Source organism: Sorex fumeus, unplaced genomic scaffold, assembly GCF_029834395.1.
Source record: "Sorex fumeus unplaced genomic scaffold, SorFum_2.1 ptg000135l, whole genome shotgun sequence".
Lineage (NCBI taxonomy): Eukaryota > Metazoa > Chordata > Mammalia > Eulipotyphla > Soricidae > Sorex > Sorex fumeus.
The window spans coordinates 779308-919936 of NW_026606192.1; the positions used below are offsets into that span (position 1 = coordinate 779308).

The window sequence follows — 140629 nt, forward strand, 5'->3', positions numbered from 1 at the left end:
CTGCATTAAGTTTCATTTTATACTGGGATCTCATTATGGTAAAGATCATGCCTCACCTGTTATTAATAAGACCTTTCGATGGGTATTTGATCATTGCGTAATTGAAACCCAAGCACAAAAATTTGTAAGTCTACAACTGTACCTCATGGTGTCTCACTAATAAAAATTTTTTAAAAAATTGAATTAAAAAAAACTTTCAAGCAATATCAAATCCTTACCTCTAATGGAATAGGTCAGGCCTATGTATGTAAATGTCCCTTTACACTTTATATAAACACTGTGTTTGTGACAATTTGTCACGGGCACTCAATATTCCTGTGTTCAGCATTCCCCAATCCCACCATCATTGCACCTTCCCTCAACCATTGCCTTTAATTTTCCCAACCACCCTTTAAGCCTGACCCCAGAGCAGGTCCTCAATAATTTATTTTACACTGCTTGTCACCAATAATTTGCTAACAGAATGATCGAACCATGTCACCTTAGAAGAATGTGAGTGTCAATAGTTGTATCTCACCACGGAGATCATCAAATCTCATCTCATCAAGTATGAGAGATTACTGAGATGTTCTGACAGGTTAAGCCTTCTGTGTGTTTGATTTGTTAGTTGAGAGTGGTTCCCTTCTACGTTACATCCCATCCAATCCCCCACCAAATTCTGTTTATTTTTCTCCACTCATTTCTTTCAGGTTACAACCCACCGTGCTCAGGGCTGACTCCTGGCTCTGCACTCAGGAATCACTCCTGGCGGTGCTCGGGGGACCCTATGGGATGCTGGGGATCGAACCCGGGTCGATCGCGTGCCAGGCCAATGCCCTCCCCAGTATACTATCGCTCTGGCCCCTATTTTTATTTATTTTAAAAATATTGTTGTTTATTATTTATTTGGAGGTTGTGTCTCACTTGGCGATGCTCGGGGCTGACTCCTGGCTCTGCACGCAGGAATCACTCCTGGCGGTGCTCGGGGGACCCTATGGGATGCCGGGGATTGAACCCAGGTTGGCCACGTGCCAGGTCAATACCCTTCCTGCTGTGCTATCACTCTGGCCCCCTTCCCTCTTTATTATTATTGTTGTTGTTGTTATTGTTATTATTATTATTTGGCTTTTTGGGTCACACCCGGCGATGCGCAGGGCTGACTCCTGGCTCTGCACTCAGGGATCACTCCTGGCGGTACTCGGGGGGCCCTATGGGATGCCCGGGATTGAACCCGGGTCAGCTGTCTGCAAGGCAAGTGCCCTCCCCTCTGTGCTATCGCTCCAGCCTCTAATTAGGATTACCTTGCTTTTCTTTTTATTTTTTTTCCAGAGGGATACAACAGAGGTCAGGGATAACGGAAAGTAATCAGGGCTGACCCCTGGCTCTGTACTCAGCACCATCCCATGTGCTCTCTCTCCAGCCCCCGATGAACTTGTTTTGTTTTCTTATAGGTAACTTGGGGTGATAATGGACTGACCCCATCTTACAGGATCCTGGTAGGATTGAAAGAGGGTCCCATAAAAGCGCAGAGCTCCGTGAGCTGGGGAGACCCAGCAATAAAGACACACACACACACACACACACACACACACACACACACACACACACTGTAAGCTCTCATGACATTCAAGATGAGCAATGGGAAATAGATCACCTAGCATCTGCCCCTGGCAGACAGGCTTGAATGGTGGCGGGAAAATTCAAGCAAAACATAATGCCCAAAATGAGAGAGAGAGTCTGGGGGAGATTGTCGGCCATGGAGGCAGGGGGAGGGTGGGAAAGGGGAGGATACTGGGGACATTGGTGGTGGGGAATGTGCCCTGGTGGAGGGATGGGGGTTCCATCATTGTGTGTCTGAATCTCAAACATCAAAGCTTTGTAACTCTATCTCACGGTGAAACAATAAGATATAAAAGTAATGTGGAGTTCATGCCCAATCCAATCAGCTTAATCAATGGCTGAACAAATCGCAATACTACTACTTTGTTTTAAAAAAAAATTTTTTTTGCCATATCCAAGGTTCTACAACCAATTTTCAGTATTGGTCCACAGCGGAGATGGGAATGGCCCATGCGACAAAGAAAAATCAAATATTTGGTCAGGGCACATTAAGGGTGCTTACTTTGCAAGTGACTGACCTGAGTTCAGTCCCCGGCAGCCTATATGGTCCCCTAAGGTCTACCAAGAGTCATCCTGGAGCACAGAGTCAAGAGCTAGCTCTGAGCACAGCCAGGTGTGGGCCAATTTTTTAAAAATTAAAATATCAGGGGCCAGAGAGATAGCACAGTGGGGAGGGCACTTGCCTGGCATGCAGCCAACCTGGGTTCGATCCCTGACATTCCATAGGGTCCCCCAAGCACCACCATAAGTGACTCCTGAATACAGAACCAGGAGTAAGCCTGGAGCAGCCCTAGGTGTGGCCCTAAAACAAAAAAAAATTAAAAATCAAGTACTTCATCACAATTTTTATTATCATTATTGCTATCTCTCTTTTGCGTGTGAATTTCCGTGTCCAGTGTAGTGTAGATTTGGAAAAGAAGGTTGAGTCATTCTCTGCTTTGACTTTTGAATCTCCCCCCTTGGAAACTCTTACATCATAAGGATTTTTTGTTTTAATTTAAAAAAAATTCTTTATTGAATCGCCATGAGATACACAGTTACAAAACAGTTCATGATTGGGTTTCAGTCATGTAATGCTCCAAGGTCATTTTCCATCACCAATGTTCTCTCTCTCTCCCTCTCTTCCTCTCTCTCCCCCTCCCTCCCTCTGTCCTTCTCTCTCCTTTCTCTCCCTCCCTCCCTCTCTCTCCCCCTCTCTCTCACTCTTTCTCACTCTCCTCTCTTCCTCCCTCCCCCTCTCTCCTCTCTCCCTCCCGCCCTCTCTCTCTCCCTCTCTCTTCCTTCTCTCTCTTCCTCCCTCCTTCACTCCCTCTTTCTCTCCCTCTCTCTCTCCCTCCCCCCTCTCCCTCTCTTTCCCTCTCCCTCTCTCCCTCCCTCCTTCCCTCCCTCTTTCTCTCCTTCTCTCCCTCCCTCTCTCCCTCTCTCCCTCTCCCTCCCTCTCTCTGTTTCTCTCCCTCTCTCTCCCTCTCCCTCTCCCTCTCTCTCTCCCTCCCTCCCTCTCTCTCTTCCTCTCTCTCCCCCTCTCTCTCCCTCTCTCTCTGTCTCCTCCTCTCTTTCCCCCTTTGGACACTATGGTTTGCAATACAGATACTGAGCGATTATCACGTACAACCCTTTACCTGCTGGTCTGGCCTTTTTTTTTTTTTGTCGTAAGGGTTTGAATGGGACCTGTTGAAAGCATCAATGAGTTCCTGCCAAAAGAGAAATGAGATGGGTTGGAGCAACCACAGGGCATGTTCTGTTTTGTCTAGAAAAGCAAAATACAGGGCAGGCGGATCACACTTTCATTGAAGAACCGTCTCGAGGGGATGGAAATAGTCTCACTACTGGAAATCGTTTGAACCACAAGAATTTTTCAAAGAGTCCAAGAGAAATAATTTATGCTCCTCAGTGCAGACGAAGGTCAGGGAAGGAAGGCAGGAAAAAGAGGCGGCTAAGGTCTGAGTCAACATTGAAAAAGAGAACAGAGCTCTACTTGAAGAGAGGTCTCGAACTTCTGGGAAGGGCGCTTTGCTCGGATACAAAGTAACCAGAGAAACTGAAGCCGAAATGAGACTCACTGAAAGATGGGTATAAAAGGTGTTCGATCATGGTATGACAGACTTAACTGAAAGTCTTTGTGACTGTTCTCACGGTGACTCAAAAAAAAAAAAAGATGGGAATAAAAACACCGAGATTCACAAAACTGATCATTAGACAGTTGTTTCAAACACTTAGTGTTCCAATGCCACCAGCATTATATTATACCTGAGCACTGCCAGGAAGTGAGGCCCCAAACCAAACAAAATTAATTGCAGGCTCCCGAGAAACAGCCCAGGGGACATCGAACATCTTCTATGCAAGCGTGAGGTCATGACCCTAACCCCTGGTGCCACCACCAGAGCTAAGCAGATCCTGGCAATGCTGTCTGAGATCCCAGCACAGCAAGTGGATTCTGGCTCTCTGGGCCAGCTCTCCAACATGACTGCAGTGGACTAGCAGGTAGAGGAAAGGAAGGATAAAGGACACAGTGGTAAAATGCGTATACAGCAGAATACTATGCGGTTAGGAAAAAGGACGTGGCTTTGTGATTTTTGACAATATGAACCTACTAACTGCTGCTTACCACTTTATTGACCTTTTTTTGGAATTCTGCTGTCCCACTTACGTCATGGAATTGGGGGGTGCTCAACTGATTTCTCTGTTTCTTTTTTTGGGGGAAGTGAGGGGTAATGAAACACACCCAGCAGTGCTCAGGGGTCATTCCCGGCAGGTCTCTGGAAACCACATGGGGTGCCAAGGATCAGCCTGGTCAGTGTGTGCAAGGCGAGTGCCCTTCCCGCTGTGCTCATTTGGGGGGCTCGTGATCTCTCTAAGGTTTCTGATTTATGAGTCTCTTAATGTACTTAGGGTTCGTTTCCCTCTCTAAAGTAAGAGGATCTTGTGATTTGGGAGCTTCCTTTCGCTTTTGTCTGTCCCTCTCTTCCTTCTTTCAGAATGGTGACTCTGAAAAATGATGTAACTGGAAAGCAAAAATGTTTCACAACAAAGCATAGAACTAGAAATCTCTCCTAGGGTCTGGACACACACTTGCAATTTCTTTTTTGGTTTGCAAAGCCTGGAAATGTTGCAACAATTCTTGGCTTCAGTGAGCCCAGCTCACCAGAACCACCTGATTCTTCCCTTAAAAAAAAGAAAAAGAAAAAGGGAAGAAATACTTGAGCGTTAGACTGTTTGCTCTTGTGACTTCCTCCATCCACTGTGGCCTTTGATAAAACTCTGTGTTCGCCAAACGTGCAGTCATTTCTGCCTCAGGCCTGGCTGAGAAGCCCAGAGACCCTCCAGCTCACACTCCTGTCTGTGGCAGTGTCAGCGGTTCACTCCAGAGCTCCCTAGGCTGTGTGCAATACAGGCTTGCTGCTCTGCAGAAGTCAACGTACAGATCTTAAAGTTTTTTGTTATTTTTGCAAAAAAAATTTTATTTATTGAATCACCGTGAGAACAGTTACAAAGCTTTCGTGTTTGAGTCTCGGTCATCACTTGATCACTTGACTTCCCGTTAATCGTCGATTTGCTCGAGTGGGCGCCAGGAACGTCTCCATTTGTCCCTGTCACGTGCTAGTGTAGCCCAATGGCGTCTGCTCGTTCTAGGAACACAAAGAGCCTCAAACCGATCGTCCATGATCTTGACGAAGAAGTCCGACCATCTGGTAGGTGGGCGGCCACGCGGTCTTTTGACATCCCGTGGAATCCAGTCAGTAACAGCTCTAGTCCAGCGGTCGTCTTTAAATCTCATTACGTGACCAGCCCATCTGATGAGTCTCGGTCATACAATGATCAAACACCCATCCCTGGGGCTGGAGTGATAGCACAGCGGGTAGGGCATTTGCCTTGCATGCAGCCTGACCCTGGTTCGATCCCCAGCATCCCATAGGGTCCCCTGAGCACGGCCAGGAGTAGTTCCTGAGTGCATGAACCAGGAGTAACCCCTGTGCATCGCCGGGTGTGACCCAAAAAGAAAAGAAAACAAACAAACAAACAAACAAAAACACCCATCCCTTCACCAGTGCACATTCTCCGCCACCAAAAACCCCATATCCACCCCCCCATCCAACCCTACACCTGCCTGTGGGGCAGATAATTTTCACATTACTCTCTCTCTCTACTTTGATTACATTTAATATTTTGACACCAGTCCCAATATTATTATTTGGAATTTTCCCCCAACACTCAGACCTGCCAAAAAGGCAACATTAGATGGTTTGTTTTCTATTGCTGGTTATGAGTAGCATATGATGTTGCGTGGCCGCTCTCGGAATTCTAAAATTTTAGTGATTAGGTCTGGAGAGATTTCTGCCAAGAGCCACTCGGTTCTGAGATTTCGTTTGGGTGTCTCTGGGATCATGGCCATTAAGGAGCTTAATAAGTAGCTGGGCGGGGGGGGGGGGTGTTCGTGGGCAGCATCTCAGGGTCCCATTAGGGCAGGGAGGAGAAGTCCCGGTTCCTCCCCTATCCCGTGAGGCCTGGCGGGTGTCGTCACTGCTGGCCTGTACCTGGGTTTTCCAACAAATTCTGGAAGATGACGGCCGCCGGGATTCCCAGGGAACAGGCGGAGAAGTGTTTTCTTGAGACTAAGAGATAACAGCTCCCGTGGTGGGATTTGGACCTTGTGTATGTGCGTCCCTGGGTTCAACGCCTGGCACCACACATCTCCCTGGGCACTGCTGGGTTACCCCCACGCCTACCCCAAGCATGGCCAGGAGTTCTTCAACAAGAGTGTGACTAACGCATCATGGGGCTGAGCAGTCGGGAATCGAGAGGGAAACGCACGATGGTAGAATTAAGGATAGAACAGCTGATTTATTCTTCTTTGTTCTGGCAGGCCACACCTGGCGGTACTCAGGGCTTAGTCCTGGCTCTGTGCTCAGGGATCCCCCCCGGCAGTGCTCAGGGGAACAGATGGGATGCCGGGGATTGAGCCCTGGTCGGGTACGGGCAAAGCAAATGCCCTCCCCGCTGTGCTATGGCTATGGCCCCAAAGACAGAGCAGTTGAAGCTTGACCACTGGGATATTAATCCATTGGGCTGGAGCGATAGCACAGTGGTAGGGCGTCTGCCTTGCACGCAGCCAACATGGCCGACCCGAGTTCAATTCCTCCGCCCCTCTCGGAGAGCCCAGCAAGCTACCGAGAGTATCTCGGCCGCACGGCAGAGCCTGGCAAGCTCCCCGTGACGTATTCGATATGCCAGACACAGTAACAACAAAGTCTCCAATGGAGACGTTACTGGGCCCGCTCGAGCAAATCGATGAACAACGGGAGGACCGTGATCTCATGATCCATTAACCCATGGATCCATTGAGCCGATACCTTGTCTTCTGAGTGAATTAGACCTTTGGACAAAAGAAAACCAGAGGAACACCGTTGTCTTTTCTGAAGTCTCAACCACAGTTCTCTGGGGGGAAAAGTAATTTTCAGGGTTCCTGGAGCAATAGCACAGTGGGTAGGGCACTTGCCTTGCATGTGGCTCATCTGGGTTCAATCCCTGGCACCCAACATGGTCCCTGAGCACAGAGCCAGGAACAAGCCTTAAGCACCACCAGGTGTAGCCCCAAACAAAACACCGTCAAACACCATCCTCCGGTTTTGTTCATCGATTTGCTCGAGCAAGCACCAGTAACGTCTCACACATATTGTGAGACTTGTTGTCATTGTGTTTGGCATATCGAATACATTACGGGGAGCTTGCCAGACTTTGGCGTGAGGGTGAGACACTCTCCATAGCTTGCCGGGCTCTCCAAGAGGGGTGGAGGAATTGAACCCGGCTCGGCTGGGCTGACTGCGGGTAAGGCAAATGCCCTACCGCTATGTTATTGCTCCAGCCACACACCTAAATAAATGAATATTTAATAGCAGTACATTTTAAAAAGACTAATACAATTAATCAGTCATAATTAGTGTAGATTTTATACATAACTTGTTTTCATGTATTACCTCATTGGAGCTTTAAAACATCACTGTCCTCCCATTGTTCATCAATTTTGCTTGAGTGGGCCCAGTAACATCTCCATTTTGAGACTTGTTACTGTGTTTGGCATATCGAATACGCCACGGGGAGCTTGCCAGGCTTTGTTGTGCGGGTGAGATACTCTCGGTAGCTTGCTGGGCTCTCCAAGAGGGGCAGAGGAATCGGCTAGGTCGAGCCAAACAAAACTAAACAAAAAGTCTCCAGGGGCAGGAGGTGATTCCCGTGATCTGGGGTCTGCCCCGCCCACTCCGCTGGTGGCCCCACCAGGTGAAAGCAATAAAAGCATCCTTACATCTTTTCTAACAGCTGCATAGTACTCCATTGTGTAGATGTACCAAAGTTTCTTTAACCAGTCATCTGTTCTCGGGCACTCAGGTTTTTTCCAGATTTCGGCTATTGTAAAGAATGCTGCAATGAACAAACAAGTGCAAATGTCACTTCGACTATACTTTTTTGCCTCTCCAGGATATATTCCCAGGAGTGGTATTGCTGGGTCAAATGGGAGCTCAATTTCTAGTTTTTTGAGAATCGTCCATAGTGTTTTCCAAGAGGGCTGAACCAGTCGGCATTCCCACCAGCAGTGAAGGAGGGTCCCTTTCTCGCCACATCCGTGCCAGAATTGGTTGCTTTTGTTCTTTTGGATGTGGGTCAGTCTCTGTGGTGTGAAATGATAGTGTGGTTTTGATCTGCGTCTCCCTGATGATTAATGATGTAGAGCATTTTCTCATGTGCTTTTTTGCCATTCGGATTTCTTTTTTGAGAAAGTTTCTGTTCATTTCATTGCCCCATTTTTGGATGGGGTTGGATGTTTTCTTCTTGTGGAGTTCAACCAGTACTTTATATATCCTTGATATCAACCCCTTGTCAGATGTGTATTCGGCGATTATCCTTTCCCATTCTGTCATGAAATTTACATACAAGTGGTACTACATGGAAAGTATCATGTTAAGCAAAATGAGTCAGAAAGAGAGGAATAGACATAGAAAGATTGCATTCATCTGGGGGACATAAAGTAACAAAATAGGAGATTGATACCCAAGAATAGCTGAGATCAGTACCAGGAGGATTACTCCATGGCTTAGAGGCCAGCCAGGCATTCGAGGGGAAAGGGCAGCTCAGATAGAGAAGGGAGCACCAAACAAAGAGTGTTTGGAGGATCCTCCCAGGAGGGGAGATGCATGTTGAAAGTAGATTCTAGACCAAACATGATTGCCACTCAATGCCTCTTTTGCAGACCACAACACCCAAAAGGAGAGAGAGAACAGAAGGGAATGCCCTGCCACAGAGGCAGGGTGGGATGGCGGGGATGGGGGGTGGGAGGGATACTGGGATCCGTGGTGGTGGGAAATGGGCACTGGTGGAGGGATGGGTACTGGATCATTGTATAACTGAAACCCAAGCACAAAAATCTGTAAGTCTACAACTGTACCTCATGGTGTTTCACTAATAATGATAATTTAAAAAAAGCATCCTTGCAGCAGGCCGTGCGGAGTCCCCACCCCAAACAACAGTAGAAGTCGGGCTGAAAACCTAGGACACCTCCTCAGAGCCCACATTCCAGGGGGACCTGCGGGGCCACTCCTGGAGCTTCTCATTCCCCCAGAAAGACAATCACCCTTTTTGTGCTCTGAGACCCGCCAGGAGTGATCCCTGGGTGCAGAGCCAGGAGTAACCCTGAGCATCACTGGGTGTGACCTAAAAAAGCAAAAAAAAAAAAAAAAAAAAAAAAAAAAAAAAAAAGGAACCGAAACTGCAAACCGACTATTTTTTAAGACTTCTCTGACTTGCAATACTTTCCTAAGGAACAAGCAACCAGAGGTCTCGTACCACACAAGCCCTGTTGCCCCTCTGAGCTCGGAGCCACCGACCGGCCTCAACTCCAGCACAGACAGGAGTCCCCGTCTCCACGCTGGCCACCAGGACTCGGACACGGGGGCTGTGCAGAGTGCAGAGAGCAGGCAGCATGTGTCTGCAGGAAGCCCGGCCCTCGGACCCAAGCACAGAGACAGAGGCCGGCCCTCGAACCCAGTCCCCAGAGCCCCCAGCACAGAGCCAGGAGCCCCTGAGCACTGCTGGGGAGAAGGGGTACCAACTTCCTCTGCTTTAATAGATTAAAATAAAATAGATTTATTTTAATCTATTAAAAATAGATTTTTAAAAATTTTTTATTATTTTTTAAAATTTATTTTTTATAGACTTACAAATTTTTGTGCTTGGGTTTCAGTTATACAATGATCAAGCACCCATCCCTCCACCAGCATCCATCCTCCACCACCACAGGGTCCCAGCATCCCTCCCACCCCCCATCCCCCCCATCACACTCTGCCTCTGTGGCAGGGCATTCCCTTTTGTTCTCTCTCTCTCTTCTGTTGGGTCCTGTGTTTTGCAAGAGAGGCATTGAGTGGCAGTCATGTTTGGTCTATAGTCTACTTTCAGCATGCTTCTCCTACCCTGGGAGGACCCTCCCAACACCCTTTACTTGGTGCTCCCTTCTCTATCTGAGCTGCCTTTTCCCCTAGCACGTGTAGCTGGCCTCCAAGTCATGGAGCAAAATTCCTGGTACTAATCTCAGCCACTCCTGGGTGTTAGTCTCCCAAAAAATAGATTTTTAAAATCTATTTATTGAATCACCATGAGAAGTTACAAAGCTTTCATGTTTGAGTCTTGGTCATTCAATGATCAAACACCCATCCCTTGGCTGGAGTGATAGCACAGCAGGTAGGGTACTTGCCTTGAATGCAGCCGACCAGGGTTCGATTTCTAGCATCCCATAGGGTCCCCCAAGCACCGCCAGGAGAAATTCCTGAGTGCAGAGCCAGGAGTAACCCCTGAGCATTGCTGGGTGTGACCCAAAAACTAAAAAAATAAAAAATAATTTAAAAAAACCCACCCATCCCTCCACCAGTGCACATTCCCCACCACCAATGTCCCCAATATCCTCCCATCCCAACCCTCCCCCCACCCGTGTGGCGGACAATTTCCACTTTACTCTCTCTCCACTTTGATCACACACAGTATTTCCATACCAGTTCCACCATTATTATTTGGAATTTCCCCCCCAACACTCAGACCTGCCGAAAAGACAACATTAGACAGTTTGTTCTGTTTCGCTGGTTATGAGTAGCATATGATCTTGCGGCCGCGCGGTTCCGGAACTCTAAGATTTTAATAATTAGGGTCTGGAGAGATTTCTACCAAGAGCCGCTCAGTTCCGAGATTTGTTTGTGCGTCTCTGGGATCGTGGCCGTCAAGGAGCTTAATAAGCACCCGAGGGCTGGTCGTAGGCAACATCTCTGGGTCCTTCTGGGCGGGGGAGGAGAAGGACCGGTTCCTCCCCTATCCCGTGTTCCTCCACGCCTTGCACCGGCCACTTGGGCGACCACAGACTCCCGAGAGTACCTGTCAAGGGAAGGCAAAGTCCTGCCCTGCGGTGTGGAGGTAAAGAGGAACTGTGACCTGGGGGAGGCACAGGCTGAGAACGAGGCCCAGCTCCTGATCCTTCCTGCTGTTCTCCCAAGCTTTGGTTTCGGGGTCCCACCTGGCGGTGCTCAGGGCTGGCTCCTGGCTCTCCTTGTGTCCTGAGAAATACCAGGGCAGCCTGAGGGGGTCCCATCTACGCCCACGGTTCCTTCAACCTCAGGAACTGAAACAGAACGATTTCTGCATCCCCCAAAACACCTCCATTCCCCAAATAGCTCTTCATAATTTTTAGAAGCCAAAACCAAATTTAGGTGCAACCAAGAATAAAATGACTTGCTTGAATATAAGTGAGTGAGGGTTGGGGGGCTGTACTTTGAAGACTAAGTTTGTTTTTATAACACATGTGGCAGTGCTCAGGGCTGACTCCCGGCTCTGTGCTCAGAGCTGACTCCCGGCTCTGTGCTTAGGGCTTGCTCCTGGCTCTGTGCTCAGGGCTCGCTACTGGCTCTGTGATCAGGGATCACTCCTGGTTCTGTACTCAGGGCTCACTCCTGGTTCTGTGCTCAGGGCTGACTCCCAGCTCTGTGCTAAAGGCTGACTCCTTGTTCTATGCTCAGGGCTCACTCCTGGCTCTGTGCTCAGGGGTCACTCCCAGCTCTGTGCTCAGGGCTCACTCCTGGTTTTGTGCTCAGGGCTGACTCCCGGCTCTGTGCTCACGGCTCACTTCTGGAGGTGCTGGGAGACTTTATGGGGTATTAGGGATAGAATCTGGATCAGCTGCGTGCAAGGAAAATGCCCTTGATGGAAATGTCCCATCTCTCTGGCCAAAGATTGTTAAATATTAATGAAACGCCCCATTTGTAAAATCTGGTAAGTCTCTGGCCATGCACTTCATCTCCGAGTCTCAGGTCTAACCGGATTATCTCTATGTGCAATGGGCTTTGGCTATTTGCCCAACTCCTCTATTTTTTTCTTACCTTAGTGCTTTGGGTGTTGCAAATTAATATTTTTTTTGACAGAAGCAGATTTACAGATTAGCAAGAGTCCCTTAATGATGTACCGGGTAGAAAGATGTCATTTGTCTTGGAAATTAAAAGTGAAATGTTCCTTAAGAAATTCTCATTAAGGAGCTGGAGGTACAGCACAGTGGGGAGGGCATTTTGCCTTGCACACAGCCGACCCGGGTTCAATCCCTAACATCCCATATGGCCCTCTGAGCACTGCCAGGAGTAAGTTCATGAGCATCGCTGAATGTGACCCAAAAAAGCAGGAAAAAAAAAAGAAGTTCCCATTAAAAGTCAATTTTGACACAATATTTTATTTCTTTTAATTTTTATAATTTGTTGGGGGTCATCCCTGGTGGTGATCAGGGGACCCTATGGGATACCAGGGATCAAACCAGGTCATCTGTGTGCAAGGCAAACACCCTCCCCGCTGTGCTATCACTTCAGTCTCACTACATTTGCTTTATTTTACTTTATTTTTCTTTTTGGGCCACATCCGGCGATGCTCAGGGCTGACTCCTGGCTCTGCACTCAGGAATCACTCCTGGCAGTGATCGGGGGACCCTATGGGATGCTGGGGATTGAACCCGGGTCGGCCATGTGCCAGGCCAACACCCTCCCCACTGTGCTATCTATCACCCTAGCCCTCACATCTGTTTTAAAGCAGTCGTTACAGCCAAGGGTGACATCACTCCCTACATCACATGAATTCCAGGAATTAGTTTCCACACTCCTCCTCAATGTTGTCATGAATCTGTAAAACAGTGTGTGAGTTGGCTGATTTTCCAAGAGTTTGAATTAGGCGGACTCTTTCATAGCCTTGATCATTTGGGGATTGATGGAAATATTAAAGTGAAGAAGAAGCTTATTCGTGGGACCAGGGATGGCGCTCAGGAACAGGGCACATGTCCCAGCCCACGTGTGAGATCCTGGGTCCCCCTGGGACCCCCGAGAACCCACTTGGTCCCTAAAACCGACAACAAAATTGTCTCCCTAACCCTGGGGTGGGGGGTTGTGTTTTTTAATTTTTCCAAAGTTGTTCAAGATTGTGGGTTTTGGTCATACAATGTTTTCATTTGTGTTTTGGGCCAGCGATGCTCAGGGCTGACTCCTGGCTCTGTACTCACGATCACTCCTGTCTGTGCTTGGGGGACCCTATAGGGTGCCGGGGATTGAACACGGATTGGCTTTGTGCCAGGAGACAGCCCTCCCCACCCTGTGTATAGTTCTGGCCTGGCCTCTCTGATTCATCTTCTTGGTGGACACGCCCAGGGAAGACGGGTCTTAGCTCCTGACTGGCCTTGAGGCTGGTGGACAGTGAGGCCAGGTCTGACCAGCCCTGGGTGGAGGCAGACTCTTCTGGAACACAGTCTGGCAAACGTGTCCGGGGAAGTGAAACCTGTGGGCTCACCACACTGACTGTGAGTAGGATCACGGCAGGAAGGCACCAGTGGAGGCCCCAGGAGGACCCTGGGAGCCCCCAAGTTCACTCCCAGGGGGACACATACCTTCAGGGGTGTTTCTTCACGGCAAGAATGAAGATTTGGTCGAACTGGAGAAGGCCAGCATCGCACTGTGGGTTTTTGTTGGCTGCTGTTCACTTGTCTTGGCCATACCTGGTGATGCTCAGGATGTCCTCCTGGGTCTGTGCTCAGGGATCACTCCTGGCAGGGCTTGGGGCAGCCTCTCGGATGCCGGGGATCGAACCCGGGTCAGCTACGTGCAAGGCAGACGCCCTCCCTGCTGGCCTCTCTCAGGCCCCCTCACGGTGTTTGAAGCTGAGTCGCCCTCCCTGCTGAAGAGTTTCTCACGGGTGGGCCGTGAAGCTGTGGTTCAAGGGAGTTTTTCTTCCTGAAAGTTGGGAATGAAGAGGCCAGAGCGATAGCACACCGGGGAGGACACTGGCCTTGCACGCAACTGACCCGGGTTCGATTCCCAGCATCGCATAGGGTCCTCGAGCACTGCCAGGACTAGTCCCTGAGTGCAGAGCCAGGAGTCAGCCCTGAGCATCGCCGGGTGTAGCCCCACCATAAGACAGACAGAACCTGTTCCGGTTGCACCTGGTGAAACTGAAGGAGCAGAGTGCTCCCTCTCCAGAAATTCAGTGTCTTGTTAGGAAGGGGCCACGCTCCTGGCTCACAGCAGGACTTTTACAGGCAGGATAGACGAACTTTGGGGGGGAAATGGAGACCACAGGGATCCGGAGCTTGGCCACAGAAGGCAGATAGCCAGATTGAAAGGAGGGTCTGAGACGTTCTCTGCTGATGACATGAGAGAGGGAAGGGTGAGTGGAGTGCTGAGCGAAAACCAGAAGCCCCAGTGACCGAAACCACAAAGTCTGTGTGAACCAATCTTTGAAGATATCGATTCCTTTGGAATTGAATAGATTTTTACAGAGGACCCCTTCTTTATTTTTAATTATCAGTTTTTTCCCCGCTTGGGTCTTTGGGCCACACCTGGCAATGCTCAGGGCTGACTTCTGGCTCTGTGCTCAGGGATCACTCCTGGTAGGGCTCAGGGGGACAATATGGGGTGCCCAAGATCAATCCTGGGCCCACAGTGTGCAAAGCAAATGCCCTACCTGTCGTTCTCACTATCCCTACGGCCACAGCATGCCTTTTCAATTACAGTGACGTTAAACACATGCATTTACACTACCAGCTTATAATTCAATGTGGTTTAATTTCTTTTTCTCCTTCCTTCCTTCTTTCCTTCCTTCTTTCTTTCTTTCTTTCTTTCTTTCTTTCTTTCTTTCTTTCTTTCTTTCTTTCTTTCTTTCTTTCGCTTTTTTGGTCACACACAGAGACGCTCAGGGGTTACTCTTGATTCCACACTCAGGGATCGCCCTGTGCTCTCGGGACCCTCGGGATGACAGGGCTGGAGCCCAGTCAGCCACACGCAAGGCAAACGCCATCCTATCTCTCTGGTTCTCTGGTTAATTCCTTATCCCCAAATCTCAACGAGATGCACTCTGCCCTCCAGAACGCCTTTCACCCTCAATTCCGAGGGACAATGGTGAAGGGAGACTCTGCGGGGGTGGTGAAGTGAGTCCAGGAAGGCCGAGAGCACTGTCAACAGGCGGCGCAGACAACAATAACCACATTTAGGAAAGAGCTTACCAAGGGCGGTGGGAAGGGGCCGGCTGGCACCCTGGCAGTGAGATGCTGATGACCAGCAAGACGCTGATTTCTGGTGAAATCCCAGGAGCTCCATTTCACCAGGGCTAGAAACCATAATGCCTGGGAAAATAACGTGTGTGTATTAGTGTGAGTGTGTGTGTGTGAGTGTGTGTATTAGTATGTGTGTGAGTGTAACAGTGTGTGTGAGTGTATGTGTTAGTGTGTGAGCGTGTGTGGTTGTGTGTATTAGTGTGTGAGTCTGTGTGTGAGTGTGTGAATGTGTGTGTGATTGCGTATGTGTGAGTGTGAGTGTGTGTGTTGGGGCAGCAATGCTTTGGGGTGGCTCATCTTTCCCATCTTGCTCTTGCATCCCCAGGGTAGTGCTGGACCTTCCTCCTCCTTCTCCTCCTCCTCCTCCTCCTCCCCCACCCACCTTAAAACCTTTGCAGGCCCGGGATGCTGCCCCGCCCACACGCCTCCAGGCCCCGCCCACACGCCTCACGGCCCCGCCCACAACCACCACCGCTCAAATGCTGGCAAACCCCGCCCACTGGCCAGGCCCCGCCCCACAAAACCGGTCCCACCCACACGATGCCAGGCCCCGCCCCATTCACTTGCACACCGACCGGCCCCGCCCGGTCACCGCCCACTCATCTGCATGTCCCGCCCCGGGCCCGCCCACTCGCCGGCAGGCCCCGCCCCGGCCCCGCCCCCGGCCTCCCGGGCCGCCGGAGCTGGGACGCGACCAGCCGGAGCCACCGCGCCGCACCCGTAAGCTCGCGCCCCCGAGCCCCCGGGGGTCCCCGCGCCCGGAGGGTCCCTGGCGCCCTTGTGCGCGCAGAAAGCCCGCGGCGGCCGCGCTTCCCCACTTCCCGCTGCTTTGGGACGGGCCCGAGCGTGGGTCCGCTCGCAGGGCCAGGTTGCGACGAGCACTGGGCAGAAAGTCCAGCGGGGGCGGGGGGAGGCGATCCCGCGGGGCAGCGATGCAAAATGCGCCTTCGGGGCTGCTGCTGCCGGGCCGGGGGTCCGCGCGGCGGGAGGGGCTGGGCCTCCTCTCCGCCCACGTCTGCAGAGCGCGCCCCACCCTGCGGGGGTCGGTGGGGGGGGTCCCGGTTAACCCCCTGGAGGGTCCCTGCGACCCTGCTCCGGGGCGGCGAGGGTTAACGCGGGCCCGGGGACGCAGCGCGGCTCTGGTCTGCAGCTGCCCCGAACGGCCTTTGCAACAACTTCCTGCGGGCAGGACCAGAACCGGGCCGAGCCGGGTCTCCCCAAAGCGTCGCGCGGGGCGCTGCCGCCCAGCGGAAGGGTCGCGGGGGGCTTCTTCCCGGCCCCAGCAGGTCCGTTCTGCGGAGAACCTGAGCACCAAGGGCCCTGCGAGCCCCCAAGGGGTCCCGGGTTTCGCAAAGGGGAAGGTGGGCGAGCCGGCCCCGCGGTCCCTCCGTTTCTTGCGCCGTTTCTTGCGTTTTGTTTTCTGCTTGCAGAGGGTCCAGCTTCGGCTTTTTTTTTTTTTTTGGTGAAAAGCTGATCTTTTTAGGGTTGTCTCTCCCAGCTGGTTCAGGCCCGCCTGAAGGAATCACGCATGTTTCTACAGCCTTTGGAGACACCTTTTGGAAGTTGTCAAACCCACAGGAAAAGGCAGCGCTCAAACTTTTTTTTGAACTGAGAAGTAAACTTGGGAGCAAACTTGAAGAGTTTTGACTTTTCAGTAAAGACCAACACTGGCTATTTTCGTGCCCATATTATCACTTTTTTTTTTCACTCTTCTGGAACACCAAGATGTTTATTTGGTGTGCAGGGGGGAAAACTGCTTTCCTGGAAGTCAAGATTTTAGATTCCAGACTGAACCCAATAAAATTAGGTGCAAGGGACTTGAGAGGTAGTGCCGCACCATGTGTGTCCATAAGCATTTCCAGAAGTGAGCCCTGAGCACAGAGCCAGGAGTGAGCCCTGAGCACAGAGCCAGGAGTCAGCCCCGAGCACAGAGCCGGGAGTGAGCCCTGAGCACAGAGCTGGGAGTGATCCCTAAGCATTGCCAGGAGTCAGCCTTGAGCACAGAGTCCAGAGTCAGTGCTGAGCACAGAGCTGGGAGTGATCCCTGAGCACAGAGCCGGGAGTGAGCCCTGAGCACAGAGCTGGGAGTGAGCCCTGAGCACAGAGCTGGGAGTGATCCCTAAGCATCGCCAGGAGTCAGCCTTGAACACAGAGCCCAGAGTCAGTCCTGAGCACAGAGCCAGGAGTGAGCCCAGAGCACAGAGCTGGGAGTGATCCCTGAGCACAGAGCGGGGAGTGATCCCTAAGCATCGCCAGGAGTGATCCCTGAGCACAGAGCCAGGAGTGAGCCCAGAGCACAGAGCCCGGAGTAAGCCCTGAGCACTGCCGGTGTGGCCCCCCGAACAAAACAAAATAGTAAGTAGGCATACAGTATGAGCCAATTATTTTTATCGCTGAATACAATGAATAACACACAGAGGAAACAACACTCAGAAGAGTTACTGCGAGACTTCTCCCCCAAATGTCTACAGTTTAATTTATTGTGTTTTTTTTGTGTGTGTGTCCAGGTTTTAAATTTTCACTTATTATGAACATGTTCTTTGTTTAAATTTTATTAGAGAAAGTTGCAGATTTTTTTTTTTTTTTTTTTTTTTTTTTTTGCTTTTTGGGTCACACCCTGTGATGCACAGGAGTTACATGCACTCAGGAATTACCTCTGGCGGTGCTCAGGGGACCATATGGGATGCTGGGAATCGAACCCGGGTCGGCCGTGTGTAAGGCAGACGCCCTACCCTCTGTGCTATTGCTCCAGCCTGAGAAAGTTGCAGATTTTAAGGACCTTGCAAGTAGAAAAAAAAAATGGTTGTCATCCTTCTAAAGGATTGTTCGTGTTAAATATCATTGGTCCGGTGATCCAGTCAGGAGAAATAGCCCACGGAGGTGCACTTGTCTCACACACCAGCTACTTCTGGGTCTGCTCACACAGGTGGCCTCACGTCTAGGTTTGCGGCATCGTCATCCCATTTGTGAAAAGACGTTAAAGTTTGCAGGGGCGGCAGGATGGGCAAGTCAGGGCTTCCCTGCCTCTGACCCTCTCGGGGCGTTTGAGGACCCTGTGCCGCGTGGGGGGGGGACAGGTCGGCTGAGTGCCGGGCAAACACCCCCGGGACTGGCCCTCTGGCCCTCGGCCTCTAGTGATGGATGCCCTAGATTTCTAGGCTTTTTGCTTTTGTTTTTGTTTTTGGGCCACACCTGGTGATGCTCAGGGCTGACTCCCAGCTCTGTGCTCAGGGTTGACTCCTGGCTCTGTGCTCAGGGCTGACTCCTGGCTCTGTGCTCAGGGCTCACTCCCGGCTCAGTGTTCAGGGCTGGCTCCCGGCTCTGTGCTCGGGGCTCACTCCCGGCTCTGTGCTCAGGGCTCACTCCCGGCTCTGCTCAGGGCTGGCTCCCAGCTCTGTGCTCAGGGCTGACTCCTGGCTCTTTGTTGGCGTCTGGCTCCTGGCTCTGTGCTCAGGGCTCTCTACTGACTCTGTGCTCGGGGCTGCCTCCTGGATCTGTGCTTGGGGATGACTCCCGGCTCTGCTCAGGGATGACTCCTGGCTCTGTACTTGGGGTTCTCTAATAACTCTGTGCTTGGGGCTGACTCCCGGCTTTGTGCTCGGGAATGACTCCTGGCTCTGTGCTCAGGGGTCTCTACTGGCTCTGTGCTCGGGGCTGATTCCCGTCTCTGTGCTCAGGACTGACTCCCGGCTCTGTGCTCGGGGCTGACTCCCGGCTCTGCTCAGGGCTCACTCCTGGTTCTGTGCTTGAGCATCACTCTGGGAGGCATACTGGTACCAGGGATGAACCGCTTCAGCCTCGTATGGCGGACTCCCTCCCTGCAGTGTGATGTGTTTAGGCTGTGGAAACGGTGTGCTGGCGGGCTGAGTGTAAATCGCGAAGGCTCGCTTGGAGGCTTGTAGTTTTCCGCTACTATGAATAATGTTTCGCCTCAGACTTCTTCTGTAAATGTTTGTAAACACGATTATTTACTTCCTGTGGAGAGATTCTCCACCGTGGATTTTCCAGGGTCCGGCAAAACTTCCACCCTCACACACTGAAGCATCGCTGTGGCAACTGTGTTTCTCAATGAGGCCCTCCCGCAGAGTAACAGTATCCAGCTGTCTGGGGGCTGCGGTTTATTTACTCTCTGGACACTCTTGCCTTGAGTGTCTCAGAGGCAGTGCAGAATTGTAGCACGACCCAGGAAGACACCCCCTCAGATGTCAGCCTTAAGTAATTGTTCAGGGACTGGAGCAATAGCACAGTGGGGAGGGCGTTTGCCTTGCACGCGGCCGACCCGGGTTCGATTCCCAGCATCCCATAGGGTCCCCTGAGCACTGCCAGGAGTGATTCCTGAGTGCAGAGCCAGGAGTTGGCCCTGAGCATCGCTGGGTGTGACCCCAAAAGCATAATAATAATAATAATAATAAATTTTTCAAATAAAATGGCATCTTGTTTCAAGTTGTGTTTCTTTCCACAACTGTCTTCACTGTTTAACCACAGTAACTCAGGGATTCCTCCTGGCTCTGCACTCAGGGATCACTCCTGGTGGTGCTCGGGGGACCCTGTGGGATGCCGGGGATTGAACCTGGGTCAGCCACATGCCAGGCAAACACCCTCCCTGCTGGACTGTCACTCTGGTTCCCTATTTTCAAAAATTCGCTTTTATTTGAACACCTTGATTTACCAAACTGCTCACAGTGCAGTTGTTTCAGGTGTTCAGTGGCCCAGCAAGAACCGCCCACCAGGGTGACCACCCCTCCACCAGTGACCCTGAATCCCACCCGCTCCGCCCAATTTGCACAAACTTTTGAGAATGCCCGGACAAGATTTAATTTAGAATTTCTTAGTCTGTGACTCTGACATTTTATATCGATGTATGTTGCTGTGAGAAAATGCAGTGAGTGGGGTTTTTCACATTCTGAGTTATGGAAAGGTCCATGGCTTTTGACTGTTTTACTCCCATTCAGCAAAACATTCTATTTTATCTTTTTAAAAAATATTTATTTATTTATTGGTTTTTGGGTCACACCCAGCAATGCACAGGGTTTACTCCTGGCTCATGCACTCAGGAATTACTCCTGGCAGTGCTCGGGGGACCATATGGGATGCTGAGAATTGAACCCGGGTTGGCCGCATGCAAGGCAAATGCCCCTATCTTTTTTTTTTTTTTTTAGTTTTTTTTTTAAGGGAGTATTTGGGCTTCCTGATTTTGAGTGAAACCAACCAAAGATATGATTCCTTTCTGGTTCTTATTAATCGTGGCAGTTGGCTTGTATCAGAATGGTTATCTGATCATTGATTTTTCTTTTTTTTTTTAAATTATTTATATTTATTTATTTAGGTTTTTGGGCCACACCTGGCGGTGCTCTGGGGACCATATGGGATGCTGGAGATCGAACCCTGGCCGACTGCTATATGAGGCAAATGACCTAACTGCTGTGCTATCTCTTGGGTCCCCTTGATTTTTATAGAGAAAGATCATTATATTATCTTTCCAAACAACACAGCCACAACGTGGCAGGTGTGGAGAACGAGATGTCCTTTCTCAGGGTGACCCTTTGGGTATAAAACGATTTGTTAAATTCATCTGTAATTTCAGAATGGAAGCCAGGGAGATGACTGGAGGGCACCTTTTGCCTTGCACGTGGCAGGATTAGATTAGAACCCTCAGCACCAGGTAGTGGTCCCCTGCGAGCTGCCTGGGTCACTCCTGAGCACTGAGCCAGGCTTGGCCCCTGAGTACCCCCAGTCTGGCCCCCCAGGGAAAGGCAGTACAGATAATGAGTGAATTGAACTGTTGGGTGCAAAAGTCTCCAGCAGAAACATTAAGATAACAAATGGCTTTTACTTTGAGCCAGTAAAAACACTTCCTGTTTACCCTCATGATGTCTGTGATGTGTCCTGATGTTTAAGTTCTGTTTGTTGCATTTGGCTGGGGGTGTGGGGCGGTGCAGCTTATTAACAAGCAGGTGGCAATGAGAGAAAAGTTGGAGCAAGTGGCCCCCCTTGGTCATTTTGCATTCGAGTATCTGGGTCAGAGTTTACGTCCTGGGTTGTAATCAGTTTCTGACTAACTGGAGCATCACTGATGAAATCATGCCATTGTGATTCCGGCTAACTAGCGCAGTGAAATGCAGGCTTGGAGGATGAGGGTGACTACGGATAAGAGGAACAGCTCTGGTTTGCTTTTTCTACAAACATGTTCCCTTTCCCCTGCTGGTTTCCAGCTGATTCTTTTTCCTTGTCTTGCTATTCTCTCCCCGACACAGGGCTCTGTCTCCCCTCACCGGCCCGTGGCAGTTTCCCGGGCTGTCTCCACTGGGTGTTACTTCATCGCATGCTTCGTTTCGATATCTCCACTTCCCATTGAGATCATGGGGCATTTGTCTTTTTCCTCCTGACTCATTGCGCTCAGCCGGATTCTTCACAGATCACAGCTAACGGTGTGATTTCATCTTTCCTCATCGCTGAGTACTATTCCACCGGGTCCGTGAACTTTAGTTTCATCATTTGCTCATTGGGTGCTCAGTGTCTGGGCTGTGTCCAGACTGGGCAATGCTGTGAGGACATGCATCGCCGGCCAGGGGTCCTCATGGGTTAACGTTTCAGTGCTCGGGGCATGGATGCCCAGCAGGGCAGCACTGGGTGATAGAGAAGCCCTCCGCCCCCCCTCCTCCTCTTCCCCCCTTTTCCTCTTCCTCCTCTTCTTCTTCCTCTTTTTCTTCTTCCTCCTCTTCTTTTCTTTTTCTCCTCCTCCTTCTTCTCCTCCTCCTCCTCCTTCTCCTCCTTCTTCTCATTCTCCTCCTCCTCTTCCTCCTCCTCCTCCTCCTCCCCCTGCTCCTCCTCTTCCCCCTCCCCCTTTTCCTCTTTCTCTTCCTCCTCCTCTTCTTCCTCTTTTTTCCCTCTTCCTCTTCTTTTCTTATTCTTCTCCTACTCCTCCTCCTCCTCCTTTTCCTTCTCCTTCTCCTTCTCCTCCTCCTCCTCCTCCTCCTCCTCCCTCTCCTCAACATACAAGTCTTCACGACAACAGAATGTACAAGTGACCAAACTGATGGAAAAAGAGCAGAGAAAACAACAAACCAAAATTCATAAAGGCAATGGCATGGGAAAGATATCAACACTTTATTTTTTTAAATTAATTTTTTAATTGAATTACAGTGAGACATGCAGTCACAAAAAGTTGTTCATGGTTGGGTTTCAACCATGTAATGTTCCAACACTGTCCCCTCCTCACTTTCTCTCTCTCTCTCTCTCTCTCTCTCTCTCCTTTTGGGCATGTGGTTTGCAGTTTGCAATACGGGCACTGAAAGGTTATCATGAATGTCCCTTTACCTACTCTCAGCACTTAAGCACTCAGCTCTGGTCCAGAGTGATCGTTTCCAACCTTCATTGCCATGATGGTCCCTTCTCTGTCCTGCTCTTAATTTTCCATCAGCCATCTCTGTGGCTGAAGCGAACAACAGTCTCCCGGACCCTGAAGGAGGGTCACGGCTCCGGCCCTGGCCCCCTGCCGACCTGGTTGTCCCTGTTCTCGAGATGGGGGGGTGGACCCTCATTTTGTCCTGCGTTTCCTGGTGACCGTGGTGGTGAGCCCTTCTTCCTCTCGGGTTCTCTGAGGAGTCAGTGTGGTGTCTCTCGGTCCCACGGGTCACCCTCAGCAGTGCTTGGTCACTCCAGGGCCTCCTGTGGGGCTGGTTGTTGGCCGAGCTCGGCCGCGTGGGGCCAGCACCTGACTCTGTAACCAGCCTTGCTGGCCCTCACCATTTCTTGATGCGGCTGTTTGGGGAATTTTTGTTCATTTTGTTACTGAGCTTTGTGAATGCTTTTACGTCTCTTGGAAATTGAGCTTTTGATGTGTATCTGGCAAACATTTTCTCCCATTTAGTAGGGTGTCTTTTTTCCCCTTGGAGGGGAGCGGGTTGAGCTTTCCTCCTCGCCCCAACTAGGGCTCCAGCAGCCGAAGACCTCCAGGACCAGCCACCACCATGCTGAGACCACTCTCCGCACACCTGAAGGTACTGGCAGAGGAACAAAGGCATGCGGGTCCCGGGGCTGAGATATCCAAGCCTACTCGGATCGGGGCTGAGCATCCTCCACCCAGAGCCTCCGAATTCCAGTAGGCGGGGGTCACACCCACCAACTGGCCCCCTGGCGCCGTGTAATCCCATCAACGGCCAAGACTCAGAGACTATAAAAACCAGCTTCCAGAACCAACGCGGCCGCGTGACATCTTATTATGACATCTTATTATCTCATTCCTACTTTGGACAAACTGGCAGGCTACCGAATGTAGCCTGTCCTCACGGCAGAGTCTGGCAAACTCCCCGTGGCGTACCCAATATGCCAAATACCAGTAACAATGATGGGTCTCATTCTCGTAAAGAGCCTTGAATATAGCACTTTCTTAAAAATCTCAGGGCTAGGATGAAGGAGACGTTACTGGGTCCTGCTTGAGGCAATCGACGAATAACAGGATGGTCGTGATTCGTGATTTGTGGTGAGTAGGGTGTCTTTTTTTTTTTTTTTTGCTTTTTGGGTCACACCCGGCGATGCTCAGGGGTTACTCCTGGCTCTGCACTCAGGAATCACTCCTGGCAGTGCTCGGGGGACCATATGGGATGCTGGGAATCGAACCCGGGTTGGCTTCGTGCAAGGCAAACGCCCTACCCGCTGTGCTATTGCTCCAGCCCCTGTAGTAGGGTGTCTTTTTATTTGGGGCATTGTTTATTTCACTCTGCAGGAGTGCTTAAGTTTGATGTGGTTCTGCTTTATTTTCTTCTTTATTATCTTCTTCCGCAGTGTGGTTTTCTTGTTGAGGACATCTGACTTCTGAGGTCAGTTTCATTGAGTGTTTCTGCCCATGTTTTCCTGCATGGATTTAATTGATGTTGGTCTGATATGTCTTTTTTTTTTTGCTTTTTGGGTCACACCCAGCGATGCTCAGGGGTCACTCCTGGCTCTGCACTCAGGAATCACTCCTGGCGGTGCTTGGGGGACCCTATGGGATGCCGGGGATTGAACCCGGGTTGGCAGCATGCACGTAAACGCCCTACCCCGCTGTGCTATCGCTCCAGCCCCGTGATATGTCTTTAATATGTTTAGAACTGAGCTTTGTGGATGGTATGAAATAGGAGTTAACATCTCTCCTCTCTCTCTCTCTCTCTCTCTCTCTCTCTCTCTCTCTCTCTCTGTGAGCCAAATGAGTTATCCCAGCACCATTTGTTGGAGAAACCTTCCTTGTCTACTTTTCCCATTCAGCCCCTCTGCGGGTAGATAAACTGCCCATACATAGGGTTTCCCTCTGGGCTTTCATTCTATCCCACTGATCTGTCTTTAGTCCAGGATCACGCACTTTGATTACGAGAGCTTTGTAGTATAGTTTAAAGGTGGGGCTTATGGTACCTCCCGTCTTTTTATCGGGATTGTTTGGACTATTCTGGGAGTTTATAGTTTCATGAATATTTTCCCTCCCTCCCTCCCTCCCTCCCTCCCTCCCTCCCTCCCTTCCTTCCTTCCTTCCTTCCTTCCCTCCTTCCCTCCCTCCTTCCCCCCTCCCTCCCTCCCTCCCTCCCTCTCTCCCTCCCTCCCTCCCTCCTTCCTTCCTTCCTTCCTTTCCCTCCCTCTCTTCTTCCCTCCCTCCCTCCCTCCCTCTCTCCCTCCCTCCCTCCTTCCTTCCTTCCTTCCTTCCTTCCTTCCTTTCCCTCCCTCTCTTCTTCCTTCTTTCCTTTCTTCCTTCCCTCCCTCCCTCCCTCCTTCCTTCCTTCCTTCCTTCCTTCCTTCCTTCCTTCCCTCCTTCCCTCCCTCCTTCCCCCCTTCCCTCCCTCCTTCCTTCCTTCCTTCCTTCCTTCCTTCCTTCCTTCCTTCCTTCCTTCCTTCCCTCCTTCCCTCCCTCCTTCCCCCCTTCCCTCCCTCCTTCCTTCCTTCCTTCCTTCCTTCCTTCCTTCCTTCCTTCCTTCCTTCCCTCCTTCCCTCCCTCCTTCCCCCCTTCCCTCCCTCCCTCCTTCCTTCCTTCCTTCCTTCCTTCCTTCCTTCCTTCCTTCCTTCCCCTCCCTCTCTTCTTCCCTCCCTCTCTTCTTCCCTCCCTCCCTCCCTCCTTCCTTCCTTTCTTTCTTTCCTCCCTCCTTCCCCCTCCCTCCTTCCTTCCCTCCCTCCCTCCCTCCCTCCCTCCCTCTTTCTTTCCTTCCTTCCTTTTCCCCTTCCTTCCTTCCCTCCCTCCCTTCCCTCCCTCCCTTCCTCCTTTCCCCTTCCTTCCTTCCTTCCTTCCTTCCTTCCTTCCTTCCTTCCTTCCCTCCCTTGCTCCTTCCCCCCTTCCTTCCTTCCCTTCTTCCTTCCCTCCTTCCTTCTTTCCTTTCTTCCTTCCCTCCCTCACTCCCTCCCTCCCTCCCTTCCTCCTTTCCCCTTCCTTCCTTCTTCCCTCCCTCCCTCCCTCCCTCCCTCCCTCCCTCCCTCCCTTCCTTCCTTCCTTCCTTCCTTCCTTCCTTCCTTTTCCTTCCTTCCTTCCTTCCTGGGCCACGTCCAGCTCTACTCAGGGCTTACTCCTGGCTCTGTGCTAAGGAATCACTGCTGATGGGGCTCGGGGGACTGTAGGGGGTACCAGGGATCAAACCCGGGTACACAGCATGCAAGGCAAGCGCCCTGCCCACTGTCCTGTCTCCCCAGCCCCCTGCACGCAAAGCACTGCTGGAGTTCTTGGTAGAGTCTTCTAAACTCCTTCACTGGACATAGGAGCAAGGTGTTCTGCTAATTTTCAAGTATTGATATAATTTTGATTCTATTTCTCACAGCGAAAAGTTCTAATTCAAGGAGATATCTCGGTAAATTAATTATAAAATATTAAGATGGTCACATAGACTCCTCTGCGTGACACCTGTTTTCTGATGAGGTAGCAACAAGGGCTTTATATTTAAAACATATAAAAGGCTACAGCACCTTCATAACTTGTTTCTTATCCTGGGTGTGAAGCAAAATAGTTTTTATTTTGCTTTTTGGGTCCCACCTGGCGATGCTCAGGGCTGACTCCTGGCTCTGCACTCAGGAATCACTCCTGGCAGTGCTGGGGGGCCCTATGGGATGCCGGGGATCGAACCCGGGTCAGCCGTGTGCAAGGCAAACGTCCTCCCCGCTGTGCTATGACTTCAGCCCCTCTATTATGTCTTTGGAACTGGTGCATTTTATCTGCTTATCAAATGTAGGTCTAAGGTCTAAGGCCCTCCCGTTGATCGTCGATTTGCTCGAGCGGGCCCAGTAACGTCTCCATTGGAGACCTTGTTGTTACTGTGTCTGGCATATCGAATACTCTCGGTAGCTTGCCGGGCTCTCCGAGAGGGGCGGAGGAATCGAACTCGGGTCGGCCATGTTGGCCGCTTGTAAGGCGAACGCCCTACCCGCTGTGCTATCGCTCCATACTCCTTTATTATCTTTGTTGTTTGTTTGTTTGGGGGTCTCCCATAGCACAGTGGTAGGGCGTTCGCCTTACAAGCGGCCAACATGGCCGACCCGAGTTCGATTCCTCCGCCCCTCTCGGAGAGCCCGGCAAGCTACCGAGAGTATTCGATATGCCAGACACAGTAACAACAAGGTCTCCAATGGAGACGTTACTGGGCCCGCTCGAGCAAATCGACGATCAACGGGAGGGCCTTTACCTTTACCTTTTGTTTGGGGGTCACACCCAGCGATGCTCAGGGCTGACTCCCAGCTCTGCAGTCAGGAATCACTCCTGGCGGTGCCCGGGGGACCTAGGGGAGGCTGAACCTTTTCAGTTTGTCTTAGATGGATGGATTGCTTCATCAACACCTCAGGAACTATGGCCCTGTCAAAAAGACAGTGCTGTGCAGATTGTACTTTCGCATGTGGAAAATAATGTCTAGGTTTGATTTTATGACTCTCTATAGCATGCCCTAGGAAATAGTGAAGGAAATGTATATATTTATTTTATTTATTTATTGAATCGCAGTGAGACACACAGTTACAGAATCATTCATGATTGGACATTTCCCAACACCCATGTCCTGGTTTCCTCCTACGCCTCCTGACTCTTTGGCAGACACGGTCTCTCTGTCTCTCGGTGCTTCTCAGTCTCTGTCTTTAGGGATCAGGGGCTCACAGAGGGTCCCGCTGGCCAGTGCGGGCTCTCTCGGGAGAATCTGCTGCCCTCTCTCCCTGGTTAGGCTTGGATGTCATGGACGAGGAGGAGCTCAGCCAGGCCCATCATGGTGCCGGCAGCCCGGCTAGTGACCTGCAGTCTGACCATTGTAATTAGGTTTGTTTACAAGCCCCTTCCTCTAATTATTAATCAATCTTTGGCTTTGGCGCCACACCTGGCCGTGTCAGGGCTGAACCCTGGCGCTGTGCACTCCTGAAGGTGCTCAGGGACCCTCTGGGTGCTGGCGATCGAATCCTGCTGGGCAGTGAGCTGGGCAAGCGTCCTCCCCACTGTTCTGGGCGGCCGGCCCCAAGGCCCTTCCCTCAAAAGTGGAAGGGAAACCGAGCCCCAGGGAAACCGAGCCCCAGAGGCAGCGGGAGAGGAGTGAGTGGTCAGCAGGCAGGGTGCACTGTAGCCCCTCAATGCTTGAGTGTAAATGAACGCAAGGAGGGAACCGGCTCCTTGAGAGGTAAACGTTTATTTTAGTTTTGGAGGGTGGGGGGCACACCCGGCAGTGCTCAGGGCTGACTCCTGGCTCTGCACTCCTGGGTCAGTCCTCAAGGGGCTCCTGGATCATGTGAGGTTCCCGGGATCGAACCCTGGTCCACTGCGTGCAAAGTGAACGCCCTCCCTCCTCTGTCCCAGAGGGAAATATTTAAAAATAAAATGGAATTGAAGCTGCACTGCACCACCCTGTTTCAGGTGCGTCACGAGTCGGGAACCCAAGAGGGGTTGCCTGCTTGAGGGTGAGGGGACAGGGAGGGGTGTGGGAACAGAGGTGGGCAGGGCCGAAGTGAGCGGGGTGGAAGTGACCCTGGCGGAAGTGAGTGCAAGCGGGTGAGTAGGGCGGAAGTGAGTGCGGTGGAAGTGAGTACAGTGGAAGTGAGTAGAGGCGAAAGTGAGTAGGGAGGAAGTGAGTACAAGCGGAAGTAAGTGCAGGCGGAAGTGAGTACAAGTGGAAGTGAGTAGGGAGGAAGTGAGTACGGTGGAAGTGAGTACAGGTGAATGTGAGTAGGGTGGAAGTGAGTAGGAAGGAAGAGAGTACAGCGGAAGTGAGTAGGGAGGAAGTAAGTATAAGCGGAAGTGAGTAGGGAGGAAGTGAGTACAGCGGAAGTGAGTACAAGTGGAAGTGAGTAGGGAGGAAGTGAGTACAGTAGAAGTGAGTACAAGCAGAAGCGGTATGGAGGAAGCGAGTACAGCGGAAGTGAGTACAGGTGGAAGTGAGTATACAAGCAGAAGTGAGTAGGAAGTGAGTACAAGCGGAAGTGAGTTCAGTGGAAGTGAGTACAGGCGGAAGTGAGTACAATGGAAGTGAGTAGGAAGGAAGTGAGTACAGGTGGAAGTGAGTACAAGCGGAAGTGAGTACAGGCGAATGTGAGTAGGGAGGAAGTGAGTACAGGCGGAAGTAAATACAGGTGGAAGTGAGTAGGGAGCAAGTGAGTATAAGCAGAAGTGAGTACAATAGAAGTGAGTACAGTGGAAGTGAGTATAAGCGGAAGTGAGTAGAGAGGAAGTGAGTAGGAAGCAAGTGAGTACAAGCGGAAGTGAGTAGAAAGGAAGTGAGTACAAGCGGAAGTGAGTACAAGCGGAAGTGAGTAGGAAGGAAGTGAGTACAAGCGGAAGTGAGTAGAAAGGAAGTGAGTAGGAAGGAAGTGAGTAGGGAGGAAGTGAGTACAAGCGGAAGTGAGTAGAAAGGGAGTACAAGCGGAAGTGAGTACAAGCGGAAGTGAGTAGGGAGGAAGTGAGTAGAAGTGGAAGTGAGTACAGCGGAAGTGAGTAGGGAGGAAGTGAGTACAAGCGGAAGTGAGTAGGGAGGAAGTGAGTAGAAGTGGAAGTGAGTACAGTGGAAGTGAGTAGGGAGGAAGTGAGTAGAAGTGGAAGTGAGTAGGGAGAAAGTGAGTACAAGCGAAAGTGAGTAGAAAGGAAGTGAGTAGGAAGGAAGTGAGTACAGCGGAAGTGAGTAGGGAGGAAGTGAGTACAAGCGGAAGTGAGTACAAGCGGAAGTGAGTAGGGAGGAAGTGAGTAGAAGTGGAAGTGAGTACAAGCGGAAGTGAGTAGGGAGGAAGTGAGTACAAGCGGAAGTGAGTACAAGCGGAAGTGAGTAGGGAGGAAGTGAGTAGAAGTGGAAGTGAGTACAGTGGAAGTGAGTAGGGAGGAAGTGAGTAGAAGTGGAAGTGAGTACAGTGGAAGTGAGTAGGGAGGAAGTTAGTAGAAGTGGACAAGAGGAAGAGAGCGGAAGTGAGTACAACGGAAGTGAGCACAGGCAGGAGAGCGCACGGCGCCCATGATGTGGTGCCAGCAGGTGGGTGGCGCTGGCCAAGCTGTGGGGAGATGCCCACTTGAGGGGCCGGACCCTGGGCAGGTGGAGGGAGGAGGGTCCTGCCCCAGCCAACCTGTGTGTGGCCCGAGGAACCCCAGTACTGAGGGTGGGGTCCCATGCTTTGAGGTAAGGACCCCCTACTGCGGGGTGGGGACCCCCACTGAGTGCTGGGGACCCCCACCGCGGGGTGGAGCCCCAGTGCCTGCCCAGGCCCAGGGGGCAGAGGGGCTGCCCAGCTGTGGCACTGTTGGCAGCTTCGGGTGTGGGCCCAGCACCCCAGGGTGCGGCCAGAGCCCCTTGGGCTGGGGGAGCCCCAGGCCATGGCCGCGGCAGGGCGACCCAGTGGGTCTGGGGCTCCGAGGGTGTGTGGGGAGAGGGGCTTTGGCCCCGGGTACAGAAGCTCCCTGGGTCCAGGGCCTTGGAATGGAGGCTCTGGGCGCCCTCCCAGCCCAGTGCTCAGGGTGGGCCGGGTCACTGCTGCCAGCCAGCACCTTTGCCTTCTTCTGTGTCTCCTGCTCGGTTCCCTCCTCCGGGACAGCCAGACCCCCAGGGAGCCCCCGGGAGCTACAGGCAGACGTGGCCTCGGGAAGGATGACTCAGGACCTGCAGCCTGGGGTCCTGGGTTCCCCTCACTGGCTTCAGGGAGCGGAACATGGTTTGTGAACGGGGACAATCTGGCATGGGGCAGGGAGAGCCAGCCATGGAGGAGGGGTGGGCCCCACCTGAGCTGGAACCCACAGCCGGTGCTGGCTGGAGCGGGCGAGCACTGCTTACGGAGCCAGAACCTGCAGACAGTGCTGGCTGGAGCGGGCGAGCACTGCTTGCAGAGCCAGAACCCTCAGACTGTGCTGGCCGGAGCTAGCTAACACTAACTTAACTCTGTGCAGGCAAGGGGTGTCACGGCAGGATGGCTTGCCAAGGGGAAACGCTCCAAACAGAAGCCCCCCGAGCTCCCTCCTCCCTCCTGGCTTCTGAGGCTTTCATGCACGGCCCTAACTAAACTTCTTCCAGGGGCTGAGGGGGCCAGGTGCTGGGCAGCGGGGAGGGCGCCTGCTTTGCATGGCATTGACCCAGGCGGGGGCCCTGGCCCCTGCAGGAGTGAGCACTGAGCATAGAGCAGGAGTGAGCCCTGAGCACAGAGTGGGAGTCATCCCTGAGCACAGAGCTAGGAGTCATCCCCGAGCACAGAGCTGGGAGTGAGCCCTGAGCACAGAGCCGGGAGTCAGCCCCAAGCACAGAGCCGGGAGTGAGTCCCGAGCACAGAGCCAGGAGTCAGCCCCGAGTGCAGAGCCGGGAGTGAGCCCCGAGCGCAGAGCCGGGAGTGAGCCCTGAGCACAGAGCCGGGAGCCAACCCTGAGCACAGAGCCGGGAGTCAGCCCTGAGCACAGAGCAAGAGTGAGCACTGAGCACAGAGCAGGAGTCAGCCCTGAGCACAGAGCCAGGAGTGAGCACTGAGCCTAGAGCTGGAGTGAGCACCACTGGGCATCGTCTGAAAGCAGAACTGAATCGGACAGGGTTCAGCCGTGTCCCCCCAGCATGGGCATGGGGGTCTCCATCCTGCCTCGGCCCCCAGTGGGCTGTTCCTGCCCCTCCCCGAGTCTGTCCCGCCCCCGTGCTGGTCCCTGGGTCGCCCGGGGCTGCGGGGTGAGGGTGTGTCCAGCATCAGGTCCAGCCCCCTTGGGCCCCAGGAGGGCCGAGTACCCCGGGGGGCAGGTGGACAGAGCAGAGGGCAGCCCCTCTGCCCGGGAGGTCGCCTGCGCCCCCTCGGGGAATGTCCCAGGGAGGACCCAGCCGCACACGCCCTCCCTGGGTCTCGGACCCGCCCCTCCAGTTCCTCAGTCACCTGTTCTTCTGTGCCCAGGTGTGCAGAGACCCTGTTGTATCTCAGCCCTCACCGGGGACAGGTCCAGGGGAACTTCCTGGAGGAAGAGGCAACTTGGGCACACGGAGCTCTGTGCTCAGGGCTGACTCCCGGCTCTATGCTCAGGGCTCACTCCTGGCTCTGTGCTCAGGGCTGATTCCCAGCTCTATGCTCAGGGCTCACTCCCGGCTCTGTGCTCAGGGCTCACTCCTGGCTCTTTGCTCAGGGCTGACTCCCGGCTCTGTGCTCAGGGCTGATTCCCGGCTCTGTGCTCAGGGCTCACTCCGGCTCAGGGGACCTTATGGAGTGCCGGGATCCAGGCAGGTTTGGCCGTGTGGACGGGCAGCGCCTGCCCCCTGCACTCCTGCCCTGCTAGAGGTTTTGCCGTCGGGGGGGCTCTGCTCCTTCCTTGTTCCGTCCTTGTTCCCCATCCTGCGCTGACTCTCAGACTTTAGCTGTGGCCCTTGCAGTGCTTGGAGGTTGTTGGGGAACCCCGGGACTTTCTGTTCTGTTTCTGACCACATCCGCTGAGCTCTGGTTCCTGGAGGGCTTGGGGGGTGCATGGGGGTCAGGGATGGGTTCCAGGTGGTCTGGGTGCCTGGCAGCCTAAGGGCAGACTCTGTGGGTGGCCTGTGTGGGGGAAAACACAGAGAACCCGGGGAGTGACCCGCACCTGCCTGCACCCTGCTTACGGGGAGACACAAAGGCCCCTCGGGAATCTGCCCGCTTAGACCTTCCGAGACCGCAGAGGCCAGGAAAGCCCCTGAGCCGAGCCAGCCTGGGGCCCTCGTGTCCCAGACCAGAGCGAAGAGCAGACGCCAGTTGGGTGCCGTTGTTGTCGTTGTCGTAGGCGGTCGGTCAGCCACCCGCGTGCATTTTCCCGTCCTGCCGTCCCCCGTCTCTGAGGGTGTGGCCATGTCCCCTTGCATCCAGGGCAGGAGGCTGGGGGTCAGGGGACAAACAGCTCGTGGGCCGTGCATGGGCCTGTGGTCTGGGCCTCCTGTCCTGGTGCCCTGCTAGGCGACCGGCGGCTCTGTGCTGGGGTCTGGTTCCTGTCCCCCTTCCCGGAAGCGGCCAGGCTGACCACACCGGGCAGAGCTGCCCACCACTGCCTGACTGCCTTGAAGGCGTGTGTGTCCACGGGGCACTGAACTCCTCCTCCTGGGGGACAGCAGCCCCTGGAGCTGGGCAGCTGGCCGTGCCCGCTCACACCCCCGCCTAGGTAGGAGGAACAAGCGTCCATCTGGCCGGAGCATTTTTTTTTCTTTTTGGGTCACACCCGGCGATGCACAGGGGTTCCTCCTGACTCTGCACTCAGGAGTTACTCCTGGCAGTACTCAGGGGACCATATGGGATGCTGGGACTCGAACCCTGGTTGGCCGCATGCAAGGCAAACGCCCTCCCCGCTGTGCTATCGCTCCAGCCTCTGGTCGGAGCATGTTTGTTGCTGTTGTTGCTGGTGTGTCTTGTGTGATTTCGGGTCCTGGGACAGTTCCGTGAGGGAGAGTGTGTTCTCCCAGGGAGGGTGGTACAGTGGGCAGGGCTGTCTCGGTGCTGCAGGAGCTGGGAGTGTCCACACCTGCTGGACGGGTCCTTCCAGGGGCTGGGCGGGGGTCCCGGGTGTATCTGGAAGGGCTGGAAGGGCCGTCGCTGGGCTGCAGAGGGGTCGGGCTTAGAGCACTGGCCTTGAGAACAGGGGACCCCATGTGACCTGACCCCCAGCACCCCTCGGGCCCCCAGGCACTGCGGGTGGGGCCCAAGAACCAGGACAGAGTCAGGGTTTCACCGGAAAGTTTTGCAGGTGCCTGAGGTTCTGATGCAGTGGCTCTGGGCCAGCTTGAGGAACATGTGAGGGTCCAGTCATGGGTGCTGAGGGTCACTCTCTGGGTGGTGGTCTTCTGCTTCTACCCAGCAGGGCTGGGGTGGGCTGGGGATTGACGGATAGAGGAGGTGAGCACAGGCGGTGAGCACACTTCAAAACAGGGCCCTGGAGTGAGCCCTTGTCCTGCTCTCGTGGAATGATCTCACCTGTTGAAAAAAAAAAATTTTATTTTTATTGCATAATCTTGACTGGATTCAAAAACAGAGAAAAAGCAACTTGACCCGGGGTTTTTAAATGACAAACAGTCCAAAAATAATTTTTTTAAAAAATATTTTTATGAATTTCTCATAAGGTGCTTGGCCCATGAAAAAATGCTTTTATGGGATTTCCTAACAAGTACTCAGAATCTGTGTGAACAAATAAACAGAAATTAAACTGGAATATCAAGATTTGTTGGCTTTTCCCTGCGCCGTGGGTGTGGGTCCTCTTCTGTGGAGTGTGTGTGTGTGTGTGTGTGGGGGGGGGGACCAGGGAATTCAGTCCTGGGAGGGAATGTTCCTCTCCTGGGGCCCAGGGTCACTGATTGTCCTTCCGATCTGGGGTCTGCGCCCCAGGGGGGCTTGACAATGTGCCTATTTTCTTTGTAGGTTGTCAGGCCACCAGAGAAAACCTCGGAGTGACACGCCTTTCCCGGCACAGAGACCAGAATGTCGTACATAGACCCTTTCCAGCACATCATAGTAAGTCCCTGCTGCCCTGCGGGCTTTCGGGAGGCCAGATAGTGCCAGGCCTGGGTTTCCCAGTGGGTCGAGCTGCCCGCTTCCTGGAGGTCCCCCTCTGGTCGGAGGGCAGAGCCAGGCGCCCCGAACACTGACTCAGCATCCCCATTGCCTGCTGAGCCCCGTCAGTTGGTGCAGAGATGAGAACAGGATGACCCCGTTGGTGCATTTCTGCCTTTTCTGTCTTTGGCTATACCCGGTGATGCTCAGGGCTGACTACTGGCTCTGAGCTCAGGGATCACTACTGGCGGTGCTCAGGGGACCCTAGGGGATGCCGGGGATCGAACCCGGGTCGATCACGTGCAAGGCAGACACCCTCCCTGTTGTGCTATCACTCCGGCCCCAGGAGAAGTTGTTTTATTTACCAAAACAGGATCCTACATAGTACTGCAGTTTTATTTTATTGTTTGGTTTGGAGGCCACAACTCAGGGGTGTTCAGGGGTTCCTCCTGGCTCATGCACTCAGGAATCACTCCTGGAGGTTCCCGGGTGGGACCCTGTGAGATGGCGGGGATCGAACCCGGGTTGGCCACATGCCAGGCCCACGCCCTCCCCACTGTGCTCTTGCTTCACCCAGGTGAACATTTCTGGGGTGTTTATTCCTCAGTTGTCCCTGGCTCTGCAGTTTTAACTGTACATCTCGGTGGTGAAGGTTTAGCAAAGATTAATTCAAACTTGACTGTGTCATTTACTAACTCCATTCTAATCATGGAGCTGGAGCGATAGCACAGCGGGTAGGGCGTTTGCCTTGCACCCGGCCGACCTGGTCGGCCCAGGTTCAATTCCTCCACCCTTCTCGGAGAGCCCGATAACCTACCAAGAGGATCCCGCCCGCACACTCGGCAGAGCCTGGCAAGCTCCCCGTGACGTATTCAATAAGCCAAACACAGTAACAAGAAGTCTCACCATGGAGACATTACTGGGCCCGCTCAAGCAAATTGATGTTTGGTATTTGGGTCACACCTGGCAGTGCTCAGGGGTTCCACTCAGCTCTGCACTCAGGAATTACTCCTGGCAGTGCTCAGGGGACTCTATGGGATGCTGGGAATAGAACCTGGGTCGGCCGCGTGCAAGGCCAACGCCCTCCACGCTGTGCTGTCACTCTGGCCTCAATACAACTTCTGGACTAAATCCAAGTGTTCATCTTTCTTTTGATGTTTGATCCAAATTCGGGTTTCTTTTTCTCTCTAACAATGACCCTGTTTCAAATATCCTCTGCCACGTGTTAACATAAACCCATCATAAGTCCTTTGATTAATGAATGGCTCCGTCCTTTGGTTCTTAACCCATGTTGTCCCTTGTATTTAAAGTGTGTTTGTGTGTTGGTTTTCTCCTGGGCGTGGGTGTGGGAGGGGAGGCTAGAGCCTCTGGCCTGGGGTGCGGGGTCTGCATTCCTGGGCTGCCTCCCCAGGACACGCCCTCCCGGGCTTGTGAGGACACTGGGCAGCCAGTCAGGTTGGCTTATAGAATTAACCCCCCACTGCCGCTCTCAGAAATGTTCCTGGATTTCATGCACCTGTCCCCGGTTTTCCTTATTTCCTGTGGGAGGTGACTGTGAGGTCTCCTGCAGGACAGCTAATTGGACGGGGACCTTTGACCTCTGCCCAGCAGGGTCAGTCACGGAGAATGAGACAGACGGACACTGAGGCCTCCAGGCGCACGGTGGCCTCTGCAGCAGCTCGAACAAGGCCTCTCTGTTTTGTTTTTGTTTGGGGGTCCCACCCGGCGATGCTCAGAGCTTTCTCCCGGCTCTGCACTCAGGGATCACTGCTGGCGGGGCTCAGGGGACCCTATGGGATGATGCCGGGGATTGAACCCTGGTCAGCCGTGTGCAAGGCAAATGCCCTCCCCGCTGGACTATCTGTCCAATTGCATGATGATGATGATGATTTTGGCCTTCTGGGTCACACCTGGCAATGCTCAGGGCTGACTTCTGGCTCTGCACTCAGGGATCACTGCTGGCGGGGGTCGGGGGACCCTATGGGATGATGCCGGGGATTGAACCCGGGTCTGCACCATGCAAGGCCAATGCCCTCCCCGCTGTGCTCACTCCGGCTCCTCATGGTGAAAATTTCATTAACTACTTAAAACTAAGCTATTCAAGGTAAAGGTAAAGGCCCTCCCGTTGATCGTCGATTTGCTCGAGCGGGCCCAGTAACGTCTCCATTGGAGACTTTGTTGTTACTGTGTCTGGCATATCGAATACTCTCGGTAGCTTGCCGGGCTCTCCGAGAGGGGCGGAGGAATCGAACTCGGGTCGGCCATGTTGGCTGCGTGCAAGGCAGACGCCCTACCCGCTGTGCTATCGCTCCAGCCCTAAATATTTAACAAATATTCAAATAAATATTTAACAAATATCATTTAATATATAACAATAACTGTTATTTTATATTATTTAATGTAATATAACATTACATCATCTAGGTCTAGGACTATCTAGGACATCTTATTATCTAGTTCTTACTCTGGAGAACCTGACAGGCTACCAAAAGTATCCTGCCCACACGGCAGAGCCTGGCAAACTCCCCGTGGTGTATTCAATATGCCAAAAACCAGTAACAATGATGGGTCTTGACCCTGAAAGAGCCTTGAATGTGGCACTTTTAAAAATCTCAGGGCTAGGACATAGGAGACGTTACTAGAGCCTGCTCGAGGCAATCGATGACCAACAGGATGACAGTGATACAGTGATTTAATGTAAATATTATTTCACGATCACGATCACGACCATCCTGTTGTTCGTCGATTGCCTTGAGCAGGCCCCAGTAACGTCTCCTTCATCCTAGTGGTTGTGCTTGTCCGACCATTTCTCTTTGATTTTGAATTTTACTTTCTGCTTTCTTACGGGGCTCCAACTCGGGCCTTAGACTCCACTAGCCTGAATCCGGGTCCCTGCTGTATTTTTTTGTTGCTATTTGGTTTTGGGTTTGGGGGTGGGCCCAGCTCACAGGCTGCTCCTGGCTCTGTGCTCAGGAGTGACCCCTGGCTGAGCCTGTCCTTGGCCAGCTACTCTTTCTCAGCCCCTGGCTTTTATTATTCGTGTTTTTTCAAGACCAGTCGGAGGACCTGCCTCTACTTCTTCTTTGGCTCTATTATGTCTTTTGTTTTTTTCTTTGCTTTTTGGGTCACAACCGGCGATGCTCAGGGCTGACTTCCAGCTCTGCACTCAGGAATCACTCCTGGCGGTGCTCGGGGGACCCTAGGGGATGCTGGGAATTGAACCCAGGTCGGCCATATGCAAGGCAAACGCCCTTCCCGCTGTACTATCGCTCCAACCCCTCTTATTTTGTCTTTGGAACTGGTGCATTTTATCTGCTTATCAAATGTAATACTCCTTTATTATCCTTGTTGTTTGTTTGTTTGGGGGTCACACCCAGCGATGCTCAGGGCTGACTCCTGGCTCTGTACTCAGAGGTCACTCCAGGTGGGGCTCAGGGGGACCCTGGAGGGTCCTGGGGAATCGAACCCGGGTTGGCTGCATGTAAGGCAATCCCTTCCCTGCTTATCTGTTGCCCCAGCCCTTCTTTATTTTTATTTATTTATTTTTGGCATTTTGGGTCACACCCAGCAATGCTCAGGGCTGACTCCTGGCTCTGCACTCAGGAATCACTCCTGGTAGTGCTTGGGGGGGACCCTATGGAATGCCAGGGATCGAACCGGTTGGCCGCATGCCAGGCCAACGCCCTCCCCGCTGGACTACTGCTCCAGCCCTCTCCTCTACTTTTGAACTGTAGTATCTGTAGTAAATTTCCCTCATGCATTAATGGTACTTGTAATGGGTGTTTTTTTCATGTTTCCTGGCTAGGGTATGATCATTTTTTTTATCACGCAATTTGCATCAGCCCTTTTTTTAGGGCTGGAGCGATAGCACAGCGGGTAGGGCGTCTGCCTTACACGCAGCCAACATGGCCGACCCGAGTTCGATTCCTCCGCCCCTCTCGGAGAGCCCGGCAAGCTACCGAGAGTATTCGATATGCCAGATACAGTAACAACGAAGTCTCCAATGGAGATGTTACTGGGCCCGCTCGAGCAAATCGGGCCTTTACCTTTACAGTAGAGTTGGAGTTTGAAACCTCTTCGACATTGAGAGTCACAAAAGGATCAATGTTCAATTCCTCCGCCCCTCTCGGAGAGCCCGGCAAGCTACCGAGAGTATTCGATATGCCAGACACAGTAACAACAAAGTCTCCAATGGAGACGTTACTGGGCCCGCTCGAGCAAATTGACGATCAACGGGAGGGCCTTTTTTAAATTTTTAAAAATTTTTTTTTATTTTTATGAGTCAGAGAGGAAAGATTACATTCATCTAGGGTATGATCAATCTTTTCTAGGACCCAGCTTTTGGTTTCAGTGATTTTTCTCTATTAATTTCTCTATGTTTTTCTCTAAGTTTCAGGTTTTTCTTTTGCTTAGTTTGGATTTATCGCAACCCTTCATTCTTGAGTTTCCTAAAATCGACACTGGATGGTCGATTTTAAGGTCTTTCATAGGAATGCTGTCACTTCGGCCCTCAAGTCTTGGTACAATGGAGGTTTATTTTCATTTAGTTTCAAATAAGTTTCATTTAGTTTCAAAGCTTCCCTGTGGCTTGTATTTAGTTAGTTTTTATGTTATTTTTTAATGATACTTTTAATTTTTATTTTATTATTTTATTATTATTATTATTTTGCTTTTTGGGTCACACTTGGCAATGCTCAGGAGTTACTCCTGGCTCTGCGCTTAGGAATCACTCCTGGTTACTTGGGGGACCATATGGGATGCCGGGGATCGAACCCCGGTCGACTGCGTGCAAAGCAATCGCCCTACCCGCTATGCTATCACTCCAGCCCCTATGTTATATTTTTTAAGGGGGATGTTTGGGTCACACCTGGACTCCTGGCTCTGCGCTCAGGAATCACCCCTGACAGTGCTCAGGGGACCTGTGGGGTGCCAGGGATCGAACCCAGGTCAGCCACATGCAAGGCAAGTACCCTCCCCGCTGTTTCTCTGGCTTCAGGCCCCAGAGTTTTTAATCATTAAGCAAGTCCGCAAATTTAGTCAAGATAACTCTTTAGTCAAGAGACCTTATATTTATTTTCATTTAATAAATAGTAGCTTAAAAAATGTGAGCCTTCCCTAGGATTAAGCAAAGTGCCCAGGCTTCAAGATAAACTCTCAGCCACTCCCCAAACACAGATTTCCTGCTTCCTCTCCGAGTGGGTGAAATTGTTGGGTGCTGAGTTAGCTAGGTGAGGCGTTCAGTAAGTTAGCACTGTTTGTCCAAATCATGTTTTGTCCTAGTTGTCGTTGTAGTATTGATTCTCTGACGGCGAGAACTCTTCACGTGAGAAGCTTTTCTTTCATTGCCGCATGTAGTTTCCGATCAGTGCTTCAGGGTTAATCTTTTTTTTTCCCCTTTGCTATTAACTCTATTAACTCTAAATTTTATTAGATTTTTTTTTTTTACATTTTTAATAGTGAGACACCATGAGGTACAGTTGTAGACTTACAGATTTTTGTGCTTGGGTTTCGATTATACAATGATCAAATACCCATCCCTCCACCAGGGCCCATTTCCCACCACCACGGATCCCAGTATCCCTCCCACCCCCCATCCCCCCATCCCACCCTGCCTCTGTGGCAGGGCATTCCCTTTTGTTCTCTCTCTCCTCTTGGGTGCTGTGGTTTGCAAAAGAGGCAGTGGGTGGCAATCATGTTTGGTCTATAGTCTACTTTCAGCATGCTTCTCTTCAGGGTTAATCTTTTTTTTTTTTTTTTTGCTTTTTGGGTCACACCTGGCGGTGCTCAGGGGACCATATGGGATGCTGGGAATCGAACCCGGGTGCAAGGCAAACGCCCTACCCGCTGTGCTATCTCTCAGCCCCCAGAGTTAATCTTAACAGCCATTTGTGGCCTGTTTGAGGAGCAATGACCAGTGCAGGGCGGACCCTTATCACAGCCAGGCGTGCAGCCGGCCCAGGTTCAATCTCCAGCCCCACGCGGGGGTCTCCGAGCGCCCATAGGTGAGACTCCCGAGCACAGAGCCAGGAGTAAGTGCTGAGCGCTGGCTGGGCCCCAGCCCGCTGGATAAAAGGTTCTGAAGCTGTTCTGTCTCCTGGTGTCACTCAGGAAAATCGAGCCCTAGGGCCGCTGGCTTGCACGGGACCTAGCTGGGCTTGGTCCTGGGTGCTGTCAATCTCCCAGCACTGCCGGAGGAGGGTCCCGGAGCACAGCTGAGCTGAACAATGCAGGGTGTGGCCCGGAGCCAGGTGGGGAGGGGACAGCCCGGCCCTCGGGGGCCAGAAACAGTGAAACAAACCCGAGTGTGGCATGCAAACTCGCCGGGCCTCAGGAGGTGTCACTTCCTGGTCTGTGGCCACAGGCCTGTCCCAGCCTCCTCTTGGGCCCCGGGCCGGGCCTGGGTCACTCTGAAGCACGATCTCAGCCCTCCCTCCCGTCCTCAATCTGCAGCCTTGGAAGATGTTTCTGGTGCGTGCGCTGGCTCTGCCCGTGGCCGGGGAGGGGCCGTGTGCTGCCCACCCCCGGGACGTGGAGTGACCGTGTCTCTTCTTTGCAGGTGGAGCACCAGTACTCCCACAAGCTCACCGTGACAGTGCTCCGGGCCACCAAGGTGACCAAAGGCGCCTTCGGGGACTTGCGTAAGTTTCCTGCGGAGACGCGGAGCCCAGGGTCGCCCCGCAGTGGCCAGGCCAGCTGGGCCCCTCTTCGCTGCCCGAGTGCCAGTGTGGGGGGTTTACCTGCCGTCTCCTGGGCCTTGCCTTGCCCAGGCCCCCCAGACTCTGCTGGGCCGCCTCAGGGCACGACCAGGGTCCACTTGGTGGGCCTGACACGGGTGTCCTGGCCTGGTAGTAGGCAGGCTGGGCGGGCAGGCTGGCCCTCATGGACAGGGTGGTGTCCTGGCTCTGCTGTCTAGACGGTCCCTGGCCCATGGAGAGCTGGGTCGGGCAGAGCCTGCGTCCCCCGCTCAGGGCCGGCTCCCGACTCGGTGCTCAGAGATCCCTTCAGCAATGCCAGGGATGGGACTGGGCAGGGACCTCCCTGTGTACTCGCTCCTCCCTGGCCCTCCCCTCCCCTCCCCTCCCCTCCCCTCCCTGGCCCTCCCCTTTTCCACATTTGTTCCGACAGACATTGGAAATGCACCGTGTGCAAAAACCAAAAAAAACAAAAAGCAAAACAAACAAACAAACAAAAAAAACACAGGGGCTGGAGCCATAGCACAGCGGGGAGGGCGTTTGCCTTGCACAAGGCCAACCCGGGTTTGAATCCCAGCATCCCATGTTGTCCCCAGAGCACCGCCAGGGATAATTCCTGAGTGCAGGGCCAGGAGTCAGCCCAGAGCATCACCGGAAATGACCCAAAAAGCAAAAAAAAAAACAAAAAAAAAAACCCAAAAAACGGTTCAAACCTAGTATCTGGGCTCCTTGGGCGTGAGGTGGGAGTCCCTCGGATCTGTGAATGTGGTCGCTCCTTTGAAGCAGGCAGAGGGTGAGGCGGGCACCCTGGCACCCTGGCAGTGGCACTGGGCAGGGACGTATAGGCCCGAGGCCGGTACAGAGCACCCCCCTGCCCCCTCCGGCAATCCCAGACCCAGAGCAGCCTGAGGGTGCTGGGCCCTGGGGACCCTGAGGCCCTCTCTGATCTCTAGGCCCCTGATAAGATTAGGGACGCCAAAGGCCTTGATAGGGCTGGAGCCCGGACCAGCCCCCTGTGAAGAGACAGCACAGGGTTGGGGGGGGCGTCAGCCTTGCACACAGCCAGCTGGGTGTGGGGGGGTGGAGCCCCCAAACAGAACCCAGCCGAGGCCGAGATGAGAGCAGGAAGGGGGTCCCGAGCCTTCCCCCCCAACCGACCTGGCACCTCTTATCCCCGGAGAAGCCCCGGGCAGGGCCTGTTTGGGGGGACCCTGTGGGACCCCGTGTGCATTCTGGGCAACCCTCTCAGCTGGGACATGACGTTGCTCTCACTGGGTCTCTGGGGCCGGGCTCTGCTCTCTTGGGAGGCTCATTCTCCAGGGCTGAGCCTTTCCTACTGGCTCCTGGAATGCTTTTCTTTGGTTCTGGCAGAGCTCAGGGCTGACTCCCGGCTCAGTGCTCAGGGCTGACTCCCAGTTCAGTGCTCAGGTCTGACTCCCGAATCAGTGCTCAGGAACAACTCCCATCTCAGTGCTCAGGGATCACTTTGGGCTCTGTGCTCAGAGTTGACTCCTGGCTCTGTGCTCAAGGCTGACTCCTGGCTCAGTGCTCAGGGCTGACTCCCAGCTCTGTGCTCAGGGCTCACTCCCGGCTCTGTGCTCAGGGCTCACTCCCGACTCTGTGCTCAAGGCTGACTCCTGGCTCTGTGCGCAGGAATGACTCCCAGCTCAGTGCTCAGGCCTGACTCCCAGCTCTGTGCTCAGGGATGACTCTTGGCTCAGTGCTCAGGGATGACTCCCAGCTCTGTGCTCAAGGCTGATTCCTGGATCTGTGCTCAGGGCTGACTCCCGGTTCTGTGCTCAGGGCTCACTCCCTGCAGTGCTCAGGGCTGACTCCTGGCGGGGATCAGGGTCCTTTGGGGCGGCCTTGTGTAGGGCACACCCCTCCTCCCCGCTGTGCTCGGCTTCCTGAAGCTTCTCTGTGAGCTGCTCCCCCGACCAAGATGCTCTCTGAGTGGCCGGCTGTGGGCTGCCCAACAGGGCAGGGCACCAGACGTCCAGGCCTTGCAGGAGCTCACAGCTCCCACGGTACTTCCGGGTGACTGGGTGTTAGCTGGACGCACACGGTCCCCTCCCCCCAGCCTTGGGCCCCTCCCACCAGTGGTGGAGGCCCCCATGAGCGCCCAGGGGAGGGGAGGGGCCAGTCCCTGTGTCCTGGATGGCATCTTCCTCTCGTCCCTCTGGCCAGCCCTGGCCAATGGCCAGTGGCGGCCGCTCTGCTTGGCTTCTCCCACGTGGAGCTGCCCCGCCCTGCTGGCTCTCCCTGGCCAGCTGCTGGCCTCATTTGACTGTGAGACCCGCCCGCCACCCAATGCAAAGCAGTCGGGCCTCTGGCTAGCCAGCTGGACGGGGCGGGCATGGCTGAGGCTGGGCTGCTGAAGCTGCTGGAGCCCGCTACGGGCTCTTGCTGCTTCTCAGGCGGAGATTGGCCATCAGTAGCACCAAGGTGGCCACACTTCAGCTGCCCTGCCTCAGCTCAGAGCAGGGACAGAGAGTGGGCATGCTCGGCAAGCTGGAATCGCGGGGAGCTTGCTATCAGACCAGGAGATCACTGGTTCTTTTTATTTATTGGGGGTGCACGGGGCTTACGCTCACCTCCGGTCCCTCTTCAGAGAGGATGACCCAGGGCTGGAGAGCAGGTCCAGCGGGTGGCTACTCCGCGTGCGTGTGGCCGGCCCAGCCTTGGTCTCCAGCCCCCAGACGGTCCCTTGGGCCCTGGCAGGCTCCATCCTGGGCATCACTGGGTATGGCTCAAAACCGCATAAGTAAAAATAAATGGTAAACACAGGGGCCGCTGGAAACCAGTTATGTTTGGGGAAAGGACCAAGTTAGAACACTCAAAAAAAATTTTAAAAAAGTGTGGTTTTGTGTCTTTTCGTTTCACAGAAGAGACTTTAAAAAATAAAGCCATGTGGGGGCTGGAGCGATAGCACAGAGGGGAGGGTGTTGGCCTGGCACATGGCCGACCCGGGTTCGATTCCCAGCACCCCATAGGGTCCCCCGAGCACCACCAGGAGTGATTCCTGAGTGCAGACTTGGTAGTCAGCCCTGAACATCACTGGGTGTGACCCAAAAAGCAAATAATAATAATAATAATGATGATAATATTAATAATATGAGGGGCCGGAGTGATAGCACAGTGGGGAGGGTGTTGGCCTGGCACGCGGCCGACCCGGGTTTGATTCCCAGCATCCCATAGGGTCCCCCCGAGCACCGCCAGGAGTGATTCCTGAGTTCAGAGCCTGGAGGAAGCCCTGAGCGTCATCGGGTGTGACCCAAAAAGAAAACACAAAAAACAACAACAAAAATGAAGCCAAGCATAGTAGGAACTCAAAAAATTTCTCTTAAAGATGTTATCCAGTTACTTCTCTACGTCAAGGAAAGGAGCGGGAGAGGGAGAAGGATCATTAAATTGTGACCAGATCTGTAACTTGGTTTTTTTTTTTTTTTACTTTAAGTTATCCCTCGAGCGGGCCCAGTAACGTCTCCATTGGAGACTTTGTTGTTACTGTGTCTGGCATATCGAATACTCTCGGTAGCTTGCCGGGCTCTCCGAGAGGGGCGGAGGAATCGAACTCGGGTCGGCCATGTTGGCTGCGTGCAAGGCAGACGCCCTACCCGCTGTGCTATCGCTCCAGCCCTTTTTACTTTTTTACTTTACTTAAGTTATCCCATATTTTTTATTATTGAGGGTTTTTTTTTGGGGGGGGCAGGAGACAGAAACTTGGTAGCCAGTCCCTCCTTGTCACTGAATTTGTGGGAATCCAGAAGAGGGAAAAGGACTCTCGTGAGGTCAGTGCAAAAGGTGAAGGGTCAAGTGGAACCCCAGACGCGGAGTCTCTGAGAAGTTGTCATGGTGGCAGGTGGTGGGATAACGGTCACGGTCACAGTCCTCCGGTTGTTCATCGATTTGCTCGAGTGGGCCCAGTAACGTCTCCGTTGTGAGACTTGTTGTTACTGTGTTTGGCATATCGAATACGTCACGGGGAGCTTGCCAGGCTCTGCTGTGCGGGCGAGATACTCTCGGTAGCTTGCCGGGCTCTCCGAGTGGGGCAAAGGAATTGAACCCGGCTCGGCCTGGCCGGCTGTGTGCAAGATAAACACCCTACCTCTGTGCTAACATTCTTTTTTTTTCTTTTTAATTTTTATTAGTGAAACACCATGAGGTACAGTTGTAGACTTACAAATTTTTGTGCTTGGGTTTCAGTTATAAAATGATCGAGTACCCATCCCTCCACCAGTGCCCATGCGATTATGGGAAGCCTGGTTCCTTAGAACACCGCGGGCGGAGTTGGGCGTGCTTGCTTATGGAAGTTCTCCAGGAGGGGCTGCGACGGTGGGGCGGGCATTGGCCTTGCACCCCGGAGGGTCTGCAGAGCTCCACCCCCAGGATGAACCCCTGAATGCAGAGTCAGGAGTCAGCCCTGAGCACGTTCTGGTCCCACCACCAAAACCAAAACTGGTTTTTCTAGCAAAACCCAGAAATCTTAAACACAAACAAGCAGATTCTGGCTATTGTAAAGAGTGCTGCAATGAACAAACAAGTGCAGATGTCACTTCGACTATACCTTTTTGCCTCTCTGGGATATATTCCCAGGAGTGGTATTGCTGGGTCAAATGGGAGCTCAATTTCTTTTTTTTTTAAATTTTTATTAGTGAAACACCATGAGGTACAGTTGTAGACTTACAGATTTTTGTGCTTGAGTTTCGATTATACAATGATCAAATACCCATCCCTCCACCAGTGCCCATTTTCCACCACCACGAATCCCAATATCCCTCCCACCACCCATCCCGCCCATCCCACCCTGCCTATGCGGCAGGACATTCCCTTTTGTTCTCTCTCTCCTTTGGGGTGCTGCGGTTTGCAAAAGAGGCATTGAGTGGCAATCCTGTTCGGTCTATAGTCTACTTTCAACATGCATCTCCCCTCCTGGGAGGATCCTCCCAACACCCTTTATTTGGTGCTCCCTTCTCTATCTGAGCTCCCTTTTCCCCTAGCATGTCTGTCTGGCCTCTAAGCCATGGAGTAAAATTCCTGGTACTGATCTCGGCTATTCTTGGGTATTAATCTCCTATTTTGTTACTTTATGTCCCCCAGATGAATGCAATCTTTCTATGTCTGTCCCTCTCTTCCTGACTCATTTCGCTTAGCATGATACTTTCCATGTAGTACCACTTGTATGTAAATTTCATGACTTCATCTTTTCTAACAGCTACATACTACTCCGTTGTGTAGATGTACCAAAGTTTCTTTAACCAGTCATCTGTTCTCAGGCACTCAGTTTTTTTCCAGATTCTGGCTATTGTAAACAGTGCTGCAGTGAACAAACACGTGCAGACGTCACTTCCACTATATCTTTTTGCCTCTCTGGGATATATTCCCAGGAGTGGTATTGCTGGGTCAAATGGGAGCTCGATTTCTAATTTCTTGAGAATCGTCCATACTGTTTTCCAACCGTACCTCATGGTGTCTCACTAATAACAAAATAAATAAGTAAAAAACAAAACAAAACAAACAAACAACAACACCAACAACAAAACCAAGCAGACTCCTTAGCGGTAAGGACAGAGCCAGCAGAGGCTGACCTGAGCTCTGGGATTCCGGGAGACGCCCACACCTCTTCTCTCCGCTCCTCTCCCCTGCAGGCGTCTTTCTTTAAAGAGGCACAAGGTTGCTTCTGAGGGTTTCGGCTCTGGCGGTTTGAGGGGGCCCGTGTCCACCTGCTGCCCGGTGCCTGGACAGCTGGACAGTCACTCCTTCCTTCCGACACCGAGATTGGTTCCTTTGGGGCTGGAGCGATAGCCCAGTGGGGAGGGCATTTGCCTGGCACGCGGCCAACCCAGGTCCTATCCCCGGCATCCCAAAGGGTCCCCCGAGCACTGCCAGGAGGGATTCCTGAGTGCAGGGCCAGGAGCGGCTCAGGGGTAACCCCAGAACCAAGACAAACCCAAACTAGCAGTTCAGCTTATGCAGACACTGACCCCCAAACTAGATCCTCCAAAACGAGTATTTATGAACCTTGAAAGACCAAATAGTCACAGTGGAGCCGGATTCCTGAGATTATGTTTTTTTCTCTACAGAGGATTTTCATGAGTCCAGACATTGTCCGTGAGGGGGTTAGATAAATAAGCATAAATGCCTCACACCTGTCGCCTGATTACATTCATAAATCCTGAGATTCTTCCACAATGTAGTCACGCCGCTTCTCACGCAAGCGGCACAGAATTCTGCCGTTTCTGTAAACGCTAAGTCACCAGAACCCTAAGCTCGCCTCCCACCGAGGCCGGCTCTCCCCTCCCCGCACAGTGCTCGGGCTTCTGCTCCCTCAGCTCTGAGTGTGGGTCTGATGCTGCCTTATCCCTCTGCCGCAGGGGAACTTCTGTCCTTTCCCCTGGAAAGGATCTTGGTTCCATGTCCTCTGAAGGCCCGAAATTTATTTATTTTTATTTCTATCCCTTTATAAATTTTGGGTTTTGAGGAGTACCTGGTGGTGCTCAGGGCTGACCCCTGGCTCTGTGCTCAGTGACGCCCGGCTCTGTGCTCAGGGCTGACTCCTGGCTCTGCGCTCAGGGCTGACTCCTGGCTCTGTGCTCAGGGATGACTCCTGATCCTGTGCTCAAGGTCTTGGCTCTGTGCTCAGAGTTCACTCCTGGCTCTGCACTCAGGAATTACTCCTAGCAGTGCTCGGGCGACCCAATGGGATGCCGAGGATTGAACCCTGGTCGGCTATGTTAAAATAGGAGAGGGGGAGCTGAGATGGTTCTTGGCTGGGTCCCGAGCCAACACGGCTGAGGTCAGCCAGGAAGGGCCCAGGTCATCCCGTGGCATCTTCGAGATGCCAAACACAGTCACAACAAGTCTCACCATGGAGACGTTCCTGGTGTCCGTACGAGCCAATCGATGAACAACGGGAGGACAGTGCGACTCTTATGATCAGGCTTGAGGTTTCATCCAGTGGTGCTTGGGACTTACTCCTGACTGTGCTCAGGGTCTTCCTTGCCAGTGCTCGGGGAACTCTGTGTGGTGCCCGGGACTGCCCTGGGACAAGTTGCGGGCACTGCATGGCCAAATCCCCTGTCACATCTATGTAGGAGAGTCACGGTGGGCCACACCAGGACCAGGTACTTCCTACAGGCACAGTGTTGTATAGTGCAGTGTTGTGCAGGTGCGATGTTGTGTGGTGCAGTATTGTAGAGGTGCAGTGTTGTATGGTAAAATGTTGTACAGGTGCGGTGTTGTGTGGTGCAATATTGTACAGGTGTGATGTTGTATGGTGCGGTTTTGTACAGGTGCGGTGTTGGATGGTGCAGTATTGTACAGGTGTGGTTTTGTGCAGGCGTGGCATATTGTGCGGGGTTACTGTGTCTGGGGCCCACTTTCTGTCGCCCGAACACCTCACACCCACACTCGCCTTCCGTGCACTGCAGATGTGGGAGTGAGTAGGTGTGAGCCCGAGCAGCGTCTGCTCACGTTGGCTGTGGCTCTGAGCATTGTTGAGCGCCCAGGGAAGGGGAGGGAGAGGCAGGAGCAGACAGACCTCCCGCTCTGCAGCCCAGGTCTGGACAGTGCCCCTCAGCCAGAGCCAAGGGGTTCTCCCTCCAGTGCTGGGTAGAGCGGTCTTGCTTTTCTGTTTCTCTTTTGGGGGCGCGGGTGAGGCCATACTCAATGATGCTCAGGACTGACTCCTGCTCTGTGCTCAGGGGTCCACTCCTGGGGTGCTCAGGGGCCCTGTGGGACGCCAGGCTCTAACCCAGGTGGGCCGTGTGCCCGGCCAGCCCCCCGCTGAGCTCTGCTCCTGCTGGTTCTCCTTGACTCCCACATTGTGACCCCTCTCTGCTGGGCCATGTGGGGGTCACCGGGCAGGTCACTGCAGCCACCTGGGCTGAGCCATCCAGGGTGACCTCCTCACATGCCCCTGCCGTCCGCAGTGGACACCCCTGACCCCTACGTGGAGCTGTTCATCTCGGCCACCCCGGACAGCCGGAAGAGAACCCGGCATCTCAACAATGACGTGAACCCCGTGTGGAACGAGACCTTCGAGTTCATCCTGGACCCGAATCAGGACAACGTGTTGGAGGTGAGTGAGTTCTGGGGCGCTCTGAGGGGCCTCCCCTGCCTCTCTGCAGTGGGGGGATGAAGGCCAGCTGTGGGCTTGGGTCCGGGCCAGCTGTCGGGGCATAGAGAGGTCTGGTGGGCCGCAGGACCCCTGTGCTCCCGTCCTTTGAGGGAACATTATCTGTTCCGCTTTGCCTTTGAGCCACGCCTGGTGGTGCTCAGGGCTGACTCCTGGCTCTGCACTCAGGAATCACTATGGGATGCCGGGGATCGAACCAGGGCCAACCACATGCAAGGCAAACGCCCTCCCTGCTGTGCTGTCTCTCAGACACTAATCTATCTCATTTATTTTTTGGAGGGAGCTAGAATTGCTCAGGGCTGACTCCCGGTTCTGCACTCAGGAGTCACTCCTGGCAGTGCTTGGGGGACCCTATGGGATGATGCTGGGGATTGAACCCGGGTCGGCTGTGTGTCAGGCCAACACTCTCCCTGCTGTGCTGTCGCTGCAGCCCAAGGTGGTGGAAATCTTAGATGCTGTTTCCCAAGGCCGGTGTGCCGTCTTCTCTCTGCAGATCACGCTGATGGATGCCAACTACGTCATGGATGAGACGCTGGGGACAGCCACCTTCCCCGTCTCCTCCGTGAAAGTGGGAGAGAAGAAAGAGGTGCCTTTGGTGTTCAACCAAGTAAGTGCGTCGCTCCAATTTGGTGATGGTGAAGCCCAGGAAACTCAGACGTCTTAGCCCTTCCTTCATTCAGATGCACGTTTCATTGTTTAAAATCTCCATAAGTAGGGGCTGGAGAGATAGCACAGAGGGTAGGGCGTTTGCCTTGCACGTGGCCGACCCGGGTTCGATTCCCAGCATCCCATATGGTCCCCTGAGCACCGCCAGGGGTGATTCCTGAGTGCAGAGCCAGGAGTCAGCCCTGAGCATCGCCAGGTGTGACTCAAAAAGAAAAAAAAAAAGACTGGGATTCCTAGCTTAATCAATGGCTGAATAAATAGCAGTGCTCCTACTTTTAAAAAAAGGGGGGAGGCTGGAGTGATAGCACAGTGGTGAGGGCGTTTGCCTTGCACGCGGCCAACCCGGGTTCGATTCCCAGCATCCCACAGGGTCCCCTGAGCACCGCCAGGAGTAACTCCTGAGTGCAGAGCCAGGAGGAACCCCTGTGCATCGCCAGGTATGACCCCAAAAAAGGAAAAAATAAATAAATAAAAACTTCATAAGTAATTAAATGTCTGTGGAAACATTTCTGCTTCAGACAATTCTGAACTAATGAGGGCCGGAGTGGAGGAAGGTTGTTGCTGTCTTTGAATTTCCAGGCTGGTGTCAGTTCTGAAATGTCCATCTGCTTCTTTGCTTTGTTTTCTCTCATGGGAGGCCACATTCAACTGTGCTCAGGGCTGACTCCCGGCTCTGCACTCAGGAATCACTCCTGGCGGTGCTCAGGGGACCGTATGGGATGCCGGGGATCGAACCCGGGTGGGCCATGTACGAGGCAAGCACCCTCCCTCCAGTGCTACTTCTCCAGCTCCATTTTTGTCCCCAATCTGCTTATTGGGGGGTGGGAGGACACACCCAGGGATGCTCAGGGCTGCTCCTGGCTCTATTCAGGAGTCATTCCTGGTGCTTGGGGACCGTGGCTGGTGCTGGGGCATTGAGCTGGGGTCTGCCACGTGCTTGGCCAATGCTTTAACCTCTGGACTGTCCCTCCCATCTTTGACATTTCAGTCATGTGTTCGGCTCCAATCGAGCCCTAGAAAAGCTTGGCGGAGTGAACCTTGCACGTTGACTGTTCCAGGAAGCAGATTCACGAATTTCCACTGTGAAATGTCAGCCACAGGGCCGGGGTGCAGAGAACCGGATGGGGGAGGGGGCAGGGGGTGTTCTGATGGGGGTCACCTGGGCCGGCCTTCCGCATCCCCACCATCTGCGCCCCAGGCCCTAGCCTCAGATCTCTCCCTGCCATAGGCCCCCCTCCCGGATTCCGATTTGAAACTGGGGAGCAGAGTGGGATAAGTCAGATCAGGATGAGCGTGTGAGGGCACCTGAGTGGGCTGCTGGGCCCGGCAGAGCTCATGCCCCGTGTCTGGGCAGCGCCTTGCCGTTCTCCCACAACGCCGGCCTGGCGGTGGTGGCTGAGGCTCCCCTTCAGGCCAGCGCGGGTTTTCCCGTTCCCGTGCTGAGGAGGCGAGGTCGCGTCCCGTTGTTCTTCTGTCAGTTCCCCGATGCTCAGTGACACCAGGTTTCTCCCACGCACCTCTGACCGTTGTGTGTCTTTGGAGAGGGGGGTGTCTGTCGTGCCCCCGTGTCTGGATGGGGCTGGCCGGACTTCTCCTGTCCAACTCGGCCAGCGTTTCTCGTATCTAGATCCCGGCCCTTTTGTCAGGTGACCTGGGGACTCCTTGGGTTCTGGCTGCCGGTCCCTTTGCGGGCAGAAGCTGCTCGGTGTCCCGAGGCCCGTTTCCTGTCCACGTATCCCTGAGCAGCGTCTGTCCTGTGGAGTCTGTCCCCCTGCCCAGGGTGTGGATGCCGCATTGCTCCCCGCTGTGTGTCCTGAGAAATACGGGTGCTCTGGTGTGTCCTACCGTGTGGAATGGCCAGGCTCAGGGCCTGCCGTGGAGACACACAGCCCCCCCCCCCCCATATGCTGGGCTCTCTGGCCACCTCCTAAGGTGTGTTGGTGTGGGGTGCCGAGTCGTGCTCCCAGAGAAAGGGCTGGGATTTGGCCTGTGCTGGGCTTGAAAGGAAGGGGCCTGCAGGGGTTCAGGGGAGCCCCCAGGGTGAAGGGGAGGGTCCGTGCAGGAATGAAACGGAGGGAGGTCTCTGCAGAGGCGAGGGGAGGAGGGCCATCCAGGGATAGGGGAGACAGGACCACGCAGGGGTGGAGGGGAGGGGAGTCTTTGTAAGGGTGAAGAGGAGTAGTGTCTGTGCAGGGATGAAGGGGCCATATCAGAGTGGAGAGGATGGGGTTTTGCAAGGAAACAGACTGTGCAGGGGAGGGGGGAGGGGGCTTGCAGTGGTGGAGGGGGAGGGGCCTGTGCAGGGAAGGAGAGAGGGGGTCGTGCTGGGGTGGAAGAAGAGGTTGTGCAGGGGTTGAAAGAGAGGAGGTCGTGCAGGGGTGGAGAAGGAGGTCGTGCAGGGGTGGAGGGAGGGGGTCTTGCGGGGGGTGGGAGGAGGGTGGTGTGCAGAGATGGAGAGGGGGTCGTGCAGGGGTGGAGGGAGGGAGTCGTGCAGGGGTGGAGGGAGGGGGTCATGCAGGGGTGGAGAAAGGGGGCGTGCAGGGGTGGGGGAGGGGCCTGTGCAGGGGTGGATGGAGGGGTCGTGCAGGGGTGGGGGAGGGGCCTGTGAAGGGATGGAGGGAGGGGGTTGTGCAGGGGAGGAGGGAGGGGGTCATGCAGGGTTGGAGGAAGAGGTTGTGCAGGGGTGGAGGGAGAGGAGGTCGTGCAGGGGTGGGGGAGGAGGTTATGCAGGGGTGGAGGGAGGGGATCGTGCAGAGGTGGAGGAAGAGGTCATGCAGGAGCGGAGGGAGGGGGCTTGCAGTGGTGGACGGGGAGGGGCCTGTGCAGGGGTGGGGGAAGAGCGCATGCAGGGTTGGAGGGAGGGGCATGCAGGAGTGGAGGGAGGGAGCGTGCAGGGGTGGAGGGAGGGGGTCGTGCAGGGGTGGAGGGGGTCGGTCGTGCAGGGGTGAAGGAAGGGATTGTGCAGGGGTGGAGGAAGAGGTGCAGGGGTGGAGGGAGGAAGTCATATAGGAGTGGAGGGAGGGGTTGTGCAGGGGTGGAGGAAGAGGTTGTGCAGGGGTGGAGGGAGAGGAGGTCGTGCAGGGGTGGGGGAGGAGGTCATGCAGGGGTGGAGGGAGGGGATCGTGCAGAGGTGGAGGAAGAGGTCATGCAGGAGTGGAGGGAGGGGGCTTGCAGTGGTGGACGGGGAGGGGCCTGTGCAGGGGTGGAGGAAGAGCGCATGCAGGGTTGGAGGGGGGGCATGCAGGAGTGGAGGGAGGGAGCGTGCAGGGGTGGAGGGAGGGGGTCGTGCAGGGGTGGAGGAGGGGGTCGGTCGTGCAGGGGTGAAGGAAGGGATTGTGCAGGGGTGGAGGAAGAGGTGCAGGGGTGGAGGGAGGAAGTCATAAAGGAGTGGAGGGAGGGGTTGTGCAGGGGTGGAGGAAGGTCGTTCAGGGGTGGAGGGAGGGGGGTGTGCCGAGGTGGGGGGAGGGGACTTGTAGTGGTGGAGGGGGAGGGGGCCGTGCAGAGGTGGAGGGGGTCGTGCAGGGGAGGAGGGAAGTGGTTGTGCAGGGGTGGAGGGAGAGGGTCATGCAGGGGTGGAGGAAGAGGTGCAGCGGTGGAGGCAGGGCGTCATGCAGGGGTGGAGAAAGGGGGTTGTGCAGGGATGAAGGAAAGGGTTGTGCAGAGGAGGAGGGAGGGGCCACACAGGGGTGGAGGGAGGGGCCACGCAGGGGTGAAGAAAGGGGCCGTGCAGGGGTGGAGGAGTCACAGCTGCGGTCCAGGTGGCCCAGGAGAACGTCTCTGGCATTCACACCACTCGCTGAGCTGATCTGGCTGGTATATCCATTTTAGGTCACTGAAATGATTCTGGAAGTGTCTCTTGAAGTTTGGTAAGTCCACTTATTACTTACTTGTTTACTTTGGAGGTAAAATATCATGTGAGTTGCTGAGCTGTTCGGTTGTGAGAGGATTGGCCACTGCGCAATAAATCTGACAGCTTTGGTGTGTGGAAGTGCCTCAAAAGATTGCTTCTTGGATTTCCTCTTGCATGCCTACAACATTTGAAGAAACGGTTAATCCATCTGCTCATTGATTGGCTTAGTTTTCCTGTAGTTTGGTAATTAATAGATGTCAGGAATAGTCCTTCTGTTGATTCACTATTGGTTTGGGTGATGACACCCGGTGATGCTCAGGGGTTATTCCTGACTCTGCAGGGAAGGGGGCCACAGGGATGGGATGGGACCAGGCAGGATAGCGGGGACCAGACTCGGGTCTGCGTGTCCTGTCCACTGTCTCTCTCCAGCCCCGAGAAACAGTGGATCGCGTCTTTTCCCTCATTCTGCATCTCCGCATAGAACGGAGTGCAGGTATTTTAATTTTCTTTCTATTCTTGTTTTGGGTTTGTTTGTTTGTTTGGGGGTCACACCCAGCAGTTCTCAGGGCTGACACCTGAGTCTGTGCTCAGAGGTCACTCCTGGCCATGCTCACAGGACCAGTGTGGTGCCGGGGTGGGCCCTGGTCAGTCCCGGCTGTGTTTTCACCCCTGCCCACTCACTTTCTCCTGTTGAATCAGGTCACTCACGGCCGTGGGAGACCGCAGAGAGAGGAAATGGGAATTCTTTTCTTTCTTTGATTGTTCTCGGGCCTCACACCTGACCCTGTGCTCAAGGATCAATTCCTGTGGGCTGGGGTGAACCCTCCTGGGGTCCATACCAGGACAGGGCGCTGCCCACTGTTCTATCTCTCTGGCCCCCAGGATTTTTTTTTTCAATAAAAAGAAAAGAAATGGGACCTTGAGACTCACCGTGTCCAGTGGTCAAGGGCATCCCAGAGTCTGAGTTCTTGCTCTGGGGGGGGTCTCAGGAGTGAAGGCGCTGGCTTCCATTTCTGGGTAACGCTTGGTGCCGGGGCCGTTGGGAGTGTGCCGACCCTGCTGCCTCTTCTCCTGGGACTCCCCTGTTGCTGTGAGGTCCTCTGAGAGACGCCCACAGCGCCTGGCCTGACTCCCTGTCCCTGATACACACCTCACGTCAGCGTCACGCAGGTTGGCAGGTCTGCTCATTCCTGTTTCTCTTCTACTTCTTTTTTTTTTTTTCTTTTTGGGTCACACCCAGCGATGCACAGGGGTTCCTCCTGGCTCTGCACTCAGGAGTTACTCCTGGCGGTGCTCAGGGGACCCTATGGGATGCTGGGAATCGAACCCGGGTCAGCCACGTGCAAGGCAAACGCCCTACCCGCTGTGCTATCTCTCCAGTCCCAAGAGCCTACTTCTTTTTTCCCCAAATTTTACTTTGTGAAAATCCTGTGAGTTAGAGTCATTCTTCTCTGGGCTTTGGCTGCCGTGTTCCATCACAGGCCTGCCTCCGGGCTTGTTCCCCCCACCTGGGTTCCAGGCCCCTTCCGGAACCCCCACCAGCCCCTGCCGGCCCCCTTGACAGACACCTTCTAAGTTAGGTGATTATGGCCTGGGGCCTGTGACTTCCATACTGTACAGAGGGCAGGGGGCTTCCTTCTCTGGGGACGTCCCCGCCCTCCCGTAGGCTCCACAGGGTTGATTCCTGGGCGCAGAACCAGGAGTGACCCAGGAGCACTACTCAGTGTGGCCCAACAACCAAAACCAAAAACACAAAACAAAACAAAAAAATCCAAACGTGGCAACTTTGGTATGATTAGAAATACGTGTATTTGAAAGTGCTTTGGTTTCATGTTCTTCACTTTTTCAGTGAGTATAATATTAGGTAGAATTAGGGGGCACACGGAAAAAAATGTAAAAAACATCTACGAATGAGCATCTGTTCGTAAATCATACTTATAATGAAGTCTAATTAAACTCCACTGGTGTATGTTAAGTTACGCCTTGACTCAAAATTGGAAGTTATCTTTTAAAAGAAAGTTCAATTTCCCATGTTTTGTAGTGTGTGTGTGTGTGTATTTTTGGCCCTGGCACCCTGGTGGTGCTCAGGGTTGACTCCTGGCTCTGTGCTCAGGGCTGGACTCCTGGTGGGGCTCAAAGGACCCTATGGGATGCCACAGATTGGTCCCAGGACAAAGGCATGCAAGGCCCGCACCCTCCCTGCTGTCCTGTGGTTGTAGATCCAGAACTTTGTCTTTTATTATATACAATAAGACATTTAAATTCCTGAATCAGAGCTAATGCATCCGAGGTCCAGGAGAGGCCATTGGTGCTCAGAGACCTCCTCAGGCCGACTCAGTTCTCGCTCCTGCTCAGAGACCTCCTTGGGCCGACTCAGTTTTCCTGCTCAGAAGCTCCTTGGGCCAACTCCAGTTCTCCTGCTCAGAGATCTCAGCCAACTCAGTTCTGCTCAGAGATCTCCTCGGGCCGACTCAGTTCTTGCTCCTGCCCAGAGCCCTCCTTGGCCGACTCTGTTCTCCTGCCCAGAGGTGTCCTGGGGTGCTTGGGCGACTCTTCTCTGGCTGCTTCTGGCTTCAGGGGCTGGTGAACTCGAGCCCAGACCACCATGTGGCCCCCTCTGGGCAGAGCTGGGTTCCGCCCCAGCAATTCTGGGAGGGGCTAGACGGGTTTCCGCACCCGAGAGGTACTGGGAACTGTGTCTCGGGTGCCCTGGCCGGCTCCTGGGAGGAGTTTTGCCAGAGCTGTTGCCAGGAAGCTCCCCCCCGCCGTGAGGAGCCCAGGGTTTCCCCTCTGGCTCTCGCCACCGCAGTCTTTGGCCCACGGGACGGCCTGTCGGCTGTTGAGCCCCAGGAGACGTGCCTTGGAACATCTGCGTTTACAGAGTCTTGTCTAGGGGCTGGAGAGGTAGTGTAGTGGTTAGGACACTTGCCTTGCACGAAACAGACCTGGGTTCCATCCCCGGCACCCCACGGGGCCCCCTGAGCACAAAACCAGGAGTAGGCCTGAGCACGGCCTGTGCACACCCCCCAAAAAAGTCCTGAGTGATAGTACAGAATTAAGGGACTTGCTGTGTCAGCAGCCAAGATGGGCGTGATCCCCTCATCCCATGGGGCTCCCCTCCAGCACCACCAGGGGTGATCCCTGAGCACTGCTGGGTGTGGCCCCCAGTTTATTAATTAATTAGTTGAAGTCTTGCTCTGGGTACTCAGGGCTGCCGTGTGTGTGTGTGTGTGTGCGCGCGCGTGCATGAGTATGAGTGTGAGTGTGAAAGCGTGTGTGTACGTGTCCGTGATTGTGTGTGTTCGTGTGCGTGCATGTTCATGTGTTCATGCATGTCTTGTATGTGCGTGTATGTATGAGTGTGAGTGTATGTGCGTGTCTATGAGTGCACATGTGTGTATGCACACGTGCGTGTGTCCGTGTGTGTAAGCGCCTGTGAGCGTATGCATGTATGTGCACACGTGTGTGTGTCTGTGCGCGCACAAGCTCAGGACTCCGGGGCTCTGTGCCCACCTTCAGGATACCCCGAGGTGCCGCCTCACGGCCGCCTCCTCCCCATCTTCCCCCAGCTCGTCCCCCGACCTCCGGTTCAGCATGGCGCTGTGTGACCAGGAGAAGGCCTTCCGGCAGCAGAGGAAGGAGAACGTCCGGGCGAGCATGAGGAAGCTCCTGGGTGCAGACGGGGCCGGGGACCTGAGCTCGGCTCGCGAGGTGAGTCCGCCCTTCCCCGCCTCCTCCTCCTCCTCCTCCTCCTCTTCTTCTTCCTCCTCCTCCTCCTCTTCTTCTTCTTCTTCCTCCTCCTCTTCTTCCTCCTCCTCCTCTTCCTCCTCCTCCTCTTCCTCCTCTTCTTCCTCTTCCTCCTCCTCCTCCTCCTCCTCTTCCTCCTCCTCCTCCTCCTCTTCTTCTTCCTCCTCCTCCTCCTCTTCTTCTTCTTCCTCCTCCTCCTCTTCTTCCTCCTCCTCCTCTTCCTCCTCCTCTTCCTCCTCTTCTTCCTCTTCCTCCTCCTCCTCCTCCTCTTCCTCCTCCTCCTCCTCCTCCTCGTTTTCCTCCTCGTCCTCTTCCTCCTACTACTCTTCTTCCTCCTCCTCCTCTTCTTCTTCCTCCTCCTCCTCTTCCTCCTCTTCCTCCTCCTCCTCCTCCTCCTCTTCTTCCTCCTCCTTGTCCTCCTCCTACTACTACTCTTCTTCTTCCTCCTCCTCCTACTCATCCTCTTCCTCCTCCTCCTCTTCTTCCTCCTCCTCCTCTTCCTCCTCTTCCTCCTCCTCTTCTTCCTCCTCCTCCTCCTCCTCCTCCTCCTCTTCTTCTTCCTCCTCCTCCTCCTCCTCCTCCTCCTGTTGCCAGACCCTCTTCTTCGGGCCGGAAACAGAGGTGGAGTGCGTCCTCTTTGATTTCTTGTGTTTTGTTTGGGGGTCACACCTGGCGGTGCTCAGGGTTCCTCCTGGCTCTGTACCAGGGATCACTCCTGGGTCTCTGTGGGCTGCAAGTGTCCTCCCCACTGGACTCTGGTCCCCCAAGAATGCTTGTAACCCTCAGGTGTCAGATGTTCAGGCTTTCTGTAACTTATCTGTAACTTACTATTTTGGGTCCAGCTGAGCTGAGGTCAATGCTGGCCTCTGCCTCCCTTGTCACTGTCACTGTCACTTATCCTCCCGTTGTTCATAGATTTGCTCGAGCGGGCCCAGTAACGTCTCCATCGTGAGACTTGTTGTGACTGTGTTTGGCATCTCGAATACGTCACGGGGAGCTTGCCAGGCTTTGCCGTGCAGGTGGGATTCTCTCAGTAGCTTGCCGGGCTCTCCGAGAGGGGCGGAGGAATCGAACCCGGGTCGGCCGGGCCGGCTGCATGCAAGGCAAATGCCCTACTGCTGTGTTATCGCTCCAGTGCTATGCCTCCCTTGAGACCCCCTATGTCTTCAGGCTCTGGAGAGTCACTGGAAGTGGTTTCTTCAAATCCCTGATTTCCCACTGTTGTGGGATTCCATGAGCATCATCCGTGCGCCCGCACTTAGAGGCCAGAGACGGGGCTGGGACCGTCTGCTGAGTCCGATGTGCGTGGACCTTTCTGCTGGGGCAAGGGGATGGCATTTGGGTCTCATTTACTGGGCAGGTGCCACATTTTGGGGCTTCCTTGCTCTGAAATCAAACGTGGTCAAATCAAGTCCCCATGTGAAAGTCTGTTGTGATGCATAATCTCCTCTCTCTCTCTCTCTCTCTCTCTCTCTCTCTCTCTCTCTCTCTCCTCTCTCTCCCTCGCTGTCTCCTCCCTCTCTTCCTCTCTCCCTCCCTCACACACAGATCCTCCTCAGGACACACACGGGTCCTCCTCAGGACACATGTGTATATTTCATACATATTCAAAGTCACAACTGTGGAAAGCAGCTTCCAAGCTCTTTACTTCCTTTTCTGGAGGGAGAATTAGTGCATTTTGGGGGACATACGGGAGCTTGGGTCACGTCAGCTGGTAGGACACAGTGCCACCCTCTTGGAGACTAACCGTTGTTGAAGGGGGAGGCTAGGGGGAGGTTTGTGGCGAGCAGTTTCTGTGTCCTCTGAGTGGATGTTTCCACACATCAGTGTCTCAGTCCATGTCACCTGAGTAAGTTTTCTCTAGAGCGTGGTCAGCCTTGTTCAGTCAGTTCAGTCCGTCGTTCAGGCCTGTGTAGAACCAAGACCAAACTCTCCTAACTAGAGGGAATCTCTGAGTCTCTGGCATGAAATTGCGCCCAGGAATTGGCTCTAAGGTCTAGATTCTGAATATTTCACAATAATCACGATCGTCCTGTTCGTCGATTGCCTCGAGCAGGCACCAGTAACATCTCCTTCGCCCTAGCCCTGAGATTTTAAAAAGTGCCACATTCGAGGCTCTTTCAGCGCCAGGGGAATGAGACCCATCTTTGTTACCGGTATTTGGCATATTGGGTACGCCACAGGGAGTTTGCCAGACTCTGCCGTGTGGGCAGGTTACATTCGGTAGCCTGCCAGGTTGTCCAAAGTAGGAATGAGATAATAAGGTGACCCTCGCCTACTGGAAGTTGGAGGATCTGGGTGGAGGATGCTCAGCCCCGTTCCGAGCAGGCTTGGAGATCTCAGCCCCGGGACCCACTTGCCTTTGTTCCTCTGCTGGTACTTTCATGCGTGTGGAGAGTGGTCTCAGTATGGTGGTGGCTGGTTCTGGGGGTCTTTGACTGCTGGAGCTCTGCTTGGGGCGGGGAGCGAAACTCAACCCGGGGCAAGGGGCCCCTGGCGAGGACAGCCAGGTGCGGGGGCAGGAGACTCTGAATATTTAAGTGCATACAAATGTACCTAAACCATTAACAATACCTAAACTTAAGTTACTTTCACTAACATGTTTAAGTGGTTCATTAGTTGTACAAAGACATGGATATAAAAGCGATCCACCTACCCTTTTGGTTGTTTCTCCAAAGAACCCTGACTAATTTGGAATCAAGGAGATAAGACTTATTATCTACATTGTCAGGCCTTAAAATCTGTTAAAATTCCCCTGAGCAGGTCGCAGTCTTATTTTCAAGGGAGAATATTAGCAGTATCTGTCAACCCATCTCTCAAGATAGCTAATCAAAGCACTGTTTTTGGTAAATGATGGTTTGTTTCCTGGAGCCAGCTGAGAAGTATGAGAAGTATTCTCATTGATATCCGTCGCAATGACTTCACGCTTGTTGCTGCTCAGTCTAAATATAACCTGAAGACGCTCAACGGCATTTATTTGTTCCGCTGGCGTATACTTGGAGTCAGGGCAGGCAGCTGCACCGTGTAACCCCTCCAGTCCGAAAGTCACTTCAGAATGAGCAAGCCGAGTAAGACCTTCCCAAATCAGCCCACGTTCATCGCATAAAATTGTGCTGACCTCATCCCGGTGCCCCGTGAGCGTGACTCCATTTGGTGGCGGATGAAGTGGCGCCTCTGGACAGAGCGCTCCGAGCTCCCTCAGGAGGAGGAGGAGGAGGCCGGTCCCCAAGGCTGGCCTCAGTGGCACCAGCTGCCATCCTGGTTGTGCTCCTGACCTCTCCGGCCCTCGGTGCTGGCCCAGAGGGGCAGCTTGTGGTGGGCTCACCAGGAGGCTTGGGAGGGGGATGGGAATGAAGGGAAGCAGAGTCCCTCAGGAAGCGAATGTCAAAAAAAAAAAAACTCCCGAGTTTCCGATTGTCTGGAGAGACACACAGCATGTTCTGAGGAATTCTAATTTCTCTTTCCATTTCCTAGGTCTTAACAGTCATGCTCTGATTGGTTAGGGGCCATACCCCATGAGTTCTGGGGATCAGGAGCTGCTGACCCTGTGGGCAGGGTGCCCCCCCCCCCCACACACACACTGGGTCCCACCCACTCGGGGGCCGGGGCCTTGAAGCCAGAGTGTCAGGAGTGTCAGACGCCTCAAGGTCAGGGGTCTGCACCCCCACTGGGCCCCACCAACTCAGGGGCCGGGGCCTCGAAGCCGGAGTGTTAGGAGTGTCACTCAAGTTCAGGGGTCTGTACCCCACTGGGGCCCGCCTACTCGGGCCGAGAGAGGGAGGGAGGGAAAGAGGGAGAGTGAGAGAGAGGGAGGAGGAGCGAGAGAGACAAGAAGAGAGATGGAGAGTGGCTGTTAGAAAAGATGAAGTCATGAAATTTACATACAAGTGGTACTACATGGAAAGTATCATGTTAAGCGAAATGAGTCAGAAAGAGAGGGACAGACATAGAAAGATTGCACTCATCTGGGAAACATAAAGTAACAAAATAGGAGACTAACACCCAAGAGTGGCCGAGATAAGTACCAGGAGGTTTGCTCCATGGCTTGGAGGCCAGCCGCACACACTGGAGGAAAAGGCAGCTCAGATCGAGAAGGGAGCACCAAGTAAAGGGTGTTGGGAGGATCCTCCCAGGGTGGGAGAAGCATGCTGAAAGTAGACTATAGACCAAACATGATTGCCACCCATTGCCTCTTTTGCAAACCACAGCACCCAAAAGGAGAGAGAGAGAACAAAAGGGAGTGCCCTGCCACAGAGGCAGGGTGGGATGGGGGGTTGGAGGGTGGGAGGGCTACTGGGATCATTGGTGGTGGAGAATGGGCACTGGTGGAGGGATGGGTACTCGATCATTGTATAACTGAAACCCAAGCACAAAAATTTGTAAGTCTACAACTGTACCTCATGGTGTTTCACTAATAAAAATTCAAAAAAAAAAAAAAAGAAAAAGAGTCAGAGAAGGAGGGAGAGAGGGAGAGTGAGCAAGAGAGAAAGGTGGAGAGAGGTGGGGGGGAGGGAGGCAGAGACCCTCATACAGACCAGTGTCACCACTGTAGACCCTCTGCACCTAGGGAGCTCCTGGTGCGGGTTTCCAGAAACAACTGGGAACTTTGCTCCACCCCGACACGGTGACACCCCAGTCTGCAGCCGAGCACTGGCTTCCGGAGCCCCTCGCACACACTCCGCTTCTCTGAGCTGTTGCTACTGCGGCCGGGCCCTCGATCAGTCTGCGAGGGGCTCTCAACCCCGCCCCCGCCTGCTCGCCTGTCCCCTCTGGCCGGGAACGTTCTTTCTCTCCGAGAGCCAGACCCAGACACGCCATGCTCCGTCGACTGTGGCAGGAAGGAAAAGGGCAGGGGTCCCTGTGGCCCACGCCTGTCTGACCTGGCCTGTCTGCTTGCTCCCCAGGTGCCGGTGGTGGCCATTCTGGGCTCCGGCGGGGGCTTCCGCGCCATGGTGGGCTTCTCCGGAGTGATGAAGGCACTCTACGAGTCTGGCATCCTGGACTGCGCCACCTACGTCGCGGGTCTCTCTGGCTCCACCTGGTCAGTACGGTCTTCGCTGTCCGCTCAGCCCGGACTGTTTCGCATCTGTGCACCTCAATGCCCATAGGGAACTTGGGTAAATCGAACCTCAGCTTCAGAGGACGCTGTCGATCCATCTGAACGTAGCAATTCACCCCTTTGAACAAACAGCAGCCAAAAAGGGGGCCCGAGCGATAGCACAGCGGGGAGGGCGTTTGCCTTGCACGCGGCTGACCTGGGTTCGATCCCTGGCATCCCATAGGGTCCCCCGAGCACCTCTAGGAGTGATTCCTGAGTGCAGAGCCAGGAGTGAGCCCTGAGCATCGCCGGGTGGGACCCCCAGACCAAATGTTGTGTAGAACTGCACAATCTGTTAACGCCTGCCAGATTGTTGAGTCAATTCTGGACACGTCGGTTTCTCCTTGCAGATCTTTCTTTGCTTTTACTAAGCACATTTCTTGTGTTTCTTCTGGCTAACGAACAGCACTTGCTGAGGTATTTCTAAGCAGACAGCACGTGCTAACTCACGGGTGTGCTCTGAGTTCTGAAGCTGTTCCTTCTGAACATCTTTCTCCTGGAGAACCCTGTTGGTCTTAAGAAGGCACGTGGGCATCCGCAGCCTCTTCTTCATGGTGGCCGCCCTATTGACTGTAGATGACTGTGGACCTGAAAAGCATTTTTTTCCTTTATAATTCTATTTTTTTTTTTTTTTTGGTCCCACCTGGCGATGCTCAGGGCTGACTCCTGGCTCTGCACTCAGGAATCACTCCTGGCGGTGCTCGGGGGACCCTGTGGGATGCCAGGGATCAAACCCCAGTCAGCTGCGTGCAAGGCAAATGCCCTCCCTGCTGTGCTATCACTCTGGCCCCAAAGCATTTTTTTTTCAGGGCACCTTCATGCCCTACAGTGATTTGGATCATAAATCTATCCCTCCTTAGCGTTTGTAACTTAAAATGTGGCATAATGGCCAATAGAAACTGAGCAATAAAATCTTCCTTCATAAGCATCTGAAGAGTGGAAGTACCCTACCCACCTATAATTGAATCTCCCTACGAGATTTGCTGACTTGTAATCTCTCCACCATCATGGCCAATGCATGATTCACTGGATATTCATTTTCCTCCTTAGGGCAAATGGACAGAAATGCAAGATATCTTACTAGATAGAAGAGCAGCTTTGAAAGCAGAAGGCAATAAATTATTGGGTTGGGTTTTCCGACTTAGAAGTTAATCCTTTAAATGTACTTTAAAAGCTCAGCTAAATTTGGACACAGTTAAAACATCATTTGTATGTATAAGTTTTCCCCCTTTGTGTGTGTGTGTGTGTGTGTGGGGGGGGGGGGGTGGTGGTTTGCTCTGCACTCAGGGATCATTCCAGGTGGAACTCAGGGGACCATATAGGATACTGGGGATCGGACCTGGTTCAAAGGCCCTACCTGCCATGTTATCTCTCTGGCCCCTAAATTTTCCTTTCATAAATTTAAAAGGTATTTTAAAAGAAGAAGCTATATATATTTCGCTTTTCTTACCCAATGGAAGCACATTTAAAATGAAAAAATCAAGGGGCCCATGGGTAAAGGCATTTGCCTTGCACGAGACTGATCCAAGTTTGATCTTTGGCACCCCCATATGATTCCTTGATTCCCCAGGAGTGATTCACGAGCCCAGAACCAGGAGCCAGCCCCGAGCACAGCCAGGTGTGGCCCCAGAACCAAAAAATAAAATCAAACCCCAAGGCCTAAGTAGATGCCTCCAATCAGAGCGATCCCTGTTGCCAAAGGCACCAGTCTCATTCTACAAAACTGTGTTGAGTTCCTTCTTTCCAGAATAGAAACGTGTCTCAGCACTTGGGAGTGGTTGGCCATGGCCTGCTAGGCCTTTGCTCCCCTGCCCTGCGGTTCCCGGTCAGTCCCGGCCTTCCTCCCCACAGCTCTCGATCCTGCAGAGACCAGCAGAGACAGAGCCTTGGCATCCAGGGAGCTCTGTCATGTCATAGTAGTGCCCAGGGTCCTTCCCTGCCGGGCCCTGTCCCTAAGGAGTCCCTGTCTGGGGGGGACCTGCTGCCCCCCAGCCTGGCCCTGTGCTCCTTCCTGGGTTGGGGGGTGGGCGGTCTCCTGCAGAGAGCTGCACTCTGAGCAGCCAGAATCCGCCACCCACCCCTCTCCTTAGGCTCGAGTCAGGAACGCCGGCCCAGAGCCACAGCTCTGTTGTGGGGTCGTGCCCTGTGGGGCTGTGAGACCCTGGCTGGAGCCGCCACCCCAGCAGTGCTCAGGGCTCATCCGGGGACCATATGGGTGTCAGGGATCGAACGTGGGTCGGCCGCATGCCAGGCCAGCGCCCGCCCTGCTGTGCACTCTCCAGCCCCCCGTGTACACATTCCACACAGGCATACACATTCAACACACACACTCAGCAGGGAGAGTTTCACACGTTCTCTACATCGTCACAGCTTAGACATATATTCTAGTAGTTTCCCGAAACCATCCGTGTTCCTGAGGGCGAATGGCCTCGTGTGCTGCTGAGGAACATACAAGGAACATACAACGTGCAGACAGGAAGTGGCAGGGGACATCCTGGGTCTGTGTTTTCTGCATGGTAATGGAGGTCCGAGTGGGCTCTGTTGTGGGGTCCTCACTGCCCGGGCCTGCCTGGCACACGGCCAACCTGGCTTCAATCCCTGGCATCCCATATTGCTCCCTGAGTCCTGCCAGGAGAGATTCCTGAGAGCAGAGCCAGGCTTAAGCCCTGAGCATCGCCGGGTGGGACCCCAAAATCCGCAGCTAAAGTGTCGGTGAGCTTCTCCGGGTTGACTCACAAGCTGTAAAAGTTGCTTTCGGCTCCTCCCCACCCCACCCCGAGTCCTCCTAAGCTTTCAGAAGGGAAAGGGCAGAATCGCCCAAAAGCTCTGAGCATGGCAAAGCCCAAATGCAGACGTGAACGGGGGAGCAGAGAGATGCCTGAGACAGGACCACAGCGGCGGTCAGGGTGACTCACGTAACTCTTCTCTCTGGGGAAGACGCGGGGAGCAAGGAGGGAATTCGGGAGGACAGGCTTACGTGGTGTAAGCTTTTATAGTCGGCTGCTCCGTGGCCTCATTGTACATGAGGTAATATTGGAAATAGCAGGAGAAGCCCCGGACCCTCCCCCCAAAGGTCTCTGAGATCACAAAGAGCTTTGTGTTGGTTTGATTCTGGCCGCTGTTGTGGGGTGCACACCTGGGAGTGCTCCGGGACACTGACTGGGACCTGAACTCTCACACGCGCAAGAGGCTCTCGCTTGAGACCACGCCCCTGCTCCTGGAGAGACTTTGCTCTGCTTTGGGATGCTGGGGATTGAACCCGGGTTGGCTGCGTGCAAGGCAAACGCCCTACCCGCTGTGCTCCCTCTCCAAGCCCTGGAGAGACTTTTTAGTGAAGCCAGATGGGTTTTGTTTTGTTTGTTTGTTTGTTTTTGCTTTTTGGGTCACACCCAGCGATGCACAGGAGTTCCTCCTGGTTCATGCACTCAGGAATTACACCTGGCAGTGCTCAGGGGACCCTATGGGATGCTGGGAATCGAACCTAGGTCAGCTGTGTGCAAGGCAAACGCCCTACCCTCTGTGCTATTGCTCTAGCCCCATGCCAGTTGGTTCTTATTGAATGAAATTTACTCGAGTGGTGGTGCCATGGACAGAGTGTTCGTTGTCCACGATTGGCCTGGCTTTGATCCCGGCATCCCGTATTGCTCCGTGAGTCCTGCCAGGAGTGATTCCTGAGTGCAGAGCCAGGAGTCAGCCCTGAGCATCGCCAGGTGGGACCCCCAAAAGCCAAAAAGAAAAAAAAAAAGAACATGAGCATCTCCAGGTGGAAAAGTAGAGATGGAGCAGAAGAGGCGGCTCCGTGGAGAACCCAGGCCCAAGGAGCAGGCTGGGCTTTGTTTGTTGTCACATGGACGGACTTCAGTGTCGCCCAGTGAAGAGAGGGTCATGTGTGCACCCAGGGAGAGAATCCCCCAGGGACCCTGCTGAGCCGCAGAGCTGACATCCAGCCCCGCGCTCTGTCCAGAGGGGACGGAAGGAAGGCCACAGTTAATGTTCTTTCGTCTGTGCTTTTCTTTTTTTTTTCTTTTTTCTTTTTTTTTGCTTTTTGGGTCACACCCGGCGATGCACAGGGGTTACTCCTGGCTCTGCACTCAGGAGTGCACTCCTGGCGGTGCTCAGGGGACCCTATGGGATGCTGGGAATCGAACCTGGGTCAGCTGCGTGCAAGGCAAACGCCCTACCCACTGTGCTATTGCTCCAGCCCCATCGACAGCGTTGGTTTGTGACGTCTGGGGCTGGTTTGCATCCCACCCCCAAACTTCAGTGCCATCCAGTACCACAGAGATCTCTCCACACGTGTGTCCCCCACCCCGTTCCTTCTTGCCCCACCTCTGTTTCCACCGAGCCTGGAAGTTTGGCTGTTTCTGCCTGTTGCTGTTTGGAGTCACCCGTGTGATGGCAGGAGCTAAGGCATGTCTGGGAATTTGGTCGTTTCTCTTGCTTCTGGCTTCACTGAGCGTACTCCGCTCACGATTTTGTCCCAGTGGCCATGCTCTCATCCCTTGAATAGAGAACAGAGATTGCCTTCTGCCTGCTATCACCTTCCTTTCTGAATTCATCTTCCCCTTTTCTTTTTTACTGGGGAGCTGTACGCAGCAGAGCTCAGGGTTCGTTCCTGGCACTCTGTTCAGTGGTCACTTCTGGCCCCAGGGGACCCTTGCAGTGCCAGGGATCGAACCCGGGCCAGCTGCTTGCACTCTCTCCCTCTGGTCCCTGAAATTATGTGGGGGTGATTCTTGTGCCTGAGCCCATCAGGGACTCAGCGTGAAGGAACCAGGTGGCCTTTGCTCTCGCCCAAGACATCGCCCTCTTCTGCCCTGGCTGTGCTAGGTCTGCCAAGTGCTGGCCACCCAGCTGGGTCGCACGACCTCCTGAGGAGAAATGGGGCAGCTCTGCCCGACGGAGCACTGAGCCCTTCGTCTGGACGACGAGACGGAACTCGGAACCAAGGCCTTTCTCTTTCACGACAATCTGGGGAATGTCTGGAGATCGGAGGAATAGTTTCGAAAGCCCTGTCCCCTCGGAAGTGCCGCACTCAGAGGTCAGGCCAATGTCAGGAAACAGGACGATGCGTGTCTCACTCGCCTCCAGATTCTCCCACTCGCCTTGTGCTTTTCCAGGAAGGGTCAGTCAGAGATTTCTTCCAGTTTCAGCATGTTCATTTCAGGAATGTCGAGGAAGTCATTGCCAGTCTCGATGTGTGTGAGGATCACTCCTGAAACTATTTCAAGCGTAGAAATCCTAAATGTGTGGCTGGATCGACAGCACAGCGGGGAGGGTATTGACCTTGCAAGCGGCCGACCCGGGTTTGATCTCCGGCATCCCATAGGGTCCCCTGAGCACCGCCAGGAATGATTCCTGAGTGCAGAGCCAGGAGTCAACCCTGAGAATCGCTGGGTGGGACCCAAAAAGAAAAAAAAAATCCTAAATGTTTGCCCCTGAAGATTCTCACCAACTCCCAGGAGGTTTTATATATATATATATATATATATATATATATATATATATATATATATATATTTCTTTTTTCTTAAGTGAAAAAATATTGAGGGGGGGGATTGGGAGCATACTGATGGTGTTCAGGGCTGACTCCAGGCTCTGCTCTCAGGAGTCACTGCTGGTGGTGACTTCAGGACCAGGTGGGATGCCAGTGACTGAACCCGGGTTGGGCGCATGCCCTAACCACTGAACAGTCTCTCCAAGTCCCCGACACATGATATTTGAAAACAATTATATTGTGATTTGGAAGCAGAGACTAGACTGAGAATTACCTCTTCTCTCCAAGTGTGATTTAGCCGAAATGGCTAAGTGTGGAGCATTTGGGTAGAATGATTTGCCCTATCATAGGATACAATAGAACACTGTCACTGTCACCGTCCTCTGTTGTTCATCGATTTGCTCGAGCAGGGCCAGTAACGTCTCCACTGTGATAATTGTTACTGTGTTTGGCATATCAGATATGTCATGGGTAGCTTGCCAAGCTTTGCTATGTGGGCAAGATACTCTCGGTATCTTGCCAGGCTCTCCGAGAGGGGTGGAGGAATTGAACCCGGGTTGGCCATGTTGGACGCTTGCAAGGCAAACGCCCTACCCACTGTACTATCCCTCCAGCCCACAGTGGAACAATGAGAGGGAAATACATTCAGATTTATAGAGAAATAAGTTGAAGGGTTTTTTTTTTTTTTAAATTTTGTCGTTGGTGCCACACCTGACGATGCTTGGGGCTTATGCTTGGCTCTGCATACAGATCACTCCTGGGAACAGTACAAGATGCTGGGGACCAAACCCGGGTCAGCCGTGTGCAGGACAAGGGCCCGCGAAGCCGTGCTATCACTCCAGCCCCCTTTTCCATTTATTCCTTACACGGCCCCTGGTAGTGAAAGTGAAGATAATTAGCAGTTGTATCCAATCAGAACCAGGACAGCTACAGCTCCCGACTGGCCTAGAGACCTCGTGCGCGTCCTGCTTCGGCAGCCCACCAGGCGAGGGGGCTCCTCGGGACAGCTGCCTTCGTTGGCACCCGCGGCAGACTGGCAGGCCGGGTCTTGGCCGGCTCGACCTCACTCCATGGAAGGTCTGTCCAGCTCACACTCTGAACTGTACTGACCCTGTACAGAACTGCCCGCTGTCGAGGCCCAGACCCATGGCTGATGGCGCCTGTCTCAATCCCCCAGCCCTTCCCGCCGCACACCATGAGGGGACAGAGGAAGCGAGTGGGAAGAGAACCAGAACAGACAGTTCCCATCATCCTTGGGAGAGCAAAGTCACCACTGTTCTTCATGCAGTGAAAGGAGAGAATTGGCTTGACGTCTCTGTAAGTTTTCACTCTTAAAAAGATCTGCCTCGGGGTCTGGAGCGATAGCACAGCAGGTAGGGCGTTTGCCTTGCACGCGGCCAACCAAGGTTCAATTCCCAGCATCCCATGCAGTCCCTGAGCACCTCCAGGGGTAGTTCCTGAGCGCAGAGCCAGGAGTGACCCCTGGGCATTGCCAGGTGTGACCCAAAAAGCAAAAAAAAAAAAAAAAGATCTGCCTCTGAGGGGCCGGAAAGATAGTGCAGTGGGTAGGGCCCTTTCCTTGCATGTGGCCAAGCCAGATTTGATCCCTGACGGCACCTGTGATCCCCTGAGCCCAGAGCCGGGAGTAAGCCCTGAGCACCACTGGGTATGGCCCGCAAGCCAAAATCATATTGAGAAGAAGAAGCAACATCTGCCTTTGACGTTGGCACAGAACCTAGATTTGGAGCCCCTGAGGAAGGACTTCGCTCATCTGCGTTCCGATGACTAATACTGAGGGGAAGGAACGAGAGAGCAAAGGAGAGGCATCAGGCCCTGCTGGCAGCGGTCCCCAGAGTGGACGTGCCGATCAGGGACCTCATTCCAAGGGTAGCCAAGCGCAGATGAGGAGGAAAGTCTGAATAATGTGAATGAGACGTGATTGCATCACTCGGCTGTTGGGAAGGCACCTTGAAGGGCAGAGTCATCACATCGTTTCATTTTCACCAACCTCGGAAAAAATAATTCCGTGACTAAAGTAATGTCGACTGGCACTATTTGGTGTTTTCTTTTGTGTACCCTTCCTTATTAAGAAGTTTCTAATGTATTTTGTTAAAGAAAAAAAAAAGTAACACCGGCAAGACAGTAATAGGAAAGTTTTTAAAAGATAGCTTAAAAGTAAAGGATTAATCTCTAACCTTTGGAAGGCTTGAGACCCAGCCTAAGCTTTTTAGAATTTAGGAAAAAGACCAACTCTGTTATGTAACACACATTTAAAACCAGTTGAATCCGGGGTTGGAGCAATAACACAGCAGGTAGGGCCTTGCACGCGGCCGATCCGACCCAGGTTCGATTCCCAGCATCCCATATGGTCCCCTGGGCACTGCCAGGAGTAACTCCTGAGTGCAGAGCCAGGAGTCAGCCCTGTGCATCGCCAGGTGTGACCCAAAAAGCAAAAAAAAAAAAAAAAAAATTGAATCTTCAGTTCATGGAGGGAGGAATTGTCCTTGGTAATAAAACCAGCAAAGAACTTAAGTGTCCTGAGACATTTAAGTGTCCAGAGCGATAGTACAGTGGGGAGAGCATTTGATTTGTATGCGGCCAACCTGGGTTCGATCCCCCCAGCATCTCATAGGGTACCCCGAGCACCACCAGGAGTGATCCCTGAGTGCAGAGCCAGGAGTTAGCCCTGAGCATTGCTGGGTGTGACCCAAAAAGAGGAAAGAAAGAAGGAAGGAAAGAGGAAGGGAGGGAGGAAGGAAGGAAGGAAGGAAGGAAGGAACGTAAATAAGTCTTTCTATAGAATGAAAACTCTTCTAGATTGTCCCCAAACTGCCCATCATAGAGGCTCAAGGGGTCTTGATTTTCCTGCTCTCATGTGTCCTTATTGACATGCAGGTGTTACATTCCAGCCTGTTATCTCAGAGCATTTGATTCTCTGCCAAAATTATTCCCTGTTTGCTGAAGAACAGTTCTGGATTCTCCTGAATATGAAAAGAAGTTACGATTTAATATGAATAGTGGGAATAGTTGGACCTCTGAGAACTGAAGTCATATGCAGAATGTTCTTGAATTCATGCTTTTTGTGGGAGGCTGACTCGTGGCTTAGCCTACTCAGAGACCCTCTGGCCCGCTTGCTTTTCTTTGTATCTATAATTTTTCAGTGTAAGCCTCCTTAAATGTTACTATTTGAAATGATTAAAATACAAATAAGAAAATCCATACATTGTTAACAAATTTACATGGTGATGTGAGGTCACTAAGGGCCTTGAAGTGTCGACTCAAGGCTATTGTATAAGACAGTAAAATGTTTTTAAGGTAAAATACACAAGGAAAAACTTTAATTGATGCTTTTCAGAGTCGATGACAGAATAGTGGACACATTTGACTTTAAGCCTCCTTTCTAGTCTTAGAATATAAGAAGCCTTGAGCCATGTCCACTTCAGAGGTTTGGTTTGGTTTTTGCTTTTTGGGTTCCACCTGGCGATGCTCAGGGCAGATTCCTGACTCTGCACTCAGGACTCACTCCTGACGGTGCTCAGGAGACCCTATGGGATGCTGGGGATCAAGCCTGGGTCGGCTGCATGCAAGACAAACACCCTCCCTGCTGTGCTATCGCTCCAGCCCCCTCAACTTTAAGATCTTTAAGGAGACCCCAGACAGGTAGTTTTTCTGTCCCTGGTGACTACAGAAATAATGTTGATGTTTGGATGCAATGTCTGAGAGAATTTGGTTTACATTTTCCTTTGGTTAGATGATGTGATGAAGTGTTGATTTTTTTTTTTCAGTTTATCTGTTCTCTTGGTTCAGTAGTTTAATAAGCTGTTCCTGCTGTAGACCAGGCATTTTCTAGTCATTGAGACCAAAGTGTGATTTAAAAAAGCAAAGTTTCCTCATAAGGAGGCCATAGTTTATTCAGGGAACAGATAGCTTCAGACTGAGAGATACTGGTTCACAGGGGAAAGGGTGAGAATGGAATGTTTATTGTCTAAACATTAAATTCCAAGGTCTGTGGTGATTATCACTGTGGTGAGTATCACTTTCCCAAGAAGCTTCTGCAAGGGGCCAGAACAGCAGGGAGGGTCTCGCCTTGCAGGCAGCCAAGATGAGTCCATCCCTGGCATTCCATATGCCCCTTGGGCCCACCAGGAGTAGTTCTCAAGTGCAGAGCCAGCAGTAGCCCCCCGAATGCTGCTAGCCAAAAAAAAAAATTATAAAAAGAAGAAGCTTCATGTAAAAGTATTTATTTTACAGAATTTTCACTAGGATTTCACCTTCAGCTTCACTTATTCAAGAAATTTGAGGCCTAGAGTTGGCCAAGGCTGGGCCAGAATGGTATGATAGCACCTGCCTTGCGTGCGACCGACAAGAGTTAGATCTCCAGCACCCTGGATGGGTCCCCCAGACACCAGGAGGAATCCCTAAGGCGAGAGCCAGGATGAGCCCTGAGCACAGCCGGGTATGACATGCAGACAAGTTGACAGAGACTTGGGATTGTGTCTGCTTGTCCAGTGGGCACGGAAAACAGACATTTGTGAGAACTGGCCGTTCAGAGTCTTTGTAGAGCACCTTGCGTGGCATGACCGTAGATCACAGTGCCAGCCGGCTTGATGAGGACGGTCCCCAGCTGAGGGCCTTTACTGGCAGGGCTGGGACTTTGAATGGGCACCCTTGGGGTGAGGTTTCGGTTTTTTTTTCTTTTGGGTCACACCCGGCGATGCACAGGGGTTACTCCTGGCTTTGCACTCAGGAATTACTCCTGGCAGTGCTCGGTGGACCATATGGGATGCTGGGAATCGAACCCAGGTTGGCTGCATGCAAGGCAAATGCCCTCCCCACTGTGCTATCGCTCCAGCCCTCAGTTTTTTAAATAAATGTTTGTTTTTTTAAAGAATTTTATTTTATTTATTTATTTTTGACTTTTTGGGTCCCACCCGGCAATGCTCAGGGCTGACTCCTGACTCTGCACTCAGAAATCACTCCTGGCGGTGCTTGGGCGACCCTACGGGATACCGGGGATTGAACCCAGGTCAGCTGTGTGCAAGGCAAGCACCCTCCCTGATGTTCTATAGCTCCAGCCCTCAGTTTTGTTTTTTTTGCTTTTTTTTGGGGGGGGGGTCATACCTGGCGATGCACAGGGGTTCCTCCAGGCTCTGCACTCAGGAATTACCCCTGGCGGTGCTCGGGGGACCCTATGGGATGCTGGGAATCGAACCCGGGTTAGCCACATGCAAGGCAAACGCCCTCCCCGCTGTGCTATTGCTCCAGCCCCTCCAGCCCCAAATGTTTTTTATTGATTTTTACTTTCCTGTGATTTTCTGTACTGTTTCTGATGGTTTTCCAGTACATAAGCCCATCACCACACCTATCACCAACATGCCCACAGCCCCTCCCTTTCAGCCTCCCCCTACCCCCAAGCCCTACAGACTCACTGTGGGTCCCAGTTCTCCCACTGGGCTACCTCTGGCCTTGTGACTCTCTTGCTCTGTATCTTAAGTCCCACCCATGAGCAATCATTCTATCCCTGTCCCTTTCCTTCCGAACTGACTCCTCGGCACGATCTCCCCCAGTTCCACCTGCATCCCATCAGATTACGGATCTTGTCCTTTCGAAGAGCTACATGGTCTTCCGTGGTGTGTAGAGGCCACAGTTTCCTGATCCATTCATCCGTGGTTGACCATTTGGGTCATTTCCGTATCTTGGTTGTTGTACGGTAACAATGAATATAGGTGTGCATAAAGCATTTCCAGGGAATATTTTGTGTTTTGGGAAAGGATGCTAAGGAATGGTCTCTCTGGGTCATGTGCAGTTCATGAAGGCTGAACCAGATGACATGCCCAGTGGTGGATAAGGGTTGATGTCGGCCTGGCCTGCTCTCTGTTCTGTAGGGAAGTGCAGTATCTCCTTCAACATCTCCCCATTGCTTGGCTTCCTGTTTGATCAGTACTCGCCTTCCTCAGATGGCTTGATCGTTTCATTAGTTCATTACATTAACTGAAGAATCGACCGCGTTTAATTTTTCTTAGGACAGAGGACAGCTCCTACCTTTTGGGACTTCTGTGAATTGCCTCTTCTCTCCATTAACTACTCCATTTCCTTTGCAGGTACATGTCGAGCCTCTTCCCTCTACTAACTCACTCCGTTCCCTTTGCAGGTACATGTCGACCTTGTACTCTCACCCTGACTTTCCAGCAAAGGGGCCAGAGGAGATTAATGAAGAGCTCATGAAAAACGTCAGCCACAACCCTCTCTTACTGCTCACTCCCCAGAAAGTGAAAAGATACGTCGAGGCTTTGTGGAAGAAGAAAAGTTCTGGCCAACCTGTGACTTTCACTGACATATTTGGGATGTTAATCGGAGAAACGCTGATCCACAATGTGAGTGCACTCTACCTCCAGCCCTGTTAAGGCTCCATCTAAAGACACGATGTAGGAAACACTTCATTAAAAATGCCACTGGGCCTTGCATGCGGCTGACCCTGGTGCCATTCCCGGCATCCCATTGGTCCCCTGAGCACTGCCAGGAGTAATTCCTGAGTGCAGAGCCAGGAGTAACCCCTGAGCATCGCTGGGTCTGCCCCTAAACAGTTCCACTCAACACCTCCTGCCAGCCCATGAACTCTGTGTTTTAATTTAATGTTTAGTCTTACTGTTTTGTTTTTGATACTGAAAGGAGTTGCTTGTACTTCGTTTCTGTGGAGGCTGTTTCTAACCCCCGCCTGCCATTCCCTCCTAGTGTTGATCTTTGCAGATGAAGAGGGAAATAGGAGCAATTGTTTTCTTCAGGTAGAGAAAGACTGGAGGTTGTCTAGAGAGTCTGAAAAATAAGTGAATCCCTTCCAACAAGCCCATTTGACGCAGCCCAGGGCCCAATGTTTAATGTGCCGAGAAGCAGGAGAGGGAGTTCAAATGAACTCCCTGCCGTGCCAGGAACACAGCCTCCAGGTTCTTCCCGGCTCCTGGTGCCAACACAGAGGCTCACCAGTTACGGTTTGTGGAATGAGGTTAATGATTTCCACAAAGCCTCACATGTTCTTTACTCAGACCCAGGGATTTCTAAAATAAGACATTTCATTTATAAGAGTAAATGTCATTTAAAAAAATCTTTTTCTAGAAATCGATTTTCATTAAAAATGCCATGATTTACAAAGTTGTTCATTATACAGTTGTTTCAGACATTTAGTCCGACACCACCAGTGTGAACTTCCTTCTACCAATACCCCCAATTTCCCTCCCAATCCCAACCTGACCCCTTTGGTACATAACAGATTTACTTTCTATTGCTTATTCCAACAAAACTTTTTTTTATTAAAAATTTTTTTTAATAGTGAGACATCATGAGGTACAGTTGCAGACTTACACATTTTTGTGCTTGGGTTTCAATTATACAATGATCAAATACCCATCCCTCCACCCGTACCCATTTCCCACCACCACGGATCCCAGTATCCCTCCCACCCCCCATCCCCTCCAACAAAACTTTAATAACTCGCAAATTGATCACTTGATCACTTGATATCCCCGTTACTCATTAATTTGCTCAAGCGGGTGCCAGTAACGTCTCCATTTGTCCCTGTCACGCGCTAGTGTAGCCCAATGACATCTGCTCGCCACAGGAACACGAAGAGCCTCAAACCATTTGTTCAGGGCCTTGACGAAGAAGTCTGACCATCTCGTAGGTTGGTGTTCTTTTGACATCCCGTGGAATCCAGTCAGTAACAGCTCTAATCAAGCGGTTGTCTTCAAATCGACTTATGTGTCCAGCCCATCTGATTTTCGACGCCTTGGCAGATGAGACAGCGTTCCTGATCTTTGATCATCAACGGAGGTCGGAACCCCGGATTCTTTCACTTGAGTGAAGCGTGATACTCCAAGCATAGCTCTTTCAATTCCTTTTTGGGAGACCCGAATAGAGATCTCATCCTGTTTTTGTAGGGCCCAAGTCTCTGAGGCGTATGTTAATGCAGGAAGAACAGTGGAGTCGAAGAGATGTGCCCGGAGCTGGAGGTTCTTCATCCTCTTAGCTATTTCTTCAACACTCTTGAAGGCATTCCAAGCCGCTCTGTTCCTCCTGCACAACTCAGGTGCCAGGTCATTCGTCATGTTGAGTCCTCGACCTAGGTACACATAACTGTTGTGTTTGGAGATGTTCATTCCGTTGAGAGCAAATGGAACATAAAGAATGATTCTGTTTCTCATAAACATTGTCTTTGTGAGATTCAGCTGCAGTCCAACCTTTCCACACTCATGGTCGAAGTCGGCCAGCATTTGTGCTGCTTGGCTAATGTTTGGTGTTATTAGAACGATGTTATCAGCAAAGTGGAGGTGGTGTAGTTGCTGACCGTCTGTCTTCACTCCCATTCCTTCCCATTCCAGTCGTTGCATGACGTTCTCGAGGGTGGCACTGAAGAGTTTCGGTAAAATGGTATCGCCCTGCCAAACCCCTCTCTTGACATCGATGATCCCTTTCTTATGGAATGGTGAGATCCTGGTGGTGAATCTGTAATACAGCTCATGGAGGATCCTGATGTACTGAGTTTGAATGCACTGTTTGGCTAGGGCTTTGATGACCGCTTCAGTCTCAACAGAATCAAAGGCCTTCTTTAAATCAATGAACATTAGACAGAGTGGCATCTTGAACTCCCGAGAAACCTCAATGAGCTTGGTTATCATGTGAATATGGTCAATGGTGCTGAATCCTTTTTCAGGACCCGGCTTGCTCGCATGGTTGTCCTTCATCTAGTGTTCCGCCAATCCTATTCAGGATAACTCAAGTGAACAGCTTGTAGACAATGGACAACAGGCAGATCGGGGAATAGTTGCCAATGTCGTGGATGTCTCCCTTCTTGTACAGTAGAACGGTCCTGCTGGTTTTCCATTGGGACGGAACCTTGCATTCAGACAAGTAGCGTGTGAAGAGCCGAGCCAGTGTATTGACGAGTACTGATGGCAGATTCTTCAGGTGTTCAGGTCTGACCTTGTCTGGATCGGGTGCTGTATGCTTCTTTACCAAAGAAATGGCGTGTCAGATTTTGGAAGGGAGAACATTGGGAACGACATATCCATCCTGTGTAATTTGGTATGTGGGCAGGTGAACATGGCTATTGAAGAGATCCAAGTAGAAGTCATGGATAATCTTCTCCATTGCCCTTCTGGAAGATGTGATAGATCCATCAGGACATTGGAGGACAGTCATCTTGGTCATTTTTTTTGACCTCCACTACCAGGCAAATGGAATGATCAGAAAATAAATCAGTAGGGCAATTAGTGATTACTGTATGGTTTTGACCTCTGTAAATAAGAAAATGAAAACCATGTAATGCAGTTATAAGAAATTCTGATTTTCATTTACATATATACGTTTTTCAACTCTGGAGTGTGAAGTGATATCAGGTGTCTTGATGGGGAATTCAACTGGAAACAGCTTTCTTTGTCTTTATCCCTGAACCATTGCTTTTTTCCATGGACAGAGAATGGACTTGACCTTGAGCAGCTTAAAGGACAAAGTCGACTCAGCTCAGTGCCCGTTACCCCTTTTCACCTGCCTCCACGTCAAGCCTGATGTGTCGGAGTTAATGTTCGCAGGTATGGAATTTCCTCTTTCCTCAGAACTTGGAACGGAGGTATTGTTTTTTCGCTTGTTTTGTGTTTTGGGGTCTCATCTGGTGATGCTCAGGGGTTACTCCTGGCTCTGCACGCAGGAGTTAGTCCCCTTGGTGCTCAGGGGACCATATGGGATGCTGGGGATCGAACCCGGGTCGGCCGCATATGCAAGGCAAGTGCCCTACCCACTCTACTATTTCTCTGGCCCTTGAACTAAGTTTTCTAATGATTTTTTTTCAAATTTTTTTTTTAATTATTAGTGAAACATGATGCGGTAAAAACTTCTGTGCTGCATTCCTGTTACACAATGATCATGTACCCATCCCTCCACCAGTGCCCATTCCCCACCACCAATGAACCCAGTATCCCTCCCACCACTCCCATCGCATCCCCCCCACCCCACCCCGCCTCTGTGGCAGGGCATTCCCTTTTGCTCTCTCCTTTTGGGTGTTGTAGTTTGCAATATAGGTATTAAGTGGCTATCATGTTCGGTCCATAGTCCACTTTTAGTCCGCAGCTCCCATCCCGAGCAGGCCCTCCTAGCACCCTTTACCTGGTGGTCCCTTCTCTATCTGAGCTGCCTTTCCCCCCAGCATGTGAGGCCAGCTTTTAGGCTGTGGAGTAATCCTCCTGGTACTTATCTCTACTGTTCTTGGGTGTTAGTCTCCCATTCTGTTACCTTATATTCCAAAAATGAGTGCCGTCTTTCTATGTCTGTCCCTCTCCTTCTGACTCACTTCAGTCAACATGTTGAACCACCTATATGCAAATTACATGACTCCATCTTTTTCTAACCACTGCATAGTATTACAGAGGAGATAAGATGGTGTTGAAGTCTCCAACTACTATTGTGTTGCTCACAATGTCCTTCTTAAGGTCTGTTAGCAGTTGTTGTCAATATTTGGCTGGTCCCTCATTGGGTGCTTATACATTAAGGAGTGTGATTTCTTCCTGCTGTATATATCCCTTGACTAATAAAAAATGGCCTTCACTGTCCCTTCTAATCTTTTTCAACCTGAAATCTATGTTGTCCGATACTAGTAAGGCCACCCCAGCTTTTTTGAGGGAGTTGTTTGCTTGTAGGATTGTTTTCCATCCTTTGGCTTTGAGTCTGTGTTTGTTCTGACTGTTCAGATGTGTTTCTTACAAGAAAGAGAAAAATTAAGGAGAATTCTGGGTTCTGTCTCTGAATCCATTTTGCCACTCTGTGTCTCTCTTTTTTTTTTTGAGATTTACAAATTTTTTATTTTTTTTTATTAGTGAGACACCAGGAGGTACAGTTGTAGACTTACAAATTTTTGTGCTTGGGTTTCAGTTATACAATGATCGAGTACCCATCCCTCCACCAGTGCCCATTTCCCACCACCACGGATCCCCGGATCCCAGTATCCCTCCCACCCCCAATCCCCCCCATCCCACCCTGCCTCTGTGGCAGGGCATTCCCTTTTGTTCTCTCTCTCCTTTTGGGTGTTGTGGTTTGCAAAAGAGGCAGTGGGTGGCAATCATGTTCGGTCTATAGTCTACTTTCAGCATGCATCTCCCACCCTGGGAGGATCCTCCCAACACCCTTTATTTGGTGCTCCTTTCTCTATCTGAGCTCCCTTTTTTCCCTAGCACGTGTGGCTGGCCTCCAAGCCATGGAGCAAAATTCCTGGTACTAATCTCAGCCATTCTTGGGTGTTAGTCTCCTATTTTGTTATTTTATGTTCCCCAGATGAATGCAATCTTTTTATGTCTATCACTCTCTTTCTGACTCATTTCTCTTAACATGATACTTTCCATGTAGTACCACTTGTATGTAAATTTCATGACTTCATCTTTTCTAACAGTTACATAGGGCTGGAGCGATAGCACAGCGGTAGGGCGTTTACCTTGCACTCAGCCAACATGGCCGACCCGAGTTCGATTCCTCCGCCCCTCTCGGAGAGCCCGGCAAGCTCCCGAGAGTATCTCACCCGCACGGCAGAGCCTGGCAAGCTCCCCGTGACGTATTCGATATGCCAGACACAGTAACAACAAAGTCTCCAATGGAGACGTTACTGGGTCCGCTCGAGCAAATCGATGATCAACGGGAGGGCCTTTACATAGTACTCCATTGTGTAAATGTACCAAAGTTTCTTTAACCAGTCATCTGTTCTCGGGCACTCAGTTTTTTTTTCAGATTCTGGCTATTGTAAAGGCCGCTCTATGTCTCTTAATTGGTGAATTTAGACCATTGACGTTGAGAGAGATTATTGTTGTAGGGTTTTGTGTCATCTTTCTGTAAGGGTTTTTTGTGCTTGTAGGGGTTTGTCTTGTCTTACAGTAGCCCCTTTAGTCCTTCTTTTAGGTTTGGTTTTCAGTCTATGAAGTACCCAAGCTGTTGTTTATCCACAAAATAGTGTACCGTTCATTCGAGTTTGAGTGAGAGTTTAGCCGGATAGAGTATTCTTGGTGAAACGTTTATTTCATTGAGTTTTTTTCACTATATCCCACCATTGCCTTCAGGCTTGGAGGGTTTCCACTGATAGGTCTGAGGTGAATCTAAGGGGTGCTCCTTTATATGTGATTTCCTTCTTTGACCTTGCTGCTTGCAGGATTGTGTCTCTATCTGTGGCTTCTATCATTCTATGATATGTCTTGAAGTGTTTTTTTATTTATTTTATTATTTATTTATAATTATTTATTATTTTATTTATTTTAAAAGACCTCCCGGGGTTGAGGTCTCCAAGCCTACTTGGATTGGGACTGGGTCTTCTCCACCCAGACCCCCCATCTTCCAGTAGGTAGGCGTCACACCCACCAGCTGCCGACAGTGCCAGGTTGGTCCCATCAACGGCCAAGACGCAGAAACTATAAAACCCAGCTCCTGGAAGCGTGCGGCCGCAAATGCGGCCGTGCGACATCTTATTATCTTTCCTTTGGGGAATCTGGCAGGCTACCAGAAGTATCCTGCCTGCACAGCAGAGTCTGGCAAACTTCTCGTGTCGTACTCAATATCCCAAATACCAGTAACAATGATGGGTCTCATCCTCCTAATCCTGAAAGAGCATTGAAATGGCTCTTTTAAAATCTCAGGGCTAGGTAGAAGGAGACATTACTGGTGCCTGCTCGAGACAATCGATGAACAACAGGATGATCGTGATTGTGATCATGATTATTTGCTTTGCCTTTGTGGGTCCCACCCAAAGATGCTCAGGGCTGACTCCTGGCTCTGCACTCAGGAATTACTCCTGGCGGTGCTCAGGGGACCCTATGGGACGCTGGGGAGTGAACCTGGGTCGCTGTGTGCAAGGCAAATGCCCTCTCAGCTGACTCTGGCCCCTGGAGAACAATCTTTTAAAAAAAAAATTGCGTGTAAATACTTCTAGTTTACTAGGGAAATCCATGGATGTTCAGATTAAACCAGCTTTCACTCCCCTTTGGGATCTAGCCCAACAAGCCCTGACCCTTTCCGGACTTGTAGCTCATTTATCATCTCAGATTCTGTCCGCCTTGTTGTTGGAGAATCTTAAGAAATATCCTGTCTCTCGGAGCCATTGAACAATGCATGGAATATGTGCACGGCTGAGTCTGGGAGAGCTGACTGTCGTGAGGATGGCGGTTGGGTTTCTGGTCTAGCCTCTTCCACTCAGTCACCATTCTCCACGGGAACCTGACCCAAGCAGTGAGGGAGTGAGCAGTGTTCAGAGTGCGGATGTAGAGGAGGCCGGCTCTTGGTCAGGGCTACTCTTCAGACTCTGGTTTGGAGCACCTGCTCGACTGTGAAGGTGTTATTGAGCTGAGAGGTGACCTTTGACCTTCTCTGTCAGCCTTCCGTGATGAGAAGGTTCAGGCTGTTCCTTCCCACAGCGTTGGGCAAAGCCATCGAACATCCCAGAGGGGTCTTAGCCCCAGAGAAGGCACCCAAGAGTGTGTGCCAGGACTGAGAGTGATTGCAGTTGAAAAAAAAAAAAAAGGAAATCAGTTGAAAAGGGAGAATAAGTGAGGGCAGATACGTGCCTAGACTTTATTCCTGTCAGATGTACTTGCATCAGGTATGACTGCTCATGGGAGAAAGTTGAGAGATGATCGGAATTACATTTCAGAAGTCAAAAGAACCAAGTGGCTTATCTTTAACAAAATCACAGAATGTTTTTCTTCTCTCTTAGAGGAGTTTTAAACACTTTCCCTTTTGAAGATGTTAATGAAACAAACAGCCATTGTTAAAATTGTTTTTTAATTAAAAAAAAACACCTTTTTTTTTTTCTTTTTGAGGACGGGTCACACCCGGTGATGCTCAGGGGTTACTCCTGGCTCTGCGCTCAGGAACCACTCCTGGCAGTGCTCAGGGGACCCTATGGGATGCCAGGGATCAAACCCGGGTCAGCCACGTGCAAGGCAAACGCCCTCCCCGCTGTGCTGTCTAGCCCCTGTTAAAACTGTTAAGTATCTTTTTTGCTCCCCTCCCTTGCTGAGATAACTTAAATTTCACGGGGAAATCTCCACTGCAGTAAATTGCGTTCACTGAGCACGTTGGTGGACTCCTCCCACATTAGATGGTTTGACAGAAACTGTCAGGGTGGAGATAACCCCGTCACAAGTCAAACAAGAACACGCAGTGGGCTCCACGGTGCAGAACTGTCTGTTAGTGTGCGGAGCTGAGGGACAAGGGGCAGGCCACACCCTAAGCGCCTGCTGTGGCAAGTATAAGGCCACACGTCTGAGTGCCGCCAGCTCTGCCTCCCAGGGCTCCTGGACTCCCAAGGGTGGACCAGCTCCCGTGCTCCTGTGTGAACCCATGGGAGCCATGTGGCCGTGTCGGGTGTGGACTTCAGCCACATCCTAAGAGGGGCTTTGTGGCAAGGGCCAAATTCACGTGGAGGTGCAGGGGGGTTTCTGTGTGAGACTGTACGAGCAGAAGCTCCAAAGAGAACCCGGATGCAGGCTTCAGGGTCCAGGTGAGGAGGGGAGATTTGTCGAAGGGCAGTTTTCTTTTTCTTTTTGGGCCACACCCGGCAATGCACAGGGGTTACTCCTGGCTCAGGAATTACCCCTGGCGGTGCTCAGGGGACCACATGGGATGCTGCGAATCAAACCCGGTTTGGCTGTGTGCAAGGCAAACGCCCTACCTACCGTGCTATTGCTCCAACCCCATGTTGAAGGGCAGTTTGGAGGGAAGAAACATTCTGGGTGAGGTGGTTGTGTCTCGCTGCAATGGGGAAGGTCTGGAGCAGCAGGGGTCGGTGAGGGTGACGTGGCCAGCTTCAGGGGTGGGTCAGGGGCTGCCCAGGGCAGACACAGCAAGTGGCACCCAACTCCTGTACTGTTGCTGGGGCCCCTCCGGGTGTGTTTTTGTCACAGCACCCCTCCTGGAAGGGGGTGCTCCACCACTGAGGGAACAGCCCATGGTTCCTTTTCCAGAACTTTGGGGATGGGTGTCTGGGAATTCAAAATATTTGAGATTCTAGGGCTGGAGCGATAGCACAGCGGTAGGGCGTTTGCCTTGCACGCAGCTGGCCTGGTTCAATTTCTCCGTGACACTTTTGCACAGAGACAGGAATAAATATTAAGTACCACCAGGTGTGACACCTCCCTAGCAAAAACAAAAACCAAAACAAAAACAAATAGACTCTGTAGACCCTTTACCCATTGTTTCTTATTGCCATTAACATAAACACTTTTCATTGGTTATCGTATTGTGAGTTAGAATTAATACGCAAAGAAAGAGAAAGAAAAGGCAAGTGTTAATTTGATATTTAATTTATTAAATAGTTAAACTATTAAGTATTTAACATTTATTTAATATTTAATCCAAGTGTTCTACACTTCCATTTTGTCTCCTCCTCCTTCCCTCCCTCCTTTCTTCCTTCCTCCCTTCCTTCTTCCCTCCCTCCTTCCCTTCCTTCCTCTCTCCCTTCTTCCCTCCTTCTTTCCTCCCTCCCTCCCTCCCTCCCTCCCTCCCTCCCTCCCTCCCTCCCTCCCTTCCTTCCTTCCTCTTTCCTTTTTTTGGTTCATTTAAAAAATATTAATCAGGGGCCAAAATCCAAGGAATGATCCCTATGCACAGAGCCAGAAGTCAGCCCTGAGAGGGCTGGGAGTGCCCAAAAACTCAAAACAAAAAATTAAGTCATGAGGATGATCATGGCATTGTCAAGGGGGTCTTTAATTGTACAGGTTTCTCTAGTGTTTTCCTATTATGAGATCTTGTTTTGTTTTCAGATTGGGTTGAATTTAGTCCATATGAGATTGGCATGGCCAAGTATGGCACGTTTATGGCCCCTGACTTATTTGGAAGCAAGTTTTTTATGGGGAAAGTTGTGAAGAAATACGAAGAAAACCCTTTGCATTTCTTAATGGGTAAGTCCTCAGAACCTGCCACTGAATTGGGCTGAGAATTTTAATCTCGCCACATTCCAAGTCATTTTCTCTTTGTTTTATTTTAGGTGTCTGGGGAAGTGCCTTTTCTATCTTGTTCAACAGAGTCTTGGGAGTTTCTGGGTCCCAAAACAAAGGTTCCACGATGGAAGAAGAATTAGGTATAGTTGTTCATGATTGGATTTCAGTCATATAATGTCCCAGCATTACACATAATAACTTTTCAGTATCTGTATTGCAAACCATAATGCCCAAAAGAAATGAGAGAAAGAAGAAAAGTGCCTGCCTTAAAAGCAGGGAAACTGGGGGCAGGGGTGGGAAACCAGAGACCTTGGTGATAGGAGATGTGCACTGGTGAAGGGACAGGCGTTGGTGCTTACGTTAAGTGCGTGAGCTTCTTACCGCCCTTGGTAACTCCCACTGTGCTGCCTGTACCTGGGTCAGTTCGTAACTGATGATGGAGGGGTGAGCTAAGGACTGTTTCAGAGCCGGAGATTTTGAAGTGCAAACTAGAGGTGCCTGAACTTCCTCTGTCCTCTGAGGTCACTCAGCCAAGAAACAGCCTAACACACAGGCCTGGTCTGGCCAGAGGGGCCAGGCAGAGGGCATCGTCCCCAAATGCTCTGCCTCGGTTTCTAGAATGAACTTTGTGTCCCAGGTGAATGTCCTGAACTTGACTCGAGTTCCGCAGAAATAACAAACTCTCATCTAAATCCCACGGCGCTTTCTGGGAAAGCAGTGCCTCATGCCAGGCGGCTGCTTCCCTGCAGTCTCCAGTGCCCGGCCGGCCAGCCCCAGGGTTATCGGATCCACCCAGGCAGGAAGCAAGCATGGCTGAAACAATACTACCCCCTGAACTGGGGGACACCTGGTGGGGCACCAGAAACCGGGCAGGATGTATGAGACCTCGGGTTAGGGGAGATTTCCAGGACAGTGCAGGAAGGGGGTGTGCCTGCGCTGAAGACCACCTCGGGGCAACCGTGGCTCCTGGACCAGGGCTTCAAGACGGGACCTTCCGGCCCCGTCTGCCTTCCTTGCACAGAAAGCACCCCCATCCCCCCAACACTGTGAAGCTCTTCTCTGAGGCTCAAGATCGAGGCGGTTTTTCTGTCTCTGGTTTTGTTAGGTTTTCGAGTTTTTTGTTCTTTGGTTTGGGAGGCCACCCCTGGCGGTGTTTGGAGGCTTCCTCCTGGCTCTGTGCTCAGGGGTCACTCCTAGCAGGGCTGGGGTCCCTAGGGTTGCCGGGGATGGAAACCAGGATGGGTACATGAAAAGCAAGTACCATACCCAACGCTCCATCTTTCTGGCCCCTGCCAAGCATGACTTAATACATCTGTTTTTACTGTTAGTTACTTTTCCTGCCTCAAAATGAAGCCATCCCGTAGCCTCCTTTAGATTTTGGCTTTATTGGGCATTTACACTGAACTGCATTTCTGTGAAGAAAAAATACACTTGTTCCATTATGGTGAATTCCATCATAAATAGGAAAGAAAGCGCTCTACCCCTTCCATCCCTGAGCAGAAAGGCTTCATGCTGACTTCTTCCTGCTGGAGACCGTGTGGAAGTCTCAGAAAATCTCTCAGGGGGAGATCCACTGGGGTGGCCGCCTGCTCACTACCCTTTGTTCAGGTTCCTTTCTGGGGCAAAGTTTGCCAGGTGTCGGACACCCGAGATCCTTCACTGGGTTTGTTTTCTTTCCACAGAAAATATCACAGCCAAGCACATAGTCAGTAACGACAGCTCTGACAGCGACGATGAATCCCAGGGACCTAAAGGTAGGCACTGGCAGGCCCCCGCAGAGCTGTGGGGGATTCCTGCGTGGCCCACCCACCGCCTGGGCCTCAGCCCCCGCCTTCCCTTCTTTGCAGTACCTCTGAGCCATTAACAAATGGAGGCCAGAGACGTGGACAGACACAGAATTCTGTTTGAAATCTGATTTAGTCACTAGGCTTTTCACCCTAAGGAGTCTTAATTCCAGAGTGTTTTGGCATGGTTTCAGTATCATTACCATAATTGAGGCAGGCTCCCAATTGTGGACCAATCCTCCTGGCCCGTGTTTGTACTGTCCTTGGGTATTAGTCTCATACTATGTTTTTTTATGTCCCACAAATGAGTGCAGTCATTCTGTGTCTGTCCCTGTCTTTCTGACTCATTTCACTCAGCATGATACTCTCTGTGTCCATCCATTTACAGGCAAATTTCATGACTTCATTTTTCTTGGTGGCTACATATTGTAGATGTCCCCTAATTTCTTTATCCAGCCATCTGTTCTTGGGCACTCGGGTTGTTTCCAGATTCTGGCTATTGTGCATAGTGCTTCAGTGAACATAGAAGTGCAGACGGCACTTCTGCTGTGTGGTTTGCACTCCTGGGGTATATTCCCAAAAGTGGTATTGCTGGATCTTATGGAAGCTCAATTACTAGTGTTTTGAGGGATGCTCATACTGTTCTCTAAAAAGGCTGGAGCAGTCAGCATTCCCACCACCAATGAAGGAGATTCCCTTTCTCCCTGAATCCACACCAGCACTGACTGTTCTTGTTCTTTTTGATGTGTGCCGGTCTCTGTGGTACGAGATGAGATCTCATTGTACTTTGTGTGTGTGTGTGTGTGGTGTGTTTTCCTCCTGTTTGGGGGGGTCACACTGGGTGGTTCTGGGCTGCTGCTCCGGGCTTGGAGCTCATGGCTCACTTTGCAATGCTGGGCATGGACCTCTGTGCTCCGGCACGTAAAACCTAAAGCCTGCTTCCTCTTTACTGCTCGAACTCTGCACTCCTGCATATAAAGCCTGCTTCCTCTTTACTGCTTTGAGCTACTTCCCCAGCCCAAAACCCATCTTTGAGGAAGGGGTCAGTGATAAAATGGGGTAGCTATTGCATCAATTACTTTTTAATGAAAGTGAATTCTTTGAGGTACTTACCTTGAAAGTTACTGTGTCTTTTGTGTTTTGAGGGGGTTCTTCACATCAAACATGCAAGGCTTGTACTTTACATGGGGCCTTGTCTGGCAGTGCTCAGGGCTCACTCCTGGCTCTGCGTTCATGGATCTCTCCTGGAAGCCTTGGGGGCCATCGTGGTCCTGGGGATGAAATGCAGATTGACCACATGCCAAGCAAGCATACTAAACACTACTTCACTCAGGCCATCAACCATGTACTTTCGAGGTTGGTTATAATGATAGTGATGGCATGGAAACAGGGAGGAAGTAAGGATTATGATTTTACTGCAAATTTGAGAGCTAAGTGAGTGACTTTTACATTTTGATAGTTTCCCCCCACCTTTTGTATAGTATTTTTATACAAGCAACGTAATAAACAAGTGCAATTTGGAGTCAATAAATACAACCCAACAAATGGAGACAAAACACAGAGAAAGTTCTATGACAACTAGTTGAACATGCTGTGTGATAGTTTGGCTGTAGTCTAGTTTATAGAAGGTTCTAAATACTTTCAATTTTATATATATTTCAGTTTTTGGGCAACAACCAGCAGTGCTCAGGGGTTACTCCTAGCTCTGCACTCAGGAATCACTCCTCGCATGCTCAGGGGACCATTTGGGATGCCAGGGATCGAAGGGTCAGCCACATGCAAGGCAAGTGATTTACCTGCTGTACTGTCTGTCACTGCAGAGAGACAGTACACCTGGTAAAGTGGCCTCGTATGTGGCAGACCCTGTTCGATCCCTTGAACCCCATATGGTTCCTGCCAGGAGTGATCCCTGAGTATCGCCAAGTGTGGACCAAAAAAAAAAAAAACCCATGCCAAACTAAAAATAAACATTTCTCAATGCCAGCCATCAAACCAGGGCCTGATACATACTAGGTATGTGCTAGACCCCTGAGCCATATCCTCAGCCCATACTTGTTCAAGATTTCTATTCACCAGCTATACTGAAGACTCAGCCTGTTCTGTGCTCTGGAGCCACGGGGTTGGGGGGGCCATTCGGTGCCAGGATCAAATTTAGGGTCTCACATGCAGCAGGCTATTGCTCTTCACTTCTGCCACCTCCTTCACCTTGTAAGCACCTGTTTCTTCCTCTGGAATCATCACTGAGTTAAAGTCCTTTCAGCTGGCCTGTGCTCCCGTGTCATTCAGGATAAGTCGGAAAAAATGCAGCGTCATAGGCTCGTCGTCGGCTGGTGAGTAGGCAGCAACTAATGCATGGAAACTCAGCCCTGGGCACAGAGTTCCCGACTGGCCTGCGGCCTGAAGTGGACCGCAAATTGTAATCCAGCCCCACTGGCCTACTGACTATTTCTCAGTATGCATAGAGCCCTGGACACCAGCCCAGGCCTCCAGGATTCTGGACTGGAAGGATCTTGGGCTTCATTCTGCCTTTTTTCACAGTTTCAGCTTAAATGTCCTGTTTTTCAGTGGTTCAGTTCTCTTCATATTGAACGAGCTAGTCCCAACGGCATAGGCATGTGTGGCATTTCCAGAGATAATTCTATGCTGGTTCCAGATGTCAGAAGGGCTTGCCAGTTCTGAAGGAAGCTGCTGTAGCAGTTCAGAACGCTGGATCCTCCCTCGAGCACTGGCTGGTTATCATCAGACCGCAGAGGCCAGGAACCCTTTAACTGTGACTTCTTTGGTTTTCCTACCAACACAATTGAGAGGATGGTTGTTTTTGCAGATTACTCATTAGCCCTTAATATTCTTTGCTTCCTTTTAAGTTGACTTTGATTTTTAGAGTAATTGTAGATTCAAAGTATAACTGAGCAGTTTAGTTTCCACATATTTTATATTTTCTACATACACACGCACACTCATATCTCTCTCTTTCTCTCAGCTTTTTGGGCCACACTCAGTGATGCTCAGAGGTTTTCCTAGTTCTGCACTCAGGAATTACTCCTGACGGTGCTCAGGGCACCATATGAGATGCCAGAGATCAAACCCAGAGAGGCTGTGTGCAAGACAAACGCCCCTCCCAACTGTATTATTGCTCTGACAACCTCCTCCCCTCCCTGTCTCTGGTCACCTCCTCTCTCTTTCTTATACACACACACACACACACACACACACACACACACACACACACATGCACACCCTTTATTCCATCATCAATATCTGATTGAGGTCTGGCGCTTTTCTATTCGGTGAGCGAAACTTTCTAGTCCAGCCTAAGCTTAATATTCAGACTGTGATATACCATGTTCTGAGGGTTTTCACAAATGGCTAATGACCCATATCCGTGATTCTGGTCACCCTCAAAGGTGGCTCACTCTCCAGAAATGCTCTCTCCTTGGTCTACTCACTCCTGTTTCCTTCCTGTTCCCCTTGGCCACACACCCGGGCCACTGGCTCAGTAGCTCTGCAACTTCATGAATGACCTGTGGTGGCAGCCTATGGGTTCTTATCAGGTTTACTTCTTGATTTTAGCCCCATGCCGGGCAGGGTCTTCTCTGTTTTCCCCTGGCTTGTAGGTCACGGATATGCCATTGTCTGAGTGTGCCACAGCTTACTCACTCATTTACAGAAAGGTTTCTGAGTTGCTTCCTCATTTGGGCAGGTTTATTTGCTATAGCAGCTAGAAACTTCGGGTGGATATGTTTCCAAACTGTTTTGGATACCAACCAAGGAGCCTGTCTTTAAGCATATATTGGAAGTTAGTTTTAACAATGGGCTTTCTGACAAGAAAACCTCTCTCCACACATAGTTTCTCTATGAATGTACATTTATGTAAGTTTCCAGAAGTCTGGACAGAGGTGGTTAGGATGGTGAGGGGGTAATAGGTTGGGTTTTTTGGATTGTTTTGTTTCAGGGTTACACCCAGAGGTGCTGGGGTTTTCCTGGCTCTCTGCTCAGACATCCCTCCTGGTGGGCTGGGGAGGAAGGGAGGCTAGATGGGTGTTGGGGACTGGCCACCGGTGAGGCCCTGTCCACTGCACGATCTTGCTGGCCACAGCATTTGCTGGCGTGCAGAGGTTTGATTCCCAGCACTGTAGAGATGACATGGTGATTAGCAGGGCTTGGGGCCCTCCCTTCGACTCTCCTCTTCAGGCACAGAATCTCCTCACGTCTTCTCTCCTCAGACCCCAAATCCCCTCGTTCTCCTCTCCTCAGGCCCCAATCCCCTCGCTCTCCTCTCCTCAGGCCTTGAATCCTCTTGCTCTCCTCTCCTCAGGCCCAAATCCCCTCCCTCTCCTGTCTTCAGGCTTCGAACCCCTCGTTCTCCTCTCCTCAGGACCCGAATCCTCCCTCTTCCTCTCCTCAGGCCCGAATCCCCTCGCTCTCTCCTCAGGCCTCGAACCCCTCGCTCTCCTCTCCTCAGGACCCGAATTGCCTCGCTCTCCTCTCCTCTCCTCTCCTCAGGCCCGAATCCCCTCTCTTCAGGCCCGAATCCCCTTGCTCTCTTCTCCTGAGTCCCTGAATCCTCTCGCTCTCCTCTCCTCTGGCCTCGAACCCCTCGCTCTCCTCTCCCCAGGCCCGAATCCCCTTGAATGAATCCCCTCTCTCCTCCGCAGGCACCGAGGGCGAGGACGCCGAGAGGGAGTACCAGAATGACTGCCAGGCCAGCTGGGTGCAGCGCATGCTCATGGCGCTGGTCAGCGACTCGGCGCTCTTCAACACCAGGGAAGGCCGCGCCGGGAAGGTGCACAACTTCATGCTGGGCCTCAACCTCAACACCTCGTACCCGCTGTCGCCACTGAGGGACTTCGCCACGCAGGAGTCCTTGGACGAGGACGAGCTGGACACAGCGGTAGCAGGTGAGCCTCACAGTAGTCCGGAGGGGGTGCCTCCTTGGCTGACCAATCACACTCTCCCGAGGAGGCGTGCTCTTCCTTGGCTGACCAATCACACTCTCCCGAGGAGGCGTGCTCTTCCTTAGCTGGCCAATCACACTCCCGAGGAGGCGAGCTCTTCCTTTGACCAATTACACTCCCGAGGAGGCGTGCTCTTCCTTAGCTGGCCAATCATGCTCTTCCGAGGAGGCGTGCTTTTCCTTAGCTGGCCAATCACACTCTCCCGAGGAGGCGTGCTCTTCCTTAGCTGGCCAATCATGCTCTTCCGAGGAGGCGTGCTCTTCCTTAGCTGGCCAATCACACTCTCCCGAGGAGGCGTGCTCTTCCTTGGCTGACCAATCACACTCTCCCGAGGAGGCGTGCTCTTCCTTAGCTGGCCAATCACACTCCCGAGGAGGCGAGCTCTTCCTTTGACCAATTACACTCCCGAGGAGGCGTGCTCTTCCTTAGCTGGCCAATCATGCTCTTCCGAGGAGGCGTGCTTTTCCTTAGCTGGCCAATCACACTCTCCCGAGGAGGCGTGCTCTTCCTTAGCTGGCCAATCATGCTCTTCCGAGGAGGCGTGCTCTTCCTTAGCTGGCCAATCACACTCTCCCGAGGAGGCGTGCTCTTCCTTAGCTGGCCAATCACACTCTCCCAAGAAGGCATGCTCTTCCTTAGCTGGCCAATCACACTCTCCCGAGGAGGCGTGCTCTTCCTTAGCTGGCCAATCACACTCTCCCGAGGAGGCGTGCTCTTCCTTAGCTGGCCAATCACACTCCCGAGGAGGCGTGCTCTTCCTTAGCTGGCCAATCATGCTCTTCCGAGGAGGCGTGCTCTTCCTTAGCTGGCCAATCACACTCTCCCAAGGAGGCGTGCTCTTCCTTGGCTGACCAATCACACTCTCCCGAGGAGGCGTGCTCTTCCTTAGCTGGCCAATCACACTCCCGAGGAGGCGAGCTCTTCCTTTGACCAATTACACTCCCGAGGAGGCGTGCTCTTCCTTAGCTGGCCAATCATGCTCTTCCGAGGAGGCGTGCTCTTCCTTAGCTGGCCAATCACACTCTCCCGAGGAGGCGTGCTGTACCAGGGGTGCAGCCTTGGGCTCAGAAGTCTTCCCTTTTCTGTGCATGCGACTTTCGTTAGTCGTTGCTGCTGTTGCGAAAATGGACAGACGTGTCCTCTGTTTGTTGTGCATATTATGCAGCTGTGTTGCAAGTGTCACTTAGCGTCTTGCTTTCTGCTCTTAAAGTTTTAACAGCCTCTTGGCATTTTTGTGCTATTTCGTGTGGATTCAGGGGTGTCAGGGTTGCTGGGTAGAGCCCAGATTACCCAGTTGGAATTTCCGGTAATATACACCTAAAATTGTGGCCCCTACAATCATTGGGTAACTTGGACCCGACAAGTATTAGCTGTTTATCTGAAATTCCAGTAAAGTGAGGAATCCTGGATCTTTACTGGATCAAGTTGGTAGCCTCAGAACTGTGTGCCTCCTTTATTGTTTTTACCTTCTTCCGGTTGTTTTGATTTTTTTTCCATGCCTCCTTCCTCTGCTCTTTTATATTCATAAGTCTTGCAACTCTTGACGCAGGAGTCCCAGAGAATCCACACCTTCCTGAAAGTTAACAGTCTTGGCCCTGCCTCAGAGTTTTGATTCTTGGAATGATGGAAGTGCTTTAGTTCACAATGATAGAAAAGTAGAGTAAAATATAAAATTAAGGGCCAGAGAGACAGTACAGTGGGTGGGCTGCTTGCCTTGTATGCGGCGGACCTGGGTTCGACCCCTGGCATCCCATATGGTACCCCAGCACTGCCAGGAGTGATTCATGAGCCATAGTGCCATCAGTAACTGCTGTGCATCGCAGGGTGTGGCCCAAAACATAAAAATCTCAGGCCTCTGTCTGTGTCTCACAGTTATTAATTGGTGACCTCCTTCTCCAACTCTTATTTAAAAATACCATCTATTTAATTCTGTACTTTAGAAAGGAGAGTCACGGACCATGTTCACATAGTAACAGGAGCAAATGGAAATGTTAGCTGTTATTTCCAGAGGTTCACTAGTTAAGTATTTTTTTTTTTTGAGCTCTTTGGAAATTCTTCATAGGGGCCAGTATGCTGGTGCATGGAAGGTCCAGGGTGCAGCACAGGTCTGGGAGTTTGGTGCTCTGACTTGGAGCTCTGGTGCTTGCGCCCGACTGGGCTACAGATCCTGGGGCTTTAACTCAGGGCTTTGTAACTCACATATATCAAGCTCGTGCACCAACTCTTCAAGCCATTTTGAAGTGTTTTAATCTAAAATTGTTTTCAATGGTAATGCTATTTGGAAAGAACTTTAAAGTCTATCGCTAAGTGTCTCCTTACAAATTGATTTCAGTCACTTTGTATTTCTCCAGTAAAAAACACGTGCTGGCCAATTGATTTTAGTCAGAGAATGAGCAGGTCAGCGTGTTCACAGACCAGTGATGCTAACTATGACTGCATTTGCACAGAATATTCTGACCTGGCTATGCTTTCTCCAAAGAGGCCCTTCTTACATGGGCCAGAGAGAGAATACAGTGAATGGGTAAGGTGCTTGCCTTGTATGCAGCCAACCCAAGTTCAATCCCCAGCATCCCATATGGTTCCCTGAGCCCGCCAGGAATGCAGGAATAACCCCTAGGCTGGGTGTGGTCTAGAAAGACAAAAAAGAAAAGGCCCTTTCAAGCTATTCCTTTTTTCTAAGTTTAGAAAACGAGGTATTTGGAATGAAAATATAAAAGGCTTAATGCTAACTATGCTCTCGGTTCATGAAATCTTCACTTAAAATTCTTTATCTTGTATAAAGTACTCTCATTTAATCAAAATATTAGTTTGAAGGTTATTTCTCTTGCATCTCCCAGGCCAAAAGTTAGAGACTTTTCTCTAACCTTGATATTAGGTTGTGGAAATCTTTTTGGGTTATCAAATGATGATAACAGAGATGGAAATAGGAGGATCTTAGAATCAGACCAACCTAAAATGAGTAAAGTGCATTACTTCTGGCCTGCGACTTTACCTTACTAACAATGCTCTGAAAATGAGAGACACTATCAGGTCATGAAGTTATCCTGAGTCCGCTATTTTTAAATCCATGTATACCCAAAAAGACTGTTAGTCATGCGTCTTCTTTCCTGTTTTTGTATTGACGGTATCTTCTCTAATACTTACCATCTGGAATAAGAAATGAAGACTCAACTCAGGACAGAGTTCAAAACCCAAGTATCCAAATATTTGTACTATTGTACATTGAAAATGGAATCTGTGTGATGTGTTTACAAAATGATCACAAATCCACTGAACTATATTGCCTTAAGGAGATGTTGCGGGGGCTGGAGCAATAGCACAGTGGGTCGGACGTTTGCCTTGCACGCGGCCGACCCGGGTTCAATTCCCAGCATTCCATATGGTCCCCTGAGCACTGCCAGGAGTGATTCCTGAGTGCAAAGCCAGGAGTAACCCCTGAGCTTCACCAGGTGTGACCCAAAAAGCAAAAAAAGAAAGAAAAAAAAGGAGATGCTGCTCATTCATAGATCCCCATGTATCCACAGCTGTCAAGTGCTACTTCAAAAGGGTTAGAATCATGTGTGCCATTTTTTTTCTTTTGGTTTTGGGCCACACCAGCTGTGCTCAGGGCTTACTCCTGGCTCTCCAATCAGAGATCATTCTTGCAGGCGTCAGGGACCATATGTGGTGGGTGCCAGGGATCACACCTCAGTCTCCATGTGCAAGGCAAGCGCCCTCCCCTGCACTAACTCGGAAGCCTCAGAGTATTCCTTACTGTGGCATTGGACAATCTCTCAGTGGTGTTTTGACAGATGTCATACAGTACCTCAGGCTCCAGCTCAAAAATTTGGAAACACAGCTGCACCCCCTGTGGACAAGTGATTGGCTGTTCTCATGCTGGGCCGCGTCAGGGCCTCGCGTGGACACGGGCGTCCTGGAGTCTGGGGCTGGGCCGTTAGTCGCTGAGACGGGCACGCGCACCTGCGTCCGGGGCTGAGACGGGCACGCGCAGCTCCGTCGGGGGCTGAGACGGGCACGCGCACCTGCATCTGGAACTGAGACGGGCACGCGCACCTGAGTCAGGGGCCGAGACGGGCACACGCGGCTGCACCCGGGACTGGGACGGGCACACGGGGACGCGCGGCTGCGTCCTGGGCTGGGACGGGCACACGCAAGCTCCGTCACGGGCTGGGACGGGCACGCGCGCCTGCATCTGGAACTGAGACGGGCACGCGCACCGGAGTCGGGGGCTGAGACGGGCACGCGAGGGCTGAGTCGGGCACGCGCGGCTGCGCCCAGGACTGGGACGGGCACATGCAGCTCCGTCAGGGGCTCAGACGGGCACGCGCAGCTGCATTCGAGGCCGAGATGGGCACGCGCAACTCCATCGGGGGCTGAGACGGGCACGCGCAGCTGCGTCCGGGGGGCTGAGACGGTCACGCGCAGCTCCTTCGAGGGCTGGGACAGGCACTGGGACGGGCACGCGCAGCTCCGTCAGGGGCTGAGACGGGCACGCGCAGCTGCATTCGAGGCCGAGATGGGCACGCGCAACTCCATCGGGGGCTGAGACGGGCACGCGCAGCTGTGTCCGGGGGCTGAGACTGGCACGCGCAGCTCCTTCGAGGGCTGGGACGGGCACTGGGACGGGCACGCGCAGCTCCTTCGAGGGCTGGGACAGGCACTGGGACGGGCACGCGCAGCTCCGTCAGGGGCTGAGACGGGCACGAGCAGCTGCATTCGAGGCCGAGATGGGCACGCGCAACTCCATCGGGGGCTGAGACGGGCACACGCAGCTGCGTCCGGGGGCTGAGACGGGCACGCGCAGCTGCATTCGAGGCCGAGATGGGCACGCGCAACTCCATCGGGGGCTGAGACGGGCACGCGCAGCTCCTTCGAGGGCTGGGACAGGCACTGGGACGGGCACGCGCAGCTCCGTCAGGGGCTGAGACGAGCACGCGCAGCTGCATTCGAGGCCGAGATGGGCACGCACACTCCATCGGGGGCTGAGACGGGCACGCGCAGCTGCATTCGAGGCCGAGATGGGCACGCACACTCCATCGGGGGCTGAGACGGGCACGCGCAGCTGCATTCGAGGCCGAGATGGGCACGCGCAACTCCATCGGGGGCTGAGACGGGCACACGCAGCTGTGTCCGGGGGCTGAGACGGGCACGCGCAGCTGCATTCGAGGCCGAGATGGGCACGCGCAACTCCATCGGGGGCTGAGACGGGCACGCGCAGCTGTGTCCGGGGGCTGAGACGGGCACGCGCAGCTCCTTTGAGGGCTGGGACGGGCGTCTCGTGACGTGGAAGCCCGGAAGCACGTGCTGCTGCGTCTCCCACACGCGGGCTGTGTCGTCGTTCACACCCCACGTTTGAGGGGCAACACAGTGCAGTGAGGGGACAAGCCGTGACCACGAGGCGCCGGCCTGGGCGACGGGGCCCACCTTGACAGAAATCCTGTGGGAACAGCTGGGGCATCCGGGTGCCCGGGCTTGGTGGCTGGACAGCGTCCCCCGTGGGACCGAGGCCGACCCAGACCCACCCGCCTGCTAGGGCACGGCTCTGGGTCTCCGACCGCAGACAAGGACCACACAGGAATGCAATCAGCAAGCGGGCAGTTTCTTGAGCTGGCGAGCCAGGGTCGTGCACACGCACACAACAACACCCAGGTCCTGGGTGAGAGGCCAGACCCCGGCCCAAGGTACAGGGGTTACTTATATAGGCCCAAGTTGGCCGTTACAGCAGATTTGAAGGTCACAATTTAAGTAGGTGCCCGCCCCGAGCTTCACACACTATCCGGGTCCGAGGGCTGAGCCCGGACCCGTGACAGCATCTGTTTCATGGCTCAGGGGCTCAAACATTCCTCCCGAACAAGCAGATATTAGAGACCTGAGTGGAAACTTTACTATCTTCATTGTCCTTGGCCAGGTCTGAGGCTGTCCTGTCCTAACAGGCCGTGGACAGTCCCCAGGGCCAGTAACCCTCAGTGGACGGCCCTCAGGGCCCCTAACCCTTGCTCTGTTGCTGTTCCCTTCCCTCCCGGAGACCCCGACGAATTCGAGCGCATCTACGAGCCCCTGGATGTGAAGAGCAAGAAGATCCACGTGGTGGACAGCGGCCTCACCTTCAACCTGCCCTACCCACTGATCCTGCGGCCACAGCGGGGCGTAGACCTCATCATCTCCTTCGACTTCTCGGCCCGGCCCAGTGACTCCAGTCCGCCCTTCAAGGTGAGTGCGGACCCCCCTCCCCTGGCCCTGGAGTGCACGGTGCTCCCTGCACCCCCTGCATGGGTCATCCCACAGCTCCTCAGGCCATATTGAGCCCTCATCCTGATGCCACCCGGGCCGGGAGGGAGGTCGGGGACCATGCAGGTCCTGAAACCTGGTCCGGCGAGGAGAATGACCACAGACCTCAAAGCCACAAGAGCGAAGGATGGAACCCAGGAGTGTGGCAACCAGCCGAAGGCATTGAGCAACAAGGAAGCCGTAATTCTTGGTCAGATTTCTGTGAAGAATCCTTATCATTGAATAGGCGTGGAGAGAATTTCCTCTCTTTGATAGTGTGCAGAATTCACAGGCACTCTGCAGTTCTTGTTGTTAGCAACCTCTTCAAGAAGAGGTTACTATAAATAATTTTTTTTTAAAAAAAGTGAGAAATTTGGGGCTGGAGTGATAGCACAGCGGGTAGGGTGTTTGCCTTGCACGCAACCAATCCAACATCCCATATGGTCCCCTGAGCACCGCCAGGAGTAATTCCTGAATGCAGAGCCAGGAGTAACCCTTGAACATCGCTGGGCGTGACCCAAAAAGCAAAAAAAAAAAAAAAAAAAGGGAGAAATTCATGTTGTCTCCATGACTGTGCAATTGGGCAAGGGCATCATCTGTAGGGTTGTTGTGAGGGCAAAAGTCAGACTGCAGGCATTAAAGGAACAAGCAGTGATGAGAAATTGAAGACAGGTCCTGGAGTGGTGGTACAGCAGAAGTGCATTTGCCTTGCCCGTGGCCAACCCAGGTTCAATCCCCAGCATCCCATATGGTTCCCCAGGCACCGCTAGGAGTAAATCCTGAGGGCAGAGCTAGGAGGAACCTCTGAGCATTGCCGGGTATGACCCCCAAAATCCAAAAAATGAAAGATTGGCCAGAGGGATAGTATAACAGGCAGGGCGTTTGCCTTGTACGTGGCCTACCTGTGTTCGATTTCCCCAGCATGCCAGCGTCCGAATCTCCTAGCACCACTGGGAGTGATTACTGAGCACAGAGATAGTACAGCAGGTAGGGCATTTGCTTGCATGTGGCTGAGTGAGGCGTGATCCCTGGCACCGTATGTGGTGCTCTAAACCCTGTCAGGAGTGGTTCCTGAGCAGAGCCAGGAGTAAGCCCTGAGCACCACCGAGGGTGGCTCAAAAAGATTAGGGGGGCAAAAAAATGCCAGTTCAAAGATGCCAGGGAGGAAAGAGATGGGTTTATTCTGCAGGGGACAGGATGCTTGGAGTGTGTGGAGGCTTGGGCAGATTTACTCCCACTGAGGAAGAGTCATAGGGCTGGAGCGATATCACAGCGGTAGGGCGCTTGCCTTACGAGCGGCCAACATGGCCGACCCAAGTTCGATTCCTCCATCCCTCTCAGAGAGCCCGGCAAGCTACCGAGAGTATCTCGCCCGCACGGCAGAGCCTGGCAAGCTTCCCGTGACGTATTTGATATGCCAAACACAGTAACAACAAGTCTCACGATGGAGACGTTACTGGCCCCGCTCGAGCAAATTGATGAACAACGGGAGGACCGTGGAACAACGGGAGGACCGTGATACACCGTGAGGAAGAGTCATCCCGAAGGTATTACTGAACTGTGGAGAGATGACAGGTGTGATGGAGTCAAATCCCTAGGAAGCCATAGGCATGAGGCAGAAGACACATAAATGTACAGGTGGAGTGGTGGGATCCTCAGCTCTACAAAAAGCTGAAAGCCTCCCATTTGCACCGACATGTAACTTGAGGGTATTCTGCCAGGTGAAATAAGTCAGATGAGAGAGAGACACACACACACACCATGTGATTTCACACACATTTGGTACATAGAGAAATAAAACGAATGAGTAAAAACTGAACTTTTAGACTCTTAGATCAGCAGCCGTGGGCAAGGGGCAAAATTGAGCAGAAGGATCAAATTGATGATGAACCATTGAATAGGTAACCACTAACTTAGCCTTATAATGGGCTGGAGCAATAGCACAGCGGGGTAGGGCGTTTGCCTTGCACGCAGCCAACGTGGCCAACCCGAGTTCGATTCCTCTGCCCCTCTTGGAGAGCCTGGCAAACTACCGAGTGTATCTCGCCCACATGGCAAAGCCTGGAAAGCTCCCCGTGATGTATTCAAGATGCCAAACACAGTAACAAGTCTCACAGTGTTACTGGGCCCGCTCTAGCAAATCGATGAACAACGGGACGACAGTGACAGTGACAGTCTTAAAATTCTGAAGTTTATCTCTCTTCCATTTATGCATTCATGTATAAAAATATGATTCTTGGTCTCAAATGTTATCACTTAGGGGAGAAATACTTTTATTCACCAGAACCACTTGAAAGAAATTTAGAAACTTTATATTAGTTCGAGCGCTCGAGCGGGCCCAGTACCGTCTCCATTGGAGACTTTGTTGTTACTGTGTCTGGCATATCGAATACTCTCGGTAGCTTGCCGGGCTTCATTTGGTTTTATGTAAGTGTATTATATTAAAGAGATTTGGTGCGCCCTGGAATGGACTGACATAAGCTTCCAGAGTGAAATTGATGCAGAGCAGACCATGAGCACATGAGGAACCATGATTAGACGGGATGCGCAGTAGGACCCCATGGGGGGCTGGAAGGAAAAATTAAGATTGGATGATTGGAAATAGATCATCAGTGGGGCTGTTTTCAGCACACAAATGACTTCATGGAATTAGAATTTTAGGATCATTAACTTGACAGTGTGGACTGGAGCGATAGCACAGCGGTAGGGCGTTTGCCTTGCACGCAGGCAATATGGCCGACCCGAGTTCGATTCCTCTGCCCCTCTCAGAGAACCTGGCAAGCTACCGAGAGTATCCCGCCCACACGGCAGAGCTTGGCAAGTTCCCCGTGGCATATTTAATATGCCTAACACAGTAACAACAAAGTCTCCAATGGAGACGTTACTGGGCCCGCTCGAGCAAATCAATGAACAATGGGAGGACCGTGGACCGTGAACTTGACAGTGGGAAATAGGGTGAGTTGGAGAATTGCCAACCAAAAAGAGGAAAGCCTAGAGAAATTTGCTATGATGAGAACATAGGATAGTGAGGGCTGCCCAGGGCCAGGGGTAGATTTGTTACCCTTGAACAGTGTCAGTGGGTGACTCAAAGGTTAGCATCACACTGGCAGAAACTTGTTCATTTACCTCTGGCAGTATAAATCATCAAGGCCATTCTTTCAGAGAGGGGTCAGAGCCAAGCCCCTCACAAGCTGGAGCTTGAACAGTCTAGAAAATTCCAAAAAGGATTTTGATCGTTTGTTAGAGTTTTTAAATGCACATTGGTTTATTGTTTCATTTTTTAAAAATTAAGAATAGAAGAATATATAAACGTACTGTTTCAGCTCGTTGTACACAAAATGTGGAGATTTTTAATACACCTCAAGTGTTTCTGTTCTTAGACCGAAGCTGTCAGTGTGTCGGCATTTCCATTTAGTCTCTCTTCACTGTGTGTGTGTGTATTAGTGTACCCTGAGGTGATGTTGTTTTGCATTGCTTCCCCCCATTTTGTGTGTGTGTGTGTGTGTGTGTGTGTGTGTGTGTGTGTGTGTGTGTGTGTTAGGTGTTAGGGGGACATACCTGATTCTGTGCTCAGAGCACCACTCCTGGTGATGCTCTGGGTCCATATCTGACACTGGGGATTGAAGCCAGATCAGCCTGCTCTGGGAGTGAACAGGCTGATGGCAGTGCTGGTGCCACTGGTCTGGGTTTGGGCTCCAAGCCACGTGCAAGGCAAGTATCTTTATGCCATCTGTCTGAGCTCTATTGTGTTTCTTTTTTAAAAAATGTGTTTTAGGGGCTGGAGTGATAGCACAGCGGGTAGGGTGTTTGCATTGCACGCGGCCCAGCTCGAGTTCGATTCCCAGCATCCATAGGGTCCACCGAGCACCGCCAGGAATAATTCCTGGGTGCATGAGCCAGGAGTGACCCCTGTGCATCGCTGGGTGTGACTCAAGAAAGCAAAAAAAATTTTGTTTTAGTTATTGTGGTTTAGAGTACTGTCAGTGATAAGGTTCCATGCGTGCTGTATTCCAGTACCACACCCTCCACTAGAGTGTTTTTTGTCCTCCAGTGTCAGGATTCCCACTCACACACACACTCCCCCTCAACCTTCCCCCCCCCCCCCCCCCCGCCACCCCAGTTCTTTCTACTGCAGCAAACTCAGTTCTGTAGAACAGTTCTGAGGTCATGTTGTGGAACCTTTGGCCGTTTGTTCTTTATTTCCTTTCTGTGTTTCTTTATATCCTACAGATGAGCAGGGTCATTCTGTGTCCGTCTCTCTACTCCCGACTCACTTCACTCAGCATGGTACCCTCCAGTCCATTCACTTAGTGGCAACATTGCATGATTTTGTCTTTTCTTAGAGCTGTATAGTATTTTATTATATATATATATATATATATATATATATATATGGTAAAGGTAAAGGTAAAGGCCCTCCCGTTGATCGTCGATTTGCTCGAGCGGGCCCAGTAATGTCTCCATTGGAGACTTTGTTGTTACTGTGTTTGGCAGATCGAATACTCTCGGTAGCTTGCCGGGCTCTCCGAGAGGGGCGGAGGAATTGAACTCGGGTCGGCCATGTTGGCCGCTTGTAAGGCGAACGCCCTACCGCTGTGCTATCACTCCAGCCCTATATATATGTATATGTATATATATATATATATATATATATATATATATATATCCCATAGTTTCTTTACCCACTCATTCCCCAAAATTGATAAGAAGGACCAGGGATTTGATGCGAGTTGTAGAGTACATGCCCAGCATGTGTGAGGCCCTGGGCTCGATTCCTGACACTGAATGCCCTGTACATGGGCACCATCAGGGTAGCCTGGTGGCTTACAAGCACTGAGCTCTTCAGGCCTGCGCTCCTCCCCATAAGAGTATTTAAACATAAAAATTGATTGCAGCCCCAAACACTTGCACAGTCATGGAGACAACATGAATTTCTCGCTTTTTTAAAAAAATTAGTCATAGGGCCTGGAGCTGTAGCACAGCGGATAGGGCATTTGCCTTGCACACAGCTGACCCGGGTTCAATTCCCAGCATTCCATATGGTCCCCTGAGCACCGCCAGGGGTTATTCCTGAGCGCAGAGCCAGGAGTAACCCCTGTCCATCGCCGGATGTGACCCCCAAAAAGCAAAAAATTTTAAAAAATATTTATAGTAACCTCTCAGTGAAGAGGTTGCTAACAACAAGAACTACAAAGTGCCATGTGAATTCTGCACAGTATCAAAGAGAGGAAATTCTCTCCACGCTTATTAAATGATAAGGCTTCTTAACAGAAATCTGACCAAGAATTAGACACAGGCACTGGAGCAACAGGAGAGAGAGCCAAGTTTTCTTTACACATGCTCACTCAACCCAGCTAATACCAAAAAGGGTTGCGTCCTGAGCGCATTTCCCTCGGTTATATCTGTGTGGTGAGATGCAGGATACACAGATTCTATGGAACAGGGTTCTCATCTAACATACACAATGGTTGCTGTTACACTGACGCTTCTGAGTTCCGTATAGATATTTCCTAATTGTTATGTGACCCCATCCTGTTCCTGCTCAGGCAGCCAGATCGATCTGGCCTTTTCGCTTTGTTTTGGTCATAGCTTTATGATTTATGGTCTATTCATCTTTGCCCAGTATGGTTCACTCAGAGGTCCTGCCTCTAGTTTCCCGTGTCAGTTTCTCATTTTTCTGCTACGAGTTCACCCAGATTCAGATACCATGAGGATGACCATGACACACAAAAAAAACCACAACCTCTGAATTGTAATTGATATTTATTGTTCCCTATATCAGTTGCTTTGGGCTGGAGCGATAGCACAGAGGTAGGGCGTTTTCCTTGCACACAGCCAGCCCGGCTGAGCTGGGTTTGATTCCTCCGCCCCTCTCGGAGAGCCCGGCAAGCTACTGAGAGTATCTCACCCACATGGCAGAGCCTGTCAGGCTACCGTGATGTATTCAATATGCCAAACACAGTAACAACAAGTCTCAAAAAAAAAATGCAGACATTACTGGGCCCATTCGAGCAAATCGATAAACAACGCGAAGACAGATATCAGTTGCTTCATTAAGGTTTTAATTTTTTTTATGCTGCATACTGCTTCCAAATCTGAAAATAGATTTGGAGTAATGAGAAATAGCATACAAAGGATTATATCTTGGGGCCAGTAAGATAAGAGTGGGATGGCACTTATCTTGCACTTACTGACCCAGATTCAATCCCTGACACCTCATATGGTCCCCTGAACACCCAGGAGTGATCCTTGAGTGCAGAGTCAGGAGTAAGCCATGAGCATCGCTGGGTGTGACCCAAACTGCACCTTCATTTCACCCCATAAGTAAAGAAAGCACATATCCTAGGTTTGTAGGAACCAAGAAAAGTTCTCATAGAAAAAAGAATTAAGGAGAAATATATTGTTAATATTTAAATGTATATGTATTACATCTATACATCTTTTTTTTTTTTTTGCTTTTTGGTTCACACCCGGTGATACACCGGGGTTCCTCCAGGCTCTGCCCTCAGGAATTACTGGCGATGCTCAGGGGACCATATGGGATGATGGGATGCTGGGAATCGAACCCAGGTCGGCCGCGTGCAAGGCAAACGCCCTGCCCGCTGTGCTATTGCTCCAGCCCCTCATCCATATATCTTTCACTCTAAGTTGTCATGATATTTCTTTATTAGATGGTTTTTCCTATCCTTCCAAGCTGGTTTGTTTGTTTGTTTATTTATTTATTTATTTATTTATTTTGCTGTTTGGGTCACACCCGGCAATGCTCAGGGGTTACTCTTGGCTCTGCACTCAGGAATTACTCCTGGCGGTGCTCAGGGGACCATATGGGATGCTGGGAATCGAACCCGGGTTGGCCGCGTGCCAGGCAAACGCCCTCCCTGCTGTGCTATCGCTCCAGCCCCTCAAGCTGTTTTAATAATGTGCAATGTGGTGACCATAGTTCACAACACTGTTTATATTTGAACGTTGCCAAGAGAAGAAAAACTAACCATGAGTGGTGATTGTAGTGATTATTCTACAGTATATGAAAATATCAAATCAGAAGTAGCACAGGGATTTCAGTGCTTGTCTTGCACACAGCCAACTCTGGTTCAGTTCCCAGCACCATATATGATCCCCTAAACACCTCCAGGCATGACCCCTGAGCACAGTCAGGAGTAAGTCCTGAACACTGCTGAGTATAACCCCTCAAAATAAAGCAACACACACACAAATCAAGTCATGATGCCATAATACATCTAAAACTAAGAAAAGGCTATTTCTCAATTATGACTCAAAAAAGAATCATATTTTGTGCCCAAAAATGAACTCGGAAACTTAGTGGTGGGTGTGATGTGGTAATATTACATCCTTGAGACATATACAATCTTGGAAACTTGTGTTTTTTTTTTTTAAATAAGATATGAGGAAATTGACAAAAAAGAAATTTAAGATGTCAGTAAAAACACTCCGGATAACATCAGTCTGTACTTTTGGCTGAGTTCTGTTTCAGTAGGGTATTTATTCTTTAAAGAATATTAATCAGATTAGTATTTCAAGATAAGTGATTTCACTTTTCACTATGCAGAAAAAGAAGAGCTCCCAAGAGGTGTCCCCCTCCACAGGAGTCCCAGTGAGGACTGTAGACCTGCATTGAGAGCTCATCTGTGGAAGTGGGACGTTTGGGAGTGGTCAGGAGGCCCACCTAGAGTGTTGTCACAGCACCAGTGGCCATGGTATGTGGCGTGTGTCTGTGCGTTTTCTTCCCACGTGTCTCACACCAGCTCCTCTGCTCACTATCTCCCTGCTTTCTCAGTCTGGACTGGAAAGGAGACATGAAAGAAGATGTGGTTTTTCCAGCCTGTCATCAGTAGTTTTCAATCTTTTCCACATCCGGATTGCAGAGGGAAAGAGAAAGTTTCCGTGGCTTCCTGAATCCACGTCACATCTCTGTGTAAAAATAGCCCGGCCTCGACCTAGGTGATTCCTTTCCCCGCTCCCCACAGTCCACACATGGTGGTCATCCCCTGAGTCATGTTTGTAAACATTAGAAAGGGCCTTCCTCATCCTTCTCACGCAGTTGGTTCACGGAGTGAACTTTCCTTTTAGTTTTTGGTGCTGAATAATCTTGAGTGAATAATTATGAACAGTGCTGCCAAGAACTAACTGAATACTTTGGCTGGCCAGAGAGGAAAAAGGAATGAGCGATCAAAGTCCTTTTACATGCCGAAGCAATTCATCACGTATATGTGGGATTTCCACTGAAATATTTAATGCTTGCTGGTTATGAGCAATATTGAATCTGTCTGCCTGAAATCTTTTTCTTTCATGCGTAAGTGAGAACAGATGTGTAAGCCTTTGTAAATGGTATTGAGAGAATCCAGTGAAAACGCAACACCAGAAATCTCCAACTGTAAGGTTTCAAGGAGAACTGTATTTTTATTTAAGTTTCATTTATTTATTTATTTTTGCTTTTTTGGGTCACACCTGGCGATGCTCAGGGATTACTCCTGGCTCTGCACTCAGGAATTACTCCTGGCAGTGCTCCTATGGAATGCTGGGAATCGAACCCAGGACCCACCTGCAAGGCAAGCGCTGTACTATCACTCTAGCCCTTTATCTACGTTTAAGATACAGTTTCGTTTCATTTTATTTGGAAGAGTTGGACCACACCCAACAGTGCTCAGGGCTACCCCTGGTTCAGGTATTGAATGGGGCCCACTTGAACGCAAGCCCCTTAATCCCTGTGCTATATCTCTGGTCCTAAGCTGCTGTATTTTAAAATATTGTTTTCTAAAATCTAAATGACAGAATGTTAAGTTTATTATTATTTAAGTTTATTACTAATGGGGGAGGGCCATACGCAGTGGTGCTCAAGGTTTACTCTTGGCTCTGCACTCAGGGATCACTCCTCTCAGGACTTGGAGGACCATATGGGTTTCTAGGAATTGAAACCAGGTCAGCCACACGCAAGGGCATGTGCCCTACTCATTAACTCATTATACTAGTGCTCTGCCCCCACAGATTTTTAAAATATACATTATTTTTTCATTTTTAAAAAATTAATTTTTAATAGAATCATCATGATACACAGTTACAAAGTTGTTCAGTCATGCAGTGTTCCAACACCTGTCCCTTCACCAGTGCACATTTTTATTTTCCACCACCAACATCCCCAGTTTCCCTCCCGTCCTACTCACATCTCTATGGCAGGCTCTCTCTCTCTCTCTCACTCTCTCTCTCTCTCTCTCTGCATTATGGTTTGCAGTACAGATACTGAAAGGTTTTAATGCATATCCCACATTATCTCATTTTTATGTTTACTTCGTTGGTAGGGAAGATAGTGCCCCCTCCCCCCACTGATCTATCATTGATTTACAATCATATGGTATTTCAGGGGTTTAAATTCACACTTCTCGGGGGCTGGAGCGATAGCACAGCGGGTAGGGTGTTTGCCTTGTATGTGGCTGACCTGGGTTCGATTCCCAGCATCCCATAGGGTCCCCTGAGCACCGCCAGGAGTGATTCCTGAGTGCAGAGCCAGGAGTCAGCCCTGAGCATTGCTGAGTGTGACCCAAAAAGCAAAATAAATAAGTAAATTTACACTTCTCCATGTGTGTAATTGTCACTACCTTCACCCCCAAAGTTCTGGTGCCCTCCACCAGCAAGAAGACCCCAGCCTCATCCTTTCCTTTCCCTTCACTGTCCTTCCGCTCACCACCATAGTTCTCTCCCAGCTGAGGAATAAGTTTCGTTGTGTTGGGCTGGTTCCTTGCTGTAGTGATTGTTGTTCCACATATGAGTGAAACCATCTCCATTTTTCATTTCCTTATTCACAGAGCACAATCCCTTCGTGCTACGCACATTGGTCCCTAGGATGGTAGAGTAGCATGTGGCCAGTCATAGCTTGTCACTCCATGAGCCAGTCGTCTAAGTCTCCATGGCCTCTGAGTTGTAGAAACAGGCTCCATGGAGATGAGGTGGAATTGGGGCCTGTTGTTTCAGGCAGAGAGTACTGCCTGGACCACACTGGTGTGTGAGTGTGGTAACTTAGAGACTTCAGGGCTGTTGGGACAATTACTGCAGAGAAGAGTTGTCCAGCGCACTGTGAGCACCCAGAAATAGAGCAAAAGAAGAGCCAGATACTTTTACATTTATAAAATGTCTGAATATTGAATTATTTAATAATATCACGATCATCCTGTTGTTCGTCGATTTCCTCAAGCAGGCACCAGTAATGTCTCCTTTCTAGCCCTGAGATTTTAAAAGAGCCATTTCAATGCTCTTTCAGGATTAGGAGAATGAGACCCACCATTGTTACTGGTATTTGGCATATTGAGTACGACACGGAAAGTTTGCCAGACTCTGCCGTGCGGAGTCATAATGTATTAAAGTAAATTATTAATATATTGCCTAAATACTTAATTAGCTTTATGGAGTAGATACAGGTTTTTAAAAAAGTACAATAGCCTCACTCCACTTGGTTATCTCCAGTAGCTTATAAGGGTCCCAAACTTATTATATATAACACATATAGGCTTACACTTTTTTTTTTTAACTAGCAACTCCATTGACCAAATTTTGCTTTATTTTTTTTTTTTTAAGTCCAGCTGTGCTCAGGACTTGTGAATCACTCTTGGTAGGGCTCAGGAGATCATATGTGGTGCCAGGGATTTGAACCTGTGTCAGCTCTGTGCAAGGCCCTCCCCATGGTTCTATGACTGCAGCCCCTCAGTTGACCTCACTTTCCTCAGCTCAGTTCATCAGTCATTTTTCAGATGTCTCCTACAAAGGCTCTGAGCCAAGAATGGGCTTGCTGTAATGAGTGTGTTGAGGGGCGTTCAGATTGCCTTTCACACATTTTGAAGATTGTCCATCAGGATTCCTGTTGGGTTTTTTTTTCTCCAAGGCGTGTGTGTGTGTGTCTGTGTGTGTGCGTGCACACACCCAGCTGTGTTCAGGGCTCGCTCTTGGAGTACTGGGGGCCAGACCCGGTTGGCCACATGCAAGGCCAGCATCCTCCCCATTGTCCTATTGTTCCGTCTCCCTGGGTTGATGGTAGCAAGCACATGCTGTTGGCACATGGTCGGTTCCCGAGGCCTTCAGGAAGAAAGAAGACAAGCTCCCCAATGCGTCTTTCTCTCTCCCTCCCAGGAACTTCTCCTTGCAGAAAAGTGGGCTAAAATGAACAAGCTGCCCTTTCCGAAGATTGATCCTTATGTGTTTGATCGGGAAGGGCTGAAGGAGTGCTATGTCTTCAAACCCAAGAACGCGGATATGGACACAGACTGCCCCACCATCATCCACTTTGTTCTGGCCAACATCAACTTCAGGAAGTACAAAGCTCCAGGTAGGTGTGGGGTGGAAATCTGCAGAGAGCATGAGTCAGTGGGGTGGTTGTGTGTTTTGCAGTTTTGCCTGTCAGCTTTCGACGGGAGGCCTCATTTGCAACAAGCATGCAGAAAGTTCTTTAGGGACTGTGCACATGGTGGCTGAGCAGGAGAGCCGACGTTCCTGCAGGGTGGGCCTACATTCCCTACTTGGCAGTACAAGTGAAATTAAGATACTTCTTTCGTTTTTGGTCCACACACACAGCAGTGCTCGGGGCTTATTCCTGGCTCTGTGCTCAGGGATCACTTCTGGTTGGCTTGGGGGACCATATGGGGTACTGGGGACCAACTCGGGTTAGGCATGTGCAAGTCAAACACCCCACTCACTACTCTCTTTGGCCCCTGAAAGTATTTTAAATTATTTTCAGCGTTTTTCATCATTGACTATAATCTTAGGGTTAACTGGGAATTTCCACTGACCATAAGATTAATAAAATCCAACAGAAGCACATGAATAGTCTTTTTTTTTTTTTTTTGGTTACACCCGGTGATGCACAGGACTTACTCCTGGCTTTGCACTCAGGAATTACTCTTGGCGGCAGTGTTCGGGCGCCCATATGGGATGCTGGGAATTGAACCTGGGTCGGCCGCGTGCAAGACAAACACCCTCCCCGCTGTACGATCGCTCCGGCCCCATGACTAGTCTTTTTAAGTTGCCATGTTTAGCCTACAACTATGGCTTATGGCATAGTCATTATGCCTCACCATATCTGAGAGTCTGTGGCTACCTATGTTCTGGCAGAAGCAGATGCCCCACATAGACCAGACCCACTGCGTCCTTCTCGGGGAAAAAAAAATTACTCAGCATTCCCCTGGAAATCTACCTTTAAATGAAACAATAACTGGGTTCCAGCTACATAGGACTCCAAATGCCACCAGTTATGTTTTCCCTTGGGTGACGCATGACTCCTTTCACCTCCCCTGGCTATCAACCATCATTCTCAGCTGTCTAGAATCCAAACAGGAAACAATAGCTCTCCCCACCGTGCAGTCATACTGCAGGCTGCTACTGCTGCCCTCCCGGATTGTTCTGGTGTCCGTTGTTGTCCACTCGGTGCAACATTGACCTGGAGCTGGACAGGCAACCTGCTGATAGGCCTAAAAGCCTAAAAAAAATATTTTAGCACCGAAAGATGTAGGTGAGAAAGGAAAAGCTAGCGCTGGAAGGTTTGAGAGGGTGTGCCGACGAAGAAAAGTTTGTACTTTGTTCTCGACAGCTGAGAATGATGGTTGGTAGCCAGGGGAAGTGATGGGAGTCACACGTCACCCAAGGGAAGGCGTAACGGTTGGCATTTGGAGTCCCATGTAGCTGGAACCTAGAAAACATTCTGACACTTACTTGCCTGGAGGCCAGCTCAGTGGGATGCCGGGGGCACCAAGGCAAGTAGGGAGTATTTGGTAAGGTTTCCCAGAGTCCGAGAAGAGGGAGGGGGGGTTGTCCTAGTCAACACCCGGAAATGAGGACATGGAGCAGAACTTCCGGCCCAGAGTTCTGCTTTTCCCTGCACCCCACCACAAGAATCTCTCAGCAGCTTTCTAGAGTTTGGGGTCACAGGCACGAAGCACAGGACCTTCCGCGCAGGAGCAAAGAGCCAGAGAACAACCCTGGGCGCAGAGGGAGACGACTGGCAGTGGGAACCAGGGGAGGGGTGAAAGGTGGGCACTGTAGGGTCCACGAATACACAGGCCCAGTTGGCCAGTGGTTGATCCCCTGCACTGGAGAGAAACTTGGTGCTTTTCCAATCAACCCCATCTGAGACTTTTGGTACATAGGTGTTCCCAGAGAAACCAAGGAAGAGAAGGAAATAGCAGATTTTGATATTTTTGATGACCCAGAATCGCCCTTTTCCACCTTCAACTTCCAATATCCGAACCAGGCTTTCAAGAGGCTACATGATCTGATGCATTTCAACACCCTCAACAACATCGACGTGAGTATTTCCTGTGGTCATCAACCACATCCGCCGCTTTCCCGTTGCGAGACAGGGGCGTACGCCGGTTGAACATGTTGGCACTGGCGTGACCCTCTGGTGGCTCTGAGTTGCAGAGCCCATATGCAATCCTTCTGTTTGATATAGATTGGTTAGCCTTTAGCCTCTTTAAGCATCTAGAGTATTCACTGTACGGTAAATTGAAAGAAGAAGAGTAATTAAAAGGGTTTCTACAAGAGCGGGGGTGTAAGAAGTATCGTTAAGCAGAAAAAAAAAGAGAATCTCACTTTCTGCTCTCCCACGCCTACTTCACGTGGGCCCTGCTCCGTGGCTTGCTTTAGAAACCAGCAATGAGTCACCTCTCCTGTGTCGACCATTCCTGTCATTGCGATTGCCGGCCAGTCTGCGCTGAAATTCGGAGACCTCTTCACCTTGAAGTTAGGAACTCCTCTGGGTACTCGGCTACCCATCACTTTCTCACAGAGTTCTGTTGCTTGTGAAGACAAGTTCATCAGCCAAGCTGGGTTTGCACATTGGGAAAAGAGTTGAGAAGGAAAGAAAGAGATGGAGGGGGAGCGGCTTGTCTCTGGCGCCACAGAGCACAGCTGGGCAGAGGGTTCTCTCCTACTTTCTTACCAGACTTTATTTGGAAATTCTATATGGCAGTTCAAGGTGAAAGGGGACTTCTTAAATGTTTCACTCACAGTCCTTTTTAATCTAATAAAGTTTTATATAGCCCCAGTTAGAGAGGGACATAAAATTGGTATACAGATCAGTTACTGATAATGAACCATAAATAATTTTATTTTAAAGCAAATTTTCAGAGTTGCATGATCTACATGGGGTGTGACCCACCGTTTCAGAAGCCAGGGTTTAAAACGTGCTTCTTGGGCTGGAGCAATAGGACAGCTGGTAGGGCCATTTGCCTTGCACACGGCTGACCTGGGTTCAATCCCCAGCATCCCATATATGGGCCCCCAAGCACTGCCAGGAGTAATTCCTGAGCGCAGAGCCAGGATTAACCCCTGAGCATCATCACTGGGTGTGACCCAAAAGGCAAATAAATAAATAAATAAATAAAGCATGCTTCTTAGCAAAGTTTATAGCCTATATCAGTTCATGAATATATGTATTCCTTTTCTTTTCCAAGCAAACACTGTCACTGTCACTGTCCTCCCATTGTTCATCGATTTGCTCGAGCGGGCCCAGTAACGTCTCCATTTTGAGACTTGTTGTTACTGTGTTTGGCAAAGTAACGTCACGGGTAGCTTGCCAGGCTTTGCCGAGCAAAGGGCATTTGCTTTTCCAAGCAAAGGGCATTTAAAATCCACATGTTGGGTGTTTCCTTGGTGATGGTAAAAATGCAAAGATTATTAAGAGACAAATAGTATTTTGATTTATGATTTATAGGGACAAAGTCTCAGAACAGATTTGTGTTTTAAGTTATCCCAGGCTGATAAAAAAGGAGCAACCTAAGTGATAATACCTATGTGAAGCCAATAAACCCAAAAGTATGTGTTCTGTGAGCTAAAAGGCATTCAACAAAACCAGTTGTTCCTAAATGAAAAGAAAAATAGATTTAGGCTATTTGGTTAAACATTTCAGTCAGTCACGGTCCTCCCGTTGTTCATCGATTTGCTCAAGTGGGCCCAGTAACATCTCCATTGGAGACTTTGTTGTTACTGTGTCTGGCATATCGAATACGTCACGGGGAGCTTGCCAGGCTCTGCCGTGCGGGCGAGATACTCTCGGGAGCTTGCCGGGCTCTCCAAGAGGGGCGGAGGAATCGAACTCGGGTCGGCCATGTTGGCTGCGTGCAAGGCCCTACCCACTGTGCTATCGCTCCAGCTCAGTTAACATTTAGGCTATTTAAAAAAATAAATCTCCAATAACACTTGGAAACTAGAAGGACACACATAGACGCCTCTGTAAGTTTCTTTTGACCGTGTATATAATATGTTGACTACAGTCAATGAATGCGTATATAACAAGCAGTAGCACTTCTGATTGCCTTCAGTCCTGGTTAATCTGACACATTCTAAGCTACTTGCTCTAAAGAATGCAGTATCATTCTCGTTGACATACTTTACATTCCTCACAGTAGATTGAGCTAGAGCCTGAACAGAAATACCCAGTTGCAGAATAGCTCTCCTGTCGTACCACCCATCAGCTGCTCTTTTTCCCCGACCCCTTCACCATGCAGGTTTTCATTCTAAGAACACTTGTGGGCACTGCCTGTGGCGCTTGGGCCAGGGTCCACTTCCAGGCCAGATCCCAGAGGGTCACTGTGGGGCTCTGAATCAGCTGTAAAGGGAAGAGTTTGGAGCCCCGACTGCCTGTTTGCCCCTGTCACCAGGAGATGCGTGATCAGGCCCCTGGGTAGAAGCCGAGCTCTCGGCAGTGCCAAGACAAGCCTGGAGGGCAGCAGCTGCCAGGGACGTAAGCCAAGGTCCCATGAGTGAAGGTGGGCGTCCCTGGGGCTGTATGAACATTGAGACCGGGTGCTGTCGTTCTTGGTGGGGAAAAGGTGTCACGTGTGTGTGTGTGTGTGTGTGGTATGTATGTCTATGTGTCTGTGTCTCTGTGTGTCTCTGTGTGTATTGGCTGTGTCTACCGTATGTGTTAAGTTCTGTGTTACTCTGAGTGTGTCTGTTTCTGTTGTATGTCGCTGTTTTGGTTGTCTGTGTCTGCATGTTCTGTGTCTGAGTTTGTGTCTGTGCATCTTTGTGTGTGCGCATGCGTTTTCTCCCACAGGGAGCTTAGGTTTATTGAGATGCACCCCTCAAAGTGCTCCTGAGGCACACCCAGACTCCATCAGGCACTCCTGATACTCCTGATTCGATGTTGCTTTTTGTCTTTATGTCTTTTGCTTGGTTACTTTAGGCCAATATCCTTTTCGTTTGGACACAGGAAGACAGGTGGTGCTGTGCTTTTGTAATGTGGGAGTTAATTGATTCCAATAATATTTACTCCTGGGCATCCATCCTTTTTACTTGACTTAAGCCTCATTTGCCCTCTCTTCCTAACACACCCAAAAGGAGGGTCCTGGCAAAGGACTTGGACGGACTGAGAGCAAGCCTCAAGCTACCCTGGCACTGAAAAAGGGGACAGGCTAAGCTCCATAAGAAGTATAATTAAGTTAAGAGCACACTCATGGAACAAACTCTGTCATGACCCAAAAAGAAGTAACTGAATAAGGGCCCTGTTAGGCTTAGGAAAGGCTAACCTGGACCGAGGACTATAGTCCGGGATAGAAACCCTAACCCAAACCCTTGAAGCGAACTGCCTACAGGAAGAGCTACTCTTCATGCGCTGTTCATACAAAATGACTAGAAATATTAGTAAGACGTAGATTTAATTTTTTAAAATAGATTATTAGCTAAGGAAAGGAGAAAGCAGGACACCCATAGATGGAATCCCACCCCTCAGTGGTTCTCCTAGTAATCTAGAGTGCTGAACCCGCAGGTGATATTTTGTCCTTGAGTTAATCTAGAAGAACTTGTCTGAAGGGAAGGACTTTATATCTGTTTCTTGTTATGATAATGTTCAACCACACCTATGTGTACCCCGACCCTCCACCCTTCATGATTTCTTTTTTTTTCCCTTTGGCTTTTTGGGTCACACCCAGAGATGCTCAGGGGGCATTACTGCTGCCCTGCACTCAGGAATTACTCCTGGCGGTGCTTGGGGGATGGGATGGAATGCTGGGAATCGAACCCGGGTCGGCCACGTGCAAGGCAAATGCCCTCCCCGTCGTGCTATTGCTCCAGCTCCTTGATTTCTATATAACTAACAACTAGCACTGTAAGACAGAAAAAAAACCTGTTACTGATTACCAGCTAGCCTTTGGCCATGCTCCTTCATTTGTTGCTATCGGCTGACTGAGGTGGGGACGCCTGACTCTTGACCAGGTGGCTCTTGACCACAGAACGCACGCATCATGCACCCACAGTTTTTTGGTTTTTTTTTTCTTTTTTGGGTCATACCCGGCGATGCACGGGGTTCCTCCTGCCTCTGCACTCAGGAGTTACTCCTGGCCGTGCTCAGGGGACCATATGGGATGCTGGGAATCAAACCCGGGTCGGCCGCATGCAAGGCAGACGCCCTCCTCGCTGTGCTATCTCTCCAGCCCCGATGCACCCACAGTTTGAACTCACACTGGGCAATTGATATAGCTCTGGATTTAGCATCTTTTCTTTATATCACCGCAAATGGGCGTTTTCTGCAGTAACTTGAAAACGATGCTCATTTTCCTAATGCCATACTGCCACCTAGTGGTCACATCGCACCGTCTACTTGCATTTGCATTCTCCGGTTCCAAAGGTGAATAAGTGTTCATTTTCTTTTGTAATCATGGCCTGTTCACTAGAAACACCTGTCATGGTCCAGTCACAGTAGGCCCACTAGAGTACGGTATTTCTGCTGCTGATTATTTGCATGCTCGTGAACATCGGTCATCATCACTGCCTTCCCCATGGACTTCTATATCTTTTTTTGGGGGGGGTCACACCTGGGGATGCACAGGGATTACTCCTAGCTCTGCACTCAGGAATCACCCCTGGCGGTGCTCAGGGGACCATACGGGATGCTGGGAACCGAACCTGGGTTAGCCGCGTGCTATTGCTCCAGCCCCTTTCTGATTTCTTTCTTTTCTTTTTTCTTTTTTTTTTTTCTACTTCTATATTTTAAAAGCTCTTGGGCCAGGGAGATTAACTCCAGTGACTGGGCAGAGCTTTGCAGACAGGAAACCTGGGTTCAGTCCTCATGTACTGCTAGGAGCGACCCCTGGGTCTGGCCAGGTATGGCCCAGACACCGAAGTACGAAAGAAAACATTCTCTAAGTACTTGGAGTGTACTTGATTTTATCGTACATGAGTGTCTCTCTGGCCTCACTGGGTCAGTGTGGCCCAGACTGCCCTGACATTTGTGCCCAATGGCAGTAGTGACACAGAAACAGAAGATCCAAAGATGACTCAAGGCCCCAAGCAGGAAGTCTCTGGTCTGGACTGAGGAGCAGCCTCCTTGCAAGCCCGTGTCCTTCACTCCCAAGATCTGCTGTGTTTCTTCCCTGCACCCCCTTCTGGCCACTGTGACCCCAGCTGAAGGGCCAGTTCGTGTACAGGTCTGTGGGCTTGTGAACACCTCCATCACTTTGTCTTTCCTCTGGCCAGTCTCACAGTCTCTTTGGCCTATGGGCTTAAAAGGGTCTCAGGAGATGTGCTGATGCCTCACCCCAGATGCAGCAGCTGCTTCCCAAGACAGCCCCATCCCAGCCCCATGGGCATAGGGTCCCTCCTGGGCATGCCCTGTCTCCTCCCCACTGGCCTTGCAAGGCTGCCTGTGGACATGGGAGCCCCTCCATGCAGATATATGTGTGTGTGTGTGTGTGTGTGTGTGTGTGTGTGTGTGTATGTCTGTGTCTGTGTCTGTGCTGGGGGGAGGGAGGGCGCAGACCTGGCCTTCTCCAGGCGCAGGGATCCATACTCCTGACTGACTGCTGAGCTGGGAATTGGGAAGTTCCTCAGCACCATCCCTGCATCATCTGGCTCCCTGAGGTCCCCCACGTCTACTCCACATGAGGAGAACCCTAGAGTGAGTTCACTTCTTTCCACACCGTGCCTTCGTCCCCAGGAGGCACAGAACAGGGGTTGGTTACCAGGTGCCTGAATGTACTCCCAGTGGTGACAGCACTTTCCGGTGTATTCTCAGAGCCATCCTGGATGGGACCCCAGTGAGGGGAGCGCAGAGCCTTGGCTGTTGGGGGAGGTGCCCTCGGCTTCTGTGCCAGACCCTGAGCTCTCTGTGCACTGGGCTGCCCTCACTCTTGTGCTCACTGTCTGCAGGTGATCCGGACAGCCATCGCCGAGAGCATCGCCTACAGAAGGCAGAATCCTTCTCGCTATTCCGTGTCCCTCAGCAGCGTGGAGGCCAGACGCTTCTTTAACAAGGATTCTCTGAGCAAACCCTCCGCCTAGTTGGCACTGGGGCCCAGGGGGATGGCGCCAAATGCTTCACAACTGGATTTGAAAAGACAGCACTGACCCCAGTTCCCATCCAGTGCCCACCCAGCCCATGACTCACCACAGTCCACACCTCATACCCACCTTAGTATTCATCCTAGTACCCACCCCAGTACCCATACTAATACCCACACCTGTACTGGACCCAGTACCTGCCTCAGTACCCACACCAGTATTTACCCCATCATCTAGTACTTAACCCAGGACTTACCAGACTGACTGAAGCTCAGAGTTTCAACTTTCTGGCTGTGTGAAGAGAATTCCCTTCCCTGGCAAGCAGACAATGTTGATCACGTAAAAATACACTTTGCTGCATTTTCTGTCAGCACAGATTTCCTGAGGCAGAGGTCAGGGCCATACACTGTCTTTTTCCAGGACATTCCTTTATCAAGTATTTTATGCATCCTGTTTTTTTTTTTTTTTAAATATGTGGTTTCTTTGTAGACCAATGAACTGTTGCAGTCTGAGAAAGTAAGACTATATCGTGTGTGAATGATATTCACTGGCTGGACTTAGTCATGCTCTGAGACAACACTATTTTTTTTATTTACATGTGCACATAATACGTATATAAAGTAAAGAAATCTTTATGCGGCCAGCTTGAGAGAATTGGATTCTTGTTTCTTGTTTCATGAGATTTTGCACTTGTTGCCATAAGGGGCATCAGGGAACATGGCTCCCCCTTACACCCACCTCCGCTCCCACCCTTCGAGTTCTTTCTAGTTGCAGTAGTCAGCGGTTCACTAGATGGGGTTTCAGAGGGAAGAGCACCCACAGAGCACTTAGGGAGCTGCTGCAGCTAAGTGGGTGCTCAGGGAAGGGGAGAGACCCACTGACAAGGTCAGCTCCTCAGTGAGGGTCTGGCTCTGGGCAGAGCGGGTTTCCCCCTGACGAGAGGGTTACAGGACATTTGCAGATAAACCTGCAGCCAGGTGGTGCCTTCAAAGCAGGTCGCCTGCTTCTGGGGAGCGTGGAAAGACCAGGGGACGACAGCTGCCTTTCGAAAGGGGGCCAAGCTGCTCACCAGCGCTGTGACCTTCCTCCCTGGTCTGCAGTCACTGGGCTGAGTCCCGAGGGACCCCGCCGAGTCCAGAGGTGGTCCGGCTCCTGGGCAGCGGAAGATGTGCTTTGTCCTGCAGGGAGGGAAGGTCACAGCCTGGATCACAGCCTCGCTTCCTGTGGCGCCTGCGCGGCCTCCAAGTGAGCCCCAGGGCAAGGCGAGCACGTGCTTTGCACACAAGAGGCCTGGACTGGATCCGAGCACCACGTGGTCCCAGACCCCTTGGCCCAGCTGGCTGTGCCCCCCCCATCAAAAAAGCCTTCAAAGTTGTGTTTGAGGCGTAAGAACCTGACCACCCTAAAACAAAGAATCTCTCATGGCACACTGCTCAGACTTTAAGTTACTTTGTGGGGCCAGAGAGAGAGAGTACAGCAGGTGGGTATGATCTCCGGCATCCAAAATGGTTCCCGAGAACCAGCAGCAGTGGTCACTGAGCACAAAGCCAGGAGTAACCCCTGAGCACTGCACAGTATGGCTCCAAAACAAGAATGTGTTCACTTGATCCCTTGACATCCCGTTACTCATCGATTTGCTTGAGCGGGCGCCGGTAACATCTCCATTCATCCCTGTCGCGTGCTAGTGTAGCCCAATGGCGTCTGCTTGTTCTGGAAACATGAAGCGCCTCAAACCAGTTGTTCAGGGTCTTGACGAAGAAGTCTGACCGTCTCGTAGGTGGGCGGCCATGCGGTCTTTTGACGTCTCGTGGAATCCAGGTGGTAACGGCTCTAGTCCAGCCGTCGTCTCCAAATCTCATTATGCGTCCAGCCCATCTGATTTTCGATGCTTTGGCAAACGAGACAGTGTCCCTGATTCTTGACCGTCATCAGAAATTCAGAACTCTGGATTATTTATGTTACTTCAAAAAAGAGGTTAGAAGAAAACAAACATGGCTAGAGAGAGTACAGAAGGAAGGGCACTTACCTCACGTTGATGCCTCTGACCCAGGTTGACTCCCGGCACCCCATTTGGCCCCTCCAGCACTGCCAGAAGTGATGCATGAGTACCACTGGATGTGGCCCAACAACAGCAAAAATTAAGAAATGTGAACTATCGTCTGAGCCACCAGCAAGGTTCTGTCTCCCTGCTGAAGGGTCTTGTACAAAATTGAATCTGCGAGTCTCCCACGAAGGGAAGAGCGTGAATGGGGTCATCTTGTCATGTGCCTCTTGGGGTTGAGATGTCTCTGCAGCCTGATCGGTCAAGGATCCCCAGAAGCGTCATGGTGCGGGGTGGAACAGGACACATTCTCCAGCACCACAACCTACGGGAGCCCCTTGGCTCCTCCCCAAAGCACCAGCTATCTGCGGGGGTTCCTGCAGCTGCACGGAGAATGGTGCCAGCCCACTCCAGGGCTTTCCGGAGGCACCCAACCATCACCTTTACCCATGTATCACAGGACAGGAGCAGCAGTCCGGTGCTCAGGTGTCATCTTGAGGGAGGTGATGAGGGACACCTCAAGTCACACCCGAGAGTCTGCAGTAGGCTCTCTGCAAGGAGGGGTCCGCTTTGGGACCCCATCTGCCCCACCACCTGAAGTATGCATGCCCCCGGTACTATCTGCAGTGTGCCCCCATCCCCGTACTTTCTGCAGTGTGCATACCCGCCTCCATTCCCCCCCCCCCCCCCCCCCCACACACACACGATGTTCTTTCTGCATGTTTTTCCATGGTTCTGTTCCTTCGTCTCAGTTCCCTGGCCTGTTGGCCTCTGTCCCACCCTGGCTCCTGGCCGTGCACTGCTCAGGGCACATTCCCTGGAAAGAGCCCATTCCCACTGAGCCTCCTTTCAGCTTGTTACGAATTTCCAGTTAACTGTTAATTGACAATATCAATAATGTTATTAATACAGTCACAATCACGATCATCCTGTTGTTCGTCGATTGCCTCGAGCAGGAACCAGTAATAACGTCTCCTTCGTCCTAACCCTGAAATTTTAAAAAGTGCCATATTCAAGGCTCTTTTAGGGTTAGGAGAATGAGACCCATCATTGCTACTGGTATTTGGCATATTGGGTACGCCACGGGGAGTTTGCCAGACTCAGCCGTGTGGGCAAGTTGCATCCGGTAACTGGCCAGTTTGTCCAAAGTAAGAATGAGATAATGAGATGTCCGAGCAGGCTTGGAGAGCCCAGCCCTGGGACCCGCATGCCTTTGTTCCTCTGCCAGTACCTTCATGCGTGTGGAGAGTGGTCTCAGCATGGTTGTGGCTGGTTCTGGAGGTCACATTATTAATACAGTAATACAATAATAATACAACATAGTATGATAATGCAATGGTTATTTTATACATTATATACAGTATATACATTGTATGCATAAATATATACACATGCATATATTACATACATTCTACACATATACAATGTCACTGTCACTGTCCTCCAGTTGTTCTTTGATTTGCTTGAGCGGGCCCAGTAACATTGTGAGACTTGTTGTTACTGTGTTTGGCATATCGAATACGTCACGGGGAGCTTGCCGTGCGGGCGAGATACTCTCGGTAGCTTGCCGGGCTCTCAGAGAGGGGCGGAGGAATTGAACTCGGGTCGACCAGGTTGGCCGCATGCAAGGAAAATGCCCTCCCCGCTCTGCTATCGCTCCAACCCTATATACAATGTACATTGTATATTATATACAATAATACAACAATAATATAAGAATACAGAATTATTAATGCAATAATATTGTTAGTCTCAGTATTATAACCATATTAATAACAACATTGACTGCAGTTTCCTGGGTTCTGTTCTGGAAGGAGAGAAACACAGGTTTAGAATAAGAGAGCGAGGGTATTAAAAGTGACCCCTGGGGACCTTAGCATGACCTCCTTCAGCAGTTCCCACCCACAAGTGCTTCAGTGGTTCCCAGACTCCCACACTGTCTCCGTGTCCTCCCTGGAGACCCAAAGCCAAACAAATATGTGTATAAGATTCTCCATCCAGAGCAACTCAGACTGTCTGTGACTGAGTGTCACCAAGTATTATGCACAGGCTCAGGAGATGTGTTTCACTGGCAAATGGGAGACAAACCTGGTGTGAACACCCAGTAGGAAGGCCTTAGTCACTGAGACTGACGAGAACCGCAGATATAGTCTGTGGTTGTTGCTTTAATTAAATGCAAAATATTCTACACGTCAGATGTCATGTGACCTGGAAATGTGGAAGGTGTCACGGGTTAGAAGAAACTGTCCAAGCTGGTCAATTGCCCAGTAGGTGCCGAAAGTGCAGTTTTGAGAGTTCATGTGGGGTTTGGACAATCTGTGATGGTCCGTCTCTGCTTGTCCCCAACAAGGGTATGAAATCCCAGGAGGCAGAGGCCAGAGGGGACACGGCTTAGAGGTAGTACTGCTAGCCTGGATTCCTGGGCCCAGCCTGCGTCTCAAGCCCCGCCCCTGATTTATCTGTCCCAGATCTGGGGCTGAGGGTCACTCAGCTTCTCAGGGAGACCGTGGGTGGAGCAAGGTGTTTATTACAAAGCATCCAAGTGTCTCGTACACCTGGACAAGCAGTGTTGTGCGGCCATGCTAACTCCCATTTCCCTTTTCTCTCCTCGGCCTCCTGCTGGGACCACCCAGGGCCTACTTCCTGGACAGGTCAGTATTCTGTTCTTGTGTCTGCTATACTGTCTTAGCCGGGAAACTCATGCTGAGGCTACCTAGATTGGATCAGCTTAGGAGCAAAAGTGGGCTGAGACCAAGAGCCAGGCGGCAGATGAGGACCCCTGATCGTGGCTGTTTCCTGCCAGGCAGAGCAGAGGCCCCTTCGCGGAGCTGAGCGCTCTCTGGGAGCGTGTGCATGAGCAGAGAGACTGGGCTGGCTCTCGGAGGAGTCTGGGTAGGTTGGCACTATGTCAGGGGCCGGGGTCTGTGAGAACTGGGAGCTGTTTCCTCCCAGGGTACCTGTATATCTCTGTCCAAAACGCTGACCTCTGAGAGTCATGTTTTTCTCTCTTCTTAACTAGGTCTTTGCTCAAAGAAACGAGCTCTGGAGTCTCAGTTGGAAGCCAATAAAGTGAGTGGTGTGTATCCTAGAGATGAGATCATACAAGGGATTCAAGAAGCCACTTCAGTGCTCCTGAGATACTTTAAGCTGTTCCCCGCCCTGAGTGCCTCCCCATCCTGAGGGTCTCCCCATCCAGGAACTCTCTGTCCTAAGGGTGTTTCCATCCCCAGGGTCTCTCTCTCCTGAGGGGCTCCCTGTCCCAAGGGTCTCCCCATTCTGAGGGTCTCCCCATCCCGAGGGTCTCCCCATCCTCTGGGACTCCCCGTCCTTAGGGGCTCTGTCTTGAGATGCTCCCTGTCCTTATTTTTTTTATTCAAACATTTTATTTAACTTATATTTGCTTAGTTTTGTATTGGGTTAAGTATAAAGACCCAGTTAATCAACTCATTAGATTGGTCAAGGCAAGGCACGAAATACACAACAGGACTGAAAAAGCGGTTGGTCTTTTAGTAGTTCTTGGTAATCACACACGCATACACACACATACACACAAATGGGCAGAGTACTCTGGATATAGGATTTTCCCCATAATCCTGTATAATGCACTGTTCACAATCTATATGGTATTTCTGAAGATCAGAAACTGGACATGACCAAGTCAGAGATGTCTGATAGACTCTCATAAAGTATTTGGGGGCTTCAGTGATGCTCCTAAAAGGATTGCTTCTAAACTATAAAAAGGAAAATTTGTATAAAATTACAGCAGATTTAAACAGACATCTTTTAAAGTGAAATTAATCGTAACTAAATATCCTACTTTGTCAAATATGACTAAGAAAGAAAAGGTACAAGTAGTAATGTCACATTTTAAAAAACTATTAACTGAGTGGATTTGGGGAAGGGAGGAAAAAAAGCTATACAGCATTATTGCACTCCTCAAATGTGCAGAATCCCAGAATGCGCCAGCACTGAACAACTGTCTTGCACTGACGTTTTCCAAGAGGTACAACGAGCCTGCCAGGAAGCATCCAGTCTGCACCAACAGGCTGTCCCCTAGGTCCTCGATCCTGGGGGAAGGGGGTGGGGGGCCTCACTCCTGGGGGAGGCTGCTGGGCTGGAAGACTTGCATAGAGGCCTCCAGAAGCAGTTTCTTCCTCTCCTTCTGACAGAGGACAGTTCTCTTCAGGGGACTCCTTCTAGACCCTGGGATAATAGCTGTCCACTCCTCATTAGCCCCTATTGTGATGCCCCCCAATGATTCCGTTTGAGAATTCCTCTAAAATACAGTGTGAAGACCCTAGGGACAGTCCCAGCTGGAAACAGCAGAATCCGTCCCTTTCTCTGTACATTCAGATCAAAGCGGCTCAGGTCTCAGCAGCTAGGACAGGGCCAACTACTACATCAGGATGTGGCAGACTTCTCAGAGCGTCTGGCAGTGAGGTGGCCAGGAGCTATGTGGCTCAGGGGTGACCAGTTGCGTGGTGGGATTAGCAGCTGGTGCAAAGATCTGAGAGGTGTTTCCTTGGGGACTCTGACTCCTAAGCCCACCCTTGTCTCCTGACCCCAGGACTGTCCGCTGTGTCCTGCTTTCAGATTAGACGGGCTTCTGTGGGAGCTTATCTGCTATGCTCAACACTTTGATTTGACGTGAGCAGGCATAAATAAGAAGACTTTTTAAAAACTTTTTGTGCCCATCTAGTTTTGCTCAGGGGTTACTCCTGGCTCTACATTCAGGAATTACTCCTGGCAGTGCACAGGTACTGTGTGGGTGCCAGAGATTGAAGGCAAGTTGGCCATGTACAAGGCTAGTGCCCTTCCCGCTGTACTATTACTCCGGCCCCTCAGATCTGAAGACCTGGATTCAAATCCAAAGTTGCACTCAGCTTGAAGGCTATTTCTGATCCTGTGTATTTAGGACTCACAAGGAAGTGCAAGTGTGTCCCTGCTAAAATTGAAGTGATGAGAAAGTGCTATACGGACAGGGTTGGCTTCTTCTCAAAACTCCTTGCTCCTCAACTTCAGTGTATGTGAGAAGTGTGGCCCCTGGTCCTGGTGACTGTGTTTTCTCTTTCAGTTTCAGGCTCTGACTCCCGAGCAGGTGGCATTCTGTGCTTCGCACAGGCAGCAGTATGTGGACCCTCGGGGCCGAGGCCACACGGCTGGCTACGACTATGAATTCACCAATTCCTACTTTGGCAATTGAGAGCAAATTATTTTTGTTTTGTTTTCTTTTTGTTCTGGGCAGTCTTCCTTGCATGTGTGATTTGGGTTCAGTTGAGGGTGGCAGAAGGTCAGTGTGCGTTTCCTCAATTACCTTGGTGGCAATAACCAAAGCCAAAGTCCGGGTAAGACTGGAGTCAAGGAGGTTCTACCTTCTGGGTCTGCCTTTATCTTCTGGTTCTACATGTATTTATTATCTTGAGTTGACTACAGGAAGAATGTTGATATTTCCCTTAAAATATGATTTGGGTTTCTTGGGGTAGAGCTCAGTGAACTATAATATATGCTTTGCATTCTGGAAACTGGATGTGATCTGGATGTGTTCTGCAGTCTTGCATAATTACCTGAGCATTGCCAACTGTATCCCTGGTAAGGACCCAAATACCTATCTACGAAGCACTTACTTTTTTTTCAATAAACAAAAATGATTTTATTGCACATGAAGATAACAGAGTTTACCTGATCCATTTTAAGCATCAGTTAACGATTTCCTGTACCTATAAAACATATTTCCGTGAACATTCTTGGAACTAAATCTTTGAACCAACCTTTCATAATTTCCTTAGGACAAATTTCTGGAAAAAATTCATTATTCATTATTCATTCATCATCCTGTTATTTGTCGATTGCCTCGAGCAGGCCCCAGTAACGTCTCTTTCATCCTAGCCCTGAGATTATATTCAAGGCTATTTAGGAGAATGAGACCCATCATTGTTACTGGTATTTGGCATATTTGGTACGCCACGGGGAGTTTGCCAGACTCTGCCCTGTGGGCAGGCTACATTCGATAGCCTGCAAGTTTGTCCAAAGTAGGAATGAGACAATAAGATGTCATAAAAAAAAGTTCTGATAAGATGTCACGCGGCCACGAATGCGGCCGCGCGGTTCCGAGATCTGGATTTTATAGTCTCTGAGTCTTGGCCGCTGATGGGATTACACGGCGCCAGGGGGCCAGGTGGTGGGTGTGACCCCCGCCTACTGGAATTTGGAGGGTCTGGGTGGAAGATGCTTGACTCCAATTCGAGTAGGCTTGGAGGTCTCGGCCCTGGAACCCGCGTGGCTTTGTCCCTCTGCCAGTACCTTCATGTGTGCGGAGAGTGGTCTCAGCATGGTGGTGGCTGGTCCTGGAGGTCTTCGGCTGCCGGAGCCCTGGTCGGGGCGGGGAGGAAAGCTCAACCCGCTCCCCTCCAAGGGACTCCAGATCCCGGACGAGAACAGTGCAGTCTTCTGCCCCCGCGCCTGGGTGTTCCTTCCACGGAGCCAAGGGCTGCACGGGCACAGGGCCTCCCTGGCGCGTGTCCCGGCCCTTGGACCGCGGGTGCCGAGGAGCTAAGCCCCGGGGTCGGCAGCGGACCAGAGCAGTGCCGAGGACCGGGACGGGCGCGGGGCGGTCCAGGCTCGTGGCCCGGCTCTCCGCCTGCGGGTGCCGCGGATCTAAGCCCCGGGGTAGGCAGCGGCCCAGAGCGGGGCCGAGGGCCGGGCGGGGCGTGGGGCCGTGCGGGCGCGCGGCCCGACCCACCACCGGCGGATGCCGTGGAGCTAAGCCCTGGGGTCGGCTGCGGCCCTGAGCGGGGCCGAGGGCCAGGCCGGGCGCAGGGCAGCCCGGGCGCGCGGCCCGGCACTCCGCCGGCGGGTGCCGCGGAGCTAAGTTCCCTTTGTCGGCAGCGGCTCGGAGCGGGGAAGAGGCCGGGCCAGGCGCGGCAGTGCCGGGTATGCGGACCGGCCCTACGTCGGTGGGTGCCGCGGAGCTAAGCCACGAGTTCGCTTGCGGCCCAGAGCGGGGCCGAGGGCCGGGCCTGGTGCGGTGCGTCCCGGGCGCACAGCCCGGCCCTCGGGCCGCGGGTGCCGGGGAGCTAAGCCCCGCGGTCGGCAGCGGCCCGGAGCGGGGCCGCGGGCCGGGCCGGGTGCAGGGCGGCCCGAGCACGAGGCCCGGCCTGGGGCCCATGGGTGCCGCGGAGCTAAGCCCCGGATTTGGCAGCGGCCCAGAGCGCGGCCGAGGGTCGGGACGGGAGCAGGGCGGCACGGGCGCGCAGCCCGGCCCTCGGCCCACAGGTGCCACGGAGCTGAGCCCCGGTGTCGGCAGCGGCCCGGAGAGGAGCCAAAGGCCGGGCCGGGCGAGGGGCCTCCCTCGCGGCAGCCCAGTCCTCGGACAGCGGGTGCTGAGGAGCTAAGCCCCGGGGTTGGCAGCGGACCGGAGCGGGGCCTAGGGCCGGGCGGGGCGTGGGTTGTTCCGGGCGCGCGGCCCAGCCCACTGCAGGCGGGTGCCGCGGAGCTAAGCCCCGGTGTCGGCAGCGGCCGGAGCGGGGCCGAGGGCCAGGACGGGCAAGTGGCGGCCCGGGCAGACGGCCCAGACCTCGGTCCGCGGGTGCCCTGGAGCTAAGCCCCAGGGTTCGGGGCGTCGCGGAGCGGGGCCCTGGCCCCGCGGGTGAGCGGAGCTAAGCCCCGGGGTCGGCAGCGACCCGGAGCGGGGCCAAGGGCCAGGAGGGGCACGGGGCGACCCGGGCACGTGGCCCGGCCCTCGGCCTGCTGGTTCCGCGGAGCTAAGCCCCGCGGTCGGCAGCGACCCGGAGCGGGGCCGAGGGCCAGGACGGGCGCGGCGCGGCATGGGCGCGCGGCCGGGCACTCCGCCGACGGGTGCCACGGAGATAAGCCCCGGGGTCGTCAGTGGCCCAGAGCGCAGCCGAGGGTTGGGACGGGAGTGGGGCAGCACGGGCGCACAGCCCGGCCCTCGGCCCACGGGTGCCACGGAGCTGAGCCCCGGGGTCGGCAGCGGCCCGGAGCGGAGCCAACGGCCGGTCCGGGCGCGGGGCCTCCCTGGCGGCGGCCCAGTCCTCGGACAGCGGGTGCCGCGGAGCTAAACCCCGGGCTCGGCAGCAGCCCGGAGTGGGGCCGAGGGCCGGGCCGGGCGCAGGGAGGCCCAGGCGCGCAGCCCTGCCCTCGGCCCGCTGGTTCCGCGGAGCTAAGCCCTGGGGTCGGCAGCAGCCCGGAGCGAGGCTGAGGGCCGGGCCAGGTGTGGCAGGGCCGGGTACGCGGACCGGCCCTCCACTGGTGTGTGCCGCGGAGCTAAGCCCCGAGGTCGCTAGCGGCCCGGAGCAGGGCCGAGGGCCGGGCCTGGCGTGGTGTGGCCCGGGCGCGCATACCGGCCCTCGGCCCGTGGGTGCTGTGGAGCTAAGACCCACGGTAGGCAGCAGCATGGAGCAGGACCGCGGGCCGGGCCGGGCGCAGGGCGGCCCGGGTGCGCGGCCTGTCCTTGTGCCCGTGAGTTCCGCGGAGCTAAGCCCCGGGGTCGGCAGCGGACCGGAGCGGGGCCAAGGGCCGGGATGGGCGCGGGGTGGCCTGGGCGCGCAGCCCGGCCCTCGGCCCACGGGTGTCGCTGAACTAAGCCCCGGGGTTAGCAGCGGCCCGGAGCAGAGCCAAGGGCCGCCCGGGCACGGGGCCTCCCTGGCGCGTGTCCCGGCCCTCGGACCGTGGGTGCTGAGGAGCTAAGCCCCGGGGTCGGCAGCGGACCGGAGCAGTGCCGAGGACCGGGACGGGCGCGGGGCGGCCCGGGCTCGCGGCCCGGCCCTCCGCCTGCGGGTGCTGCAGAGCTAAGCCCCGGGGTAGGCAGCGGCCCGGAGCGGGGCCTAGGGCCGGGATGGGCACGGGGCGGCCCGGGTGCGCGGCCCGGCCCTCCGCCGGCGCGTGCCGCGGAGCTAAGCCCCGGGGTGGACAGTGGACTGGAGCGGGGCCAAGGGCAGGGCAGGGCGCAGTGCGGCCCGATCACGCAGCCCGGCCCTTGGCCCGCGGGTGAGCGGAGCCAAGCCCCGGGGCCGGCAGCGGCCCGGATCGGGGCCGATGGCCTGGCGGGGTGCGGGCAGACCCCGGGCACGCAGCCCGGCCCTCGGCCCGCGGGTGAGCGGAGCCAAGCCCCGGAGCCGGCAGTGGCCCAGATCGGGGCCGATGGCCTGGCGGGGTGCGGGCAGACCCCGGGCACGCAGCCCGGCGCTCGGCCCGCGGGTGAGCGGAGCCAAGCCCCGGGGCCGGCAGCGGCCCGGATCGGGGCCGATGGCCTGGTGGGGTGCGGGCAGACCCCGGGTGCGCAGCCCGGCCCTCGGCCCAAGGGTGTCGCTGAGCTAAGCCCCAGGGTTAGCAGCGGTCTGGAGCGGAGCCAAGGGCCGGGCCGGGCGCGGGGCCTCCCTGGCGCGCGGCCTGGCCCTCGGACCGCGGGTGCCGCGGAGCTAAGCCCGGGGTCTGCAGCGGACAGGAGCGGGGCCGAGGGCCGTGACGGGGGCGGGGCGGCCCAGGCTCGCGGCCCGGCCCTCCGCCTGCGGGTGCTGTGTAGCTAAGCCCCGGGGTTTTCAGTGGACCATAGCGAGGCCGAGGGCCGGGCAGGGCGCGGGGTGGCCCGGGAGCGCTGCCCGGCCCTCCGCCGGCAGGTGCCTCGGAGCTAAGCCCCGGTGTAGGCAGTGGCCCGGATCGGGGCTGAGGGTCTGGCGGGGTGCGGGGTGACCCCGGGCGCGCGGCCCGGCCCTCGGCCCGCTGGTTCCACGGAGCTAAGCCCCGGGGTCGACAGCAGCCTGGAGCGAGGCCGAGGGCCGGGCCAGGCGCGGCAGAGCCGGGTACGCGGACCGACCCTCCACTGGTGGGTGCCGCAGAGCTAAGCCCCGAGGTAGCTTGTGGCCCGGAGCTGGGCCGAGGGCCAGGCCTGGCGTGGTGCGGCCCGGGCATGCAATCCGGCACTCGGCCCGCGGGTGCCACGGAGCTAAGGCCCGGGGTCGGCAGCGGACAGGAGCAGGGCCGAGGGCGGGACGTGCGCGGGGCGGTCCGGGCTCACGGCCCGGCCCTCCGCCTGCGGGTGCCGTGGAGCTAAGCCCCGGGGTCGGCAGTGGACCAGAGCGAGGCCGAGGGCCGGGTAGGGCGTGGGGCGGCCCGGGAGCGCGGCCCGGCCCTCCGCCGGTAGGTGCCTCGGAGCTAAGCCCCCGGGTGGGCAGCAGCTCGGAGCTGGGCGCGCGGCCCAGCCCTGCGCCGGCGGGTCTCGCAGATCTAAGCCACGGGGTCGGCAGAGGCCGGGGGCTGGGCTGAGGGCCGGGCTGGGCGCGGGTCCTCCCGGGTGCGGACCCCGTCCCTCCTCCGTCGGGTGCCGCAGAGCTATGCCCCGGGGTCGGCAGCGGCCCGGAGTGGGGCCGAAGGCCGGGCCGGACGTGGCTGTCCGGGCGCATGGCCCGGCCATCCGCAGGCGGGTGCCTTGGAGCTAAGCCCCGGGGTCAGTAGCGGCCCGGAGTGGGGCCGGGGGCCGAACAGGGCGCAGGGTGGCCCAGTGCGTGGCCCGTACCTCTGCAGGCGTGTGCAGCGGAGCTAAGCTCCGGGGTCGGCATCGGCCCAGAGCGGGGCCGGAGGCCGGGCCGGGCGTGGGGCGGCCCAGGCGCGCGGCATGGTTTTCCACCGGTGGGTGCCGTGGAGCTAAGCCCTGGGGTCGGCAGTGGCGCGGAGCGGGGCCGAGAGCGGGGCCGGTCGCGGAGTGGCCCAGCGCGCCGCCCTGCCCTAGTCCCGCGGGTGCCGCGAAGCTGCGCCCCGGGGTCGGCAACGGCCAGGAGCGGGGACTAGGGCTGGTCCGAGTGCGGCAGCGCCAAACGCGCGTACCGGACCTCCGCCGTTGGGTGCCGCGGAGCTAAGTCCCGCGGTCGCTAGTGGCCCTGAGCGGGGCTGAGGGTCGGGCCTGGCGTGGTACGGCAGGGCGCGCAACCCGGCACTCTGTCCGCGGGTGCCCTGGAGCTAAGCCCCGGGGTCAGCAGCGGCCCGGAGCGGAACGGAGGGCCGGGTTGGGCGCGGGCCATTCCAGGCGCGCGACCGGCCCTAGGCCCACGGGTGCCGCGGAGCTGCGCCCCGGGGTCGGCAACGGCCAGGAGCGGGGACGAGGGATGGGCCGGGCGCGGCAGGGCCGGGCGCGCGGACCGGCCCTCCGACGTTGGGTGCCGCAGAGCTAAGCCCCACGGTCACTAGCGGCCCTGAGCGGGGCCGAGGGCCGGGCCTGGGAGGTGCGGCCCGGGCGCACAACCCGGCACTCGGCCCGCTGGTGCCGCGGAGATAAGCCCCGCAGTCGGCAGTGGCCCGGACCGTGGCCAAGGGCCGGGCCGGGCGTGGCGAGGCCTGGGCACGCGGTCGGGCACTCCACCGACGGGTGCCACGGACATAAGCCCCGGGGTCAGCAGTGGCCCGGAGCGCGGCCGAGGGTCGGGACGGGAGCGGGGCAGCCCGGGTGTGCGGCACGGCTCCCGGCCCGCGGGTGCCGAGGAACTAAGCCCCGGGGTCGGCAGCAGCCTGGATCGGGGCCGAGGGCCGGGCCAGGCGCAGGGCGGCCCAGGCGCGCGGCCCGGACCTTGGCCCGCAGGTGAGCGAAGCCAAGCCCCGGGGCTGGCAGCGGCCCGGATCGTGGCCGAGGGCCTGGCGGGGCGCGGGGCGACCCCGGGCGCACGGCCCGGCCTTCGGCCCGCTGGTTCCGCAGAGCTAAGCCCCGGGGTCGGCAGCAGCCCGAAGCGAGGCCGAGGGCCGGGCCAGGCGCGGCAGGGCCGGGTACGCGGACTGGCCCTCCGCTGCTGGGTGCCGCGGAGCTAAGCCCCGAGGTCGCTAGCGGCCTGGAACGGGGCCGAGGGCCCTGCCTGGCGTGGTGCGTCCCGGGCGCGCAGCCCGGCCCTCGGCACGCGGGTGTCTCTGTGCTAAGCCCCGGGGTCAGCAGCGGCCCAGAGCGGAGCCAAGGGCCGGGCCGGGCGCGGGGCCTCCCTGGCGCGCGTCCCCGCCCTCGGACTGCGGGTGCCGCGGAGCTAAACCCCTGGGTCGGGAGCGGCGCCTAGCGGGGCCGAGGGCCGGGCAGAGTGCGGTGCGGCCCGAGCACGCAGCCCGGCCCTCGGCCCGCTCGTTCTGCGGAGCTAAGCACCAGGGTCGCTAGCGGCCCGGAGCGGGGCCGAGGGCCGGAACTGGCGCGGAGCGGCCCGGGCGCTCCGCCCGGCCCTCGGACCGCGGGTGCCGCAGAGCTAAGCCCCGGGGTCGGCTGCGGCCCGGAGCGGGGCCCAGGGCCAGGCGGGGCGCGGGGCGACCCGGGCGCGCGGCCCGGCCCTCGGCCCGCTGGTGCCGCAGAGCTAAACCACGGGGTCACTAGCGGCCCGGAGCGGGGCTGAGGGCCGGACCTGGCAAGGTGTGGCCCGGGCGCGAGGCCGGCCCTCGGCCCTCGGGGGCTGCGGAGCTAAGCCCCGGGGTCGGCAGCAGCCCAGAGCGGGGCTGAGGGCCGGGCCGTGCGCGTGGCGGCCCGCGCACGCGGCCTGTCCCTCGGACCGCGGGTGCCCTGGAGCTAAGCCCCAGGGTCGGGAGCAGCGCGGAGTGGGCCGAAGGCCGGGCAGGGCGTGGTGCGGCCTCTGCACGCAGCCTGGCCCTTGGCCCGCGGGTGCTGTGGAGCTAAGCTCCAGGGTCGGCAGCAGCCCGGAGCGGGGCTGAGGGCCGGTCCGGGCTCAAGGCAGCCCAGGCGCGCGGCCCGGCCCTCGGCCCGCGGGTGAGCGGAGCTAAGCCCCGGGGTCGGCAGCAGCTCGGAGCGGGGCCGAGGGCGGGGACGGGCGCAAGGCGGCCCAGGCGCTCGGCCAGGCCCTCGGCCCGCGGGTAAGCAGAGCTAAGCCCCGGGTCGGCAGCGGCCCGGAGCAGAGCCAAGGGCCAGGCCGGGCGCGGGGCGTCCCGTGCGCACGGCCCTGCCCTCCGCCGCCGGGTGCCGCGGAGCTAAGCCCCGGGGTTGGCAGCGGACTGGAGCAGGGTGGCCCGGGAGCACGGCCCGGCCCTCCGCCGGCAGGTGCCTCGGAGCTAAGCCCCGGGGTCGGCAGCAGCCCGGAGCGAGGCCGAGGGCTGGGCCAGGCGCGGCAGAGCCGGGTACGCGGACCGACCCTCCGCTGGTGGGTGCCGCGGAGCTAAGCCCCGAGGTAGCTTGCGGCCTGGAGCGGGGCCGAGGGCCAGGCCTGGCGTGGTGCGGCCCGGGCGTGCAATCCGGCACTCGGCCTGTGGGTACCGCGGAGCTCAACCCCCGGGTCGGCAGCGGACAGGAGCGGGGCCGAGGGCCAGGACGGGCGCGGGGCGGCCCGGGCTCGCGGCCCGGCCCTCCGCCTGCGGGTGCCGTGGAGCTAAGCCCCGGGGTCGGCAGTGGACCAGAGCGAGGCCGAGGGCCGGGCAGGGCGCGGGGCGGCCCGGGAGCGCGGCCCGGCCCTCCGCCGGTAGGTGCCTCGGAGCTAAGCCCCCGGGTCGGCAGCGGCTCGGAGCTGGGCCGAGGGCCGGTCCGCGCGCGGGGTAGCCCGGGCGCGCGGCCTGGCCCTGCGCCGGCGGGTGCCGCGGAGCTAAGCCATGGGGTCGGCAGAGGCCGGGGGCTGGGCTGAGGGCCGGGCTGGGTGCGGGTCCTCCCGGGCGCGCGCCCCGGCCCTCCTCCGGCGGGTGCCGCAGAGCTATGCCCCGGGGTCGGCAGCGGCCTGGAGTGGGGCCGAAGGCCGGGCCGGACGTGGCTGTCCGGGCGCATGGCCCGACCATCCTCAGGCGGGTGCCTTGGAGCTAAGCCCCGGGGTCAGTAGCGGCCCGGAGCGGGGCCGAGGGCCGAACAGGGCGCGGGGCGGCCCAGCGCGTGGCCCGGCCCTCTGCCGGCGGGTGCAGCGGAGCTAAGCCCCGAGGTCGGCACAGGCCCAGAGCGGGGCCGGAGGCCGGGCGGGGCGTGGGGTGGCCCGGGCGCGCGGCACGGTTTTCCACCGGTGGGTGCCGCAGAGCTAAGCCCTGGGGTCGGCAGTGGCGCGGAGCGGGGCCGAGAGCGGGGCCGGTCGCAGAGTGGCCCAGCGCGCCGCCCTGCCCTAGTCCCGCGGGTGCCGCGAAGCTGTGCCCCGGGGTCGGCAACGGCCAGGAGCGGGGACTAGGGCTGGTCCGGGCGGGGCAGCGCCGAACGCGCGTACCGGACCTCCGCCGTTGGGTGCCGTGGAGCTAAGTCCCGTGGTCGCTAGTGGCCCTGAGCGGGGCTGAGGGCCGGGCCTGGCGCGGTACGGCCCGGGCGCGCAACCCGGCACTCGGCCCGCGGTTGCCGCAGAGCTAAGCACCGGGGTCGGCAGCAGCCCGGAGCGGGGCCGAGGGCCGGGCCGGGAGCGGTGCGGCCTGGGCGCGCGGCCCGGCACTCCGCCAATGGGTGCCACGGAGATAAGCCCCGGGGTCAGCAGCGGCCTTAGCGAGACTGAGGCCCAGGGGGACGCGGGGCGTCCCGGGTGCGCGGCCCTGCCCTCGGCCCGTGGGTGCCGCGGAGCTAAGACCTGGGGTCGGCAGCGGCCTGGAGCAGGGCCGAGGGCCGGGATGGACGCGGGGCCGCCAGGGCGCGCGGCCCGGCCCTCCACCAGCGGGTACCGCGGAGCTAAACCCCGGGGTCGGCAGCAGCCCGGAACGAGACTGAGGGCCAGGGGTGCGCGGGGCCGCCAGGGCGCGCGGCCCGGCCCTCCACCAGCGGGTACCGCGGAGCTAAGCCCCGGGGTAGGAGGCGGCCCGGACCGGGGCCGAGGGCCGGGAAGTGCGCAGGGCGGCCCGAGCGCGCAGTCCCGCCTCGGTCCGTGGGTTCCGCGGAGCTACACCCCGGGGTCGAGAGCGGACAGGAGCGGGGCCGAGGGCCGGGACGGGCGCGGGGCGGCCACAGCGCGCGGCTCGGCCCTCCGCCGACGGGTGCCGTGCGACCCGGGTGCGCGGCCTGGCCCTCGTCCCGCTGGTTCCGCGGAACTAAACCCCGTGGTCGGCAGCGGTCTGGATCGGGGCCGAGGGCAGGGCCGGGCGCGGTGTGGCCCAGGCGCACAGCCCGGCATTCGGCCCGTGGGTGCCACGGAGCTGCACCCCGGTGTCAGCAGCGGCCAGGAGCGGGGCCGAGGGCCGGAACTGGCGCGGTGCGGCCCGGGCGCGCAGCCCGGCCCTCGGCCCGCGGGTGCCTTGGAGCTAAGCCTTGGGGTCGACAGTGGCCCGGAGTCGGGCCGAGGGCCAGGCCGGGCGCGGCGCGGCCCGGGCGCGAGGCCCGGCACTCCGCCGACGGGTGCCATGGAGATAAGCCCCAGGGTCGGCAGCGGCCCGTGGCGGGACAGAAGGCTGGGCCGGGCGCGGTGTGGCCCGGGCGCGCAGCCCGGCCCTCGGCCCGCAGGTGCTGCGGAGCTAAGCCCCGGGGTCGGCAGAGGCCCGGATCTGGGCCGAGGTCCAGGCGGGGCGCGGCAGGGCCGGGTATGCGGACCGGCCCTATGCCGGTGGGTGCCGCGGACCTAAGCCCCAAGGTCGCTAGCCGAGGGTCGGGCCGGGCGCAGGCCGTCCCAGGTGCGCGGCCGGCCCTAGGCCCGCGGGTGCCGCGGAGCTGCGCCCCGGGGTCAGCAGCGGCCAGGAGCGGGGACGAGGGATGGGCCGGGCGCGGCAGGGCTGGGCGCGCGGACCGGCCCTCCACCGACCGGTGCCACGGACATAAGCCCCGGGGTTGGCAGTGGCCAGGAGCGCGGCCGAGGGTCGGGGCGGGAGCGGGGTGGCCCGGGCGCGCGGCCTGGCCCCTGGCCCGCAGGTGCCGCGGAGCTAAGCCCCGGGGTCGGCAGCAGCCCGGAGCGCGGCCGAGGGTCGGGACGGGAGCGGGGTGGCCCGGGCGCGCGGCCTGGCCCCTGGCCCGCAGGTGCCGCGGAGCTAAGCCCCGGGGTCGGCAGCAGCTCAGAGCGGGGCCTAGGGCCGGGATGGGCGTGGGGCGGCCCGGGAGCGCAGCCCGGCCCTCCGCCGGCGGGTGCCGCGGAGGTAAACCCCGGGGTCGCTAGCGTGCCTGATTGGGGCCGAGGGCTGGGCCTGGCTCGGTGCGGCCCGGGTGCGCAGCACGGCCCTCGACCCGTGTGTGCTGCGGAGGTAAGCCCTGAGGTCGGCAGCGGCCTAGTGCGGGCCAGAGGGCCGTGTCCGGCACAGGGCGGCCCGGGAGCGCGGCCCAGCCCTCGGCCTGCGGTTGCCGCGGAGCTAAGCCCCGGGGTTGGCAGTGGACGGGAGCGGGGCCGAGGGCCGGGCCCGGCGCACGCGGCCCGGGCGCGCGGCCGGCCCGGGCGCGTGGCCCTGCCTTCCGCCGGCCTGTGCCGCGGAGCTAAGCCCGGGGTCGGCAGCGGCCCTGAGTGGGGCCTAGGGCTAGGCGGGGCGCGGCGCGGCCCGGGCGCGCGACCCGAGACTCCGCCGACAGGTGCCATGGAGATAAGCCCCAGGGTCGGCAGCGGACCAGACCGAGGCCAAGGGCCGGGCAGGGTGCGGTGCGGCCTGGGCGTGCATCCCGGCCCTTGGCCAGCAGGTGCCACGGAGCTAAGCCCCGGGGTCGGCAGCGGACCGGACCTGGGCCAAGGGCCGGGCAGGGCACGGTGCGGCCCGAGCACGCAGCCCGGCCCTTGGCCCGCGGGTGTCACGCAGCTAAGCCCCGGGGTCGGCAGAGGCCCGGATCGGGGCCGAGGTCCAGGCGGGGCGCGGGGCGACCCGGGCGCGCGGCTGGCCCTCGGCCCCCTGGTTCCGCGGAGCTATGCCCCGGGGTCGGCAGCGGACTGGAGCGGGGAGGAGGGCCGGGCCAGGTGTAGCAGGGCCGGGTATGCGGACCGGCCCTCCGCTGGTGGGTGCCACGGAGCTAAGCCCCGAGGTCGCTAGCGGCCCAGAGCGGGGCCAAGGGCCGGGCCTGGCGTGGTGCGGCCCAGGCGCGCAGCCCGGCCTCGGCCCGGGTGTGCCGCGGAGCTATGCCCCGCGGTCGGCAGCGGCCCAGAGCGGGGCCAAGGGCCGGCCTGGCGTGGTGCGGCCCAGGCGCGCAGCCCGGCCTCGGCCCGGGTGTGCCGCGGAGCTATGCCCCGCGGTCGGCAGCGGCCCAGAGCGGGGACGCGGGCCGAGCCGGGTGCAGGGCGGCCCGAGCGCGCGGCCCGTTCTGGGGCCCTTGGGTGCCGCGGAGCTAAGCCCCGGGGTCGGCAGCGGCCCAGAGCGCGGCCCGAGGGTCGGGACGGGAGCAGGGCGGCACGGGCGCGCAGCCCGGCCCTCGGCCCACGGGTGCCGCGGAGCTAAGCTTTGGGGTCGGCAGCGGCCTGGAGAAGAGCCAAGGGCCGGGCGGGGCGCGGGGCCACCCTGGCCCGCGGGCCCGGTCATTGGACCGCGGGTGCCGAGGAGCTAAGCCCGGGGTGTGCAGCGGACCGGAGCGGGGCCGAGGGCCTGGACCGGCGCGGGGCGGCATGGGTGCGCGTCCCGGCCCTCCGCCGGCGGGTGCCGCGGAGCTAAGACACGGGATTGGCTGCGGCCCGGAGCGGGGCCAAGGCCCCGCCGGGCACGGTGCGGCGGGGACGCACGGCCCACCCGTATGACGGCGGGTGCCGTGGATCTAAGTCACAACGTCGGCAGTGGCCTGGAGCGTGGAGGAGGGTCGGGACGGGCGCGGGGCAGTTCGGGCGCGCGGCCCGGCCCTCGGCCTGCGGGTGCCGTGGAGCTAAGCCACGGGGTTGGGAGCGGAGCGGAGCGGGGCCGAGGGCTGGGCAGGGCGCGGTGCGGTCCAAGCACGTAGCCCGGCCCTTTGCCCGCGGGTGCCTTGGAGCTAAGCCCCGGGGTCGGCAGCAGCCCAGAGCGGGGCCGAGGGCCGGGCCGGGCGCAGGGCGGCCCAGGCGCGCGGCCCGGCTCTGGGCCCGCGGGTGCGCGGAGCTAAGCCTCGGGTTCGGCAGAGGCCCGGAGCGGGGCCGAGGGCCATGAGGGGCGCGGGTCGACCCGGGCGTGCGGCCCAGCCCTCGGCCCACTGGTTTCGCAGAGCTAAGCCCCGGGGTCAGCAGCGGCCCGGAGCAGAACCGAGGGCCGGGCCGGGCGCGGGCCGTCCCAGGCGCGCGACCGGCCCTAGGCCCGCGGGTGCCGCGGAGCTGCGCCCCGGGGTCGGCAGCGGCCAGGAGCGGGGACGAGGGATGGGCCGGGCGATGTGCGGCCCAGGCGCGCAGCCCGGCACTCGACCCGTGGGTGCCACGGAGCTGCGCCCCGGTGTCAGCAGCGGCCAGGAGCGGGGACGAGGGATGGGCTGGCGCGGCAGGGCCGGGCGCGCGGACCGGCCCTCCGACGTTGGGTGCCGCGGAGCTAAGCCCCACGGTCACTTGCGGCCCTGAGCGGGGCCGAGGGCCGGGCCTGGGAGGTGCGGTCCGGGCGCGCTACCCGGCACTCGGCCCGCTGGTGCCGCGGAGATAAGCCTCGGAGTCGGCAGTGGCCCGGAGCGGGGCCAAGGGCCGGGCCGGTCGTGGCGTGGCCTGGGCACGCAGCTGGGCACTCCGCCGACAGTTGCCACGGACATAAGCCCCGGGGTCGGCAGTGGCCCGGAGCACGGCCGAGGTTCGGGACGGGAGCGGGGTGGCCCGGGTGCGCGGTACGGCCCCTGGCCCGCGGGTGCCAAGGAGCTAAGCCCCGGGGTCGGTAGCAGCCTGGAGCGGGGCCGAGGGCCGGGACAGGCGCAGGGCGGCCCAGGCGCGCGGCCCGGCCCTCGGCCCGCAGGTGAGCGAAGCCAAGCCCCGGGGCCGGCAGCGGCCCGGATCGTGGCCGAGGGCCTGGCGGGGCGCGGGGCGACCCTGGGCGCACGGCCCGGCCTTTGGCCCGCTGGTTCCGCGGAGCTAAGCCCTGGGGTAGGCAGCAGCCCGGAGCGAGGCCGAGGGCCGGGCCAGGCGCGGCAGGGCCGGGTACGCAGACTGGCCCTCCGCTGGTGGGTGCCGCGGAGCTAAGCCCCGAGGTCGCTAGCGGCCCTGAGTGGGGCCGAGGGCCGGACCTGGCGCGGTGCAGCCCGGGCGCACAGCCCGGCCCTCGGCCCGCGGGTGTCGCTGAGCTAAGCCCCGGGGTCAGCAGCAGCCCGGAGCGGAGCCAAGGGCCGGGTCGGGCGCGGGGCCTCCCTGGCGCGCGTCCCGGCCCTTGGACCGCAGGTGCCGCGGAGCTAAGCCCCTGGGTCGAGAGCCGCGCCTAGCGGGGCCGAGGGCCGGGCAGGGTGCAGTGCGGCCCGAGCACGCAGCCCGGCCCTCGGCCCGCGGGTGTCGCAGAGCTAAGCCACGGGGTAGCTAGCGGCCCGGAGCGGGGCCGAGGGCCGGACCTTGCAAGGTGCGGCCCGGGCGCACAGCCCGGCCCTCGGCCCTCAGGGACCGCAGAGCTAAGCCCCGGGGTCGGCAGCAGCCCAGAGCGGGGCCGAGGGCTGGGCCGTGAGTGGAGCGGCCGGGAGCGTGGCCCGGCCCTCGGCCCGCGGGTGCCGCGGAGCTAAGCCCCAATGTCGGAAGCGGACCGGAGCGGGGCCGAGGGCCGGGATGGGCGTGGGGCAGCCCCAGCACGCGGCCCGGCCTCCAACGGCGGTGCCGCGGAGCTAAGGCCCAAGGTCGGCAGCGGCCCGGAGCAGGCCGAGTGTCGGGACGGGCGTGGGGTAGCCCGGATGCGTGGCCCGGCCCTCGGCCCGCGGGTGCCGCGGAGCTAAGCCCCGGGGTCGGAGGCGGCCGGATCGGGGCCGAGGGCCGGACAGTGCGCGTGGCAGCCCTGGCGCGCGGCCCGGGCCTCGGTCCGCAGGTGCCCTGGAGCTAAGCCCCAGCGTCCGGGAGCGGCGCAGAGCGGGGCCGAGGGCCGTGCAGGGCGCTGTGCGGCCCGAGCACGCAGCCCGGCCCTTGGCCCGCGGGTGAGCGGAGCTAAGCCCCGGGGTCGGCAGTGGCCCGGAGCGGGGCCGAGGGCCGGGACAGGTGCAAGGCGGCCCAGGCGCTCGGCCAGGCCCTCGGCCCGCGGGTAAGCGGAGCTAAGCCCCGGGTCGGCAGCGGCCTGGAGCGGAGCCAAGGGACAGGCCGGCCGCGGGGCGTACCGTGCGCGCGGCCCTGCCCTCCGCCGCCGGGTGCCGCGGAGCTAAGCCCCGGGGTTGGCAGTGGACTGGAGCAGGGCCGAGGGCCGGGCCGGGCGCGGGGCGTTCCGGGCGCCTGGCCCCGCCTTCCACCGGCCTGTGCCGCGGAGCCAAGCCCGGGGTCGGCAGCAGCCTGGAGCGGAGCCGAGGTCTGGGCCGGGCGCGGGGCATCCGGGGCGCGCGGTCCGGCCCTCCACAGGCGGGTGCCACGGAGCTAAGCCCCAGGATTGGCAGCGGACGGGAGCGGGGCCAAGGGCCAGTCCGGGCGCGGGTGGCCCGTGCACGCGGCCCGGCCTTCTGCTGGCCTGTGCCACGAGCTAACCCTGGTGTCGGCTGTGGCCCGGAGCGTAGCCGACGGCCGGGAAGGGTGCGGCGCGGCCCGGGCGCACGGCCCGGCCCTCCGCCCACGGGTGCCACGGAACTAAGCCCCGGGGTCTGCAGCGGCCCGGAGCGGGGCCGAGGGAGGGCGAGGCGTGGGGTGGCCAGGGCGCGCGGCCCGGCCCTTCGCTGGCGGGTTCTGCGGAGATAAGCCCCGGGGTCGGCAGCGGCCCGGAGCGTGGCCGAGGGTGGGGACGGGCACGGGGTGTCCCGGGCGCGCGGCCCAGCCCTCGGCCCGCGGTTGCCGCGGAGCTAAGCCCTGGGGTCGGAGGCGGCCCGGAGCGTGGCCGAGGGCTGGGCAGTGCGCGGGGCGGATCGGGCGCGCGGCCCAGCCTTCGGTCCGCGGGTGCCGCGGAGCTAAGCCCCGGGGTCGGGAGCGGCGCGGAGCGGGGCCGAGGGCCGGGCAAGGCGCGGTGCGGCCCGAGCGCGCAGCCCGACCCTCGGCCCGCGGGTGAGCGGAGCTAAGCCCCGGGGTCGGCAGTGGCCTGGAGCGTGGAGGAGGGTCGGGACAGGCGCGGGGCAGCCAGGGCGCGCGGCCCGGCCCTCGGCCTGCGGGTGCTGCGGAGCTAAGCCCCGGGGTCTGCAGTGGCCCGGAGCGGAGCCAAGGGCGGGGCCGGGCGCAGGGCCACCCTGGCGCGCGGCCGGGTCCTCGGACCGCGGGTGCCGTGTAGCTAAGCCCCGGGGTCGGCAGCGGCCCGGAGCGGGGAAGAGGGCCAAGCCGGGCGCGGGGCGGCCCAGGCACCCGGCCCGACACTTTGCCGGTGGGTGCCGCGGAGCTAAGCCCCGGGGACGACAGCGGCCCGGAACGGGGCCGAGGTCCGGGCCGGTGCAGTGCCTCCCGGGCGCGCGGCCCTTCCCTCCACTGGTGGGTCCCGTGAAGCTATGCCCCGGGGTCGGCAGCTGCCCGGAGCGTGGCCCAGGGCCGGGCCGTGCGCGGGGCCTACCTGGCGTGCGGCCCGGCCCTTGGACCGCGTGTTCCGTGGAGCTAAGCCCCGGGGTCAGCAGTGGCCCGGAGAGGGGCCGAGGGCTGAACCGTGTGCGGGGCGGCCCGGACGTGTGGCCCCGACCTCTGCCGGCGGGTGCCGCGGAGCTACGCCCCGGGGTCGGCACAGGCCCAGAGCGGGGCCGGAGGCCGGGCGGGGCGTTGGGTGGCCCGGGCGCGCGGCACGGTTTTCCACCGGTGGGTGCCGCAGAGCTAAGCCCTGGGGTCGGCAGTGGCGCGGAGCGGGGCCGAGAGCGGGGCCGGTCGCAGAGTGGCCCAGCGCGCCGCCCTGCCCTAGTCCCGCGGGTGCCTCGAAGCTGCGCCCCGGGGTCGGCAACGGCCAGGAGCGGGGACTAGGGCTGGTCCGGGCGGGGCAGCGCCGAACGCGCGTACCGGACCTCCGCCGTTGGGTGCCGTGGAGCTAAGTCCCGTGGTCGCTAGTGGCCCTGAGCGGGGCTGAGGGCCGGGCCTGGCGCGGTACGGCCCGGGCGCGCAATCCGGCACTCGGCCCGCGGTTGCCGCGGAGCTAAGCACCGGGGTCGGCAGCAGCCCGGAGCGGGGCCGAGGGCCGGGCCGGGAGCGGTGCGGCCTGGGCGCGCGGCCCGGCACTCCGCCAATGGGTGCCACGGAGATAAGCCCCGGGGTCAGCAGCGGCCTTAGCGAGACTGAGGCCCAGGGGGACGCGGGGCGTCCCGGGTGCGCGGCCCTGCCCTCGGCCCGTGGGTGCCGCGGAGCTAAGACCTGGGGTCGGCAGCGGCCTGGAGCAGGGCCGAGGGCCGGGATGGACGCGGGGCCGCCAGGGCGCGCGGCCCGGCCCTCCACCAGCGGGTACCGCGGAGCTAAACCCCGGGGTCGGCAGCAGCCCGGAACGAGACTGAGGGCCAGGGGTGCGCGGGGCCGCCAGGGCGCGCGGCCCGGCCCTCCACCAGCGGGTACCGCGGAGCTAAGCCCCGGGGTAGGAGGCGGCCCGGACCGGGGCCGAGGGCCGGGAAGTGCGCAGGGCGGCCCGAGCGCGCAGTCCCGCCTCGGTCCGTGGGTTCCGCGGAGCTACACCCCGGGGTCGAGAGCGGACAGGAGCGGGGCCGAGGGCCGGGACGGGCGCGGGGCGGCCACAGC

At 54.6% G+C, this 140629-nt stretch overlaps 1 protein-coding gene across 1 annotated transcript; it reads left to right on the forward strand.

The window, feature by feature from the left end:
- Window positions 1–15886: 15886 nt before the first annotated feature.
- On the forward strand, window positions 15887–116657 carry PLA2G4A (phospholipase A2 group IVA). The gene is made up of 18 exons (XM_056106615.1): window positions 15887–15919; window positions 33977–34069; window positions 40665–40746; window positions 48732–48880; window positions 49431–49544; window positions 53432–53469; window positions 57023–57164; window positions 62105–62241; window positions 73947–74169; window positions 77262–77376; window positions 83575–83712; window positions 83799–83891; window positions 85434–85505; window positions 90191–90433; window positions 96516–96700; window positions 107891–108086; window positions 109900–110057; window positions 115901–116657. Exons 2-18 carry the CDS (start codon window positions 34037–34039, stop codon window positions 116030–116032), a joined length of 2250 nt encoding a protein of 749 aa, XP_055962590.1. The 5' UTR covers window positions 15887–15919; window positions 33977–34036; the 3' UTR covers window positions 116033–116657.
- Window positions 116658–140629: the final 23972 nt, after the last annotated feature.

Excerpts from the sequence above, each read along its gene's own strand:
- PLA2G4A (XM_056106615.1), top strand. The coding sequence starts at position 34,037 with ATGTCGTACATAGACCCTTTCCAGCACATCATA. Across the intron at positions 40,747-48,731 it reads AGGCGCCTTCGGGGACTTGC|TGGACACCCCTGACCCCTAC; the intron begins GTAAGTTTCCTG and ends TGCCGTCCGCAG. Across the intron at positions 83,892-85,433 it reads CACGATGGAAGAAGAATTAG|AAAATATCACAGCCAAGCAC; the intron begins GTATAGTTGTTC and ends TTCTTTCCACAG.